General features: G+C 34.9%; 2 long non-coding RNA genes across 3 annotated transcripts; both read left to right on the plus strand.

Moving 5' to 3' along the window:
* The first annotated feature begins 28,040 nt into the window (after window positions 1–28,040).
* On the plus strand, window positions 28,041–91,703 carry LOC140637535 (uncharacterized). 2 transcript variants are annotated; one of them, XR_012034629.1, is made up of 7 exons: window positions 28,041–28,214; window positions 38,077–38,188; window positions 43,194–43,424; window positions 63,546–63,711; window positions 67,365–67,465; window positions 87,558–87,616; window positions 91,249–91,703. It is a non-coding gene; the product is annotated as an uncharacterized lncRNA (long non-coding RNA). The 2 variants fall into 2 exon arrangements; XR_012034630.1 differs by lacking the exon at window positions 38,077–38,188.
* Window positions 91,704–134,552: 42,849 nt separating this feature from the next.
* Window positions 134,553–137,786, plus strand: LOC140637536 (uncharacterized). Its single transcript, XR_012034631.1, has 3 exons — window positions 134,553–134,724; window positions 137,145–137,221; window positions 137,678–137,786. It is a non-coding gene; the product is annotated as an uncharacterized lncRNA (long non-coding RNA).
* Window positions 137,787–144,179: the final 6,393 nt, after the last annotated feature.

The following is a 144,179-nucleotide window of genomic DNA, read 5'->3' on the forward strand; positions in this document are numbered from 1 at the left end:
TGATTTTTTTTAATTTTTTTAATTTATTTATGATAGTCACACAGAGTGAGAGAAAGAGAGAGAGAGAGGCAGAGAAACAGGCAGAGGGAGAAGCAGGCTCCATGCACCGGGAGCCCGACGTGGGATTCGATCCGGGGTCTCCAGGATTGCGCCCTGGGCCAAAGGCAGGCGCTAAACCACTGGCCACCCAGGGATCCCCTGTCTGTTGATTTTAATTGAATTTTAGAAATATATATATATATTGCTATTAGAAACATAGAGGCTAAAATAAAATACTGAATGGGAAGTTAAGACAAGGTAGTTGTGAAAGATTCATGCCTAGATAAGCCTAAATTAAGTGATGCCCAAATATCTTTTCAAAATAAGGAAGAAAACAGAAAATTAAAACATAACATGCAAGTATTTTAGACTCATAATTTAGCCATAGGACAAGATTCTGAGGCAGAGAACACAAGGTTAAATGCCTTTAAGGAACACACAAGTAACAGATATGTGGGAAGCAGGTTGATTTATGATGGATAACCTGCTAAAAGAGGGAAGCCATTATTCCTGCCCAACAGGTTTTGCCATGAGCTAACATGAGCCTAATAATACCTAACTTTAGATATTTTAAGAGAAGACAAAGTCCAGATTTTTATGTGAAAATTCATTTTCTTTTAAAATAGCAAATAATTCCAAAAAATATTTAAGGTAGAAAAAAAAAAAAAAAGAAAAAATCCCAGTGTTAACTGGTAGTCTCTGATCTCTGTTTAAAGCTTTTATAAAAGATTATTGAAATGTGGGGGGGGGGTAAAATTAAGGGCCGCAGTTGGAGATATGTTAAAAAGTCCAATTTACCTGTTCTGAAGTAGAGGCTTGAAGATCGTGAGTGGTTTATGGAAATTTAAGGAAGGAATAATGGCAGATATAGTTGAAGTAATGACTAAAAAGAACAATTTTGACACCAAAGGTTGATTTTTGGACTATAAGGTTTAATCCAATTATATTAACTAGTCTTTGCTAGCGCTTTGTTTATGTGCCTGGCATTGTAAACATAACACAATATTTTTTCAATCTTCCACATGGGCCTATATTGTGTTACTATTTCACATAAGGAAACTGAGGCACAGGAATTAAAGAACTTTCCCCAAAGTCCTCATCTAACAAGGCGTCAAATCTAGTTCTGGACTACAAAGCCTGCCTCCAATTATTTGGATCTAAAATTAGGTATGTGTATGTTTAGCCGACTAACATGAGCAATTCATGGGGCTCATTGTCTCTAGGAGCTTACAATTAATTTCTTTCTGGGCCTGGGAAACTAGTGACTACTCTTTAGACACTGATGTCTCAACTGAGGTGGCTCAAGGAACTCTATCAGTAACTAGCTGGTACACTAGTTGACACATCTACAATATCTCTAAGACAGCTGCCAGGTAAGACTGGAGGATTGATGACTGAGCTTTCTGTACAGTTGAGAGGGGAAAAATGCTGCCCAAAGCCCAGCTTGAAGCAGTCTACCTAAGGATAAATAAAGAAGGAAAAACCTTAAAAGATGTATGTAGAATAAATAAGTAGTACTGATTTGGCAATCAGTCCAATGTGTGCAGTAAAAGGAAATAAGAGTCAGTGATTAACATGACGTGTCTCTTCTAGGATTCTACTGAGTAGGATGGAAAGGATGGTTATAAGGTAGTGTGATAAAAGGGAGTATTTTGTGTCAATAGAAGTAGATTAAATAATATACAATACACAGTTTGATTATGTACCATACCGATTCTAGCTATATTGATGTTAGTTGAATAAAAATCATTGTTATCAATTTCTAGTATAATTGAGCTTTCCAAGCAGCTTATTATTCACCTATCACATTTTATTTTTAATCATTAAATCGAGGTTTCTTATTTGAATTGTAAAGTTTGACTTTTATTCTCTTGACAAAACATTGACAAGTTGAGAAAAACATTCACTGAGTGCATTTGATGGGCGAATATGCTTCATGCTGCGTTGGATGAGTAACCTATGAGTGGATTTTGGCCATTCTGTTTTGAGCTGTCAGATAAATTTCTCTTGGGCATCTTTCCTATTGCTGTGCATCTGAGCAAAATAATATTTTATTGTTGGTCATAATTAATAATTCATTGAAATATACCAAATGAATGCACTCAAAATATGGATGTAAATCTTATTAGGTCTCTGAATATAGCAGTCCCAGTCACAGTGTGATTTTTGCAATATGAATTGCAGTTATATGTTAGATCATTCACTATCAGAACAAGTTACGAATTATAATATAAAAAATTGACAGATTCTTTCTGCCTACAAATGAGAAAACAGATTTGTAAAATGTGAAATGAGCCATTCTGGCAAAGTAGAATTTGAGCTTCAAGTGTAAACACTTGAGTTAAGGGCTGGGGTTTCTCAATCTCAGAAGCTCTGGTGCATGGGGAGGGTGAAGCAGAGGTTATGGGAGCTCTTCAGCGTTTTACTTAGAACATCCTTATAGGACTTAATTAGGCAGATTACCTGTTATGCATGGTGTACTGTGCTGAACACTTTTAAACTGGTATGTCCTCAAGGCAAATGGAAGGCAAAGTCACAAGGAATTACACTCTACACAAATAACTCTGAGCATTTTATTAGTGGGCCTCATAGAAATGAAATCGTCCTTGCCAATGCACCATTTAATGTTTAACTCAATTGAGTACCAAAGAGTTTGTTAAATGTTGAATGGCCATCTGGATTTATGGATCCAACCTGACTACCCTTTCCGTGGCTTTTTTTTTTTCCCCTAGTTACAGCACTGGAGCTTTGAAATAAAACAAAAAAACCTTCCGTTTTTAACACTATGGATTTTGTTCTAAATTACCAGATAATACTTCCAGCATAACTATTTACATAAAAGACAAATTTGCTTCTTGAAAAACAATATTTTATAATTAGAACTTCAAAAAAGTAAAATTGTTTAAGATATGCTCATGAGCAGCAACTGTTTACTAATCATTTCAGGATGCAAATGTTAACTTGATATATATATATATATATATATATATATATATATATACATATATTGAATTCCTGATTCTATTTAATCACTTTATTCACCTAACCACCTACAGGGAAGGGTCACTATGTCAAGCAATCCTGAATGGTATTTTGTGTGAATTGGGAACAAAGCTTTTAAAGGCCAGAGGTTTAGGAACATAAACCAGATGTGCTCATTTTTAAAAAGTCTACTTAGTTTGGGGGGGAGAAAGGTCAGCCTCTTAGATCTTTTAAAAATCTTACTGTCAAACACATTCCATGGAAACTAAGCATTTTACTATTCTCAGAGTGCTGCTTTTTTTTCCCCTTTTGGATAAAGTATTTGCACTGATCTGTATTGTACATGAATCTTTTCTACATTTAGAGCACAGTAAGATACTTGAAGATTTTCTTAACTTAAAAACTCTTAAAATATATCAGAATATTTAAACTTTCATTTCATATCAATGTTGAATTATTCTTAAAAATTATAATTCTCAACACAAATGTCTGATTTAAATGTCCATAATCAATTATTTATGGGGCATAATTTAGGTCATAAAATGACTCGTAAAAAGAAGACTTTTATGAAGATATATTTATATAAAGTTGAATAACTACATCTTTAGGGTGACAATACTTGTGTGCTATGCTCATTTTCCATAATAAATTAGATTTAAAAGGAATTTATCGACATTCATACTTCAATATTTTTATAGGATCTAAATTACATTCAGAATTTTTATTTAGATAATTTTTAATACTGTGTATGCAACTCTCATGAATAAATGGGTATTTCTTTATGGTAGCTCCCTTGATCTACATTTTCTTAAATCTTAAAACAAATTATGCTAGTGTCTAAGCTGTTAACCTGGTTCTCATCTAATTTTACTTCCAAAGACAGCATTGTGTGTTTTTAGCAGTATGTGCCTTGATGTCTTATGGCCTTGGGCTGAATCCTGCTTATTAGCTCTATGATCTTGGGTAAATTGTTTAAACTCTTTAAGCCTCAATTTTATCAACTACAAAATGGAGATGACATATGTATTTTGTGTGGTCAATAAGAGGATTAAATGGGAAACTGTCCAATATGCTAACCTAGTGCCTGGTACATTGTAAATACTGTAAATATATTTTAGCTACTCCATCCAACCACATAATAAGTTAAACAGTATCTCTCCTTAAGAAATAGTGGTAGAATTTGAAAAGCACTGAGCTTGTCTTCTAGTTTCAACCCTCTGATTATTGGAAAAATCTTTAAAATCCCTTAGCTTTTTAAATGTCCATATTCAATGACTATATTAAAACAAATATTTAGATGCCTGTGTTAAAACTAGCCTTATGACTACTTGGGAAATCCAGTGAGATAGTGTGTGAAATTGCCTAACACCGTTGCTCCATAAAGTTATATAAGCATTTAATTTATAATGCTTTATAAATTTCACTTATATCTATTGTTAAAATAATTTGAATTTAAGCTGAGACTAGATTTACATCTGCATCGCTGGATAAGTATCATGGCAGAGACTACAAGTTGCATCCTGACATCTTCCTCAGTAATAAAATTCTTAGTTTCTAGCTGGCCACATAAATACCTGGAATATATGTTGTATTTTCTAGCCTCAGTTCTCAGTTTATTGGCAGAGAAAAAAGGAGTGCTGAACCTCTAATATGGCACCATAACTGGGGACAACCACCCACTACCTGGTAGTGTTGTTTATCTTGCTCTCCTTTGATAATAGAATAAGTAGCGATTTGCCAGCATTGGAATACATATTTATCCTGCATACAAATTTGTCTTCCCTGACCACAATGTTTCTGCAAACAATATCCATAAACTTGCTGAATGCCTTCATCACTCTAAGAAGACCATATTTCTGACCAAGAATATCACTTTATAGCAAACAAAGTAGAGCAAGGGCATAGTTATGCCACAATTCAATAGTCCTCCCACGTGCTCCATCATCCAGAGACACTGAGCCTTACAAAAGAACGGAAGACCATATTTACTACTCTGTAATGGTGTCAACTTAAAAATAACCTTATAAGAATTGGTGACGTATGATAATTTTCTTAACCAACAACTGGTGTAATGGTGCTGTTTTTGCCACAGCTCGAACACATGGATCTGGGAAGCAACTCTGAGAAGAGGAGTTGCATCCCTCCCTATTCCACTTTATGACCCATTTACAAAATGTTGCTTCCAATCCCTGTGATCTTGGCCTCTCTGAGTTTAAGGATTTTAGTCCCCGAGGAAGAAATTCTTCCACAAGGGAACATAATGATACCTCTACTAGACTCGGAATTAAGCCTGCCACCCAGGCATTCTATAGTCTCATGACATTTAATTAACATACACGAAAGAAGGTTACTGTGTGGGCTATGGTGATCAATCCTCATTAATCATGGGAAAGAGGGTGGCTGTTGCACATAGAAAATATTTGGAACCCAGTGAATCATCTGGTGTTTCTGACAGAACTGTCATATCTTCTGCTAAAAAGTTAATGGAAAAACTATAGCACCTCACCATAGAGAGGCCTTCTGAGAGCTCACACCCTCCAGGTATGAATGCCTGAGTCATCCATCCAAGTCAAGAATCATGTGAGGCTCTGGATGAGAAGCAAAGGAAACATGGACTTGAAAGAGGGGGAGTAAGATTATAAATAACCATGGCATCACTATCAGCTGGATGAATGAGGTCTTCAGTAGATAACCACATTTTCTTCCTTGTTCTGTGGGGTATATTTTTTATATTAGCTGCACTTTCCTCCATAGCTTCCTTTGTCCCATAATTTTATATTCAGTGTGGGTAGTGGTTAACTTTATACTTGTATCCTTGGTTTACAAGATATTAAGATATTAAGATTTCTCTAAAAAAGAACTGATCACATAGAGATGGGAACAGAGCTTGATAGGAGTAATTTTCATTTATAAAGGGAAAGTTGCATCATGTTAGCCAGGATCACATTGTAGCTCCAGTTGTTCTTCTTTTGAAACTTAGATTTAGGATGAACAGTAAATAGGATGCAAGTACTTCTAGGAGACGACTTTTAGGTACCATGCATTGGCATGCAACCTTAGCTTCAGATACTCTTTACTGTGCTATCTTGTACTACAGAGGTTGGAAAAATGAAAAATTCTATTTCCCAGTCCCCTCATATCTAGAGTTCTGTTGTAATTTAGTTTCTGCCAAATGCATTTTGTGTCTTAGATTTGGAACTGAGTTATGTGGCAAGAGACGCTGAATATGATGCATCCATTTTGGTGATAAGGTTTATAGCAGAAGCATCAAGGATCCCAATTAGATGACTCCCTGCAATGGTATGGGCAGCATTCCCCATTGGATCAAAGACAGTGATGTTCTATAGCCTGCAGCTTCCAGATTTGGTGGTTTCTTAAAATGGCAGTGGCATCTTTGCTGCTGATAACAGAGGTACTGTGATTTGGGGAACTGGGGAATTTATTTCTTCCATTCTGAGCTTGACCAAATCACTCAGTCCTTGTAATAATTCTGTTTTCTTAAATTACAATATATTTCAGGGTAACAACTATTTATTCTGCATGTATCCCATGCAAAAATGTTAGTACAAAGATGAAGGTGCTGTGAGTCCTTTGTCCGGGGAACTCACAACCTTATAGGAGAGATGGTTACTATGATATATCAGATTCTAACATAATGAAACTAAAGATTAGATGCTAAAGCAACTTTAAAGCAATTAAATATATTTGATATTGGTATTGGGTAATATTCCATAAATATTGAGCCTTGAAAAGGAAAAAAAAAAAAAAACCTGAGCTAAATTTGAGCAAAGAATTTAAGGTGGCAAGGAAGAGTTTTTAGCATTTCAGGCTGAGATATGAGAATTTTGTGTTCGGGCAAAGGGATTGTCAGACAAATATGATGAATGGTGAATTTGTCCATAACTAGAAAGCCTAGGTTGTGAGAGGGATATCTCAGGAAATAAGTATAAAAAAAGTACTATGAAGATCCAATTGTATTGAGAATTGAGTACAAAGGGTGTTTAAAGGGTTTCTAGTTGTGAGTTGTTTTGTTTTTTTTTAGGCAACAAAGTAACATATTTCAATTATATAAAGAAAATTGTGGAGTTAGTATATTGATTAAAATCAATGTAAGAAAGAGAAGAGTATGAAGACAGCTAATGAGATTAGCATCATAGGAAAGAATATTCCCAAGAGTAGCAGAGAGATTCCATAGAAACCATAGAGAAAAATTCTACAGAGCTTAGTTTCCTGTTGAACATAAAAGTTGATGAAAAAGTTGGACTTGAAAATGGCTTCATATTTTCTAAATTAAATTACTGGAGGCATAATGATGCCAGTAGCTACAATGGGAAGTAGAGAGGCCAAGCAGATCAGATGGGAAATTTATTGAGTTTCAATTTGCTTCACTGGAAGAACATATGTAAGATCTAGCCAAAGATGCCCCATAGATTTTTTAAAATCTTGAGCTCAAAATTGAATTTAATAGCCAGATATTTAAAAATTGGAGATGGTGCCTCTCTGGCATTTTAACCAATGCCAAACTCCTCATTGCCATTTGTCACAGTAGACTTCACAGAGCACCAACAATTTTTTCAACAGTTAGGAACAACATCCAAGAAGCTTCTAAAAGATTAAAAAGTAAGGGAGAAAACAGAAGTTAATAAGGATGATAAAAGTGCTTTATGTCATTGAGATGCTCTTGATGACTTTTACACAATACTAGGTGAGATTTTAAAGAAAGAACCATTTGAATTACTTTTGTTAATATAGACTTCTTTTTACCCACTAGCTGATAATGTTTGGAAAACCCAAGGCATATTTTTAAGAATACTTAATTTATATGTGCAAATTTCCCTTTTGAACATGTTTCTCATTCTTAATTGATCAACATGTTTTAACAAATTTCCAAAATTCATAGCATTTTCAATGGGTAACAGACACTCATGAATATATAAGTTAAACTTTCTTCTTCTAATTTTGGTTGGGTTAGATAATGATGTGTTATAACTCAGCCTTCTTAGGGATATCCACTCTTATTTCTCTTACTTTCTTTGATGAAATAGAGATTCCATTTCTCATTTGTTCCTTTTTAGTATTCCAAGGAAAATATAGTCCAAAAAGAACCAAAATGTTGATGACTAAATTATGTCTGATGGTATATTCACATATAAATTAACACTAGATGCTGAAATCCTTTCTCTCTAAAAGAAATTTGACCTACATAACTTACTGTGAAAGAAAATCATAGTTCCAAACTGCTGACTTTTCCATTATTGAAGATTTTGATAGATTTTTGTGTGTATAGCAGTTCAGAAGATAAAAAAAGAACGAAAAAAAATCTGCTGCCTGTGATTTAATTTCAATCAAAGAAATTGCAAAGAAAGGAAAATAATTGAAAACAAGCATATCTAGAAATAAGATATGATAATACAAATCAGCTTCGTGCGTGTGATTTTAATTACTAGTAAATGCCAATATCCACAGAATGCTAGCTAGCAAGGTACTTTGTGCTGATGAAACAGAGCCAAAGAAATCTACTATTTAGTGCCATGGAAACAAAAAATTTTTAGTTTGGAACTTTAGTCGGATACTACCTAGCTCAATACCCTCATCTTATCCATAAGGAAATTTAAGGCCACAGAGGCAATGACTACCCACGGTTTTAAGGCTATTAATGTCAGATAGGAGTTTAATAACACATGTAGGTCAATATTATTACTTCTTCTCTCTTAATCGGAGAAGAGAGTCAGAAATTTATGCTAGAGTCAAATTTTTAGTGACAAATCTGTATGACTCTCTTTTTCCTCAGCTACAATTGGAAGTACCTAAATAAAAATGTCAATTCCAGAAAATTCTCTTCCAGAATGAGAGAGGGCAACTCAAACATGAATAATAGGCTTTGAAGACCAACCCATAAAGTAGTCTCATGGATTCTATACTTCACTAAGGTGCCCTGAGCATCATAAGAAACTCACAGAACCACTATGAAATATTTAAGAATTCCGAAGTATTCCTCTACTCAATATGTGCTGAATACCATGCAAACTGCTAGCCTGAGATAGTTCACAGTTCCAACATTAGATTTTTACTTTCCTTTTGATGATGTTGTATTTTTGCAAAGCTGAGATTTTGGCAGTTCCTGTGACAAAAACCAAGCCCCAAGCAAAATGTGTGATTTAACGGGAAATTAAGATGGTGGTATCAGTTCGGCTTATACGGGTCAAGTGTACAGGACTCAGGTACAGACATTTATTTATGTTGTATGCGAAAATAAGAATTTCCTTTAGTTCTTATTCATTGGGGGCACCAGGGTGGCTCAGTGGTTGAGCATCTGCCTTTGGCTCAGGACGTGATCCCGGGGTCCTGGGATGGAGTCCTGCATCAAGCTCCCCGCAGGCAGTCTGCTTCTCCCTCTGCCTCTCTCTCTCTCTCTCTCTCTCTATGTCTCTCATGAATAAATAGATAAAATCTTAAAAAAAAAATTCTATGCATTATTTTTTTTTTTCAGATGCTCATTAAATGCCTTGGACCTAACTACTTAATAAATGAAACTGTCAGGTATTTATTTTGGCCTCAGAGCCATGAAATAATTATTGGAACCAAAAGCATCCTCAACCTAGAAAGTTTGAGAACATGCTGCCATTCCTCTCTAAATATGGGCCCATCAAGTGTCTACCAACAAGTGAAGTTGGAGACCTGAGAGCAAGCCTTCTATGAAGACATACAGAGCTGAAGAAAGTCAGATAACTCAACACTAAGAAAATCGGAAGCTATAAGTGAAGCTTCATGATAGTAGTTGCTGAAAATGGAGCCAGGGCAGGGGAACAAAACATAGTAGGACCTAGTTGGAGGAAAGATAGAGTTGGTTGTTTCTATCTTGTGCTTATCTATATCAGAGAATATTACATTTATTAGTCTGGTACCCTTAATACCAAGAACAGTACTAAGGTTTTTTTATTTTTAAGGAAATGTGAATTAAATCAAACAAAGCAAATTTAACTGAATAAAAGAATTTTGGTAATTGCTTGTACTATATTGTTCATAATGCATATCACTATTTTAGTTAGGAAACATATTGCTGTGAATAATTATGATGGTAGTTACTATTACTTAGTGGTTTTTAGGTTTCAAATACAATAATAAACACTGTATCTAGATTTTTAAAAATTGTCCCTCAACAATGCCATGAGTTCCTTTGTTAAGGATGCAGATGAAAAAACTGAGGTTAACTTTCAAGTGGTGGAGCAGCAAGGTCAGAAATATGCAGTAGAAGCTAAGGCAAAATGAGCTGTGACAGTACATGGTTAGCTTCCCCTTACAGCCCCTCTCTCCAAACATGTTGTTAACTTTCTCTATAAAGTTACGTTATGCAGGACATGCTATTTAGTGATCTCAGATAATCCAAAATATCAAATTAATTTATTTTAAAGAATGAATTCTACTTGAGACTTTTATAATCTTCTATGAAAAAAAGAAACTACTGGGTGACAGGCACTGACGAGGGCACTTGATGGGATAAGCACTAGGTGTTATACTATATGTTGCCAAATTGAATTTAAATAAAAAATGTAAAAATAAAAAAGAAACTTGATGAACTTTGAGAATTTCTAAAGCTGAATGCATTTGGTTTATGACTATAAGACTCCTCTAAAACATGAGTTTTCTACGTGAGGTTTTATTGAAAGCAGCAAAAAATTTGGGAGGAATATGAAACTTCATTAGCAGCACTTATTTCTAGAAGGACATATTGTAAGATAAAACTACAGAAATTAGCCCCAGGTTAATTTTTAGAACTCTTAAATCCATCCTTTTTTCTGCACTTCTTGCATGTTTTTTTTTTTTTCTTTAAAGACTTTATTTAGGAGAGAAAAAGCCAGTGAGAATGAGAGAGAGAGAGAAGGAGCAGGTGGAGAGGCAGTGGGAGAGGGAGAAGCAGGCTCCCCCTTGAGCAGGGAGCCTAATGCAGGACTCGGTCCCAGGACCCTGGGATCATGACCTGAGTCAAAGGCAGATGCTTAACCTACTGAACCACCCACGTCCCCCTCTTGCATGGTTTTTGTTTGTTTGTTTGTTTTAATGATCAAAGAGATGACCATCTCTAAAATCCTGGAGGTGGAAATCGGAAGAATAAATTCAGAAAAAGAATACTTTAGCCATTTTTAACCTGGAGGTCAAAGCATACTTTGCAGGTCTTAATCTTTCTTTAGTTTCGAATGCATGCCAATTCTTCTGATAATCCTCGAAACAATCAATTTACCCATTAGCACGTTTCAGTTCATATTGAGTTCGTATTGAGAATTTAAAAGTTTTTACATTACTCCATGCTCACTTGTAAACAATGTGTAATTTTTTCCTTAATATGCATATATAAATATGTTTTAAATGTAATAATTTCTGTGTGTATATATACATAATATATATATATATATATATATATATATATATATATATATATAGTTTTGGTTTTTTGTTTTTTTTTAATGTAAAACAAAGGTGATCCTGTATCTGCTTTTGAGGAGTTCACTTTCTGGTGGAGAGGCTAGGGATTAGACCATAAGGGCTGACCAACCAGAAAACAGGTTCACACACGCACATAGTGAAATCAAAGTATCCTGGGCAAAGTATTTAGTAAGGTTTACTGATGATGTACAGGAAGATGAAGTTTGCCAAGTAAGAAGAACCATTAGCCATTACATCTATAATTGTCAAATAGGTATTTGGGCAAAAATATTAGCCAGCATACCTGAGAGTAACTCTGATGCAAAAATATGCTTTCTTTATTTATGTAAATAAACACCTATAGACCGAGAAAAATGTCAAAATCCTTCTTCTATTCTGGAAAACAATTCCGGTTTACAGAGAAGTTTCAGGTGCAATCCCAGTACATGGTACACTGTACATGATACACTAACACGTAGACATTTCCAGAACTGAAAACTTCTCTAAATCCGAGAAGATAAATTTATGTCAATAAAAGAGACTAAAAGGAGCATCACTTCAAAGGGACTGCATGTGACATGGATGTAGTGAGTGTGGCTCCTTCATAGAGGATTTGAGAATGATGTGGTGACATTTAATGGAAATTAATTTACCAATATGTACCAGGAGCATTTAAATAGCAACTCCTGTTGATCCAGTCATTCTCTATCTATGAATCTCTTCTCAAGAAAGCAAGGAGAAATTTGGGGGAAAGGAGAAAAATACCTTTTAAAGATGTATTTATAATAACAGAATTTATTTATAATAGCAAAAACTAAATCTAGCCTGTCAAATAGTATGAAAAGCATTAATAAAATATACTACAATTTATAATGGAATACTAAATAGTCTAAAATATTTATAAAGAATAGTTTACCCTTATTCAGCGCGAATCATACAACAGGCATTAAATACTTCACATACAGTCGATAAGTGGCAAAGACAGGAGAAAGCCTAGGAAGATGGACTCCAGAGTCTGTGTTCTAATTACTATATAAGGTCATTAGAAAGTGCTCATGATATGAAAGTACCTGAGAAAAATTTCTAAAGGCAAGAGATGAACTTGTATGTCCAGGATCACCTTGTGATACAAAAAAAAAAAAAAATACATAAAGGAACAACTGAAAATAATTGTGCAAATGGGTGCTACTTTACTAGAAAGGATCACTTTTTTGCTTCTTTATATTTTTTCTATTTTCCCCAGTTTTTTAAATAACTCGTGAATATTTTGAATATTCTTGAAGGCGATTTATGCCTTAAAATGACAGCAAAATATGAACCTGATTTAACAAACTGTCTTGACTGAACACCTACTATTGCTCTGTGCTATAGATTGGACATACCTCAAGGTCAGTGGGTTCTCAAGTTTTAGATTGTTCGAATCCTGTATTATCTGTAGATGCTATGTACTAATCAAGTCTCTTAGAGCAGAATTAACATAAGCTTTGTGAAACAAATGGAATGAAAATGTCAGAAACCTTAGAGGCAGTATTAAACTACTAAGCATTGCAACAGAGCTTGTGATAGAGAATATGGCAAGTTTCATGCTTGTTACGAAATTTGACAGAGTTGAAGGGGCAGAAACAGGCAGCATGGCTTCCTTCTCAAGAGTAACTGATTCGCTGAATGGCTTAATGTGTACAACTTTGGAAATTTGGGGGCAGAAAGAAGAGAGAGAAAAAAGCAAGAGGAAAAGAAGAATCCCCTGGATTTGCCTAAAAATTAAAACTGAGAGAGAATGAGAGTGGAAGAAGAAAAGCTGGGGAGGAAGTCAATGGGACACAGTAGGAAAGAGCATGCACTTTGGAGCTACCTACATTGAAATCCGATATAACGAATAAACTTCGGGGTAGCCTTCTCTAGTGGTTGTCTCCGTGAAAGAGGTCAAAGCAGGCAGAAATCAAAGCCCATTTTTACGACCACAGTAAATTTACTCTCCTAAAGTCTATAGGGTCCCAGGCACATTCATTACAACGATCACCTGTCAGCACCAAATCTTTAAACATATATGATAATATAAGACCTTCCCATGTTAGGTAGTAATTAACGTAACAAGATAGATTCTTTCACCGCCGTGCCCTTTTCTGCATGACTTCAATTGACAGTACCCAATCATTTCCAGATAAACATTTATGAAAGAGCAGAAACATCAGTTTAACCTGCCATTTTGCAAAACTGACAGTAACTTGGGAAAAGAAAACTAGATTTGTGTGTGTGTGAAACCTAAATGCTTACTCTAAGCAGTATGGTATGTTGAGCTGATTCAGCAATACCTTTACCATCTCTTTGTCAATTGAGTCCCAGAATACATCTTTTCTGAGACATTTTAGTTGGATGTTGCAAAAAGGTTACTGTAACAGTATTCATTTATAAATAATTAATGGCATAATAAAGAGGCCTGGGTATGACTATATAGCCATTGAATAAATAAGAACAAAGAAAATTAGCAGGAAGACAATTTGATTTTCATAACATAATGAGAGCTAGTTTTTTAGTTGGATGGCTTTATGAAAATGCTTGTGTGTGTGTTATCTAATTTAATTGTTATGCTGAAGTAGCTAAAAGGTAAAAACCTCATAGAACATCTTTGTGAATTAATACAAATTTAATTTAAAGTAGGATTATATAAACTATGAATTAGTTGGTTCAGATAAGCTCACAGGTTAATTATTAAAAATTCTTATTTAGCACTGATTTATCTTCATGAAGTTGACTTATAAATTAGGTTTGTAACTGAGCAGCACTTAACAGTCAACGTTCTGAGAATAGAAGAGTAAAATGTGCAAAGAGAACCCTGAAATCCTCTGAGATAAGCACAGCATAGGAAGCAAAGTCTTAGTTCTTGGCCTTCTTTTTTTTTTTTTTTTTTTTTTAACTAGACTGGCAGTTACAAGTATGATGAGAACTGAGCATCCTGAAAATTTAAAAACAGATTCATTTCTATAATCCCATGACTTACCTTTCTAACTGCATCACATCTAGTTTCTTTTCCTTCCTAAGAAATGAAGTATGGATATTTGCAAGGCAACATTTTAGGGTTTGTATATTCTGCGCTATAAATGCCTAATGTCACTCACTATGATTTTTGTGTAATTTCTGGATGTATCCCCTAGCTTTCTCTATACTGATTTTGTCTTTAAAGAAACACTGTGTGAGGTTATAAGAAATCCCCCAGCTCTTGCCAATGGTGTTAGTTGTCCTATCATTGTATGTCAGTGGTTGAGACAAATAAACACATCAAAGCAATACTAAAAAATAAACAAACAACCAGACAAAATCCTGCTGAATATGTGTTCCAGCAACAAGAAAATGGTGTAACAAATTAAATGCATAAGTTCATGCAAAATGCATGGTTCAACAAGAAGGGATTTGATTTCTCTCTAAAATCTGTGAAATTGGAAATCAAGCTGCCAATCATTTCTCAGAAATGATTTAAAGTAATGTGGTAGAAAGAACAAAAGAACTGAGTACATACAATTTTATTTTGGATTGGGTATATTTTCAGAATCTATATATTGCAAAATATTTCATATTCAGGAGTTAGGGCACCGCTACAATGCAAGCATCCAAGGCAATCACTCCAAATACTTCAGGTGCACTGTTGAATATGGACTTATCTTTACGATGATTTACAATTATCCAAAACTCCTCTTGAAAATTGGACTTTTTTTTTAGTGATTTGGATTGATGTTGTTTTATCCCAAGCAAGGGAATATATTATAGTCCTGCACATAGATACAAAGAATTTACCAACAAGGTTTTTTTTTTTTTTTTTTTTTTTTTAATTCCCCTTCAAGTATGAAAGCAGCTTAGGCATATCTCTTTTTATCTATCTAAATTGTGAATTGTTTGTTTGCTGTAAAAAATCAGTGTCCTGAAGATATGTAGGATTTGTAAGATGATAATACAGCCTTTGGCATCTATTTCTAAGTTCGCATTAATTTTACAGCTATGTCTTAAAGAGATACTCTACTACCCATGCAGAATTGGCTCTGACTATCCCCTCCCTGGGGTCTTGAAGAGCTGGCTGTTAATGAACTAGACTGTTTCCATCCACCATTACTTTGTTGCTGCAAAGCTTTTCCTACTGTCACACTGAAATCCACAAACTAGCTCTATTTGCAAACACAGAGCTTTCAGATTCCACAGGTATAAGCTTGCTATTTTTAAAACTTGATTCTAAAATTTATCTGTAATTTTATTGGGCCATAACGTTCAAGACAGCATTCATAGGATTTGAACATTATATGTGCATTTTAGTGGACATGGTTTAGAGAGGCATTCCATTCTGTTTACACAATATTTTCCTTTTCTTTCCATGCCTAAAATCCAGATATTTTATTATTAACCAATTACAAAGAGAGAGAGAGAGAGAGAGAGATTGAAAGTGACATTGGAGACTGAAACATAGATGAGAAGTGTTTTATTACATGGTGACAAATATAGCTTGTAAGTCTCTAGGGAACTGACTGCACTTCTTCTTTTTCTTTTTTTTATAATATTTGTAGACATGTGAGCAGATTCTATACAACCTTCCTGGAAAACTCACCTATAAAATAAAAATGGCTAAATTTCTCCTAATTAGTTATAATTATAAGTTAATCCATTTTCTGTCATCTGAATAAAAAAATACTTAGGTGGTAAAATTTAGATTTCAAACCGACAAAATAATTTAAATGTACCTTTGTGAGGAACAATTATAGTCATGAATTCCTACTAGTGTGCCAAATGTTCCCAATTCTTCTGTCTTCTCATGTTTATCCTCTATTCATTCCTGACTCTAGACTATTAGCAGAGATAAAAAAATATTGTGTGAATTTTAATTTATTATTTTAACTTGGTCAAATATTGTAAGGCTACTTGGAGGAAAAATAAGATGGAAGCTTCTTTTTATTTCCCCAAAAATATCAGAACTAGAAAAGTAGGAAAATTATTTCTCACTTTGATCATGTAATTCGAAGGTTCCATCACTTCTAATCAACTAAGTCATAAAAAAGACACTAACTTGATAAATCCACACAATGCAACTCTTTGGGGAGTTACAAAGGCAGAGCTAATGAAAGCACTACTAAATTCTTGATAAGAATAATAAATACATTTTGAATTAATAATGACCTGAAAAGTGTTCTTCGTCCTCTAGAAATACACCATAAACCAGAAAATAAAAACTGGCTAGGAATTGGATTTCCAAATATCATTTAGTAGTAAATATCAAGTGGAGTTTGAGGTTAACTTAGAATTACTGAACAGGGTCAGAATGGCCACCCAAATGGATCAAGGTGTAGTGAGATCTTATTATTGGTTTTATGGTATGAATAAGACTACCCATACTTTGAAATGTCTGCTCATAAGAAATAAGTTCTAGTATATCTCCAAATTCCTTGAAAATTATATTCATTTAAATCAGCTAGTATCTTTGGCGGTTGCTGCTTCCTGATTTTAGTGCATGTAAATTGACAGCTAACTCATAGATTTAGAATTTTCTACTTCGATGCTAAGCCAGATATGAATTTATGTATTTTCCCCACATTCTTCCCCTTGTACAGAATTGTTATCCAATTTCATCCACTAGCCTTCTGATTAATACAATGCAGTTGACTTACCAAAGCATAGCCAAGGGAGAGATGGATTAATATGTCAACTAAAATTGACAATTGGATGTCTAGTACCAGTTTGATATAATTCCGTGGGGTTTTGAGACTTCTGGGTGGATATTTTTAGTCAGGGAAAAAATGTTTAGTAAAGGTACATAATTGCCTTGTATTTTGAAGATTTCTGCATACTGATAAAATGCTTATGTGAAAGGCTAAAACCATTTGGCATTACCCCCGTGTGTTGTTTAGATATTTTTAAAGTTGCTCCTATGTAGTGAATATATTATAGCCCTATATTTGCTCATTTTCCAGTATGGAAGGAGACAGTGGAAGCCAAACACTTTATAAATACACAAATCAATATAAAATGCCTGACACATAGGATTATGGACTTCAGCGGGTTACATGTCTTTAAGCAGGCCTGGAGGATTCCGTCTGTACTGACAATTAGCATAGTGAGGAAAAAATTCAAAACACAAAATACAAAGCATTGGTAGTCCTCTGGACAAACAAATAATAAATACAACTTCACATGTAATATTTTCAAATGATTTGGAGGCTGATGTTTCTATTTCTACAGTTCACTTGCCTGAAGAATAGGATTGAGAGAGCATACAGGAGATGATTGTTGAGAGAAAATTAATCAGTTATTACACAAAACCAGACTGGGCACATACACACTCAATAGAAATTGTTGGAATATACAAAATGATCAGAGAGTATGGCTGCAAAGGTCAGTAGGTATGTAAAGAATTATTTTACAGTAAAAGCTACTACCAGTAGCCAGGCAGTATATTCTAGAAAGCAAAACGTGGATCCCATGTTACACAGGAGACTAAATTCAGGGAAACTGCATTCCCTAGTTCCTACTCTCATTCAAGAGGCGCGTAATATACTCAGGCTCTGAGGTTAAAGCACTGCATATATGGTTTTAGAAAACATTTCTAGCTAGATTTTTCAAAGAGCACATTTAAAGAACTCTGCTAGGAGCAATGACAGTCAAAATTGTTCCTACAAAGGAATATAATTATTTGCAGAAGTATGGTAGAGGCAACTAGCATAAATGAAAATGAAGGGTTTAAACAGCGCTGGTAGTTTGCTGCCTCTATTATATGTTCATTCTATCATCAGATGGTCAACATATTCACAGAGAACATGAATGGACAGAGTTGGTTGTGACAAAATTGTAGAGTGCCCTTTCTAGCTGCCTTCTAATTTGTCTTCTAAGAGAAAGATGAAGAAAATAACTGTAAAGAATAAGCTCTAATTATGATGAGGGAAAATTATTCCTCAAGTTGAAGCATAAGCAGTCTCCTTTTTTTCAAATAAGCATTATTTTCACTAAATATTAGTTGCCCTGTAACTTTCCTTTCAGCCACATTTTCCCCCTAGGGGAAAAAAAAATCCTTTGCAAGAGTTTAAAAATGGATTCCAATGCTTCCTAGCAAAAAGGTTTTCCAGAACTTTCTTCTCATCCTTATTTTTAAGAAGGTCATATCCCAAAGAAGAGGTTGTTCAAGCCCTCATAAAAATTTTTTAGACTTTACTTGGAAATAAAAATTCTGAGCTATGGCTACCTTTCTCTTTTCAACGACACATACAATTTCAATGGAATCAATCTGGTCAATATCGTTAAATAACTTAAAAAATGCACTGTCTTTATAATTCCATCTTTAATAAAAGGCTATTTATACATACAGTAATTCTTTCATCAAAAATTGATTGAGCAATTAATTTGAGTCATGTACTCTGAGAACAAGGGAAGAAGATGAATATGCCCTTTCTACAAGTAGTTCATGTTTCTGCTGGAAAGACATGTATACAAATAGACATAATAACATGTGAATGCAGATGTCATTACCGCCCACAACATGGTGGTGGGAAATGGTTAAATGGCAAAAGTAGAGGCTGCTTGGCCAGAGAGGTACAGATTAGTACTTCTCCACAAGAACCTGCCTAATAGGCCATCCTGACTTTGGGAGTTCTTGTTTCTGAAAAGGAGAGCTATTTTCTTTGCCTGAAGGTTGGCAAATGGCAGCTTGTGAAGAAATTAAAAGTAGCTGCTCACTGAAAGATACAATTGGTCAGAGACATAAATATAGCTAAAATAATATAGATAGATGATAGATGGTTGATAGATGATAGATAGATGATAGATGATAGATAGATAGATAGATAGATAGATAGATAGATAGAGATTCCTCAGAGCCTCACAAGTGGTAATAACCTTAACAATCTGATGAAAAAAAGAAATAGACATTTCACAACATATTAAATGAAAGTAATTCCTGTTATATACAGAGATTGGAAACTTTGCATTTAACCCCTGAGCAATAGTGATTGGAACTCAGTGACTGGAAGCAATCTTTAATTAGTATTAAGAACCCAAATACAAGAAAAACCAGACTAGTTTAGTTGAGTGTGAACAAAGTACTTCATGGAATTAAAGAAAAGAAAAGAAGGAAGAACACTGTTAAGCAAAATATCAGATCAGGTCAGAGGCCATTTCTTTAGCCACACACCAAGGGCTTCCAAGATTAAATGAAGGTGGGGAGATTATAAAATAATATGAGTATCTGCTACTTAATATTTATGGTTTGCTACATATAATCATGCTTGAATAAGTTAGCCACATATGCAATTCATGTTTTATAGTATGTATTTAATCAATTCTACAATTCCCTTTTTTACCTTTTTTTCTTCTGGATTAATGAATCTTTTGTCATTCTTATGGATAGAAAACTGAGCAAGATGGACCCCAGTTTTTGGTGTCCCAAATGGGAAAAGACATATTTTAGGAAATACACCACAGCATTGTTGACTCATACTAAACAACTGGAAATAGACCATACCAATAAAAACAATGCGTCAATAATTTACGGCCACCTATGCAGACACTAAAGGTTTAAGGTATAGGGTATAAAATAAAATATAAAGGTATAAGGTAGACCTGACTATTTAGATGTACAAAGAGTACAACTGAATAAAATCAACCTGTATATTAAAAAAGATGCAATTTTTCTTAAAAAAAAATCTATTTGGCTTTCTAGATATGAGAAAGTATGCAAAAAAAGAACCACACCAAAAAAAACAAAAACAAAAACAAATCGAATAATTTTCTTTTTCTGCATATTTTCCCCACATTTTAGTTGTGTACAATGTTACTGCTTATGTTCTTCCCACAAAAACATGTTATTTCTGACATTTAAAATCTATTTAAAAAATAAAATTAATGGAGTATCCAAAATGAGCAGAATCTATCTGAAGAAGCTCCTAAAGGATGTTGTGCACCCGTGATCATGTGATTATCCCCATCGCCTGTGCTATGTCCCACACTCTGTAAAGATAAGCCAAGGGGAGCGTGAGATGCAAGTAAGAGAGTAGCCAGCTTGGAGGCGTTAGGCTGATAGATGAAGTTGGACAAGGCAGAGAAGGGTCAGGAAAGTGGGGAAGAGCTCTGAGAGGACACAACTTTTTAAACAGGGGATTAGTCGGACTAGAGCTCACCAAGCAGAGAAGGTTGGCAAACACATTCCAGCCTGATTAAATAGTACTAAAAAGAGCATGGAGGTGTGAAACTTCATCATGTGTTCAGAGAACAGTGAACAATATCACTGTATAATAGGGTGGGTGGGGAAACAGGGTGAAAAACAAGACAGGAAAAGCAGAGTAGATGAGGATCAGACTGTAAATGTGTGAAAGGGTCCCAGGTGCCATGTTACAGACTGGGAAAGTTTTAAAGCAAGACAGGCACTAGCAGACTTATATTTTTGAAGGTTATGCTATTGGCAAGCAGGAAAAAGAATGAGACCAGGGGACTGTTCCTAGATTTTAAAACGTTTTTATTTCAAGATGAGAAGGCCTTTTTGGAGGAGATGTTCAGTAAAAGATGGAGGCAATATGTCCCAGGCTTGGATGGAAATGTTTTTAAACATATGTTTTATCATTAATATCATGGAGCATATGCTCGAATCCTATATACAGCATATTCTTGGCTTATCACCAAAAATTATTTATTAAGCACCCACCTGCATATCAAATTATAGCAGAGTCTAAATCCCCTGCAAATGTCAAATATACGTTTTAATTTGTGTGCTGCATAATACGCGTAAAGCAGTATAACTCTTTTCTGACCCTCTCCAACATTTTCTTTTTAAGAGTTTTTTTATACAATTCATTTCAATAAAAATTCATATTGTGGAGGCAGGGGGGCAGGAAAGATGTATAGAAAATAAAGAATACATTTACCAGCTTGAGGAAAGTTACAGTGAGGAAGGGGAAAAAAAACCAAAACCTTACATAAGTGAAATCGTTGGTTCCCGAGGCAACATTTAGGCCTGAGTGTGACGGTGAAGTGATGAAGTGCACGCTGTGAAAGCCCTAAAGGGATTCATGCTTAGGAAAGGATCACCATGAGGTAGTTAGTTAGGGAAGGAGGTGAGGTTTGTGTGTGTGTGTGTGTGTGTGTGTGTGTGTGTGTGTGTGTTTAATACTTTCACTGATAAAATACATCTAAAAGTGCTAACAATTTTAAAAAGCAGACAATACAGAAGAGCCTTTCAATTACCATCCAGATTTGCAGTTCAAAGTGACCTCGATTTGTTAAACTTTAGCATTGAATACTTGGTGTTAATTCAGAAATAGAAAAAATGTTTTTGAACCCTATGTGGCATTTAAAAATGTAATTACTCTCTTATATTTAAAACACAGCAGAATTTCAATTAGGTTGCTTTCAGTTCAGTTATATTTTTCATTTATCAACATGCCTTAAGATGATTTTTCAAATGATCTTTTCTTACAATCATGGTGGAATGAGAGCCAGAATGGTGGCAGAGATGAAGCACACAACATGGTAGACAAATGCCTTCTCTGTAATCATACGATTTTGCTTTTTGACACATCTACTCTTTCACCTACTTTATGGAGTATCTCTCACTCTGTTGACCTAGTATTTATGATTAATGTATGATATTATACGTATGTTTAAGAAGTACACCGGTACGGTCCTAAAATACACCTGTGCCTACAAGGTTCCTGCAGGTTAATGTCTTCTGCTAGGCAAAATGCCCTCATTTGCATTGACTTTCAATGAGCTCCTGCAGGCAAACACCTGAAGCCAGTCATCTGCGGATACCTGCCCACAGGCATAGGTGTGCTATCAGAGAGCCTCTACACTCTTAGGTCAATAGTGTTTACCTTCACAGGCTGTATGTAACTCAAAGTCTGGCCCATTGAGCCAACAGACAGTGACTGCACATCCTTGTGGAAACTGATGTGCCTTTGGAATGGGTGGTGAGGGCATGGCCAGTGATAGAAATCAACTGCATGATAGAAAAGGTGCTTGGTCTCTAAAGAAAAGTAGTAATTAACAGAGTAAGAAGGAGTTATAAATATGGAAGAAATGAGATAAAGGTGAAATGAAAGCTGTTGTTGTGTCAATGATACAGGGAATTGAGAGGAGATCAGTAACTCGTTTGTTTTACGGAGACATACTTTATCGTTGTCTTTCAGTAATAGATTGAAGGGCTATTTTGCATCATTTTTCTCCATAAACATATTATGAAAATTATATTGGACAAGTCACAAAAATTATTTAGACATACTTTTATTCTGCAAGCACTTTTGGAATATTTACTATGTGGTGAGCTCAGGAAAATAAGCTACAAATAAGACGCAAAAATAAACCTATTAGAAAGACATGAAGAGCAAAATAAGTTAACCACAGTATAATGTGACTGGCCTCTATAAGACCTATATATATTCAATATTTTATATATTATATAGAGTGTTATATATAAAATATTGTATATAGAATATATACATAGGCTATATATATAGTAGAATTATTGGGTTTTCTGGTAGTTCATTGGGGGAAGCGATTAGTTGTCAGCTCCTTTTCCTGCCAGTTTATATATGATATAGGGTCCATAAATTTAGTCTTTGAACCTCCCTAGGTAATCTCTATCAATCTTTTGGCTTTTAAGGGTAATCGATACACTGATGAATCCCGACCTCCAAATACATGTATCCAACTATCTACGTGACATTTCCACATTTAGGCCTAGTACGCACCTCAAGGCTATCATGGCTAAAGTGTAACTCTCTCTATAGGACATCTCTACACACAACCTGCTCCTACTCTAGTTGAACACATTCACCCAATCATTCAGGACAGAAATGTCTCTTTGGCTCCTATCTTCTCCTTACATGCCATACCCAATATATCAGCAAGTACTGTAACCTCTAACTTTTAAATTTATCCTGAATTTGATTAGTTTCCATAACTAAGCCTCTATCATCTTTCATACTTCAATAATCTCCCAGCTGGTCTCCTGGCTTCCATTTCTGACCCTTTAATCTATTCCCAACTTGGCAGCCAACTGACCTTTCTAAATCTTAAAACAGATCGTATCATTTCCTGTCTCAACATTTCCAATGGCTTCCAGGCACATAAAGTATAAACTCAATGCCATGATCTCACAATGTACTATTTCATCTGGCTTCTGCCTCACTCTACGAGCTCCTCTCTCACTCCTGTCCTCCTCACCACTTCTGCTTTTAGTACTTTTGTCTTTTTTGTGCTAACTTAGCAGCTTTACTTTTGCTGTGACTCAGTCTATCATTCCACTTGGAAGTTTTCTGAACCAGTCTTTCCTGACACTTACCTAGGGTAACTCACTCATACTCTCTACCCTGTAGTACCTTTCTTCATGGAACACAATCTTGCCTTTAAAATTATATATTTATTTGTATCGTCTCTTCCAAAGACAATAAGCTTCATGTAGGTAAAAACTTGTTTCTTATTTTCATTGCTGTTTCCCTAAGTTGAGAAATGTGCTGGAACATAGTGACTACCCAACAGAAGTTTCTGGAGTGCATGAATGAAAGAAATTGAGTTTGAACATACAAGATGAATAAAAATACTGCCCAGGTAAAGGACATTCTAGAAATATATGCTGAGTAAAAGCCTGGAGGTATAAACACCATGGGATATTCACAAATGGCTAACAGTTCTCTGTGGGTAAAGCATTTCTTAAATCATAATAAAGATTGAGATGATTGCGTAAATGCCATTCGCACACAGACTTTGAACCAAATAAAAAGAAGCAAATGAAAAGAATTAACTGTAACCCTTCATAATGCTCTTCATTATTCCTGCAATCTGTAAAATAAATAATAAAGGACAAGGAAACTGATTCCCTCAAACCATTAATGAAGTATACTCTTTTTTTTTTGAGTGTTCATAATTTGTCTCTAAATGTCATTGACAGATTCACGATGCATATGTAAAGGTGGAACTAAAATCCCTGGGTGTGACAGGTAATCCTGGTGCCAACAAATACCAGCTTGGCCAGGGACACTCATATTTAAGACTCGTCACATTCTGTGGCTTAGTCTCTTCATCTCTCTGGCTGCATGGAGCCTTACTTCAAACAGAGCCGCCTGATGCTGTCCTGTTATGTGCCAGGTGAATCTGTCTGCTGCTGGCAAATTCCAGACTGTGGAGAGCTGTACTGCTGCGTGCTTGCATTTCACTGTCCACCCAGGTGGGGTTTGCTTCAGAGCAACTCCTCTGGCTTCGGTATCCAATACTAATAATACTTTATTAGTGGCATAATAAACAAGATACAGAGTGCAGAGTGCCCAGTTGGTCACAACTTGTGAATAATTTCATTCTCTTCCTTGGTTTCATATATGGCATCTGAATGCATTTGAGACAGCAGTTTGGAAATGGAAGACAATGTTTATCACAAGACTTGTTGCTTGATAATTACCTGGCCACGATTTTTTGGTTACGTTTAGAGCAACCCTTCCAAAGGGCTAATGTGATTATGTGGAGTCCTATGTACCAAGTTCACAGTTTAATGAGGTTAGAATTAATGTGCCAGCCTCACTCCGAAGGAAGACATGCCTCTTAGAAGAGTCTGATATTTAGAAAATTCTTAATTTTGAGAACTGTAAACACTGCCGGAGCAGACAACTTACTTTTCTCAGGTTCACTCTATTTCTAGAATCTAGCCTTGTCTTGACGTTTTTAATGAACGTTTCAGTCAACTAGTTCATCTCAGTTTTTCCCATTAAACAGTCTGCTCATTGAGGGTAGGGCCTCTGCCTAAAACTAAACTTAGACAATCACTACACTATTCAATGTATCTCTCCAACGATGAGGAAAATGTTCTATGAATCCTGTGCGGTCCCACACGGTAGCCACAAGATTGTTTGGCTCGTGAGGACATGAAATGCAGTGAAGAACTACATTTTTAATTTCTGAGAATGTTATTTTATAAATAAATATCCCAAAATGACTAGTGGTTAATGTATTAGACAGCACAGATCTACAGTTTTCAGAATAACGGGACCTTTTTTATCTTGTAGTATGCGATATACGCATTTTAAGTGGTCAGTAAACCCTTTTATTATTTGAAACACAACACACATAAAACAGGATTGAGACCTTTTAGAATTGGTTGTGCCTATTTATGGGCAAGACACCTGGAAAAGATTTTTTTAATTTTCCCAAAGGTTTTGCTCGAATTTCCTGTTAACAAAAATACTCCTCGGTATCCACAAGAACCTACTGAAATGGAAATCATACATTTTTTTAGTACCAAATACAGTCATTAATAAAATCATTAAACTGTCCAAACTCCTAAGTTATAAAGCATTTGAGCCAAACAACATATGCCTAATACCTTTTTCCCTTCATTGCCTGTATGAAGAGGATGACAAGGACTGTCTATAATTTTTCCTTCTTGACAAAAAGAGAAAATTCTCACGTGAATGGTGATATGTCCTTCCTTTCTTCTACTAACCTGTTCATCGTAAGATGAAGAGAATGGGGGAAGGGATGTTTTCTAACCCTACTCCAATTTCAAATTGTGAATGAAGACAGTGTGTTTATGAAGTCGTCGGACACGTTCTCACAGTCTCTACTGCAGCTGTACAAACTGCCCCCCTCACCCATTGACAAGTTCATTTTAAACAAAAGTTATGACCTGTTCTCCCTGAGTCCTTTGCTGTAAAATCCCAGCCTGCCTTCTACTTTCACCCTGGGTCATGTAGAATTTTTATTGGAAAAGCTAAGTAAAACCTAAAGTCTCCATGAACTGCTGTGAATGTCTGCCACTTTGTGTAAAGAACTAACCAAGGTTTCCTGGGACTACTCTGGAACACTTAGTTGTTTCACGTCTGTCACTAGGGCTCCTTCGGGGAATTTCACCTTTATGGAGTAAAGATAAGGAATGTATAAAGTAAGTGTAGAAAAGAGGTAACAGAATATTTTCTGGATTTATGCTTCACCAGATATTAAGTAGTTGCACAGCATACCTGGAGCATGTGACAGTCATCACCACCCTTTATAAACAAGTGTTAATCAGGATTCAATTTTTATTTCATTTCACGAGGCATGAAATGTCTGCGTTGACTTCCAAATACAGTTGATTTTAATTTTTTTCTTAAAAATATTTTGCTAAATGTTTCATTTATACCCCATACAGTTTTATGCAACAATTACTGTGAAACAGTAATATTTGGAATAATTTGGGACAATTAAACAAAGCGTTCTCCATATATCATCCTGGTTCTTTGCCAAACATATGATTTCCACTAACACCTCAATGTGTGTGAGTCCCCAAACTCTAGCCCTGACTTTTCCACTAAGTTCTAGTCCAACATTTCATTGGACTGTGAATCCCTTGAAGATAGAACCATCTCCATTCACCGTTCATTTTTAAGGCCCCAGTAGAACGCTCAGGGTCAGGGATCAGTGTGCACAATATCATGACTGAATTTTTAACTGCCTTCTGGAAAGTGATAACTAAAACCATCACCTTCCTACACCAAATTGCTTCCCTTCCATTTTAATTTCTGTTAGTGTACCACTTTCTTCCAGTCACCTGTGTGAGCAATCTTGAAGTCATCTTCAATTTGATGATTATCTTCCTTCCCTTTGCCAGACACATGTCAAATAGTGACACTCTAACAAAACTGACTCATTGCTCTCATTTATCTTATCTCATTCCCACTGCCACTCTATTTTAAGGCTTCATTAATGCTGTGGACTGAATTGCGTCCCCCGCCACCCCACCCCACCCAGACCCAAATGTGTATGTTGAAGCCCTAATCCAAATGGGATGGTATTTGGAGATAGGGCTTGTAAGGAGATTAAATGGGGTCATAAGTATGGGCCCTGATCAAAGAAGGGACACCAGAACTGCTGCCCCTTCCTGTCTCCCAGCCTCCCTCCCTCCCTCCCTCCCTCTCCAATCATCTCTCAGAGTAAAAAGAAGAGGTTATGTGAGCATGCAGCAAGAGGACAGTCACCTGCAAACCAGGAAGAGGGTTCTGACCAGAAAGTTACCATATTAGCACTCAAATCTCAGACTTCCAGCCTCCAGAATTGTGGGAAGACAAATGTCTATTCTTTAAGCCATTCTTCTCTGGTATTTTGATATGGCAGCCAGGGCTAGGACAATCGCTTTCTGCCTGGAATATTATATCAACATTTCTACTGGGATTATAACTAAGCTTCTTAATATCAATCTATTTAGGATTCTGCGATCAGAACTTACAAGAAACAGCACCAACTCTGTCATTTTCTGCTCAAATGTATCTAGTATCTTCTCACGTTTATACAATATAGTAATAATAGCAAATAAATCATTGGTTATTACCCACCAGGCACCAAGTGTTCTACCTCCATTTTTGCATTTGATATTTATCGTTATATTAAGTGTGTGATATCTTTAATCCTCAAGTTGCAGAGACACTAAGTAATTTGCACGATATCACAAAAAGAACTAATAACAAAAATGGTATAATATCAGGCTTTCCCTAACCCAAAGGCTGCAATTTAAAACTATATTATATAGCTTTCCTTGACTTGGCATGCAAGGGAAGTGAAAATTCAATAGAAGGCTATTGTGACGTTCCAGATGAGATGGGTGTCATGGATAGTTGGCAAGACAGTAAACATTTATGAACAGAATCCAAAGACATATCACAGGCAAAAATCAACTAGATCTGAGGATACATTCCAAGTCATGGAGTAAAATAGGGTCTACAACAATCTTGATGAAAACCTCAGCATCATGAGAAGCTACAAATTGATGTTTCACTGATTCCTACCACATGCATTGGGTAATATATTACCTTTTAAAATTATGAAACATCACATTTCATAATTGAAGTCCTCTTTTAAGATTCACCTTGATTGTGACATTGTTTTCCTAATGATTTGCTTTCACTTTACCCTTTACTTGGTATAACTAAGCACTGATCACCTTTGGTTTCATTTAGTTAGTACTGTGATATTTAGAAGATTTCTTTACCTATTTATACATTCAGAATCTTGTTCCTGTACTTTCTATTGATTCTTACTCAATCTCTGCTTTATGACTAGTGCTCAATGACTATTAGGAATCAAAGGATATGGTAAAAATCTTTGGTTTTATCCTTAGTAAAAATGTACGACTTGAGAAATAATAGATTTGCTAGTAAGTTATTGAAAGAAATACTTTAATATTTTTCAATCAAAATTATTAACTCATTCTTATATAAATGAATGCTATTAGGACTTGTATTTTTTATTTTTTGTATAATCCTACAAGTATCCTACTGCTAACATGTTTAATGATATCCTCCCCAATTTTTCAAAGAAAATTTATTATCTAACTGCAACTAAAATTATCACAAATGGTGAAATATCATTGGTGTTATTGGTGAAATATCATTGAAATTAAGAGACCATAAACACACCTTAAGGGTATTATCACTCACGATTGGTATGTCTGTCAGGAATTATAAACAGTCACATAGAAGAGAATCCAGGCCAGAGGCCATTTTTTATTACTTTGTCCAGAAATTATTTATTTTAAACATTTTTATGTAACTAAGACTTCAAGTATTATAGTATCGTGCAGCACAAATATTGCCAAAGGAATATGGAAAATTACTTTGATCAAAAAGTCAAAATAAAAAAGCAATTTCTTCCAGGAACACTTAGGAACAATTCTTAGTTCAGAGTATCTGCTTGCCTTGCAAGAAAAATACTTTTCTCCAATGAATTCTTTTATTGATAAAACTCAAAACTGATAAATTTTCAACTGGACAGGAGAAAAATAGCCACTTTTCTTTTCAATTGCTATTACTTCTAGCCACTGAAACTCATACCAGATATGAGTGCCTCATATAACCACCAAAGGATATCTGTCTAAAGTTGTGTTCTAGAAAATATCAATACTGACTGTAAAACTCATTACTTATATTCAGAACATTAAGGTGTTATACATGGATATGATTACTGAGAATACTTTTCTAAAGCCAGAAAAAATAGTCCCTACCTCTCATTGATGCTAATATTGCTATAGCTACTTAGAAGAAATGTAAGCCTCATTAAACATTCTAATACTGTTAAAAGCTTAAAACAAATCTAAAAGCTGAAAACAAAGAGTAAGCCTAACATAGAATTTCAAAACAAGAAGAAAATAAACTTAAAGAGCTGGAAGAAAAAAAAAAAAAAGAACACAATACTAGAGACCACGGATCCATTTCTACTCATCAGAGCAGAAATAATATGTATGTTCCCATTAAGGCTGGAGTTATAACTGTCTTGCATGCTACTCTGTCTCCAGCTCTGGCACAGAGCCTAAAACATCATGGATTTAAATATAAATATAAATGTTTGCTAATTGAATGAATAAAACAAACGAGATGTTTTTAGACTTTTTTTTTTTCTACAACATTGTTAGGCTCACAGTAAAATTGGGAGAATGGTACAAAGATATCACATATACTTTTGCCCTCACACACACATAGACTTTCCCATTATCAACATCCCCCACCAAAGTGATACATCTGTTACAATTCACAAACTTGACACTGTTTATTACTCAAACTCCATAGTTTATATTAGAGTTCATCCTTGGTGTTGTACATTCTATGATTTTGGATAAATTTATAATGGAATGCATCTACCATTATAGTATCATAGAGAATATTTTCAATATCCTATAAATCCCACGTTCTGTTTATTCATCCTTTTCTCCCCACTAATTCCGGACAACTAGTGATCTTTTTACCATCTCTATAGTTAACCTTTTATAGACTGTCATATAAAAGAATCATACAGTATTTATATTTTCAGATTTGTTTCTGTCACTTAGTAATATGCATTTAATTTCACTACATGTCTTTTATGACTTGATAGCTCATTTATTTTTGGCATGGAAAGAGGTCCAATGTATGAATGTAACACCATTTACCCATTCACCTTCTGAAGGACAGCTTGATTGCTTTCAAGTTTTAGCAATCGTGAGTAAAGGTGCTATAAACATCCATGTGCAGGTTTTTGTAGGGAAGTTTTTATGTTTTCAACTCATTTGGATAAATACCAAGGAGTCTGATTGCTGGATTGCTGGATCATACGATAAATGCACATTTACTTTTGTAAGAAAACACCACACTGTCTTCTATGGTGACTGTCCTATTTCCCATCCCTACCAGAAATGAATGAGTTTCTGTTAAACATTTTCACCAGCATTTGGGTGTTGTCAGTGTTCTGGATCTGACCATTCTCATCGGTGTATAATGGTAGCTAACTGTTTTAATTTGCATTTGTCTGCTGATATATGATATAGAGCATCTTTCATATGATTATTTGCCATCTGTATTTCTTGTTTGGTGATATGTCAGTTCAGGTATTCGGACCATTTTTTTTTTTAATTGGCGTGTTTGTTTTCTTGATGGGCTTTAAGAGTTCTTTGTATACTTTGAATAACAGTCCTTTATCAGATGTGTCTTTTGCAAATATTTTCTCCCTGTATGTGATTTGTCTTTCCATTCTCTTGACAGTGTCTTTCCCAGAGAAGAAATTTTTAATTTCAATGAAGCTTATCAATTTTTTTCTTTCGTGGATAGTATCCTTAGTATTGTATCTAAAAAGTCATTTAGATATTCTATGTTATCTTCAGCAATTTTTATAGTTTTGTGCTTTGCATTTAGGACTGATTCCCTTTGAGTTGCTTTCTATAATACAAGTAAGTTGCCTGCCTAGATTTCTTTTTTACATGTAGATGTCCAGTTTTTCCAGTATTCGTTGAAAAGATTATCTTTCCTCCATTGTAAATGCCTTTTTGCTCCTTTGTTAAGGATGAGTTAATACATGTACACGTGGGTCTATTTCTGGGCTGTCTATCCTCTTTCACTGATCCTGTTTGTCTATTCTTTTGCCAGTACCACGCTGTCTTCATTACTGCTGATTTACACTACATCTTGATGTCAGTGGTATGTCTTTCAACTTTGTTTCTCGCCAATATTTTTTTAAAATATTTTATTTATTTATTCATGACAGACACACAGAGAGAGGCAGAGACATAGGCACAGGGAGAAGCAGGCTCCATGCAGGGAGCCTGATGTGGGACTTGATCCCGGGTCTCCAGGATCACACCCTGGGCTGAAGGCAGGCACTAAGCCACTAGTCACCCAGGGATCCCTCTCAATATTTTGTTGCTATTCTGAGTCTTTTCCCCCCTCAGACAGATTTTAGAATCAGTCTGTCAATATCTTCAAAGTCATTTGAGGGGGATTACATTGGACCTATAGAACAAATTGGGAAGAACCAACATTTTGACAACCTTGAGTATGCCTGTCTATGAATATGAAATTTCTCTCCATTTATTTAGTTCTTCATTTCAGCTGTAGGCTTATGCTTTTCTCATATAGATCGTGTACATACCTTGTTGGATTTATACTTAAATATTTTACTTTTGGAGATTACTAATATAAATACTGTGATTTTAATGTCAAATTTCACTTGTTTATTGCTCGTATATAGGAAAGAGATTGATTTTAATGTATTAACCTTGTATCCTGCAACCTTTCTATAATTGCTTTAGTCCCAGGAGGGTTGTTTATATGTGTGTATATTTATTAATTCTTTGGAGTGTCTATGTAAACAATTATGTCACATGTGAACAAATTCAGTTCTATTTCCTCCTTCCTAATTAGTATATTTTTAAATTTCCTTCTTTCTTATTGCTTTCAGGTAGGACTTCAAATACAAAGTTGAAAAGCAGTGGTAAGAGGGGACATCTTTCTTTGTTATTGATCTTTGGGGGAAAACTAGTAGTTTCTCATTAAGTATGGTGTTAAATGTAGATTTTTTTAATGAAGATATTTTTTATCAAGTGGAGGAATTTCCCTTTTATTACTAATTTTTTGAGAATATTTTTTATCATGAATGTGTGTTGAATTTTTTCAAATGCTTTTTCTGCATCTATTTTTATGATTATGTGATTTTTCTTATTTAGCTTATTGATTGGGGGATTACATTGATTGACTTTCAAATGTCAAACTAACCTTGCCCATGTGGATTACATCTTATTTGACTATGGTGTATAATTCCTTTATATATTGTTGGATTCAATTTACTTATTTTTTGTTAGGGATATCTCATGTATATTCATGAGAGATATTGGGCTGTAGTTTTTCTTGTAACATCTTTGTCTGGTTTTGGTAATAAGGTGATAGTGGACTTAGAAAATGAGAGGGGATCTCCGGGTGGCTCAGCAGTTTGGCACATGCCTTTGGCCCAAGGCATGATCCTGGAGTCCCAGGATCGAGTTCCACATCTGGTTCCCTGCATGGAGCCTGCTTCTCCCTCTGCCTGTGTTTCTGCCTCTCTCTCTCTCTCTCTGTGTGTGTGTCTCATGAGTAAATAAATAAAAATATTTTAAAAAATGAATTAGAAAACACTCCTTCAGCATGTATGTTCTGAAAGAGATTTTAGATAATTGGTATAAAATCTTCCTTTAATATTTGATAGGATTTTTCAGTGTTCCCATCTGGGTCTTGTGCTTTCTATTTTGGAAGGTGGTTAATTATTGACTCAACTTATTTAATAGATATAAGTCTATTCAGCTTGTCTTTTTCTCCTTGTGCTTCAGCAGATTGTCTTTCAAGTAAATGGTCCATTTCAGATAGGTTATCAAATCTGTGGGTATAGAATTGTTCATATTATTCCTTTAGGGATCTGTAGTGATGTCTTTTTCATTTCTAATATTAATAATTTGTGTCCTTTCTCCACCTCTCCTTTTTTTAAGTTAGGCTAAACACATCAATTTTATTGATCTTTTAAAAGAACCAGCTTTTAATTTCATTTATTTTTTTTCTATTGATTTCCTGTTTTCAATTTCATTGATTTATGTTCAGATCTTTATTTCTTTTCTTTTGCTTACTTGGATTTAAATTGAATTTAATGCTTCAGATTTTGATTTTTGTTCTTTTTCTAGTTTGCTAAGGTTGAAGATTAGAGTTTAATGGATCTAGTTTTTTTTTTTCTTTTTTAAAAAAATAAATACATTTAATGCTATAAATTTCCCCTTAAGCGCTGCTTTTGCTGCATCTCACAAATTTTGGTAAGTTGTGTTTTCACTTTCATTGTGTTGAACTTTTCTCAAAATCTCTTCTTCAGTCATGTGTCATTTAGGAGTATATTGTTTAAACACCATGTATTTAGGGATTTTCCAGGTGTCTTTCTGTTGTTGATTCCTATTTTAAATCCATTGTGATATTAGAGCAGTCTCTGCACAACTTCTGTTTTATTAAATTTGTTTAAATCTGCTTTACAGCCTACAATGTGGTTGGTCTATTTTGGTGAATGCTTCCCATGAGCTTCATAAGAAAGTGTACTGTCTTATTGTTGGATGAAGTATTCCATATATATCCATCACATTTTGTTGATTGATGATGTGGTTGAGTTAAACTATGTCCTCCCTGATTCTCTGCTGTGTGGATCTATCAATTTCTGAGAGGAGTGTTGAAGGCTCCAAATGAAAATAGATCCATCTAGCTCTCCTTTCAGTTCTATCAGGTTTTGCCTCATGTATTTGATGTTCTCTTATTAGGCACATACACGTTAAGGATCAGCATGTCTTTTGGGGGGAACTGACCCCTTTATCATTGTGTAGTACCCCTCTTTATCCGAGATAACTTTCCTTGGTTCGGAGTCTGCTCTGTCTGAAATTAATATAGGTATTCCTGCTTTCTTTTGATTAGTATATCATCGTCTATCTTTCTCATCTACTTAGTTTTAATCTTTATCTATCTGTGTACTTTGAAAAGGGATTCCTGTAGACAATGGACACTTGGACCTGTTTTTGAGTCACTCTATCAGTCTGTCTTTTAATCAGTGCACTTAAAAACTGATATTCAAAATGAGTACTGATATAGTTGGATCAATACATATTATACTTGTTACTATTCTATTTATTACTCTTTTTCTTTGTACCTCTTTTTGTCTTACACTCTTTTTCTTCTATGGTTGTAATTGAGAATTTATATGATTCTATTTTTTGGATGTCTTACCATATCAGTTATACTTTCTTTTTCATCGTTTTTAGTGATTGCCCTACAGTTTGTAAAATACATTTACACTCATCCAAGTCTACTGTCTTTTTTTTTTTAATTTATTCATGAGAGATACACAGAGAGAGACAAAGACATAGCCAGAGGGAGAAGCAAGCAGGCTCCCTGTGCAGAGCCTATTGTAGAACTAGATCCCAGGAACCTAGGATCATGACTTGAGCCTAATGCAAACACTCAACCACTATGTCACCCAGGCTTCCCCCAAGTCCACTTTCAAGTAACACTACCATTTCACAAGTAGTGCACTTTAAACAACAAAATAATCCTACCTGCTCTTTCTAGTCCCTTGTCTACTTGGTTTAATTTCATTTATATGTAAGCATACATAATCTATTTCTGTTACCATTATTTTTAATATACTGTTATCTGTTAGATTAAAATATGAAAGAAAGTTTTTATTTTAACTACTTGTTTTTTTTTTTCAGTGTTCTTCCTTTGTTTATGTAGATCTGAATTTCTAATGTAACTTATTTTTCTTCTTTCTAAAGAACTTCTTTTAACTTTTTTTTTTTTTTTTTTTTTTTTGCAAGGCAAGTCTATCAGTAACAAATTCTATCCATTTCTGTTTGTCTGAGAAGGTTTTTCTTTTTCACTTTTCAGGGAGAATTTCACAGGGTAAGAATTCTAGGTTGGTGTTTACCTATTTTTTCCCCTCAACACTTTAAATCTTCCTGCTATTTGCTTGCATGTTTTCTGAGAAGTCAGATATAATTCTTATACTTCCTCTTTCATAAGTGAGGTGTTTTTGTCCTCTGGCTTATTTCATATTTTTTTAATCTTTCATTTTCTGTAATTTGAAAACAATACACCTAGGTGTAGTTTTTGTCTGTTTGCTTGTTTTGGCATTTATCCTGCTTGTTGTTCTCTTAGCTTCCTGGATCTGTGGTTTGGAGTCTGACATGAATCTGGAAAAATTCTTGGTTGTTATTATTTCAAATATTTCTCTTGTCTCTCTCTTTTTTTTCTTCTAGTTCCCAATTGCATATATGTTAAATCTTTTGTAGTTATGCCAGTTTCTATGGATATTTTTTCAGTCTTTGTTCTCTTTGCTTTGCAGTTTTGGAGGTTTCTATTAAAATATCCTCTAGCTCAGAGATTCTTTCCTCGGCTGAGCCCAGTCTACTAATAAGCCCATCAAAGGCATTTTTCAATTTTACTGCAGTATTCTTGATCTCTAGCATTTCTTTTGTGTTCTTTCATAAGATTCTCACCTCTGTACTTAAATTGCCCACTTGATCTTGCATGCTGTCCACTTATCCATCAGCATCCTTAACATATTACTCCTAGTATTTTTAAATTTCTGGCCTGATAATTGCAACATTTATGTCATATCCATGACTGATGCTTGCTCTGTCTCTTCAAATTGTGAGGTTTTTTATTTTTGCATTTTTTATTTTGCATTTTGGTGTGCCTTGTAATTTTGTTCTGAGAGTCAGACATGATATGCTGAGCAGAAGAAACTGCTCTAAGTAGGGCTTTAGTAATGTGGTGGTGAAGTGTGGGGAATGGAGAAGCGGTCTAAAGTCTTATGAGTAATGAACCTTTGTCTCTGGACTTTGAACTCTACAAATATTTCTCAGAACCTGCCCACCCCGCCAGGAGGGATAGGATGACCAGAGTGGCCTATAGTTAGGTATGTATCTTCCCTCACGTGGAAAGTTAGAGTGGGCAAGAGTTGAGTATTCCCTTTCCCTAAGGCCAGTTATGCTCTAATAAAACCCAATATGTTAAGTTCAGGTTAACTACTGTCTCTCAAAGACAGTCTTTGCTAAGAAAAACTGAGTGCTCCTGCACATTCAAAATGTTTCCTTTTTCCTACCTTTGCTAGATGTGTAAGGGAATTTCTCTGACATTTACTGTGAGAACCTAGTCAAGCTCCCGTAAGTAAAACTCACAAAAGTGTCCCAGTCCACCCTAATGAGTGGGTCCCGTTGGAGTTTTCAACTCAGACTAATCCACATCTAGCTTTCAGCAATTCATCGATTTGAGTTCAGGTTTTCCTCCCTTAGCACTGACTATCATGGAGGTTTCTGTTCCTGTATGTTGTGAATCTCTCTATCTATCTGCCTCTCTACCAAATTTTGGAGCAGTGATTTGGCCTGTGACTTCATTTCTCTAATGAATCTAAAAAGTAGATTTTTCAATTTGTTCAGCTTTTTACTTATTTTTAGGATGTGGTGATGACTTCCATACTTATTTCATGCAGAAGCAGAAACCAGAAGAGATGTTTTTTAAAGGAGAGGGATGGGGCAACTGAGTGGCTCAGTCAGTTGAACGCTCAACTCTTGGTTTTGGCTCGGGTTGTGATTTCTGGACTTTGGCATCAAGCCCCGAGTTGGGCTCTGTGCTCTGTGTGGAGTCTGCTTCAGATTCTCTCACCTTCCTGCTCTCTTTCTCAATCTCAAATAAATAAATAAAAATCTTAAAAATAAAAAAAAAAAGGAGAGAGAGAGAGAGAGAGCATGCTATAATCGAATAAGTTTCACAAACTGCCTCCACTTCCAGTTGGAGATTAACAATGCTGATCAGCATGCTGCAATCAATCTCTGAGAAGTCTACAAGTCTACGCTAAATAATAGCAACAATGATAAAGAAGACATTTGTTCAATGTAGCCATCTTCTTTGCCCATATTGCTTTCAGGCCTTGATTCATCTGGTTCCCCACACATTCTCCCCCAAGTGATTTTCTTTGTCCTTCCCTCTTATATGCCATGTCCAGGTCTTGGCTCTTAAATTAAATCTTCACTTTCTACACCATCATAACTGTTAATTATTCTAAGATTAGGGAAATAACATTCTTTGGGGATGAATCTATCACATGAATTTGTGCTAAAACATGAATAATTATGCATTATCACTTAGTATTCATAAGAATTATATGGTTTAGATCTATCATTCTCTCAAAGATAGGAGCCTGAGATTCCCAGTCTACGGTTCACTCAGAATAACACATCTAACAAGAAAATAAAGTCAATATATATTGAGTGCTTATACCTTGACATTTTTTAATAATGCTTTAGATAAGACCACATTTAATCCACATATCAATCCTGTGATATAGTACATTAATTTCCTCTTGCTACATAACAAATTACCACAAATTTTAGTGGCTTAAAACAATATTCATTTATTATCTCACCGTCCTGAAGATCAGAAGTGCTGGATGGTTCAACTAGATCTCTGCTCACTGTTTCACAGGGCCAGAATCAAGGGTTGGCTCTTCTCTACAGGCTCTGGGGGAAGAATTCACTTCCAAGCTCATTTGGGTTTGACAAATTTTGTTCTCGTGCCTGTACAACTGAGGTTCCCCTTTTCCACTGGGTATCAGCTGTGACCAGTCTCAGCTCCTAAAGGTCGATATTCCCTGGCATATGGCTTTCTCCAACTTTAAAATGAGCAATGGTACATCAAATCCCCTTCATGTATAGACTCTCTGATTTCCTCTTCTGCCACCAGCTGAAGAGCACTCTCTGCTTTTATAAGGTCTCATGTGATTAAATTAGGCCTACCAAAATAGTCTCCCTTTTGCCATATAATTTAGCACAATGACAAGAATAATATCTCATTGTATTTATAGGTTCCGCCCACACTTCAAGGAGAGGAGATTTCATAAGGATGTGAGTTTTCAGGGATCACTTTTAGAATTCTGCTCAGCACAGATAAGTTCTGCTATTGTGGCCACTCTTCAGGTGAGGAAACTAAGGCACAGGGGAAAGTCAGAACTTGCTTCTTTATTTAATCATGATTTGATTTCTGTATTTAAGTCCTACTTCTAAAAATATTGATTTATATTCCCTTCTACATACAAGCTTCTGTAGGTCATTTTCAGAATTTCTGGAGCACATGTCAGAGTGAACAGATTATTACACAGCTAAATGTGTTGTTTTCCACCTTAACACCTCTCTGTTTGCAACACCAAGAGATAGTATCAACTCTCAGCCATCTTGTTTGTCCAATTGGACTATAAACATTCATGACCTCCTTTCTTCTTTGCTTCCAGAGTCTCTGAACTACTTTTAAAAGAGACGTGTCTTATTACTATGTCTGTCTCTGCTGTATCTATTTTATGCAGGGATAATTCTGTGAAGAATGAATAATTCCTTTTTCAATACACCTGGTTTTTGTTTGTTTGATTGTTTGTTTGAAACATCTTTTATGTTCTGAATATTTAAACAAGGTTTGGTATAAAAAGGTAATAAGAAAAACTGAACTATATCCTGCAAGCTAGATTATAGAGATCACTGTGTATATCTCAGATTAGCACAATCTTGATCTCCTAGAATTTACTTTTGCCAATAACGCTTCCAATTTCTTTTTAAAAGTATCAATAACTTAAAAAGTCAATAAAATATATATTGTAGTTTACCAGATAAATACCACCCAGGCTTAATGTAGAATGCAGTTAAAACAACAAGCATAGCACAATCTTAATTGAAAGAAATTAATGCTGATTAATGTGATACATGAACATATATCATGTGTCAGTTCTGTGTTTATTCTTTACATATATTCAAACTTTGAACCTGGTCTAACTGACTTTGGGATACTGAATAAAGCATTTAACCTCTTGACACCTTGGTTTTCTCGCCTACAAAAAAAAAAAAAAAAAAAAAAAAAAAAAAGAATAGAAAGGATTGTCACAACTCTCCAATTTTTGGTGATAAATATTACAATAAATTCCAGGCAGAGAATAGAGAAAAAAGAGGGCCAAGAATATTGTGTCAAAATAATAGCACATATTCCAATTAAAATATTAGAAAATAAGTCTATTGGAAAATATATCATTTCTTCAAGTGTATGATAAATAAGGGATAGTTATTCATGTTTTCCTCTGCTTTTGAATCCAGGATCAGGATAAATGGTTGCTATAGAAACAAGGGGTTAAAATTTGGTGACCATTCCCCTCCCTCTACTCAATTTCTGAATTGATTCTGTTTGAGTACCCAGAGTTTTTATTTGTCTGCTTGAATATCAAACTGAATTTTCTTTAGGTAAGTAAAACATGTTGTTTGATATTCTATACTCCAACATGCTTACTTAGCCTGCTCTGCTCATTTAAATCACCTATATGATCATGCCATTGTTGAGTATGGGATAGGTGATAAAACTAATGAAATGCTGCCCATTTGGATATTAGCAATGTTTTCATTTTCTTGATAGTATAAGCACCAAAAGAACTTACTAGAAAGTAACTGATACCATTGTTTTTTCTAGAGTATTTCAAATAAGGATAGATTCTAAACTGAAAAGTTGTTTCCAGAGGAAGAAAATATTAAATTAATGCTTTAAAGCTTTTGGCTTAAGATATCTGTAATAAACAATATGATTCATTTTTAAATAAACTATTAAAACCTGCTTCATGGGTAATTAAAAAACTTCTACTGTACTTGAGTGACAACCCAACAAGTGATTATGATGGAGACTAATACATTATTGTAATATTCACTATAAATTAGAGAAGACATGTTTAAACCAAAAATGTTCAGTCCACTGCAATTGTAATGTTGAGAACAAACATGATCTTTGATGTAATAAAATATGAATTTTTACTCCATTTATTCACTTTCATGAACTACTCTTGAAAGTATTTTCCATTATACTATTTCTTTACTTTGAAGTGGTTTGTGACCTACATGAAATAATTATTACCATGGCAAGTATCCAGATTGCTAGATATGGAATCTGAAACCTCATATATGAGAGCAGTCCCTGAACACCTTTATTATTCACATTGGAATCAATGACATATTATTTACCTACTGTAGTTTGTAAAACCATCAGGTTTGTTCTGTTTGGAACAAAGGAACTCATTTTTGTCTTCCTAGTTTCTCCTTTGCAACAACAGAGTTTTTGTTAGGATCATGTCAACATATAATTTACAAATTCGTTATAAAAATGGACAGAGTCCACCAGCTGAAGATTCAGAAGGGGAGGGGGCACCAAATGGAGTGGGATTTACAGGTAGTTTGGAGAAGAGAAAGCCAGAATACTGAAGTGTCAGCAAAGATCACTGATGATTCCTTTAGCTGTGAGAGAATAGGACTCAATGGGGTCTTTGCCCAAACCCTGTGAGTGATATTTACAATGTTCAAGTTGTATTTGAAACTCAAAAAATGAATTACATAGGAAAGCAGCATGAAATGTTTTTGGTTTATGTTATTTCTTTAGATTTATTATAACTCTGAGTTTGAAGCTTATATATAATAAGAAAATTTTCTGTGAGCAATATGATGTTAACACAATTCAAAACACAGTGTGGGAAAAGTAAGCATATGAGTCAGTATGACATGTCCTTGACCAATATATCATGCTTTAAAAAATAATTATTTTCACTTTAACAAAGATAATAGTAAAGAAAGCATTGGCAACTCAGTTACATAATATCTAACTGTATGGATATAATTACAAGTTATCTGTTATATTGAAATGTACTAAGCTATCTATCTTCTGTTATGCTTGGGAAAAACTATTCAAACTAATGAATAGATAATCACATTAAAAATTATCCTAAAAACTATCCTTTGATAATTTTAATGTTAAAAATATAGAAAAATATATTGTAGAAAAATATATTTATATATTTAGAAAAATATATTGGATAAACTACCTTCGACAATTTCACTAAAACAATAACAACAACAACAAAACAAACCAAAAAATTTATCTCATCCCTACAAAATACCTAGCTCTAAAAACATATATTTTTATAATAAGCTTTGGTTTGTTCTTCAGACTTTTAACACATATGTCTTAGGGCATTATTTCCTTTTATTTTTATCTTAGTTAACTATACTTCCCTTGGAGCCTTAATTTTAAATCATTTATAAGCTTATTTTAGCTTACTCAGATTACATTTTTAAAATACTGCATATATGATTTTTTTTTTAATTTCCTAAAAAGTACTAGACTTGGAAGGTAGAATATGTTTCCTTATGGAATACTTGTTATAAATGTATACATATGAATTTTAATCAGTATTTAAAATATCAATACCTGTAAGGCCTAAATGAAATATTAATTTTATTTTTTGTCCCAAAATAGCACTGCTAAAAATAGATACGTGCTTCATTCATTTATTGCACATATTCTTCACTCAACATACATGATTTGAATGAATTTTGAATTTTACCATGTTATAAATATTAGGGGACGATATTGTGAAAGCAATATTTGGATTTTTTAAACTCTATAGATTTAAAAAGTTAAGTCAAAAGCAATTTAAGAGATTATTAAAGCATACATTTTATGATCTCAATTTTTCATGCAAAATCATGACAAAGAGTGTTGTGGGTCATAGAAAAGAGGAAGAGCTGTCATTTAGTCCAGTGGTGTGAGTCCATAGCAGCAGCCTATAGGATCATTAGCAATGGCCTGCCTTCCCTCAGACATTGAGCACAAATGCTATTTATTATTAATGCTCCATACCACATCACATGGCAGACTAATTCTTAAGCACCAAATGGGATTGCTTCAGTCATATTGAGGAATTAATTACAAAACTAGAGGCACAACATAATTACATTGAAGAAAAACATGTGCTGAGATCTTACTATTAACAAATTAAGAGAATGTCGCATTGTTGATAACATGTAGACAGCTCCTCTTAGGTGGGAAATGGAGCTTTACATAAAGCTCCTCCCTTTCCATGATTTTTAACATAATTATTCAGCCATATTCACAAACTGTTCTAGAGTTACTTGCAATAATCTACTGTCTTGTCTTACTTTGTTAGAGAGTCTTGTCCTAATACCTCCGAACTCTCAAGGCTACATTTCCTAAAGGTAGACCACACTAGATAAACTCCACAGGCTGCTTCATTTCCAGGATCTGTCTTGGGCCTTTGCCCTTGAGAATAATAATAAGGATCTCCAATCCAAGATAATAAAATCCCAGTTCATAATGAGAGTCAACTCAGTAGGGTGGCTTTAAGAAGAACAGATGGGCTAATCATTTTTGTCAAAAATTCATCCCTGACTACCTATTAAGACTTATTATCTCAATTTTATATTTAAGCATCTTGTCTCTCAATATTCTCCTTGCTCCTGTCAAACTCTCTACAATTCCTAGAATAGACATTTTTCTTCTCCAAACTTCTGTCACATTATTTTCTCCATCTAACATTTTCTCCTACTTCTATGCCTTCCAAAGTCTAGAAAGCCACATTCATGAAGGATGAATTAATTTCTATCTTCTTTGCCAAACCTTTCTTATCTTTAAATGGGTCTTTGGCTCTAAGCAACACTGGGCTTGTTATTAGCCCTACTTTTGACTCTAAAATGCAGATCTCATTGTATCATTCCTTTGACATATTTTTGAATTAACTTGCTTTTGTCTATTTTTTGCAGTCTTAGTCTGTGCTATAACTCTAATTTGTGACAATGAGATGAGTGCCAGGAATAATTTTTTTAAAAATCGAGGATATCAGATAGAAAGTATGATGGGGAGAATTAGCATAAATAATACAAGAAATGACTGAGTGGTTATTTTACCTAGGGTTGTCATGCTTACCCCTGCAGTGATAGCCATTCAAGTGTCCTCCAATGACCACCACCTCCTGGTGTTCATACTCTTCTTATATTAATATCCTTGCTGAAATGTGGACTAGATTTATTGACTCGCTTCCAGTAAAGAATACAGCAAAAATGATGCGATATCATTCTGAGATTAGGTTACAAAGATGATGGTTCTGTCTAGGACTCACTCTCTGGAGAGCACATATAGCAAGGAAGTAATATCTCTGGCCAACAATCCATGAGAACCTAACACCTGACAAGAGCCACATGAGTGAGCTTGTGAGAGTATCCTGCTCCAGTTAAACACTGAGATGACTGAAGTCCTGGCTGACAGTGGGATTGGAGCCATGAGAGACACCAAGACATTCACCCCGTTAGCTGTATCTGGATTCCTGACCTATGGAAACTAGAGGTAATTACTATTTCTTATATTCTAAGATGCTAAGTAACATGTTTGTTATTGTTTATAGTAAAGTGGAAGATAAGAGGGATAAATAGAAGGAAGGACTGGTAAACAAAAAATGTCAGGACTTGATGGTTTGAGAATTCTTAGCCTTTCCACACAGTAAGTAATAATAAAAATCAATAAATGCCTTTGAAAAGAACAAATACAAGTTCTGCCTGAAAAACATTATGTAGAGAAGAAGCTGACGGTGTGACTGTGAAACTTGTTGTTGTCAAGAATGGTGAAAAATCAAAGGTTTTGCCACAGCATACTAGTCAGTTACAAAAAAATTAAAGATGTGCCTCACAGATTCAGTTAATCAATAGGTCCTTTAAGAAACCAAAGAATGTTGTCTAGCAGCCATCTCTTGGAGGACCCCAAGGTAGGGAACAAGTGTCAGAAGAGTTTTACAGATGTGGCTTCAGAGTAAACTCCACTGAGATTTATAGGGCCCCACAGGTTTTGAAAGAATTAAATTGGCAGACAAAGTGCCGAAAGAAAAACAAAAAAACTTATAACCAAGAATATCCTACCCAGCAAGGCTATTATTCAGAATAGAAGACAAGATAAAGAGTTTCCAAGACAAACAAAAGTTAAAGGAGTTCATCATCACTAAACCAGCTCTACAAGAAATGGTAAAGGGGACTCTTTGAGTGGAAAGAAAAGATCATAAGCAGAAATAATAAAAGAAGCATAAAGGAAGTATATCTATAAAAATCAGTCATGAGATTCACAAAATACAAGGGTGTATAGCATGACACCATATACTTAAAACATGGTAGGGAGATAAGTGAAAAGTTAGTGCTTTTAGAATGGTTTCAAACTTAAGTGAACATCAACTTAATATAGACTGGTATATGCAGAAGATGTTATTTATAAGCCTAATGGTAACCACAAATCAAAAGCTGGTTATAGACATGCAAAAATAAAGAGAAATGAATCCAAGTATATCACTAGAGAAAGCCAGGAAAAAAAATTAAAAAAAAAAAAAAAGAAAGCCAGGAAACTGTGAAAAAAAAAGAGATCAAGAGAAGAAACAGAGAAGAACTACAAAACAACCATAAAACAATAACAAAATGGCAATAAGTACATACCTGTCAATAATTATTAAGAATTTAAATGAACTAAACACTCCAATCAAAAGACAGAGGGTTGCAGAATGGATGAAAAAGCAAGACCCATCTACATGCTGCCTATAAGAGACTCATTCATTTCAGACCTAAAGACATATACAGATGAAAAGTAAAAGGTGTAAAAGCACATACTATGTAAGTGGAAGTGAAAAGAAAGCTGAAGTAGCAATACTTAATTAGAGAAAACAGCCTAAAACAAAGACTATAGCAAGAACAAAGAATGACACTACATAATCATAAAGGGAAGAATTTACAATTGTAAATATTTATCCATCCAACATGGGAAGCACCCAAATACGTAAAGCAACTAATAACAAACATAAGCAAAATAATCAATAGTACTATGATAATAGTAAAGGACTTTAACACTACACTTACATCAATGGATAAATAATCCAAATCAAGATTCACCAACAGAACAGTGGCTTTGAATGACACATTGAATTAGTTAGATCTAAAAGATATATTTAGAACATTCCATCCTAAAACAGCAAAATACACATTCCTTTCAAGTATACATTGAACATTCTCCAGAAAAGATCATGTTAGTCCAGAAAACAAGTCTCTACAAACTCGAGTAGATTAAAGTCCTAGCATACATTTTTTTTTCCCCAAACATGACACTATGAAACTAGAAATCCACCACAAGAGAAAAACTGGAAAGAACACAATACATAGAAGTTAAATAACATGTCAGTAAACAATGAATAGGTCAACCAAGAAATCAAAGAAGAAGAAAAAAAAAATACATGGAGACAGAAGAAAATGAAAATGCAACAGTTCAAACCTTTTGGGTTACAGCAAAAGCCATACTAATCAGGAATTTTATAGCAATACATACCTACCTTAAGAAGCAAGAAGTATCTCAAACAAACAACCTAAACTTATACCTAAAGGAACTAGAAAAAGAACAAACAAAACCCAAAAACCAGCATACAGAAGGAAACAATAAAGATCAGAGCAGAAACAATCAAATCGAAACTAAAAAAATAATAGAACAAATCGATGAAACCAGGAGATGGTTCTTTGAAAAGATCAACAAAATTGATACATCTTTATCCAAAAAAATAAGAAAGGGAGAGGACTCAAATAAACAAACTCAGAAATGAAAGAGGAAAAATAATGACTGACACCACAGAAATACAAGGGATTAAGACAATATTATGAAAAGTTATATGCCAAAAAATAGAAAACCTAGAAGGAATGGATAAATTTCAGAAATATAATGCCCAAAACTGAATCAGGAAGAAATAGAAAATTTGAACAGACTGATTACCAGCAATGAAACTGAATCAGTAATCAAAAGATTCTTAACAAACAAAAGTCCAGGACCAGACAGCTTCACAGCTGAATTCTATCAAACAGTTAAGAGTAATACTTATACTTTTCAAACTATTGCAAAAATAGAAGGAAAATGAAAGCTTCCAAATTTATTATATGAGGTCAGCATTACCCTGATACCAAAACCAGGTAACAACACTACAAAATAAGAAAACTACAAGCCAATATCTCTGATAACCATAGACACAAAAATCCTCAATAAAATATTAACACTGAATCCAATAATACATTTAAAATCATTCACTATAATACATTTAAAAATAATTCACAATCACATTTAAAAAATACAATATTCACAAATCAATCAGTATGATACACCACATCAACAAGAGAAAGGATAAAAACCATATGATCCTTTCAACAGATGCAGAAAAAGCATTTGACAAAAGTACAACATCCATTTATGATAAAATCCCTCAACAAATTAGGTTTAGAGGTAACAGACCTCTACCTAATAAAGGCCATGTATGAAAGATTTACAGCTAACAGCATACTCAATGGTAAAACTGACAGCTTTTTCCTATGATCAGGAATAAGACAAGAATGCCCACTCTTACCACTTGTATTCATCATAGTACTAGAAGTTCCAGCCACAACAATCAGATAAGAAATGAAAGGCATCCAAATTAGTAAGGAAGAAGTAAAACTTTCACTATTTGCAGATGATATTATATATAATATTTCTATATTATATATAGAAATATTATATCTAGAAACCCCTAGAGACCACCAAAAAACTACTAGAACTGATAAATGAATTCAGTAAGGTGACAGAACACAGAATCAGTATACAGAAATACATTCCATTCCTATACATTAATAATGATGTGGGAGACAGAGAAATTAAGAAAACTGTCTCATTTACAATTGCACCCAAAATAATAAAATACCTAGGAATAAACTTAACCAAGGAGCTGAAAGACATGTACTCTGAAAAGTATAAAACATTAATGAAAGAAACTCAAGTTGACCCAGATGAAAAGATATTCCGTGCTCATGGACTAGAAGAATAGATATTGTTAAAATGTTCACAGTATGCAAAGCAGCAATCTACAGATTTAATGCAATCCCTATGAAAACACCAACGTTTATACAGTACTCAAACAAATAACCCTAACATCTGTATGGAACCACAAAAGACCCTAAATATCCGAAGCAATACTGGAAAAGAAAAAAAGAAAAAAAAAAACAAAACTGGAGGTATCACAATTCCAGATTTCAAGATATACTACAAAGCTGTAGTAAACAAAACAGTTTAGTAGTGGTACAAAAATAGACACATACATCAATAGAACAGAATGGAAAGCCCAGAAATAAACTCACAGTTATATGGTCAATTAATCTTAGGCAAAAAAAAAAGGGGGGGGGGTCAAGGATATGCAATGAGAAAAAAGTCTCTTCAACAAATGGTACTGGGAAAATTATAGCTACATTCTAAAGAATAAAAGTGAACCATTTTCTTATACCCTACACAAAAATGAACTCAAAATGAATTGAAGAACTAAATACGAGACCTGAAATCACAAAAATCCTGGAAGATAACAGAGATAGTAATTTCTCTAATATCAATGGTGGCAACATTTTTCTAGATATGTCTCCTGAGGCAATGGAAACAAAAGCAAATATTAACTATTGGGACTACATCAAAATAAAATCTTCTGCACAGACAAGGAAATCAACAAAACCAAAAGGCAACCTAATGAAGGAGAGAAGATATTTGCATACGACATATCTGACAAAGGGTTAGTGTTGAAAATATATAAAGAACTTATGCAACTCAACACAACAGAACCCAAATAATCCAATTAAAAATGGGCAGAATACATGGACATGTCTCCAAAGAAGACATACAGACGGCCAACAGACACATGAAAAGGTGCTCAACATCACTCATCATCAGGGAAATGCACATCAAAACCACAATGAGATATCACCTTACACTTGTCGGAAGAGCTGAAATATGGGCAGCCCAGGTGGCTCAGTGGTTTAGCGCCGCCTTCAGCCCAGGGCCTGATCCTGGAGACCAGGGATCAAGTCCCACCTCAGGTTCCCTGCATGGGGCCTGCTTCTCCCTCTGCCTGTGTCTCTGCCTCTCTCTGTGTCTCTCATGAATAAATAAATAAAAATCTTAAAAAAAAAAGAAGAGCTAAAATAAAAAATACAAGAAAGAAGTGTTGGCAAGGATGTGGAGAAAATAGAACATTCGTGCACTATTGGCAGGAATGCAAACTAGTGCAGTCACTGTGAAAAACAGTATGGAGGTTTTCAAAAATTAACAATAGAATTACCATATGATCCAATAATTGTGCTACTATGTTTTTACTCAAAGAATATGAAAACACTAATTTAAAAAAAAACATAAAAAAAACATACGCACCTATAGGTTTATGGCATCATTATTTACAATAGTCAAGTTATGATGCCGACCAAGTGTCCATCAATAGATGATGGTTAAAAAAGATATGGTATGTATATACCTGAGGTATTAGCCATAAAAAAGAATGAACTCTTGCCATTTGCAATAACATGGATGGATCTACAGGGTATTATGCTAAGTGAAATAAGTCAGTCAGAGAAAGATGGATACAGTATGATTTCACTTATATGTAGAATTTAAGAAACACATGAAGAAAGAAAAAAAAAAAAGAGACGAACCACAAAACAGACTCAGCTATAGAGAACAAAGTGATGGTTACCAAAGGGGAGATGGGTGGAGACGATGGGTAAAATAGGTGAAGGGGATTAAAAGTACACATCTTAGAATGAGTACTGAGCAATGCGTAGAATTATTGAATCACATTATTGTAAACTTGAAACTATAAAAGATTGTATGTTAATTATACTGGAATTGTTTTTTTTTAAAAAATGAACCCCTCACTCCCCTCAAAAAAGAATTAAGTCAGCAGAAATACTCCTAGTGTGGAGTGAAGGAGACCAAGATAAGATAAAATGTAAAGAGGATCCCCTCAATTCTACTGGCAGGAGATCGGCTAAGAAAGCTATTACACTGCAAAGATGAATATCTTTAAAGATGTCATCTTGAGCTGGAAGACAGGGCTCTCCCTCTCTTGATGGCTCATTCTGAGGGAAATCAGCTTCCATGTTTTAAGGAGCCCTGTGAACGAGCCCATGTAATGAAAAACTAATGTCTCTTGCCACTATTTAGTGAGTAGTACCCAAGTTCTGACAACAGCCACTCGTGAGCTTGGAAGTGAATCCTCCCCTAGTCGAGCTTTGAATTGAACTGGAGCCTTGGCTGATCCTTTCTGAGAGAGAGACCCCGAGCCAGAGGCACTTAAGTCACTCTAAGCCATTTCTGACCCACAGAAAATGTGATGTAATGCACATTTGTTGTTTTATGTGACTAAACTATTGTATGATTTGTGACACAGAAACATTTAAACAATACGGTTTACCTAAGGAGAAAATGTTTAAGGAGAGCTATACATTATGTGAAGGAGACGTAGAAGCACACAAAAGAGCATTCTAGATAAAGCATACAACTAATATAAAGACCCTAGAAGAATTACAAATACATTGGAATCAGAGCCAGAAAGCAGGTTGATATGGTTCATACACTGAGAGAAAATAAAAGTGGTATGAAGTGAGCTTGAATAGATAGGAAGAAGTCAACTTACTTAAAGCTATAAAGATCATGGCTATGAGTTTGGATTTATTCCAAATTTGGTGGAAAGCCGGTTGATGGATATTTTAGCAGAGAAAGAATTTAGCTTGAAAAATTTACTCATGCTGTTTTCAGAGGCTGTATTAGATGAAGGAGGGGAGCAAGGAAGAGGGGAACAGTGGACGCAGATATCTTTTAGAAAGCTTTGGCATTATTCCTGGAGGGAATGATGGAAACTTAGAGCGGAGTGTTTGCAAAGATATGAAAAGATATGAAGTCGATTTTAGAGGTCACACAAGAGGACTTCCTGATAAAATGAATGAAAGGAGTAAGTATACAAGATAATTCACTAGAGCTGGTAGATGGAAGACTCGTTTTACCTTATATACTGAACTAAATTGCAAGCACTTTACTTCTACCGTCCTCATATGACATGTCTTTCAGAGCCACACAATTCCTAATACAGAGGGTTTTGCTGAATATACCACACTTACACGCGGATTAAATAAATCCCATTAATTCTGATGGGCATGCATTCTTGCCAGTACCTTTCATGAGCACCTAGAAGTTGGTATTTCTGCCAAAAATGAAGAGTACTAGTTAAAAACAGAACAATTATTGAACACGGTCTGTAACAAAAGGAACTTAAAAATGTATAGGGCTATATAACAACAGTGAAGGCAGCTAAAGGAAAAACGGATTATACGTACCTCGGTTGGCTCCTTTAGTGAGAGTTTGGTTATGACCATACCTGTTAACATTCCTTTCCTTGGTCTCCCCAGTAGGATGTATTACCTGTGTATTCTGATTGGTTCTATATCGTTAGGACTGCAGTTTCACAAAAGTGCCAGGTGTTATACATGAACCTGGATAAAATTAAATTAATAAGGTCCCCCAAAGAGCTATTGATTTTGTCTTAACAATCTCCCTACAGGGTGATTTCTTCCCTTGTGCTTCTTTTCACTATTTTCCATCAAACGCGGGATCTGTATTTTCTATCCTTTAGAAATCTCCACTTAAATCCACATGTGACATTTGCCCCTAACACTAATTAACATGAGGATTTCAACATGGACTAAAGGAGAGGAAAACATTTGCTACTGTGCTGTTAGAGCACTTAATCATAAGCTTTCAAAGACTCCAGGAGAATTTACATACGCCACCATTTGGTGGTGTGAGTTTGAGTACTTTCAGATGTCTCCATTTCATTTGGTGTCATTTCTTCACAGTAATCATCACTCAGCTGCTTCCCATCAAACGTAGATTGCAGGTTAGACAAATGATTCAGCCTAATTCCTCTCCTTGCATTTTGTAATTTTGAAAAAATTCAGGGGTAAACTTCTGGTTTTCTTTCTTTTATTTAAAATAGTTTTCCATGATTCTAATGTTTGTTCCTTAAACACTGTTATTGAGACATATATATCTTTGTCAACACAACACCACATTATGATATTAAGCCACCTTAGAAAAGTAATCAATTTATTAACCAGAGAAGACTTTGTCTTCCTATTGCAACTTAATTATAAACTTTACATATCTCAATTAGGCCTTTAAACGTACAATATGTGTCCACAGAGGAATTCCTTTGATTTTTTTTCTCCAAACTGGCATTTAGTGTAGTTTTCAGCATTTTATTAACTAACTGCATGAGCTCTTGCTAAAAATCTGGAACTGAATTTTTTGTTAATTTTTTCTATAAGCACAATAGTTTTAAACTTTCAAGTACTGAAAAATTAGTGCTGTTATCAATGGCAATAAAATTATTGAGAGCATTAAATGTAAAGTTCAAATTAGCATTATGATTATATATCTCAGTAGGGTTTGCCAGAAGGTAAAGTTGGGATATTTATAATAATTTTTAAACACTGCAACCTCGTATCAATGTAGCATTCACTTAAGAATTTAGAATTAGGTAAGCTTTTGGATCCATTCAAAGGGAATCTAATTATTGCAGCCATTCTTTTCTAATTCATTAATGTATTCATTCAATAGACATTTTGGAACATCCATGATATTTAAATCATTTTTGCAATAAAATGAGAGATATAAATATGCATGAGCTTTTAAAAAGCTTATAATTTATGAATAAAGGTAATACATAAAAATATAAGAAGACAGGTAAAATATAAGAAGACAGGTAAAAAAATTTCAAAGGAAATGTGAAATTGTGATGAACTATAAAAGATAGGGAGAAGTTGTTCTGGTGTAGTATTTAGGGACTGAATTATAAGTCCAAAGAGCTGGATTCAGATCTGACATTTCTCTTGTATTGTATATCTTGCTTTTTCTGAGTCTCCATTAGTTCTCTCCAAAATTAATTTTAAAACACATATTATCAATAAATAGTGCTATTAGTAGCTAGATACTTTACCTACAATACATTTAATTCATCTAATAACCCTCTGAAAAATACATTACTACCCACATTTTATACATGAAGAAGCAGTAGCTCATAAATATGATATATCATAAATATGCTAAATTTATATATTAAATATGCTTTAAAACTACTATGAATAGGTGAATGTGGTCAACTAATGTTTGATAAAGCAGGAAAGAATATCCAAAGGGGACAAAAAAAGACAATCTCTTCAACAAATAGTGTTGAGAAAGTGGACAGCAACATGCAAAAGAACTAAACTGGAACACTTTCCTACACAAACACAAAAATAAATTCAAAATGGATCAAAGACCCAAATACAAGACAGGAAGTTTTCATAATCTTGGAGGGAAACACAGGCAACAACCTCTTTGACAATGGTGTAGCAACTTCTAACTAGATACATCTCCTGAGGCAAGGAAAACAAAAGCAAAAATGAACTTGATGGGAGTACATTAAGATAAAGTTTCTGCACAGCAAAGGAAACAATCAACAAAACTAAAAGGCAACCTTTGGAATGGGAGAAGATGCTTGCAAATGACATGTCTGATAAAGGGTTAGTATCCAAAATCTATAAAGAACTCTTCAAACTCAACATCAAAAGACCCCAAATAATTAAATTAAGAAATGGGCAGAAGACATGAGTAGATATTTTTCCAAAGAAGACAAATAGAGGTCTACCAGGAAAAAAATTATCAACGTCACTCATCATCAGAGAAATACAAATCAAAACTGCAATGAGATATTACCTCACACCTGTAAGAATGGCTAAAATTAACAATACAGGGAGCAACCAGTGTTGGCAGGGATGCATAGAAAGCGGAACCATCTTACACAGTTGGTGGGAATGCAAACTGGTGCAGCCACTCTGGAACATAGTATGGAGGTTCCTCAAAATGTTAAAAAATAGGGGTGCCTGGGTGGCTCAGTGGCTGAGCATCTGCCTTTGATTCAGGACATGATCTTGGGGTCTGGGATGGAGTCCCATATCAGGCTCCTGCATGAAGCCTACTCCTCCCTCTGCCTATGTCTCTGCCTCTGTGTGTGTGTGTGTGTGTGTGTGTATCTCATGAACTAATAAATATTTTTTAAAAATGTTAAAAATAGAACTACTCTTTGATTCAACAACTGGGCTACTAGATATTTATCAAAAGGATACAAAAACACTGATTTGAAGCGACTCATGTACCCCAATGTTTTTAGCAGCATTATCAATAATAGCCAAATGATGGAAAGTGTCCAAATCCCCATGGACTGATGAATGGATAAAGAAGATGTCCTGGAATGGAATATTACTCAGCCATCAAAAAAGTGAAATCTTGTCATTTCTAATGACATGGATGGAGCTAGAATGTATTATGCCAAATGAAACAAGTCAGTCAGAGAAAGACAAATACCATATTATTTCACTGATATGTGGAATTTAAGAAATGAAAAAGAAAAATATGAGCATGGGGGGGATAAAAGAGGCAAACCATAAAACAGACTATTAACTATAGAGAACAAACTGAGAGTTGCTGGAGGGTGGGGTGGGGAGGTGAGAGGTTTAACAGGTGATGGATATTAAGGAGGGCACTTGCTGTGATGAGCTATGGTCGTTATATGTAAGTGATGAATCACTAAATTCTATACTGGAAACTAACATTATGCCATATGTTAACTGATATTAGAATACAAACTTAAAAAAAAGAAAATGACTACGAATAAGTGAATAAAGTGGGGTTAGAAATCAAATCTGTATAATGTTAAACCCATACACGTTCATTTCCCTGTACTACATAACACACATTAAAGTTGTTCACTGCTACTCTTGTGACTCTTTGTCATAATTCCTCCCCTACTCTGCTTCACTGAATTTTCCACTGTTAAATTGATCATTTAAAATTTGAGTTGGTTGAGTTGTTAATTAGATTATTGAACATCCTCACTGTTCAGACTCATACAAATTTTTAAAGTAGCACCTCACATAGATTTTGGTTTTCTTCTGAATGCATTATTTATGTATATATAATATCTACTAGGTATATATGTGTGCTTATATATATATATATACATATCTTCAAATAAAATAGTATAGAACATTGTAAAAAATAAATTACCATCTATATCCTAAGTTTTACATTAAAAAACAGTTCAAGATTTTCTTTTCTATCTAAAAACCCAAAAATGTTCCCAAACTATATTGTTCTTTTTCTTCTAAAGTTGATGATGGGCATATTAATATTTCCTTTCATATAATGTAATGATTATACATTAAATCATCCTGAAGATAGTCATGTCTACCCTCATTTACGGTTCCCAAAGTTAGTTAACTGACATACACTTTTGTTGTTAGATCATATTTTTATTTTTAATTTTTTAAACTGAATTCTTCACTACCAATCTATGTCTTTTTAAACTCTGAAACATGTCATTAAAGCCAGACTCTTAATTCTAATATTTCTAGTTGAAAATATATAAGGATTATACTTCATCTTACATTTTATAAACCCCAGCTTATATTGACATATATTGAGTTTTAAGTCACAAAGACCTCTTTCATTTCATTTCATTTCATTTCATTTCATTTCATTTCATTTATTTTATTTTTATTTTTCATTTTTGTGCAGAATGATATAGCCATTAAATTCCTCATTGTTCATTTTAAGAAGTCTTTTTTATAAGTGAGAAAGAAACAGTGAATTTTGAATGTGCTATAATGTATCATTATGTATCTCAATGTATCATTTTCATTTCTTTATTCTGCATCTCATCCACAATTCAGGGTTTTTTCCAAGTTAAAATATAATTTAAATATATCAACCTCATTTAATAATTTTAACAATAAAATATGACTCATATTTTGCAAATCATTAAATATATTAGATAATATGAAATATTTGGCAGCAATTTTATGGTCTTTCCATGAAAACCTACAATCTAATAAAATGATTCACAAGCTTTTATAGATCCTTTTTGATCTAATAATGTAATCTAATAATTAAGAAATAATGAAATGTATTTTCTTCTGGTTTGTATCTTCATTAATATTGTTTCATTGATTAAGCACTTTCTGTAATTGAACTATGATTCACTCATAAAAATTCGCAAAAATATTACTATTTGGTATGCCAGTAGGTCCTCACTTGTTTTTTGGGAGATGGTACTCAATGGACCTAAAAAAATATACTCCACAGCTAAATGTGCTTGGCAAATACTACATTATTGTATAGCAACTTCTTGATTTATAATATATATATTTGTCTAGCCAGGGCTTTAAGAAATACTGGAGTAGGGACGACTGGGTGGCTCAGTGGTTGAGCATCTGCCTTCGGCTCAGGGCGAGATCCCAGGGTCCTGGGGTCCTGGGATCGAGTCCCACATTGGGCTCCCTGCAGGGAGCCTGCTTCTCTTTCTGCCTATATCTCTGCCTCTCTTTTTGTGTCTCTCGTGAATAAATAAATAAAATCTTAAAAAAGAAAAGAGATACTGGAGTAAAGAAACTTGTTTTGCTTTAAGAACTCCCTATCAAAGTAATATGAAAATGGATCAGTGTTTTAATACTATAGCAGGCCACTATGACGGCAAATGCTGAACTAACTGGCCATCAGACAAAAACCACTGAGAACCTAGATACCCCATTTCCTGCATACAGGTCATATGAACCAGAGAGAACTTATTTTTAGAAAAATTATTTCGAACACCATTATGTTTTTGCAGAAAATGTGTAGTTTTAAGTATTTTTGTAATGTCATGGTATAAAGAAAGGTCTGTGGTAGAGTAAATGGAGTTAAATAATAAAATCTCTATAAAGTGTTTAGAGAAATAATTCCAGAGATTTAAGATTTGGCTAGTAACCCTTTCAAGCTTGCAAATCATCTGTCAAATGTCTCTAAGCTTGACATGTGAACTATATCACAAATCTTTCCACTTAACTGCTAGAAGAATGATGTTTTTCTAGTGGCCATGTGGCTTGGTCTAGTTCTGAAAAGAGCCTTCCCCAGAAAAGATGAAATCGAAAGCTTCACAAAGTAGAGGACCGCAGACTAGGTAAAGAAACTGTGTGAAGTGAACTGACAAAAATCTCATTTGGGAAGAGTTGGTAATGACAGTAACTGCTACCATTTGTTCAGGGTTAACCAAGTGCCAGACAGTGTTTGAACCAGGTACTGATCAAGATCAAGGGAAAAGGGAGAAACTTCTGTTTGGGCTGATATTGATAAAGTGCCACACTGTGTTTGCCTCATGCCATCTAAAACATGGCTCTTGTAATTAGTGTTTCAGAATGATAATCTGACCTCAGATGAAATTACAACTACTATGTAACTCAGCACCTGTCACTGTTTGAAGATATAATAGGGGAAGGGACAATGTAGTGATAAGAATTTTTATTTTAATTTGTTCTGCGTTAGACAATTTTTCCATCTACTTCCAATCATGCACCGTGTAGCTTTGGCATGTTGCATTTTGTTGTAATGCAGAAATGGTATCCAGTGTCACAACAGCATCATGGGAATTAAAAGAGTATTTATCTCTTTTACTCCCTGCCAGGAACTCAGTTGGAAGCCTATGTTCTTGAACTAATAAGTAAAAGAAGCTTCTTCTAGGGTATCTCATTACTCCTTCCATCTTCTCCCATTTGTATCACTGACCTTGAACTATACATGTCCAATGTTAATGGGATTTCCTTCAGGAAATTTTTCTGAAATAGAATTGTTCCAAAAATGCTATGACTTTTATTATTATCCTGGTTATATGAAAGCATTTTCAAACTTTATCAGATAGGGGTTTACATCTTTAGTCATAAGGGGTTAATGGTTTTTTTGTTGTTTTTTTGTTTTTTTTTTGTTTTTTGTTTTTTTAAGAAGCAAACCTCTAAGTGAGACCAGTTTTCATGTCTGAGAAAAGAATTCTGACTTTCTGATTCTAAAATAACAGATGAAATATTATCAAATTTAATTTAGGTGATGTTTTTAGTAGGAGTTGGAGAGAGACAAACCTGGATTTGTAACTGTATGAAATATCAATTGGCCACATTAACCAGAATGCTAATTAAATGCTAATTAAATTAGCTAATTAATTAGCTAATTAATGCTAATCAAAATGTCCGTGATACAGTGCTAAAACTAGAGCGAGATCTGAGCATAATCTGAGTTATAACCTGACCTTGCCACTTTTTAATGGGTGTGGCCACGAAAAGGTCATTTATTCTCTGCAGTTTGGGTTTTGTCATTTGTAAAATGGCTTGCCGTGTATGTCGAAGAGTTTAAGTGAAGGTATTATTTATTTGATGGGGTTTTGTGAACTCTCAGTACTTTGTAAACTCAAAAGAAGTATACAAGCAAAGGCACTGGTTAGTACTAGCAGTGATTATTTCTTCAAGTAATTAATCACTTTGGTCAGAACACTTTATTTTGATCAGAACATTTAAAAGGGACTGTTCACACCTTTCCTAATTTATAAAAGTCTTTACAAGTGCCCCTTTTCTATTAAAAAATGGAACATTTTATATAAAACTAGTGAATATATTGTTTCCCTCATCCCTTCTATTTTTTCTGCATTCCTTTTGCTCCCTCATATACAGTAAATATAACAAGGCAATTTGTAAACACTTTTTGAAACTGAAATTTCAAAAAGCGTATCAAACCACTACTTTGAAATTTTTGCTGTCTCTGTGGGAATGAAGAAGACTATAAAGAAGAAAAGGTTAATGAGCCAAATGGACACATTGAAAGTTCCACTTCACTTTTCATCTTATTTATCCCATCTCACCATCAGACCTGCTGTGGCCTGATAATTTTAAAATTCCAGTTTTGATGGAGACAAGGTCAGAAAGAAGAAACAACTACCTTCTTTACATGGAAATATAGTTTCACTTGGCATCGTGAGTTTCAAAAATTCAGTGAAAATGTGAATAAAATGCACATATGGGTCATTTCATCAATTGTCAATTCCATATTTTAAACTGCTTTGGCTGGGGTACCTGGGTGGCTCAGTGGTTGAGTGTCTGCCTTTGGCTCAGGTCGTGATCCCCAGGTCCCAGGATCGAGTCCCACATCAAGCTCCTTGCAGGGAGCCTGCTTCTTCCTCTGCCTCTCTCGCTGTGTCTCTCATGAATAAAAATAAAAATTTTAAAAATATAAAAAGAAAATAAACTAATTTGCCTAACATAAAAATCAAAGTGTTTATGTCTTTGTTATCTTTCAAAAAATATCTGCTACTCTAGTTCTTAATGTTGCAATGTACAGTAGCAACACAGAATTTCAGGATGAAAAAGAAAAGAAAAACCCATATCATTAAATAACAACCAACATCTGAACCAAAAAGGAAGTGGATAAACTGGTATTTCAATCATTTGTATATTTCATATATGTAAATTGCATGTTTATATACTGCACTTATAATTTTTTTTTCTTAATTCTAAATCACCAGTAGCTGTTAAGGCCGGAGTATGCTCACATGTGGTGTTGCCAGTAGCTCTTTTTTTTTTTCAGTGTAAGATTCCGGTTGATTTGTTGGAAGTGTTGTGTTTGTTGTTGTGTTTGTTCATAAAAAAAAAAATGTTATATGGGCATGCTCAAGTGTCTTCAGGTACAATTTTGCTTACCCAGTCATAGATGGTTGCCAAAATTAAAGACGATGAATGACTCGTTATCCTTTGGAATAAGATAAGTGGATGATGTTTTCTTGAGAAACATTTCTCACCATATTTCTCACAACAGTATGTTTACTTTGAAGCAGAACAGGAATAATTCTCAACAAGACACCGATCCAAGGACAAAGCCAATTCAGCACACTAGCTGTAAAAGCTGCCAGGCCTGTATACAGACCCAGAAAGGATGTATCTAAAAACACTCAAGGTGACCACCTGGATGGCTCAGTCTGTTAAGCAATTGACTCTTTATTTCAGCTCAAGTTATGATCTCAGGGTCATGAGATCAAGCCCCTTATCAGGCTCCATTGCTCATCAGGGAATCTACTTGAGATTCCCCTTTCCCTCTATGTCTGCCCACCCCGCCACTGCCCCATACTCTCTCTCTAAAATAAATAAATCTTTTAAATACACACATACATACATACACACATACACACACTTGAGGTATAAACAAATGACTTATTCACACCTGATTGTAGGCAGTGACTCGTACCACACATTTTGCTGTGGCACATTGGTGTCACCATGCAGTGCTATTGACTCCCGAAGAAAGTAGGGGAAGAAAAAAGTCTCTGATTTCTGTTAGTAATGATAGATCCATTAATTTTCATTTTCACTGAATGTGGCCCAAGATTTATACACTTGACAAATATTTATGAAATGTCTCCTCTATGCTAGGTTTTCAAATACACATTTGTTTTAGAATGCGTATATTCTATTCCAGATTTTTTCCTCTAAATTCTACTATTTTATGAGTTTTTATTAAATTGGATTATCGTATTAAACTGATTTGAGGGGAAGGAAGCTGCACTACAAATGTCTCTCTCTCAACGTTTCAGAGACAAATTCACATAACAAAATTTAAATGTTTACATAATGACAAATCGAGATAATCAACTGTGTCTGCTTCCCCAAAACTATGTGATGGACTACTAGGGTTATATTCATCACTACCCATAGGAACAGACCAGATAAGGAATTTAATAGAAACAGGGACACTTAAGCCAGTGTCTTTAAAGTGTTCATGAGGATTTCTCTTGAGTTCTTAATTGCTCAATTTTAAACTGCCTTCAGCATTTAGCTGGGGCACTGAACACTGGGAGTAGATCTTAAAAAACAGTTTTGTCCTAGGCTTAGAAATACCTAGGAACAGGCACAGCTGGGAAAGATGAATCTATATTGGCATTTCTAAGATGTTTCTTAAACATAGTCTCATTCTCTCCCTTCTACTAATCTTCTACTGAAGGTTAATATACTGAATCCTCCATTGCATCAAAGCTTTACAACTTACAGACAGAAAAGAACTGGTGAGGTTTGCTTTCACCATCTTTTGTTGCCTAGCTGTCCTTGCTCCTACAGCATCATCCAAATAGCCTGAGATCCCCTGAACCAGGAATTTCAGTTGTTCCTGCCTTCCAAAGCCATATTTCCAAATGCCATATATCAACCTTTTTCCTTCTGCTTATTTCCACTTTGATTTCACACATATTGTTAAAACCCACCAACTGGCAGGTATTATTTTTTATATCTTATAATATAAACATGAATAAAATATGGTCAGCAGTCTCAGGGAAGAGAAAGCTTTTAAGACTGGTGGTTATGATATAATATATTTAGGATAGTTATCGTGATACACACAAAAATAAAACAAGAATACAAGGAAGAGGAACAAGAGTCACCTGAAGAATCAGGGAAGGTTATATAGAAAAGGCTAAACCTGAATCTATTCTGAAGAATACTTTTTGCAAAGGTCGGGTGGAGGAAGGGAATTTCAGAGGACATTACGCGAAGAGGCATAGAGATTATATGGCATGGCGTGAAAGGGTGCTAGGCACTTACAAAAGTGGAAATAGGAGGTGATAGAGCTCAAAACATGAAGTTTCTGACATCAATTTTCTCCCTCCTTCTGATATTTTTCTGAGGCTAGTTGGCCAATTCCAATCAGTAGGCAAAGCTCATAGAAGACCAGTCCATAGAGGTGAGCCTTCCAGGTTGAGCAGTAAGGGAGGAGGAGGTGCAAAATGGATATGGAGGTTAAAACTGAAGATAAATGAAGGAGTCTACTTTTTGCTCCTCAGTCTCTACCACGCTCTCTCTTCCTCATGTCTTGCAAATAAGGAATGCACAAAATCCTCTCAGCTGTCTTATCAGGCTGGCATGCCACGCTATCAATTTAGTTGGGCTAATACCTGAAACCTAAAACATTAACAAATATATTATTTAATTTTTTATTAAAGATTTTATTTTATTATTCATGAGAGACACAGAGAGAGAGAGAGAGAGGCAGAGACAGAGACAGAGGGAGAAGCAGGCTCCATGCAAGGAGCCCGATGCAGGACTTGGATCCTGGTACTCCAGGATCACGCCCTAGGTGGAAGGCAGGCACTAAACTGCTGAGCCACCCAGGGATCCCCAACAAATATTTTTATTCTTTCTTTTTTAAGATCCAAGCAGAAAGATGAAAAGAAATCATAACAATTTAATCATTCCAGTCCCTGTCTCAGTAGCTGGCCATTAAGCAAGCCTAAGTAGGTATCACTCCTGCTTTTGTCCCCCTCAAATTCCATACTCCTTCCCATTTGCTCTTTGCCAACACCTCAATTTCAAGAGCTCTTTGCCTGATGAGATGACTCAACTCTTGATTCATGAAGAATACAAGGATTTTTGTCATCCTGACTTGTTTTTGCTTCTTTTTCTCATTGATCTGATTATTTTTAAAAAATGTACTAAGAAGCACCCCAGTGAATTCTTTGGGTTCTGTGCTCTCTTGGCTTATGGTGTCTAGAAGCAACCCCATTTTCAACTACCCTAAGAGTAGAATGAACTTTTTCTCTGCCTGTTGTTCAGTAGACCACAGCATTCAAAATGGTAAGGGGGAAGTTTCAGCTTCCACTTTAATTAAACAAAACTTCAAAGCACTAAAACTTCGAAGTGAACATAGCATAAGATTATGGGATAGAAGCAAAGAAACCTTGCCTTAATTTACGTGTGATACTGTAACAAAATACCATAAATTGAGTATCTTAACAGAAATTGATTTTCTCAGTTATGAAGGCTGGAAATCTGAGATCAGGGTGCCAGCACATTCAGGTTCCAGTGAGAGCTCTTTTCCTCCTTTGTAGATGGCTACCTTCTAGCTGAAGGCACACGTGACCCTGACAGAAACACGTATCATGGGGGTCTGAGCCAGGTGGTTACGCACTTACACTTTCAGACATGCTTGAAACAGCATGGGATGCTGTGGTACACATCCACTTTATGGATTAAGTAGCATCTGTTTAATAATGGGAAATTCAAGTCACATAGTTGCATGGTATCCCATGGTCAAGTTTTTAGAGACTAACAGGGCCAAGTAGAAATCTAAAATCTACTTTTCTAATGGAGAATGGTTGCTTCCATAACAGAATCTTCCACTGAAGTTTGCCAGAAGCTCTGCCCAATATTTCTATCTGGCATAGACATTTTTTATAATGTGGGATTTGCTGGGTGGGAGGTCTAAGTGCAGGGCTACTTATACTATAGCCTTGAGGCGGTACAGAACCTTTATTTTATCCCAATTTAAAATACTTTCTGAATTAAGTAGCAGAAGAGTTGGAGCTGAACATCTAGAGGTGATGTGCATTATCCCCAACATCCAGAGTTTCATCAAGCACCAGGTTCTTTATGAACTCTAAATGGCCCAGAAATTTCTCTCTCTCTTTGCAGAAGCTTTTTTTTTTTTTTTTGAGAGTGTCAATTGGTGCCTTGTTTTTCATTTTTAACGTTTTCCCCAGTTTTATTGAGATATAATTGAAACCTAATTTGGCAGAGGGTTTTGGAGTTCAAGTTCCATCCTCTTGCAATAAAGTTCTTACTTCCTGACTGGTATATTCAGTTAGAAAAATATCATGAATATAATGTGATGGGATGTACGACAGCCAGAAAATCAAGGTACCTCTGGTTTATGATGACAGAGAGCAAATGATCAGACATAATCTTCAGATAAGACAATGAAAGTGTATTGCTCTTCTTTTCAAGTAAAGGTGAATGACTCATGATTAAATTTACTGGTAGAAATTAGAAAAAAATCTATATCTAAGTTGCATGGTAGGGCCAGTGACTGCACACAGCATTGGAGCTGCAGCTCTTTTGGGCAAGACTCCTCCTTAAATTTGCAAAATCCAGTCATGCTTTAAGACTCATCTGTCTGGCTTTTGCACTGGCCAAATAGGAGAGGTAAGTGGGGATATGACAGGAACTGTTACTCTTGCTTTTTTCTACTTTTAAAAATAGTGGTGCTAATCTCTGAAAAATTCCTAGGCATGCATTATTGTTTTTAGTCTATCATGGGGAGGTTCCAGTGGCTTCTGCTAGGCAATTTCTACCAATACAGTACATAGTTCAGCAGTCAAGGAGCTAATGTGTTTTATTTTGTTATGTATTAAATATAGCATTTTTCACTATTTATTCTGGGACTAGGAAAACAATAAGCATGAGTTTGACTTACACTAAAAGTCTGTCTTATAATCTCTCTAGGTTCTAAATCTGTCTAGTGTGTTAAGTCACCATGGGTTAGCATGGATCTAGAGCCAGTGTCCACAAAACTCAAGGGTTGAGTTCTATTCTTTCCTTATACACATGTTTAAAAATTGCTGTAAGTCTCTCTAGGAGAAACTGTGGAGAAAATTTACTTGTGGTTGCATTGAAGAATATTTTCTCCAAGAGACTTGGCTTTCTCCATAAACACACATCTTGAATTCTGTGAAATGGCTTAGATCTAGACTCTGTGAGACCATAAGTCTCCTACAGCAATTTGAAACTGATTTCTGTTTACTTTATCTAGAATTTTCCCACTTACAAAAGTACCTTAAGAGCCTCCCCACCTATTTTATCTCTAGAGATCCTATGATCAATTAGCTATAGACTTTGGCTTGGACAGTACTCTGTCCCTATCTTTTTTTTTTTTTTTAAGATTTTATTTGTTTATTCATGATAGACACAGAGAGAGAAGCAGAGACACAGGCAGAGGGAGGAGCAGCCTCCATGCAGAGAGCCCCACATGGGAATCGATCCCTGACCTCCAGGATCATGCCCTGGTCTGAAGGTGGCACTAAAACCGCTGAGTCACCGGGGCTGCCCTGTCCCTATCTTCCTACTATTAGGTAAGTCTGTGTTACTGCAGAATATCAGAACTCCACTACTCTTCTGGACCCTGGAGATCGCGATTCCATAACATGACCTCCCACCACCAACTGCGGTCACTACAGAGTGCCTAAGCTGTGGAGAAAAGCATGTCCCTGCTTTTCAACTCTAGGCTCCCCTAGAGTTGAAGCTAGCAATGGGTTAAGCAGACTCCACATGCATTCTTTGAGCCTTTGTGCCCAAAGGCTCAAAGAATTTGTTCAGTGTGCCCTGCAAATTCCAACATCTCAAGCTCATTGATTATAGTCCCACCTTCAATTCAGCATCCTAGCATAATACTATTAATGTTTACCCCTAGTGTTTAAACCAAACACAAATCATGAATGCTAAGTACAGTCTTTTCAATAAATTCAACCAACCCATACTCATCTTATATTTCATGCTATTTGGCCTAACAACCTTATCACATATCCCACTCATGCTCTTCAGACTCCTCAGGGTACAAATTGGCAAGATCCTACAACTCTTTCAGTGAATAAACTACTTCTTTTCATATTAGTACTTGTACTTCTCCATTTAAACAATGCTGTCACCTGATTCTTCCTATACCTGCAGGCCATTAAGAGGACTGAGAGTTAAAAAAAAAAAAAAAAAAAAAAAAGAAAGAAAAAAAGAAAAGAAAAGAAAAGAAAAAAAGAAAACAAAAGAGGACTGGGAGTTAAACCTGAGATAACTGGTATTCCATTGTGAGGCAACTGCTCCAGCTTATGGAGACAGGAGCTGCCTCCATTAACAAGACAGTTTTAGCTAGGTTTGGGAATTTCCCAGCTTTTCAGAAATTTCCATCTGAACGCTATGTTTAGCATCCAAGACCCTCAGCTTTTCATTTTCTCTTTGTTGGCTCTCTAGGACCTTCAGAGGAGCTTTTCCCACATTATGATCTTTGTAACACCTATTGTCACCATTGCCACTAAGTGACACAGACACTTGATCACCACACATCACCCTCCACTGGTACTTCCTCAATGCTTTTTTGCTCATGATCCATTTTTGGAATTGAGATGCAAGCACTTGCCCATTATCCTCCCCACCCTGTAAGAAGGATATCCACCTGCTTCTATAATATGTAAACAATCAAATCTCAGAATCTTAATTTTAAGGCTCCCTTCCTGGAGCTACTCCTGGGGCCAATTACATTTTTTAGTCAGAAAACAGATGACACACCCTACTGGAGTAGTAAGAAAAACTTAATGGAGGAAACAATTTTTTTTTTCTTTAAGTAAACCAAGAGGGGATTATGAAACACTCCAGGAGTAGCAGGCAGTGGCAAATTACCACCAACTTTAGGCTGGAAGTGGTAAGATAAAGGAGTAATTACTGAATTCCAGACAGACCTGTAGCTATCGGAAAGGCTTCCCAATGGGAACATGATCCCTGCCAAACTTCAGTCAGGCAGCAGGAAGCTGGTGCAGGGTGGGGGGCGGGGGGACTGGAATTTCTGACTCCTCTATCCTTCCGTTGATCTATTTACTGGTGACTCTCATTGGCTGAGACCAAGCATAAGAACAAAGTCCATACCTTTTCTCACTATTCTTGATGATTATTTTTATAACCTTGTCTCCTTGTCCTCCACACACTTCTTTCCCTTTTCCTCTTCCAGCTGATGACCTATGATTTTACAGAGAAAACTGAAGCAATCAGAAGAGGATGTTCACAGATTGCCAACACCCTAAGAACACCCTTTACAGCATTTGTACCTACACCACATGCCTCCATTTCTGTTACCTGTGGATCAATTTCCGTGTTTCCACCTAAGCCAGTCTTTCTATAACTCCTACACTACATGCCATTCACTTACCCCCTCATCTGTCTCCAGCCATATTCTCCTCCATTTCTTCCACATCATCAATGTTTCCTTTTTTATTATAATGTGCTTTCAACATATTAACATACTATTATTTTCCTGTCATAAAATATACTTTATTGCTCTCCCTTCTCCTTCTAGTTACTACTGCAGTTATTATTTTCTTGTTATATGAAAACACCATATGATTCTAGTACTGTTTCTAGAAACTCTCCTACTGTTATCCGTAAAACCGACTGAAGTCTGGCTTTCCCCCTGAAGCTGCTCTTCTTAAGGCAATAATGACCCAAATTGCTATCCAATGGTTATGTTTCAGTCATTTTAATTGTCCCATTGGCAATAGTTGACATAGTTGGTTATTCACTTTCTCTTAAATAATTTACTTTAACTTTGATAGCGGGATACTGCACACTGTTGGTTTTCTAGCTTCCTCCACGGTCACTTCTCAATATCCTTTACTGCTTTCTCATTTTCTCCCCACACTCTCAATACTGATTGCCACAAGTTAAGACTTTTGTCCTCTTCTATCTATACTCGCTCCTTTAGTGACTGTATTTAGTGTAATGGCTTTAAATAATATTTATGTGAATGACTTCCAAAATAATATCACCAGTTCAGAACTTTCTTCTAAATCCCAAACTTATGTATCTAACTGCCTTCATACCTCTACTGGGATGTTTCATGTCCTGATAATCTTTTCTCAAAATCTGTTCCGCTAATAACAGCCTTCCTCATTTGAGATAAGGGCCACTTTCCAGTTGTTCAGGGAAAAACGACATGACAGTTTGACATCTCTTTGTGTCACATCTGATACACAAATATTTTCAGCTCTCCTTTCCAAATATATCCAGATTCTATTTCTTCACCAAGTATTATAACATTTGGTCTGGACTACCATCTATTACTATCATCTCTTACTTTGGTTACTGTAATGTTTTCCCTATCTTTATCCTTACATTTCTGAAGTCTTATCAATAGTACAGCCAGAATGTTATATTAAAACAAAAACAAAGAAAAATCAAACCAACAGCAACAAAAAACTTCCCTTCATTGGATCCTCCTTTTACTGACAGTAAAGTCAAAATTCATTACAACAGCTTACATGGCCCTAGAAGATGCCAAGTATGCTTCCACCTTAGGATACTTGTCTTAGTTGCTCCCCCTTCCTGGTATAGTATTTCTCCAGACAATGTTTTTGCTCATTCCCTACCTCACTCAAGTCCCGGATGAGATCTCATATTTTCAAAAAGTTTATCCCAAGTACTTTATTTCATACTCTATACCCCTCCTTCCTAACACTTCAATTCACCTTACTCTGTTCTTTTTCTTTTTATTCTACAACAATTACCATCTTCCAACATAATATAAAGTGTTTTTTATTTCTCATTCTTTGATATATTTGTATTTACTAGGAGGCTTGTTTATTATACATCTCCCTCTCTTAATATTTGAACTCAGTTAGGACTAACATGTTTGTCTGATTTATTCACTGACATATCCTAAGCATCTGGCACACAGTAGGAACTCAATAAATAAATATTGAATGAATGACTACTTTATAAGATTTAGAGTTCGAGAGTTCAAACAATACCAGTGTGGATAACAGTAGATATCAGCTCTGGACACAGATTCTTTTCTCCCACCTCACACTAGCATATGTATCATCCATCTGGCAGATTGCATCTACTTAAAGGAAGCACCTAATGGGGCCAAAGAAGTTCTCTAAATCCAAAATCCTCTGACACCTGTCATTTTAACTCTTAAAACTTCTATGATTAAATCTGCAGCCTTAATTCTTGTTTTACTTAGCCATCAGCTCTTGGAGAGAGGGGAAAAACCAACAAAAGGGACAAAATCAAGAGTGGTAGATGGCCTTACGAACTGGCCTTGAAGACATAATCACACTTCAGGTAAATAGATCATTTTTGTTATCTGTTTTTTTTTTTTTTTTTTTTTTTTTTTTTTTTTTTTTTTTTTACCACAAATAGTAGTGTAAACCATTTCTAAACGGGAAAGTAAGGTACACTGATTCTCTTTAAGGTCAATCTATAAAATCTGCATTAAATAGCAAATTCCAGTGGAGCAGATTCAACTGCTGACTAATATAAAAAACTATTTTCCTAACGTTATCAGTAGATTGTATTGGGAACCCAGAACATAGTTTAATATTTTTCCTTTTTGTTTCCACTGCCAAATCCTTAAAAAACTACTCATAGCTCTTAGGGTAAAGTTCAAGTTTATTGCCATGTATTACAAAAAAAATAAAACAAAACAAAAACCGCTTGTCCACCTTTCCAGCCTCATTTCTAGCTTCTTTCTCCCTTGCTTCTTTTGCTACTACCATAATGACCTTCTGAAATAACATCATGTTCCTTTTTGCCTTCATGGCCTTTAAGTGCTGTTATCTATGCTGGGGATGTTCCCTTCCCCATTCTTTATTCAGTTAATTCTTATACATCCTTCTGATATCAGCTCAAAAGACCTTTCATAAAAAGTCTTTTCTGACCCACAGAATAGGTAAGGTCCCGTGTTATATCCAACTAAAACACCCTTCACATTGTTTAATAATGTTTTATACATTTTGAATGTATATATTTATTTGGGTATTTTTTTGGGGGGGGCATCATTTTTCCATCCCTTAAAAGACTGGACTCTAGATTTTATGACCAGAAGAACAATACTCTTTTTTCTAATCACTGTTTTCATTTTGCTGAGAGTATATTAGTCCCACAGTGTAGATTAGAAAAAAAAAAAAAAAGAATAAAATGTATTAACTAGATAACTGATTCCATACCCCACCTCTTGACTATGTTAGGTTCCCCTGTTATGATCTCCCTTATTACTCTATTTTTCTATTAATTGGCAGTATGTTCTATGGCAATTACATAACTAAGAGCAACATGAAAAGAAACATATCTGATTTCCTATATTACTGGTAAAGCCTGTCATATTGTTCTGTACATACTACATCCAGAGCAGGCAATTACTAAATGGAAGTTTTTGTTCGTTTGTTTCAACACTTCTTTCTTAGGCTAGCAAATATTTCTTACTATGAACCTGTTTTAGGAAAATCTTTGGCCAGGTTATATTTTAAAGTTGTTATAGGTCAGAAGCCTAAAATTAGTATCTTAATTCTGCCCAGAGGAGTTGTATTAATCAATAAAATTCAACATAATGGAAAAAAAAACAACTCTAGTCTAAAACTTTATATCCCAAATATCTTCAATACCAACTAACCCATGAAAAAATATCCAGTTCGGGTAAGGGTATGTTAACTACTTATAATTGAATGTGACTTTTTCTTTAAAGACCTGCCATCCCACTTTCTACTAGGGCACATGACATTTCTAAAATAAAAATTATAATATGATCCAGGGACAAAATCCTGGGACTATGCTTAGGCCTTACCCTGAGTTAGTGCTTTTTCTTCCCTTGTAGCTTTTTGTTATTTTTTAAATCAAGTGATGTAATGAAGCCAATTTATATGACTCAAAAGAACCAATTTCTAAATTTTCAGGAATTTTGTGAGCAATTTGTTAAACCAATGGCATCTTTTAGTTTACATTATGGTAATTGGTGGGTGCTAAAAATTTGAGATTTTGTCCCCAGAAAACCACTTGTTAAAATAAATTTTAGCAAAACATTTCTTGAATCCTTTGTGACAATGCCTTGATAATCTAATAAAATCACCTTATGATGTCTATACCACAAAATAAGCTCCAGATAGTCACCTGATGTGCTTTATCTTTGCATTTGTATGCCATTGCAGTTTTTCAGACCTAATATATTCCAATAAATATTTTATATTAAAGAATAAATATGCATCTTTGGGTGGGACCATAATATAGTCCATGGATCATACCATAATAACCAAAGAATTTTGTACCTTTCTAAGGAATATATGGCATTCAAAGTTTGGTTTAATTAAGCCTTGAGAAGATAAACAAAACTCCAGATATTAAAACATGCCTTAAAGTTTCAATGGTGATATATATCAAAATAATATTGTAAATAAATTATGGGATCTAAGGGGGCCTGGGTGGCTTAGTTGGTTGATCAATAGACTCTTGATTTTGGCTCAGATCATGATCTCAGGATCATAGGATCAATCCCTGCATTAGACTCTTCATTCAGTGGGGAGTCTGCTTGAGATTCTTTCCCTCTCTTTCTGCTTCTCTCCCTCTCTCTCTCAAATAAATAAATAAATAAAAATCATTAAAATCTTATGGGATCTAGAGAATGATCTCACATCATAACAGACACAGATATTTAAAGTATGGCATCTCTTTACAGTATATTAAATTTCTTGAGTATAATTTTTTAACAAATATAGATGGTATTTTAAAAATGAAGTGTTTTAGATATAGGGAAGTCACAGAATCAACTCTTCTGTGCTATCTCTTTTTATACTCAATACTGCAGCTATGAAAGAATGTCAATGATTATTCAGAATTCTTCTCTTTGAATCCTTTCTCTGCCTTCCTGTTTTCTTTAAACATTCCTATTCTCCACACAGGATAAGAACTAATGAAATAATCCATTATATCCCTTTGTCCATTTTTTCCTGACCTACTAGAAGAGGAAAGAAATTTCCTCTTTTTACCTTTGAACTAATGGATCCATTGAACATTTAAATGTAACCTGATTGAAGAAAAATATTGAGCAAAAGAAAGGGAAGTTACAGAAAATATAAATGCAATCATTATACTCAATTACTGTAAACTCTATCTCTAGAATTGGGAATGAGACAGAAATGCAACTATCTCACTTTTATTCAACATTTTATTCACTCTGTAACCAGCCAATACAATAAAGCAAGGGAAAAAATGAACAAAGAAATAACAGTAATTTTTACATAAAAGAAATGGAACTGGCATCTTATGAAGACAAGATAATTGTTTATATTGAAAATTCAGAAGACTACAGATTTTTAGAATTAATAAATAACTTTAGCAAGGAGGCTGCATATAGAGACAACACACAAATAAATGGTATTTCTGTATATTAGCAACACAGGTAAAGTTGAAATTTAAAGATATTAATAGCCTTAGCAACAAACTGTATCAAATGTTTAAATAAATCTAACAAAAGATGTGAACAAAATTGCTCTAGACTAAAAACTCCAAACAGCATAAAAGAAATTAAAGATGATATGTTTGTTCCAGCTCTGCCAAAAAATGCTGGTGTTATTTTGATAGGGATTGCATTGAATGTGTAGCTTGCTTTGGGTAATAATAGCCATTTTAACAATATTTGTTCTTCCAACCCATCAGCATGGAATGTTTTTCCATTTCTTTGTGTCTGCCTCAGGTTCTTTCAAAAGTGTCTTACAGTTTTCAAAGCACAGATCTTTTACCTCTTTGGTTAGGTTTATTCCTAGGTATCTAAAGGCTTTTGCTGCAATTGTAAATGGGATCAATTCCATGATTTCTTTTCTGCCACTTCATTATTGGTATATAGAAATGGAACAGACTTCTGTGCATTGATTTTATATCCTGTGATTTTGCTGAATTACTCTATCGGTTCTAGTAATTTGTTTTTTTTTTTTTTTTGGTGAAAACATGAACAGACATTTCTCCAAATAAGACATACAAATGGTTAACAGATCCATGAAAAATTCCAACATCACTCATCATCAGAGAAATACAAATCAAAACCAAAAATGAGATACCACTGCACACCTGTCAGAATGGCTAAAATTAACAACTCAGGGAACAACAGTTGTTGGTAAGGATGTGGAGAAAGAGGAAGCCTCTTACTCTGTTGGTGGGAATGCAAACTGGTGCAGCTACTCTGGAAAGCAGTATGGAGGTTCCTCAAAAAGTTAAAAACAGAGCTACCATATGGCCCAGCAATTGCACAAACACATAATGTTGAGCAAAAGTCAGAAGGAGTATTCCACTCCACACCAAGATTCCATTCATACAACACTAATTTATGCTGTTAGACTCAGGGTAGCAGTTACTCTCACAGAGGTAGAGGCTGGAAGGAAGAAGAAGCTGCTGTAGTGTTGGTAATGATCTAGGGTATATGTTTGTTCATTTTTGGATTTTACCTCGAAGTTGATTAGACTAGGCTATTTAGCCATGAAAATTCATAAAGCTGTACACTTATGATATGTGATCCTTTCTGGTTGTTGATTATACTTCAATAAAAAGTTTTTAAAAGAGTAGAGAGAAAGAGGTTTTATTTTTTTCATCAGTGTTCATATTTTCATTGTATAACATAGCACTTTTTTCCTATTGTATATATTTTATCTTTAAATAATGAAGTTGTGTTTTTATTAATAGACAAAATTCCAATCCAAGCTGTGCCCCATTATATACATCTTGTATTTTATAACAGAGGGAGGGAGTACAAGCTATTTAATTCCGATATTTCCATTTCTGGAATAAAAACCAGAAGGTTCAGATTTAAATATTTTTTATTAGAACCACCCATGTCAGGAAAACAGGTCCAACACGTGTGCCCCAAATCATTTCTGTCATCAGTCTTTTCAGCATAATCAGAACATATAATCTTTCATTATTATGATGGAAGTGCATTAATTTTTCCAGTTTTGCAATCTTTAAAAATATTGTTATATATTTAAAACAAAGTCCCATCTTGGAAAATGCTATGTATATTCTCTACTGGAAATTTAATATTGAATTTCTCAGAACAAACCAGTAGACCTCCTCTTGAAAAAAGTGGGGGGGGGGCACAATAATCAGAACACAGAAGCCGTTTAAACATATCAATAAATGGTGCATTATGAATAATGAGATTAGGATTTTCATCATGATTTTCATTTAAAATTCTCAGAAACTCATGTTCCCATTGACTACAAATGTTCACTGTTTCACATACTGAAACCTCCTGTTTTTGTATTTTAAGGAAGTTATTGTCCTGGTGTGTAAACTGGAACTTTGCCATGTCAGGTGAAAGATAATCATTGGGTTACCTCTCTTTTATAATAAAAGGATATCATTATTTTCTGACTTCATAAGTCAAAATGTTTTCTACATTTTACACATATATATTCATGTACTTATTCATATGTACACTCAGAAACAGATGTACACACACAAAATAATCCAAAATAAAATAACTAAATAAAATGACACAATTCTGATTATCTTAACATATTTGTTACTTCATATTTCTGACTTAGATTTTACTCATAATTACAGTCAATTGTCACTACTGGCTTTGGCTGGGTTGTGGAAAGCTGTAAAAAGTATCATTTCTACCATAATACTAACCCCAAAAAGCTAGTTAATTTCAAAGTTTATGTCTTTTAAAGAATCTACCAGACACTTGAGGCCACATGACAATCAAATAACTCAATTTGAAAGATAAGAATCTCTAAGGAGAAAATGGATAGGAGCACTTGCTCACCTGTAGCAGATGCCAAATGCCAGACACACCAGTAATAATAATTCAGTTGAGATTTTAAATAAATGGCTAAAGTCTGAGTATGATAGTTCACAAGAAAGTATAGAAACCCAGGATGCAACAGACACAAGAGGAATTCACACCCCTTGAAGGTTCTTTCCCAGACTTTTCTATATGCTCACAAAAAAAGACAGGTTAGAAGACAAGAGAATAGAGAAAACTTTGTTTACAATGCAAGCCTGGGAGAGAAGAAAACTAGCTGCTGTGGGAAAGGTAGAAATTCCTACTGGGATCCTTTTCTCTTATCTCTAACATCTCCCACAGAACAAAAGCCTAAAGTTTCTAAGGGAACCATAATGAACACCATCACTCTCAGCATATATACAAACTCCCACTACAGCTAAGGGAAGAGGAATAAAAAATAAAATTTAATGTAATTTATATCATAAAGACAAAAAACAAATCCCTTACTCCTGAAGTATGGGCAGAAATACATCATGAGCCCAGATCATGATACCCCTACTGCTGGAAGAAGGGTAATATCACTGAGAAGTCTTCATTCCTGAAAACCTGAGGCATTGCACTTCCCTGAGATTGAAGTTGGACCAGAGCAGCAGAGATTCTCTCCAGTACACATGTCCAACAGCTTAGCAAGTGTTATGTAAAGAGTAATGACAGTCTAATCCTGGTTTAAAAAAAAATCAAAAGAGAGTTACCTTCTCTGAAAATTAGTGCAATGTGAAGACCTAAGCTAAGTGTGGGAAACAATAAGAAAACTCTCTGGGAGACCAGTTCCTAACATAAACACAAAGATAACTAAGGGGCATTTGTAGCCTGTGGTGCACTCAGGGAAGCAATAGCAACAACAGATCAAACCTAACTCAAATCCTGACTAGACTGATTCAACCTCTGACACCAAAAAAAAAAAAAAAATAGAAAAAAAGGATGTGTACATTTCCAAGCATAATTATTATTTACCTATTTTTAAAATATTTTATTTATTTATTTATTTATTTATTTATTTATTTATTTGAGAGAGACAGACAGACCATGAGAGGAGAGAGAGGCAGAGGGAGAGGGAGAAGCAGACTACTGCTGAGCAGGGAGTCTGACACAGGGCTCAATCCCAGGACTGTGGGATCATGATCTGAGCCAGAGGCAGATGTTTAACCAACTGAGCCATCCAGGTGCCCCTAGTTACCTATTTTTTTTACAATTCTACATAAGATACTGGATTTCATCCCCAAGTTATAAGATATAAAATAAAGCAGGATGAATAAGACATGCCCAAGAGACAAAGCCATCAATAAAACCAAATTCAGACATGACAATGATGTTGGAACTATCAGACCTGGAATTTTAAATATAGTTAATAAGTTGAAGAGCGAAGTGAAAATAGTAAACAACAAGCAAGATTATATGGTAGACTATTAAAAAAAAATAGAAATGCCAGAGATGAAATACACAGTAACAGAGGCAAGGAATGTTTCACAGTGGTCTCATCATAGATGATACAGATTAGGAAATAATCCATAAACTGAAGATAGATACATCAATAGAAATTACCTAACTAATTACCTAAAGTATTATGCCAAATAATAGGAAGAAGATGAAGATGAAGAAGGAGGAGGAGGAGGAGGAGGAGGAGAAAAGAAGAAGAAAGAAGAAAAAGAAGAAGAAAGCACACATTAGCTAAGGACTATGGGAAAATATAAATCTAACATACATGTACAAAGAGGAGAGTGAAAAGATGGGACAGAAGAAATATTCAAAGATGATAATGTTATAAGAAGTTTAAAAGAAGAACACAGTTTCAAGAAGCTCAGAGAACAATAAGCAGGATGACTTTAAAACAAACCACATACGTTATTGGAACAGCTAAAAATCTAAGACAAGAGAAAATCTTGAAGGCAATCAGAAAACATAACAAATTATACATAGAGGAAACAAAGGCAAAATTTCCATCAGAATTCTTGCCAGTAAAAATAAAATAAAGTCGCATCTTGATATGCTTTTTTAAAAAAAAGTCAACCCAGAATTCTATACTCATGAAGACACTTTCAAAAATTAAGGAGAAATATTTTTTTTTCCCAGAAACAGTTTTTAAAGACCTAGACACAATACATCTTAAAGAAAGTTTTTCAGCCACAAAAAATACCAGGCCGAAACTTGTACCTCTACAAAGAAATTAAGAATATTGAAAATAGAATAGATATGTAATTTTTCATGTAATTGTTCTAACAGATAACTGACTGCTTAAAACAAAAATAGTACCAATGTACCACGTGTTAATAGCAAACATAAAAGTAAAACATATGAGGCGCTTGGATGGCTCAGTCAGTTAAGAGTCTACATTCCACTTAGGTCATGATCTCAGTGTCCTGGGATTGACCCCTTTGTTGGGCACCCTGCTCAGCAGAGAGTCTGCTTCTCTGTCTTCCCGCTGCCCCTTCCCTGCTCCTGTGCACTCTCTTTCTCTCTCAAATAAATAAAATCTTTATTAAAAAACGTAAAATGTATGATAAAATCGCACAATGGATGGTGGGGAGAAACTGCTGTATGATATGCTTCCTACACATGAAGTATCTATTATCTGAAGGTAAATTGTGATTAAAGAGGCACATGGTGGAGTGCCTGGCTAGCTCCATGAGAAGAACATGCTACTCTTGATCTCAGAGTTATGAGTTCAAGCCCAACAGTGGGTATAGAGATTCCTAAACAAACAAAAACAATAAAAAAAAATAGAAGTCTAAGACAAACCCCAAATTTTTTAACAATAGGTACACGTAATGAGTCAGGAGTGGAAATAAAATGGATTTGTAAAAGATACTCCATCCAAAAATACTCAGTGAATGGCAAGACTAAAAATGCAGCAAAAAATATATGGAGAAATTAGAAATATACAAGATACAGACTTTTTTTTAAGATATACACTTCAATCCAATCATATCAGCATCAGTAAATGTAAATGGCCTAAACACACATTTATTTTAAAAGATAGATTGCCCAGCTGAATAACAAAGCAAGGCCTACCTACAAACTCTAAAAAAACAAAACAGCACAAAATGTGTAAAATAGAAAGACATTGATAGGTTAACGAAAAGGAGAGGGGAAGTATATTCTTTCCCAAATTAAACTGGAGTGGCTATATTGATATCAGAAAACATGGACTTTAAAACAAGAACTATTGCAAATGATACACAGGGAAACTGGATAATGACAAAGGAGTCAGTTCATAGGACTTGATAACAATCCTAAACAGCTATGTACCTAACAAATGAACCTCAAATCAGATGAAGGAAAATTGATAGAGCTAAAAGGAGAGACAGGCAAATCCACAATTATAGTTGAAGAATTTATCATACCTATTTCAGCGAATGACAAAACTGTGGGTGAAAATCGCTATGGATTAAATGGACCTGAAAGCAATATAAATAATTTGACCTAATTGTGATTTATGAAACATTCCACCAAACTGCAAAACATACACTTTCTTCCAATCATGCGTGTAACTTTTAAAGAGATAGTGTCATATTCGGAACCATACAACAAACTTTAACAAATATAAAAGAATTATACCATATATGTTCTTAGCCCATAACAAAATAAACTAGGTATCCATATGAAAAAGATATCTGCAAAGTCTCCATATTCTTGGAAATTAAATAATACATTTCTAAATAACCCACAGTTGGAGAGAAAAATAAAAATGAAATCAGAGAATATGTTTATTTGAATAACTAAACATATATGAAAAATTGAGGGCTGCTGCTCAAGCAGTATTAAGAAGGAAATTTATGGTATTATCTGCTTATATTCAAAAAGAAGGTAGATTGCAAGAGAATTATCTAAGCTTATAGAATTAGAAAAAGGAGAGCAAGTTAAACCCAAAGCAAGCAGAAAGAAAAAGCAACCAAAAATTAGTAAAATGAAGAGCAGGAAAATAATCAATAAAATTAACAAAATGAAAAGTTGATTTTTGGTGGAGATAATAAAATTGATAAGCTTCTAGCCATACTGACCCAAAATATACAGAGTATATGTGTGTGTATTGGTGTGTGTGCGTGAGAGGGAGGAAGCGAGGGAGGGAGGGAGAGAGAGAGAGAGAGAGAAAGAGATGAAATAGAGAAAGGAAAGGGACACAAAACCAACTTTAGAAAGGAAAGAGAGAATGTCACTTCAGTACAGACAACAAACATGAAAAAATATAATGAAATTCCGCAGTAATTATATACTCATAAAATTTATATTTTAGATGAAATAGGCTAATTCCTTGAAAGGCAAAATTTGGTAAAGCTCACTTTAGAAGATACAGATAACCTGAATATTTCTATATGTTTTAAAGAAATTGTGTTTATTATTAAGAACACTACAAAAAAGAAAACCCCAGGTGCAGATAGCTTTGCAGGTGAATTCTACCAAATATTTCAGGATGAAATGATTCCAGTTTCACACCAATTCTTCTAGAATATTAAAGAAAATTTAATTTAATACTTTTTAAGTCACTAAACAGGCCAGCATTACCCTGATACAAAAACTAAAGCTATTAAAGACAAAGATATTAAAAGCAAATGAACAAACAAAAAAAAGAAACTAAAGGCCTACATCTCAGAAATTTAGGAAGAGAAATTCTCAACAAAATACTAGAAAATTGAATTAAACAATACAGAAAAAGAATACTACATCATGACTAAATTTAGTTTACTCCAGGAATGCAAGATTCATTTAATGTAGTAAAGTAATCCATATAATTTACCATATTGACAGACAAAAGAAGTAAATTACATAATCATTTCAATATTTGTAGAAAAAAAAGCATTTGACAAATTTCAGCATCCATTCATGATAAAAAGTCTTAGTTAGCCAGAAAGAAAGGAAATATCTCCAAGTTAATGAAGGTGATTTATAAAATACCTACAGCTGACATCATACTTATTGCTGAATGACATAAGATCAGAAATAAATCAAGAAGTTTCAGTGTACAATTCTTATTCAACATTATATCAGAGGATACATTAAGTTCAAGAAAGCAGCAACAAGAAATAAGATGTATATAAATGGGAAAACAGGATAGTCTAAGTAGAAAACCCTAAGGAATCTATAATAACAAAAATGTAGTAAAATAGTAAGTTTAGCAAGGTTACAGCATACAAGGTCAATATATAAAAATAAATATTTCAATATAAAAGAAACAATAAGGAATTAAAAATTCTAAAGTATCATTTATAGTAGAAGCAAAATATAAGAAATACTTGTACATATATCTAATAAAATATATGTAAGATCTTTCTGCTGGAAACTACAAAATACTAAAGTAAAAGAAAAGATCTAAAATAATGCAAAGTTTTACTATGCTTATGGATTGGAAGACTCGGTATTATTGTCAATTCTTTGTAAACTGTTCTAAAGACTCAACAAAATTGCAATCCAAATTCAAAGTTTTTTTTGTGTGTAGAAATCGATAAGGTGATTCTAAAATGTATATGAAAATGTAAAGGATCTAGAGTAACGAAAAAGAAGATCACAGTTTAAGAACTCATGCTGCATGAATTTAGGCCTTCCTATAAAGCTGTAGAAATAAAAGTAGTATGTTATTGGAGAAATGATGGACATATAGGTCATGGAACAGAGCTGAGGATCCATAATAAACCCACGCATATATGGGCAACTGATTTTTTACAAAGGTACAATGGCAATTCAACAGAGAAGGTACAATCTTCTCAATAAATGATGATGTGACAAGTGTGTGTCCATAGGTAAGAGAGTGAATTGTTACTCTTATCTCATACCACACAAAAAATTCATTCAGAATCAATCACAGACCTAAATGCAATTCCTAAAACTATAAAACATCTAGAAGAAAACATAAGAGAAAATCATTATGAGCCTGGCTTAGGTGAAATTCATTGGATACAAAACTAAAGGGATGACTCATAAAAGAAAAAGAAAGTAATAAATTGGACTTCATCAAAATTAAGGACATTTGCTTTTTGAGAGACACTGTTGAGAAGAGAGGAGAGGGATCCCTGGGTGGCGCAGCGGTTTAGCGCCTGCCTTTGGCCTAGGGCGTGATCCTGGAGACCCGGGATCGAATCCCACGTAGGGCTCCCGGTGCATGGAGCCTGCTTCTCCCTCTGCCTGTGTCTCTGCCTCTCTCTCTCTCTCTGTGTGACTATCATAAATAAATAAAATAAAAAAAAAATTTGGTTCCTTTAAAAAAAAAAAAAAGAGAGGAGAGTGATGGATCAAGAGAAATATCTTCAAAATACAAAATATATAGCGTATATGTCTAGAGTATATATATATATATATATATATATATATATATGCTCATATATACATAAACATGCATTTTATATATGTGTGTATATATACAAAATATAGATATAATTGTGTATATAAAGAGTCAAAAAGAGTCTAAAAGGGATCCCTGGGTGATGCAGCGGTTTGGCGCCTGCCTTTGGCCCGGGGCGTGATCCTGGAGACCCGGGATTGAATCCAGCGTCGGGCTCCAGGTGATGGAGCCTGCTTCTCCCTCTGCCTATGTCTCTGCCTCTCTCTCTCTCTCTGTGACTATCATAAATAAATAAAAATTAAAAGAGTCTAAAATTCAGTAAGAAAACTAACAACTAAAACAGAACAAAGATGAAAAAGAAAGATTTAACCACACTCTACAAAAGAATGACAATCAGCACATGAAAAGATGTCCAACATCATTAGCCATTAGAGAAAGGTAAATTGAAACTACTACTAGATACCACAGCTGACCCCCCTGACCATACCAAGAAATGGCGAGGAGTCAGAGCACCTGGAACTCTTGCATATTGCTTGTATGAAATGACAGATTGGGCAGCCACTTTGGAAACAACTTGGCAGTCTCATAAAATTAAACATATATTTACCATCTGACCCAACAATCTTTCTTCTAGGGTAGAGGCCCTAGGAAAATGAACATCTATGCTCCCATAAAAACTTCTATTTGAATATTTAGACCAGCTTGATTCATACCTGCCCCTGCCTGGAAACAACCTAAGCGTCCCTGCACTGAGGAATGGTTGAACAAGCACCCGTAACATGGAATGCTACTCAGTAATAAAGAAGAATGAACTACTGGTACCCACAACAGAGACGGTTCTAAAGAACTAGAGGACATTATGGTAAGTGAGACGAGTCAATCAGAGAAAGATAATTATCACATCAGCTCATTCATTTGTGGAATTTAATAAAATAAAACAGAGGATCATAGGGGAAGGGAGGGAAAAATAAAACAAGACAAAATCAGAGAGGGAGACAAACCATAAGAGATTCTTAATCCTAGAAAACAAATTGAGGGTCGTGGGGGGATGGGGTAACCGGATGATGGACATTAAGGAGGGCATGTGATGTGATGAGCACTGGGTGTTATACAAGACTGATGAATCACTGACCTCCACCTCTGAAACCAATAATATATTGTATGTTAATTCCTTGAATTTAATAAATTAAAAAAAAAAATAAAATACACTATGCGTTGCTAAAGAAGTCAGACTCCAGACACTATATACTGAATAATTCCATTGATAATGCCAGCTGGAAAAAGCTAAACTGACAGATCACAGATCCGTGCTGCTAGGGACTGAGGGTAAGACTAGGGGTTAACTACAAAGAGACTTGAAGAAAATTTGTGCTGTAATAAAAGTGTTCTCTTTTATCTTATTTAGTGATGTCACACAAGCATATGCATTTGCCAAACTTGCATAACTCTACACTAAAAAGATTACTCTCGCTGTTCCAAAATTGTACTTTCACATCTAAAATTTTTTAAAAATTAATTTTTAAAAATGGGGAAAAATCCTATATTCAGTAAGGCAGTCCCTTACAGACTGCCATTTAAATTGGTCCCCTCTAAGTCACAGCCCAATTAAATTAAAAATTCAATGACTTGGGGGCACCTAGGTGGCTCAGTCAGTTAAACGTGTCTTTGGCTCAGGTCATGATCCCAGGGTTCTGGGATTGAGCCCCTGCTCCCTCTGCTTCTGTCTGCTGCTTCAACTGCTTGTGCACGCTCTCTCTCACTCTCTCTCTCTCAAATAAATAAATAAAATATTTTTTTGAAAAGTTCAATAACTTGGCTATATTGACAAATCTAAATCATTCTTCACTTACCTCTATGATATGCAAGGCAATTAATCTCTAAGTAAAAAGTTCATGTTTTTTTGCCCCAATAGACTGTGTTAAATGCAGTCCATATGGATAAAAATAATGGAATGTTTATTAAAAAGTGAAAATAAAGACTATATTATGGCATTGGAGTATCATATATGCCCAAATATGCTTCCTCACCACATATTTCTTAATTTATGTAACTGTCTTCATGAGTGATAGCAAAGCCATTATTTGTAACTTGCAAATTCTGGCTTTGTTTTCAGCAATGCTCTGACAATTAAAAGTACATTAACATCGCATGACTATACCCTTTTGAAAAATTGCATGCTGCAAATCTGCATGGCTGTGTGCATTTATCTGACCATAATTGGGATCAGATGTTATCATTACAGATAATATAGAAACACGAGGGGGAAACACCTCATTTATTTTCTCTAAGAACAGTTTTTATAAATGAAATTTGTTATGTTTCAATTACACAACAAATTGTAGATTATAGCCATGGCGATTGAAAGATGAGAAAAGAGAGATAAAAGTATTTAAGAGTAAGATACAATGGAGAACTTTTAAGCCATGAATATTTCCAAACCCTTCAAAGAGGTCTAGAAAAGATAGAAGCCTTTAAATATAAGGTTTCATTATTTAGAACCACTGGGAGCCGTTGGAAGAAGACACACATCTTACTTAATAGCCCTTTGGGAACTAACATATTTATATTAAGATTACATACATCTCTCTTTTTTTTTCTGGTTCTTCTACCTGACTCATCAGTACACCGCCTGCTGTACTGTAGCTATCTTTTTCATCAGCTATTCAAAACACTCTGGTTGTCACAGATTCGCCAGATAATTGGTCTTTCTGCCTTTAATTGATTTGAAATACATGTCATTTCAAAATTAAAGGACAATGGACTCAATTTTCTAATGACAGCAAAGTACGGTTTTCAAAGGTTGAGTTGATGGGGTTTTGACTAGACAAATGAGCTATTAAGGTCCTTTAAACAATCCATTAGTTGCTAACGGTTTTAGGGACATCTGTTGATGACACCGAAGGTGATCAATTTTAGGTGCAACTTTACTGTTGGGAAATTCAACCATCAAATCACTCAGAAATTTAAACGAGGTTAATGCTTGCATGTCTACCTTTAGAGAGCACAGCTCCTGATTTTTCCTTGTCAGTCCCATTCCAGACAAACAAAATGCTAAGACAAGGAGAAGAACATTTTTAATCTCTTAAATTACAGCTTTGAATTTGCAAACTGAAACACAAATGGCAAATCAATTTTGCAATACTGCTGCAAGTTTAGACTATCTAAAAATTAACTTTTATGATTTAAAGCTGTAATAAAGGGGAAAATATAAAACTTCATCCTTCCAGTTGTAACCATATATGTAAAAATAACACATGCCTTTATTTTCCCTAAGTGTCAATTTTTACTCTGAATTCACATCCCTTAGTGCTGGAGAAATTCAGCCCTGGCTATTTTTAATGTGACTATCGTCCAGTGAAGGCAGGCACTTGGACACATCCAATGTCAACATATCAAGGAAGCCCCTCTTTCTCATCGGTTACCAGTTCTGATGAACACATTGTCCATATTCCATGAATATTTTTATTCCATTTGATGTGTTCTCTTCAGGTCTGATTCTATGCATTTACCATAACACACTACTGGGTCTCGTCCCTCTGAAGCCTTGCTGTCTGTCTCCCTGAGAAGTTGCCAGGCTGTAAATTTCTAGAGTTAGCCAGACCTGGCTTTGACCCTTGACCCTGCTGCTTATTAGCTGTGCCATCTTGGGCAAGTAGCTTAATTGTTCTGAGCCTCGATTTCTTCAGCTCTCATACGTGTAATAAAAAACTGCCGGAGTGACCGTACTGTCACTCTGTTGCGATACTGAATAAGATAATCAAGCACATTGTAAAGAAGTTTAGCTCTTTGGCAACTACATATATATTTATCTGTATTAGTTCATAGAAGATGCTGATATAGATTATTATAAAAGAAATTTTAAAAAGAACACAAAACTCAAAGACAACCTACAGAATGGGAGAAGATATTTGCAAATGACCTATCAGATAAAGGGCTAGTTTCCAAGATCTATAAAGAACTTCTTAAACTCAACACCAAAGAAACAAACAATCCAATCATGAAATGGGCAAAAGACATGAACAGAAATCTCACAGAGGAAGACATAGACATGGCCAACATGCAAATGAGAAAATGCTCTGCATCACTTGCCATCAGGGAAATACAAATCAAAACCACAATGAGATACCACCTCACACCAGTGAGAATGGGGAAAATTAACAAGGCAGGAAACAACAAATGTTGGAGAGGATGTGGAGAAAAGGGAACCCTCTTACACTGTTGGTGGGAGTGTGAACTGGTGCAGCCACTCTGGAAAACTGTGTGGAGGTTCCTCAAACAGTTAAAAATAGACCTGCCCTACGACCCAGCAATTGCACTGTTGGGGATTTACCCCAAAGATACAAATGCAATGAAACGCCGGGACACCTGCACCCCGATGTTTATAGCAGCAATGGCCACGATAGCCAAACTGTGGAAGGAGCCTCGGTGTCCAACGAAAGATGAATGGATAAAGAAGATGTGGTTTATGTATACAATGGAATATTACTCAGCTATTAGAAATGACAAATACCCACCATTTGCTTCAACGTGGATGGAACTGGAGGGTATTATGCTGAGTGAAGTAAGTCAGTCGGAGAAGGACAAACATTATATGTTCTCATTCATTTGGGGAATATAAATAATAGTGAAAGGGAATATAAGGGAAGGGGGAAGAAATGTGTGGGAAATATCAGAAAGGGAGACAGAACGTAAAGACTGCTAACTCTGGGAAACGAACTAGGGGTGGTGGAAGGGGAGGAGGGCGGGGGGTGGGAGTGAATGGGTGACGGGCACTGGGTGTTATTCTGTATGTTAGTAAATTGAACACCAATAAAAAATAAATTAAAAAATAAATAAATAAATAAATAAATAAATAAATAAATAAAAAGAACACAAAGCACACCACAGGAGTTTATTTCATACTGAGCGACTTTGCTCATCATGAGTCTAGATTTCTTTTTTTTTTTTAAAGATTTTATTTATTTATTCATGAGAGAGGCAAAGATATAGGCCAAAGGAGAAGCAGACTCCTCATAGGGAGCCTGATGCAGCACTTGATCCAGGGACAGGGATCATACCCTGAATCAAAGGCAGATGCTCAACAGCTGAGTCACCCGGGCATCCCTAAAGATTTGTTTACTTATTTTAGAGGGAGAGAAAAAGAGAGAGTGTGTGTATGCATGTGAGGTGGGAAGAGGCAAAGGGAGAGGGGGAGAGATGGAATCCCCAAGCAGACTCCCTGCTTAGCATGGAGCCCAACAAGGGGCTCAATCCCATGGCCCTGAGATCATGACCTGAGATGAAATAAGAGTCGGCCGCCTAGCCAACTAAGCCACCCAGGTGCCCCTATACTGTATCTTTAAAACATCTATAATGTTAAAATATGAGGAACTGTAATGATATAAATGAAGAGACATTGTCCCTTCTCTCAAGGATCTTATGATGCCAAAGCGATAAGCATGCAAACATACCTGAAAGAAAAAATGGCTGTGTATGTGCATGCTTAATGTTGCGTGTGAAGTGATAATGGGGTGTTCTTGCAAGAATTCCCAGCATAAAGTTCAAAATAATGTTAGGATGTCAGACTGGAGCTCAGGCATAAAAGAGGTATTTGAAGTATGTAGAGGAAGAACAGTTTTCCCCGTTTCTGTTGTTTTTGAGGCTGTGAGGTTGGTGAACTTCCATAAAACAAAATTGAGGATGACTAAAAGGAATTAGTAAAGTAGGTAATGAGTGCTCACAAATCTAGAAAACCAGGAAATAAAAGAGTTAAGAAAGATTTCATCAAGTGTCAACTGCATCCTAGGTATCACGTATGATAAGTATACAAAAATAAAAAAAAACACACATCTCTGGGTTTTGGTTGAATTGTTTAGAGAGCAGAGGATCCTTTTCCTCAGTGCTGTCAGATCCAGACCGACAAACAGGTTTAATGTTATCAGAAACATTGATTGAGCACCTAGTTATTTATATCAGGCTAATAATAATATAGTAATAATAATGAGATGATGGTAATAGCTTAATTGCTCCTCCGGGCCCTCAAAAATAATATTTTTCAACATAAGAGGGATGGGAGTAGAAGTTCAAGGGCTCATCCTCTTTCAGAAATTCAAATCTCTTAACCTAGATTTAATGAGCATGCTTCTAAGAAGCTATCTGAAGCTATCTGTAGAAAGAACAGTGGTACTATCACCACAGAAAGAAGTAGTTTGTATTTGGCAGAACTTTCCACGTCCTAACACCTACGTACCAGGAGGAAGCATCCCTGGCATGCTGCTTCTCTTGTAGCTACCCCAGGACACCTGCTCATTTCCTGAAAGGAGCCCTCACTGCAGAAAGCGAGACAATGCTTTCAAGTTTTTTCTAAACTTGGTAGATTAAACGACCACTCAGCAAACTCCTTGGAGAAGGTATTATGGAAATTAAAATGCCCTTTTAAAAATCGGATAAGTCCCTACTAGAGCTGTATTCCATCCTCTATGCCATCTTGCTTCTCTATGAAAAAAAAAATTGCTTATGGATAATGTTCGTTGCACTGGGAATATCCAAAGCAATGAATGGCTTTTAGAGTTGATTAAATGCTAAAGTGAAGCTTTTTGATAACCATGAGGGCTGACTATTGTAAGTGTACTCCAGTGTCATGAATATTACTGCTAATACATGATAAGATTTTCAAAAGGACATAATAAAGTGTAATAAAGAATAGATCACTTCCTTCCCTTTTGAGGCTTGGAAAGAGCTATCTTCTTTTCCTTTGGTCTTTACAATGATGGCAAAAGGGAAGTCCTTTTAAAGTGAGTGGCTTGGCCAGGGAGGTTATATAATGAGATTAATAGCTTAAAGGAATGGACTGTGCAATAGACCATGATGAGATTAAAGATATTTTAATATCAAAAAGGGCTTTGTGGCTTGCTGGGGAGAATACAATTTAACATTTGAGGGCTGAGATTGACAGAAACTTTTGTTGATTAATAATGGTGGGTGCATCTTTCTGAACATTGATTAGCTTTGGAGATTGTGAGAACAGTATTTTATAATCCTGACAGTGTATTATAGGAGAAGGAGTTACTATAGTGAAATGAACTACTGCACTAGGAGCCATATTTTGAATTGTATTTCAGATGTTTGGTTCCTTAAAAAAATAACGTATTTATTAAAAAATGAATTGTACACATTTGAACAAATGTATACTGGGAGGATAATAGATTCATAATGGTCATGAGATTTTTTTTTGTTGTTAATGTTGGAGCTAAACTATTATATGATCTAACAGAAATTTTATATATTTCATTTTCCTTAAGTGGAAGAGATAAATAGCTTGTGTTCATATTTATATTAATGATAACACTGATAATCAATATCTGTTTATTGAGCATTTCCCAAACACTGTATTAGTATTTTACTGGTGCAATTTCATTAAAATCTTGCAATAGCACAATAATGTTTATTAGTAGTAAGTATAAGACCTGAGACTCAAACCCCTGTCTTTCAAACTTCAAAGTCTAGGATTTAAATATAAGATATGTAAATGTAATGTATATACTATATATAAAACATATATATATATAAATATATACTCATATATATGACAGTAAATATGTATACATTTAAATATATATGCAAATTTCCAAAAGACTATTCACTTATTAGGGGAGAAGGCATTTATCTCTAAAGAGTTGCAATAGTACTTACATTTTGGGTATCTAGTATCTGTCCCTCTTCGATAACACTCTTTCTTAGTAACAATGACTTTACTAGCCCTTTGCCTAAACTGTTGAAAGTGACCAAAGGAGTCAGATCTCTCTGTCTGATCTTCAAAGGAACTCAGCCAAGATGTACTCTCTTCCAGAATTTTGGAAGCTGATATAGATGAAATAGGACAAGCAAATACCCTTGAAATATTTATTATGGCATAACAGCAGTAGTCTTTGGAGAGGCCTGATTTGCTTCAGGATAGTTGCTGAGCTTCCTACTTTATTACATCTTCTTCCCTAAGACCTGTTGCTGCTAATTCTTTTAAGAATTCTAAATATTTTTTCATTAAATTCTCTTTTGCTGAGGTGAGCTAACCAAAGTAATCTTGTGTCAAGGTAAATAAAATATATGATTACTTCCTTCTAAGTGAAGCTCTTAATAACATTGTTTATGTTATAATTGCCCTATTTGGAAAAAAAATGGACAGTGAAATCTGTTTTGACAGCAACAATATTGAATATAATTATCTGCATATATTGAAGGATCATTTAAATATCTAAATCTCGTAAGAATCCTAAGAGACCAATAATAACAAAATAATAAGTTTTAGATTGGAGAAAGAGTGATAGAAATTTACTGTTGGGTTTAGATTTCAGAAAGGGGACCCATCACCAAGGCCAGAAGCTTTCAAGGAACCCAGACAAGGGACACACAGGTAATGGGAGTAAAGAGGCAAGACAGAGAATACTCATTAAATAATAAAAGAACTAATCTTCCTGAGTCACAAGTCATAGGTAACAGTTGGATGGGTACTTGATGGTCAGAGGGATGAGCAAATTTAATGATAACTAGGGAAGTTAGGTCATTATAGGGTAGGCATATAGTTCTGGCCTCTTGGTAAAGATGACTGCAAAGAAATGAACAGCTTTTAAAGACCCAGCAAACCAGGAGTCCCAAATCTTGAAATCAAGATGTAATTTCTCCATTCCCAGAACCTTCAATTACTACCTGGGTATACCTGTATCAATATAATAGACATAATTTAAAAGACAGGTTTCCTTTATAGTCCACCATGCTCTCTCCATGAGTTCTCTCTTCTCCGGTCCTCCCTAACCAAGAACAGCAATCCTCCATCTGGGGGCCTCAAATCATACTTTAACTTCCTCTTTTTCTACATCAGCAAACTCTACGGACTTTGCCACCTGAACCATATGCAGATCCTTCTGCTTCTCCCTGTCCCTCATCGATTTCCACCCCACATGATCTCTTTGGCTGAACTTCAGTCTGAACTGTTGCTGTTCTTCCCTTATCCGACCCATTACACACAACAGCATGAGAAACCTTTTAAAAATATAAATCAGGTCGTGTCAATCCCCTGTTTAAAATGTTCCTATGACTTCCTCTTGTGCCTAGAATAAAACACAACCTTCTCACCACATTCAAGAATCTATTTCAGATCTGGCCTCCTCTCTACACTTTGCCAATTTCATCACATGCTACTCTCTCCTTTTCCACTCTGCTCCTGATACATTGGCTACCCTCTGGTTTCCAGAACATGCTAAACTCACAACATACCCTTTCTTTAGGACTTTTCTAGGACTTTTCCTGCAATGCTTTTATTCTTTTTAAAAGATTATTATCTATTAATGGATAGGATACTTTTGAGATTCATAGCTTAGCTTCGAAATCATATCTTCAGAGAAGTCTACCCTAAAACTTCCAGTATAGTAGCTACCCACTAGCATTTTAACACAATAAAATCTCCCCATAACACATATCTTCGTGTGATATTTTGACTATTTTTTTATTCTTCTCTGAATCAACTGTCAAGGTATAAGCTTCGTCAAAACAATCAGGTTCATCTTATTTACCACTGATCCCAGCACCTAGTGTATCTCCTGACATATTGCTGGTGCTCTGTATTTGTCAAGTCAATCAATAAATGAAGGGAAGCAAAGGAGAAATGAAACCTCTAATATTTTCTAGCAGTAATGCCTAAATAGCTAAATAACTCTGGGTGACAAAGGTGCAAGGCAATCTCTATCCTCATATTCTTGCCAGATTTGATATACACATGGGCTTTTAATAAATATGGCACTTTCAATTAATATTTAGGAATTTTGCCCAAAGCATTAGTAGGACTATTTCCTGATAATTGAAAAGGTACTTCTTTTTCCAGATGAAAATGAATCCTATGTATCAGTAAGTAGAGTAGAAGTTGTCGATTTAGCTGAGGAAAGTACTATTCTCCCATTTTTCTCAACAAAAGTAGGGTTGGGAGGAGTCTGCACACAAATCAAAACTGATTTTGTCCAGTAAGCACGCTGCTTGCTGGGCAAGGGCATGTGCGGCACTGTCTGAGGGAGTTGAAAACCGTGGCCCCAAAATGTTTAGTTTTGTCCTCCTCACGCAGAAAATTTAGTCGACTAGTTGTCAGCAGTGTGAGAGAAAAGACAAAAAGCCAAGAATTGTGCTAGCTGACCTCCTGAACCTGATGACATGTTTCTACAGACTGCACACACGATCTCAAAAACTGAGTTTCAGATGGTACGCAAAGCCCTGTTGCTGCTTCTAGAAAGGTTAGGTCTTGTACCACGTGTCAGTACCTCCATTAGCTTTGACATTTTCAGCAGTTAGCATTTTTCTCTTTTGCATTTAATTTTTTAAAACATTCCCCTTTATTATTGTAGTTCCTTTTACTGTTATGTCTTTATAATCTCTTAGTAGTTCTATTTTGGGGTTGTTGTGGGGTTTTTTTTTCATGTTTTTTGCTTTTTTTTTTTTTTTTTTTTTACTTCTTTGATTGTTTTACCTGTTTCACTGTATCTAAAAATTCTTTGTTCAGTTTGTCTTTTCTTGGTAATATAGTTCTCTTGTCTTTCTTCTTAGATTCACACATAACTTTTATCTAATTATCTTCCTAAAATTTTACCAATTTAAGGCTTATGATGTTTAGTGTTGGTTTTAGTTGCTTTACCATCTCTCATTCTTATTTTATCTTTTATTAAAATTTGTATTACTTGCTTTCACTTTTTTTTTTAAAGATTTTATTTATTTGAGAGAGAGACAGAGACAGCTGAGTAAGAGAGACAGCATGAGCTAGGGGGAGTGGCAGAGAGAAAGGGAGAAACAGGCCCCTCACTGAGCACAGAGCCCAACATGGGGCTTGATCCCAGCACCCTGGGATCACCACCTGACCCAAAGGCAGATGTTTAACAGACTGACCCACCCACGAACCCACCTTTACTTTTTTTTTTTTTTTACATTTTACGTTTTAAATATATTGTCAAATTCCTTACCTTGTGCTTATGTATTTTCATTAGGTTTCTTTTAATCACTTTCAAATATATTTGAATTGCAGAAGTCACACATGTGTTGTTCAGTAAAGGAGAAAACTTGCTTTGGGAAAACTCAGTCATTTTTTTTTTCTTTCATTTAACCTTTAATGGGCACTCCTGGCCCCATGAAACTAAATCTCCATTAACAAAACTGAGTGTCTGATTCTAAGCATTAAGTTGGATAATCATAAGCCAGAATTTTGCAAAGTCCATTGCCAGTGTTAACATTGATGATTTGGAATGAAGTAATGTATTCACATTCTAAACAAGTTCTTTTTACCTCAGAATTACCTGGGGATTGACTACAGTAAGGCTGAATGTTAATAATACTATCTCCTGGGCCTCATCCCATAATATGTGGAATGTGAACTATTTGGCACATAAGCCTGGAGTTTTCCTTTAATAAGTTACCTGGGTGATTTCTAAGCACACTCAACTGTGGCAACCACCGTCCTAAATTATTCAACCCTTTTATGTAAAAATGTCAAGGTGAAATCTATCACCTCTGTCCTAAATAACTATTTAAACAAATAATCATTAAACAAGAACAGTAAAAACATACTTGGAAAGTGACTCTCCAGATTGAACTGGATTATTAAATAATTAAAAAATTCTTTTAAGTTTCCAACCCCATACCCCAAAAGCAGGCAGGAAAGAAGCAGGGTCGTTAGATATTGTCTAGGAGCCTGCCTCATGCCAACTTCTACCCAAAGTCACTCGTACCTAGCCACTTTGGTTCCAGAAAGCATCAGGTTCTCCTGTTAGCCATTCGGAGATCTGCACTCAGGCATGACATTCTCAGTAGCACCATAGTTAAGGTAAACTTGTATCACAGTGTTGTGTTTGTTCACATGTTGTCTCCTGATGGAGACTGTGGGCTGCTCCATGAAAAGGTTGACTTTTTTGCTCTTACAGCTTGTACTTGTCACGGGGCCTAGCATAAAGTAGATGTTTAAAGAAAAAATCGTGAATGAATAAATATTTGTTAACTAGAAATTTATTTCCGCAGATCTTAATTTGAACCTCCAATATGACGAACATAGCATGCTTAATTTCACATAATGTTCTCTCCTATTCCAAAAACTTTACAAATTAAAGATGTGGCCGGTGGATACCCTTCTTACCTTGATGTGAGCACGAGGTAGGTAGGATGATTCTAAAGAACAGCAGAATCAGAAATGGCATTATGGAAACTCCATTTAAAGACAACTTGGGCAGAAAGAATTTCTTTGTGGATGATTTCTGTGACAGCTTAAATTACTGTTGAAAACTACATCTACACTCCTTGGAAGGTAGAAGATATTTCCTCACCCTAGTGATACTGGATTCGACTATAATAACTGGCTTTTGCCAGGGCAATTTTAGTGGATATAATGCATATAAAAGCTTTAAACGTGCATGTGTGTTTTGTTCATGCTTGTATTATAATATTTAACTTTGCCTGAGGCAGCTGCTGCATCATTACTTGGGTTCCAGAACAATCAAAAATGGAAAAAAAAAAAAAAAAAACCCTGAACCCTGAACTTGCCTAGATGCAAGTACAGCCAATACACAGCCTGAAGCAGAGCTACCCTGCGAAGCCTCTTCTAGATCAGCTGAACCACTGTCAACCTACAGACTTGTGCCAACTGAGAATATGTTCTTTTTCCAAGAACTGAGTTGTGGGGTAATTTGTTAGTGGCATATTGTGGTGATAGATTTTTCATACAATCCCTCTAGGGTAAATTAAATAAATTTATCAACATGTTTCTTTTTGTTTGTACTCAGAGTTATCATGATATAATGTTGAAAGACATCAGTATTTTATCTGATTAAAGTCCAAGGCATTTTCAACCGTGGATAATAACCCAGACTTCTCCAATAACGTGCACCCTTTTCTTTAATCTGTTCATTACCGGTTTGTTTACTAGAAGAATTATTAGGGGTAGTGGGGGTAAAAATGAGATTGAAAGTCACCCACAAATGCTATTTAGATTTTAGCTTTTCTTCTCATATTAATTCAGATTCCTACGCTCAGCAAAATTTATTTCTTCTGCATGAAGCCTCGCCACAAAGAACCCTCCTTCATTAAAATTACAATAGCACATTTAGAAAGTCCTTTATGTTTACTGGTTCCTCTACATTGTCAACTTTTGAGGTCATCTTCTCATTCCATTATTTCCTTCCATAGTACCTAATACAATCTGAAGCACAAAGTAGGCATTTCATAACAGAGTAACTGTATGCCACAATTTTCCTGGCACATTCCCATTTATGTTTTTGTTGTTTGTTTGCTCCAGAATACTATTAATTGCCTATTCATTCTTTTTTTTTTAAGATTTATTTATTTATTCATGAGAGACACACAGAGAGAGAGGCAGAGACACAGGCAGAGGGAGAAGCAGGCTCCATGCAGGGAGCCTGACGTGGGACTTGATCCCAGGTCTCTAGAATCAGGCCCTGGGCTGAAGGCAGTGCTAAACCACTGAGCCACGAGGGCTGCCCCTGCCCTATTCATTTTTAAAGGATCTCAGCTCAAACAATGAGTTTTCTGGCCAATCTATTAATATATAACTGCTGAATGACAAAACGACCCCTTAAAGTTATGTGTGTACTATCTGCTATCAAAATAAAATTAAATTTGTAGGCATAAATCAACAAGTGTTAATGAAAATGTACCATCTTATCATGACTTCTTATTTTTGGCCTAATAACTAAAGAAAAGTGATGGCTTAAACATCAATTTGCCCCCTGTCTTTTAAAGGACAGTGTCTGATCTGATATTTGTGTCTGGTTTTTTTCCTTATAACATGATATGCTGGTGTTCTAAATCTTTGTTCGTATACTAGGAAGTCATGACATATTTTGATTCTATTTATACTTTAGTTATATTTCAAAGGCATCAGTCCAAAGTGGAGTCAGTTTGGCAAAGTATACAAAATGAAATGCTTGTGGTTAAGCACTCATCAATGCCCTTGGAGTCAAACAAGTCAATGAAAAGTACTGTAAACAATGATGTAGTAAAATCTAAAGAAGCCATATAATAAAACCAAAATTTCTGATTTTCTTCCCCTAGAATTTATTTTACTTATGCATTTCATTGACTTAAGATAATGGTTTCCATGCACTCCCGTATGGAGCTAGCACAGAGTTTGGGAGTCATGGAAGACTTGAGATACAAGGCCACTATTGGTATTTACTAACCAGGTGACCTTGAAAATCCCTGGCAATGTCATTTTTTAATTCATAAAGTGGAGAAGGTCATATCCTTTTTATTAGGCTACTGTGAGTAGTTAATAAAAAATGCATAATATTAAACACAGTGCTTGACAGAAATGATTGTTCGAAAATGTATTATTGATATGAATCAACATTTTTTCAATGACTAAATCTCATCTCCCATTTCTAAGAATTATTGAAAGGTTGCAGAGCTATTTTAAGAGTTTTTCTGGTGGTGCTTTCACTCCAGAGATCCCCTCTCCAATATGCTGCTCTACTGATCATGTAACTTTTATTCATTTTTCATTAAAAAAAAAAAAACAGCAACAACATTGCATTTATTTCAATTTTCATTAGGAAGAAAAAACTCCCTTGGTCTAAGCTGTTTCATGGTCTTAGAAGTCTGTATGGATAAATGGGAAATGCAGCAAGGGAGGGGGCGAAGGTCCTCTGTTATGGCTAGCTCTTGACCAGAATGCACATCATATCTTGCTTTTATGTGCTGCTCTTGCTATACTGTTGCTAGAGGGGAAGGATGTAACTGTAGATCAGGATAGTCTATGACAGACTGTCTGAGGGGAATTGAGCGCTGAGCTCATAGTTATGTAACCTAATGCATTTAGTGAAAGCAAAAAAAAAAAAAAAAAATCACAGAAAAAAGGCTGCTGCATACATGGCAAGCAGAAATAGACATGCCACATTGTCCTAGACCAGGAGGACGGCCACTTCAGGGTGTTTTGACATATCAATTTGAGGCCACTTATACATTTGCTCCCACAATTCAAAGTAAAAGCAAAGGAGCAAGATCTTTACAAATTTGAAAGAAGATGGGCATGCCTTTGTTTCTTCTTCCTTACTTTAGCAGGAAATGTGACATAGAAGCAACCATGCTGTCATAATGGTTAAGCAGCAGTTTGTTCTTTCTGGGAGCTTTGCTAAGTCTTTATTTAAAAGAACTGGAGGAGTATTCCTATATATAAAATGAAAAAGATAGTAAGAAATCTATGAACTGAACCAGCCCACAGATAAATTTTTATTTTTGTCAAAATGATTTTGATGTGAAGTCATTCTAGTCTAAGTACATCTACCTAGAGTTTACAAAAACCCAGCTTAATTCAATATGTAACTTAATCTCTCTCTAGCTTTGGGTGGTTCGTTCTAGAGTTGTAGCAAAGGTGAGCCTGAAGGACATCCAAAATTAATTTGGGCGTGCTGAAAATGTGAGACTTAAAAAAAAATATGAAAAATTCCAGCAATTGGTTAGAACTGAAAAATAGTTATGAAGTCTTATGGAAAAAAATAAATTTGATGTAGAGGACATCTTTCATCACAAAATAGCTAATGGAAAAGGAAATAATTCTCAAACTAAGTCAAATGTTCTTGCAGGTCAAATGAAATATATGTTAGATCCTTTTTTTTTCTTATACAAGGCAGAGGCTTATGATCAGATCTGAAATATACTTAAGAAACACAGCGTACTCTTATGCAGTTATTAAATACTTAAATTTCTCCATAAATCTTAAGGACATCAGTTGTCAGGATGTCTGTGCTCTATGGGTTTTCAGTTTTTGTTCCCTTTAATAGCTTAGAAAAGAAGATATGAACTATGAGAATTGTTAAAGCAACAAAAAAGTCTCTCTGTGTTTTCTTTTGAGGGGAAAGGTAATTTGTTAAGAAACCTCCTTGACAGGATGATGGAACATACTTCTTTTGTTTTTTTCCCACCGCGTAGAGCCATGAGAATCAAAGGAAGCTAGGCTTACTGTAACACATTGACTGACAATTAGATTTTAAAACCCCAGGAAATAGGATCTCATAATGGTACCTAATGGGATTCTGAAATAAAGTCTACTGCTCTCAGGTATCATCAGGTAGTGAAATTAAAAGAAAAGCACAGAAACTCAATTATTGCTAGAATCGGCTCGTTAAGTCAGTTGCTGTTGCAACTGGAAGATTCTTTAACTCCATGACAATATTGCATATTTTTGGTGTCCTGTACCATTACAGATTATTATGCCTCATAAAATTAGTAAATGTGAATCAAATTTTGGCATCCTTTATGCATGAAAATCTTGAGGTTTATTTTCTACATATCTTTCTCACAAAGCAGAGTAATCCTACTAAGATATCTAGCCAATGGAATTTGATACAGGAGTAAATATCTTGAGTGAGGACTTAATAATTGTACTGGTATCAATTAGAACTTCATATTTTTAAAGTATTCATATAATTACCTATTGTTTACATATCATACCAAGTAGCATTGAGTGAGACAATGCTCAGATATTGATGAAACAGTATGGAAAGCAGTGATTGTAGATAAAACGTAGGCAGTCAAGAATAACAAGAATCTAAATGCAAATAATAAAAACCATGGCTCATTTCATCATTAAATTTAATGCTATGACAGCAATAGATATTATTGTTTGACTTCTGTTGTTTGATTAAAAATTTACCCTTGGCATTTCATTCCTGAATTTCCCCATAGTCTATTAATAATAATGATACAAAAAATAATTAGAAGAATAAAAAAGGTATTATTTGGAATATGAATCAATCACTAGAGATACAAAATTTTAGTAAGGAGCTTATTATTTGAAAAAAATTCAAATGCATTTTGAAGTAAAAGTAACTCCATTAATCATTATGTTCTAATAACTTAGATGCATTGTTTTGCTTTTGGAGCTGGCAAAACTTAATGCCAAGAGAAAAGATGATTCTTATTAAAACACACACACACACACACACACACATACACACACGCACACAAATCACCAAATACAGGAAGACTATTGACAAACATAAAAGGATGTGTTCCTTGAGATCCCCAAAGTAGAATTTCAGCTCTACTATCTTTTAAGGCTTGGTTTGTTCCTCAGAAATTAAATTCTCCTTAACTGTAGAAGGAGCTACTTTGGGCAAACTCTCTCAAAAGATGTCCTTATTCTCTTTCATAGAAACAAGTGGATGAAAAAAAGAGAAGATAAAGAAAAACTCAGTGGATTTAGGGGAACCAAGTTGCACCCATGACACATGCCCTAACTTTAAAATATAGATCATTTGAGCCTATTTAATTTCCATGTTATTATTAAGTTCTTATTCAAGAGACCAAAAAATTAATGAGCTTTTGCTGAATTCTGGGAAGCAGAGAATTCAAAAAGATATGTTGCTCTAGACCTGAGAATAGAAAATCAAAAGAATTAATTGAGTCAACTTGGTTTGATTATAGAAAGTCAGGGATGCTTTCAACAGAAAAAGATCAGCAATATACACTACACAATTAAGAATATTCAATTATATACATGGGAGAATTTTGTTATTTTCTAAATACTAGGTGGTTAAAACAAATCAAATGAAAGTATGAAAAATTGTAATCCTGTTAAATTTCAGAAACAGCCAAGTTTTTCTTTCTAGCAGAATAAAGGCATAAGAAAGCAAATAGCACAATAGAAAGGGATTAACACTGGTGTTTAGTTTTTAACATCATTACATTGATAACAAGAAAAAAAAACTACTCCATGAGTATAAATCAACAGAAGGAAGGACGAGATGAAGAGAAAGGAGAAGGGTAATAAAAGTCATGAAAAAGCTGCAACCTGAACACCACCTTTTCCTTTCTTCCTGGACAATGACAATAATGAAGGCGAAAGTGTTATGGGGAAGTGTGTCATTTTGGTCTTGAACCGGAGTCTGAGTCCTGCCTTTGCTACTTACACTCTGTATGGTCATTCTAAAACTCATTTTCTTCATTTGCAAAATGAAGTTTAAAATATTTATTTCATACAGTAGTTCTGAGGATAAGATTAGATGGTTCATTTAAAGTAGTTAACACAGTACCTGGTCCATAGCATATATTTAAAAGAAACTATTCTTATAAGTCGCATACACACATAAAATTCAAGACTACAAGGCTGCTGCTAGAGATTGTGGGGTTTGTGTGATCTTCCCTAAATTATTCTGGGGGGGGAGAAGGGAGAAAGGATTGCCAAAGTTCTGAAATCACCAAGTTCTACTCACAAAGCTACCAAATCTATATTCCTGCCCAGAGGCATCCTCAGCTCTCTAAACTAGTGGACGGCATACACATAGATGGGTAGCATTTTTTTAAATTCGTGTAGAATCTCCATATCGCTTCAGTTCTGACCACATTATCCCTCCCACCCATGGAAGTGCAGTAATGCTTCTTAGCCTTACATACACCTCTGTACCTTAGGTCATAGGAGTCACCGCATTTCTGATTTATGAATTACCATCAGTGTCTCTGTACTGCTTTTATTTCCTAGAATAACAGAACTGAGACTTTAATTTCCCCTTAAATCATTTATTTTTGTGGTTATCAATCCAGCATTTACCCCATCACCTTGCTCCGCAATTAGTTTTTAATGTCTCTTCTTTTCTTCACTCTTCACGGCTAAGATAAAAAATCTGGGTATTCATGGAACAGGGACAAAGTGATCAAGATGTATTCATCAGACCTTAGGAAGTTTGGAATTTTGATCCAACAAACTAACTGCAAAGCCAGTGATGGTTTATCATGAGTGAGAAGGAAGTTAAAAGGTCTGATATTTTACCCTACTGTCACATTAAAAAATTAATGTGCCCTAGTTTCATAGATGCTGGTGAAAGACACAAGATTCCTATGTCAGAGACAAAAATTCTTTCATTATTCACAACAATAGCAGTAATAAGATTGACAGCATTTTGGGGTTGGTTATCTGAGCTCCAGTTCTCACAGGGAGATACAAGGAGAGATAGATGGTACCTCCACCTACAGTGGATTTAATTACAGGAGAAGAACATTAAGTGTAGAGAACTCAATGATGTATACTGGACAGAAATGCCTTCCCTTCATTTGCTCCAGAGTAAGGTACTATGTCTATCACCTAAGAGGGCAATTAGTTCCCTTCCTTGCAAAGTGTGAAGGAATAAGAGATACTTCTGGAGAATTACTTTCCAATGATATGGAAGACTTCTCCAAGGGAAATACCACTTTTATCCATTAGATATAGAGATGATTTTTATTAATTTGAGGAAAGTGTGATTTTATTAATTTTCTAAAAGATTTTATTTATTTATTCATGAGAGACACACAGAGGCAGAGACACAGGCAGAGATGCAGGCTCCCTAAGCAGAGCCTGATGCAGGACTCTATCCCAGGACCTCGAGATCATGGCCTGAGCCAAAGGCAGATGCTCAACCACTGAGCCACCCAGGTGCCCCTAAAATGTGATTTTAATAAGCCATTGGCAATCTTCTGAAGTGTCATGTATTCTTGTAAGGAATGGTACTCAAGGCATTTGTTCCTATGACAAGAAGCGAAGAGCCTAAATTTTTAAGCAAACTCCACTCTTCCTTCATCTTCTGTTCCCTTTATAAAGACAATAAAAAACACTTCACATGTACATTGTGGCACAGATGTCATGGACTGATTACTCTTGGCTATTCTTTAAAAGAATCACCTTTAAAAGATGCCAGTTTTAATATAGCTAGAGGGACTTCCTTTAAGAACTAATAGTAAAAAAAAATAAAAAAATAAAAAAAAGAACTAATAGTAAGAAGATTATGTTTTGAAATGAACAGAAAAAAGTAATTTTTCAGTTAATCTCTGAGAAAAGATGACAAGCAAAAATAAATAAATGAGATAATTATAGCTAAAGAAGTTAATTAAAATTAAATGGTTTTTACAAATATATAAAGTGAAAGACAATTAGGAAAGGGAAAATAGATTCTCTAATAATAAATAGAGGAATAAAATTCATGATGTTGTAGCACAATTGAGTTATTGAATTTCTTCCTTTTATCAGACTTCAACAGAAAAAAATAAATGAAGAAAAGAAATGTAAACAGCTAAGAGATAATGAAGAATGTAAAAAATGCGATCGCTCTTTTCCTTACCAAGCAGTAGGGGAAAATTTGAAAATCATTTATAATAAGCAGATTTGCAATACTTGAATCCATGAGCACCAAGCAGTGATAAGCATGCTTAATGAACCACTGTCTTTTAAATAATCATGAAGAAATTAATAGGCATCAGATGATCAGGAAAGGTAAGTTTATACAGTAGAAAACATTCAAAAGGGAGGTGAACAATTAAAAGGACAAGTGGAACATTCCTTTAATGTACAACTGATCAAAAAGCAAGAAATGTTTGATGACAGAGAAGTAACCTCACTCAGAGGGGAGTCTGACATAGCCCTAAATATAAATTAGTATTTTTTAGTGAAAATAATATCAACATTGGAATAGGCCACATATATATTAAATTTTGATAGAGTTTAAATTATAAAATGCTTAAGGATAATCTCACAACCAATGACTTAAAAGGAGGAAAGAAGGTTATTAAAATTGTATTTCAATAGTTCATCCCTAAATAAGCCTATGGAAAAATAGAATTAGTCTCTTCAGATAACTCAAGTCATATGGATGAAGAAAAAAATATCTGTCCAAGAGATTGAAAGAAAGGGCATATAATCAAAGACAAATTTTAAAAATAGCATAAAGTAGTAATGATAACGTGAAGAAAGCTAACCCCACCAGGAACGAAGCTTTTAACATTAGAAAGAAGGTAACTGAAACCTAACTCTTTTAGCTCAACAAACTTGATGGAGAATCTGTCAGTGAAGAGTTGGAACTGGTTTGGGCTGCCAGGGGAGGGCCAACTGTTAAATATCAGATCATCTGAAAGATGGACACAAAAATGTTGGTAGTTTGAGGTCAGTCATGGTGGGAGCATTGATAACATGGAAATCAGCAAGTGATACAAATCGGGTGGATTTTTCCCCAGCGATTTTTCTCTTCCTCACTAACCACCAGTGTAACTCCTACAGAGAAGCCTTATTATACCGTGGGCAGATTCTGCAATATTGACAAATAACAAACGCAGGGCTAAACTTATCAAACCCTTCTGTTTGAGTACATTCTTTACTCAAAAATAAGATTTTAAATTGGAAAGGATAAACTTATTTTATTAAAAAGAGTCACAGTCTAAAATAATAAAGCTTGATCTATCTGGGTTTTTAAAATATGTTTTCCTTGATTTTTATAAACCATAAATTATCATTGTTATGAAACATTTTTAAAAAACTGAAAAATTTAAGAACAGCACTATTCCTATAGCCATGGAATAAACATCACTATTTTAATGTATTATATTCCAGTCTTAAAAAATCGATGCATGGTTATATATATTCTGTTTGGCAATTTGCTTTTTGTACACATGACATTTTAGCTGCATGGTATTCTCTTGTGACCATTCCTTTATTGTAAGCGTAGTAACCATACCTCGATTGCTGGTCCTTTAAACTATTTCTTATATTTAGCTGTAATTATATATTTAGTTGTGACTTCAAATAAAACTCCATTGAATCTCTCTGAACAGATCATTGCATTCCTATTGCCATAGGATAGATTGTCAGAAGAGGAATTCTTGACACTAAGAGAACGAACATTGTTCTTAAGGCCCATACATTGTCACAATTCTTCCTAGAAAGGTGGTTTGAATCTTGACTTGCTTCATCAGTGTGCATGAATGCTCATCTCCCTACACCCGCCCGGCTTGGGTTCTTATCATTTGTAGGAAATGGGGTCAAAGAGTCAGCATCTGAAAGGTTTCTTCAGTCTGAGACCGGGGATTCTCTGTCAACTGAAGTTGTCTGTCCCCAAAAGTAACACATCATGTTCCCAGGTACCAAATTGTCCATCTGAAGTCCATTAGAAGATAAGCTTGAAATTTCCCCCAGATGCTTCTAATGATCCAGAATTTATTTCTCTTCAATAGCACGGTACTGTCAGGCCAGATGATCTCTAGATGAGGCAAGCTCTCCAGCCTTGGTACCATGGTTCCTCTCAAGCTTAGCATGTAAGGAACAAGTCCTGGGGAGCAATTTAAAATGGAAGAAGCAAAGAGAGCCAGGATTGGTGTGACCCTTTCCTAAGTAACTGAAGGGGTCATGTTTACCGGTCAGCACAGACATTTCCCAAGTCCTCCCTTTACACTCATTCAAAGGTTGGGATTTGACCAGGACCCGGTACTTGGCTGAACTCACACAGCTGACAAAACTGGCGGTACCTTGTTTTACTTTGCACATCCTACTATTAAATGTAAAGTTAAGTATATTAAATAAATTTAATTAATAGCCATTTGTATTTCCTCCTCCGGGAGTTGCCCATTGACATCTTTTCCTGTTTTTCTTCCCTGGAGGAAGGAACAATTAAGTAAAATTCTCACCTGAAATCTAGTTAGTCCCCAAGTCCTGTGGATTTTGACGTTTTCTTATTCTCTGATCTGGCTCCTCATGCCAGTCCCCAGTGTTACTTCCTCTACATCTCTCTCAGACTGAAGGAGGGTCTCGCTGCTCGAGAGTCTGCTGCCTACTGCTGCCAGAGTAATTGTTCTGGGATAATTTAAAACTGTTCATGTTTTTCTTTTATTTTAAACACATTGTTGGCTCCCTCTGACTTTTCTACTCTGCTCTAGCTTCTAGTCTCTGGCTTCATTTCCCCCTCAGAGCCACCCATGCATTTTATGCTAAAAACTCTCAAACCCTACTCAGTTCTGTGAGAGTTCAGTTTTTCTTTCCCCTCTATGGCTCTTTCTTTCTTTCTTTTTTTTTTTTTATTTTTTTATTTTTTTTTATTTTTTTTTCTTTCTTTCTTTTTAAAGGACACAGAACCATGGGGGCACCTGGATGGCTCAGTAAGTTAAGGGGCCTACTCTTGATTTCAGCTCAGGTCATGACCTCAGGGTCCTGGAATGGAGCACTCAGCAGGGAGTCTGCTTCAGGATTCTTTCTCTTTCAGCCTCTCCCCCTGCTTGCTTGTTCTCCTTCTTTCTCTCTCTCTCAAATAAATAAATCTTAAAATAATAATAATAAATTAATTAAAAAATAAAGTACACAAAACCAAATATAATACTACAGTGAAAATAATCTGAAGAAACCTAACTTCCGTTTCATTATTGATTCCTTTTAACTCACAATGGCTTACACTGACCTCATTATAAGCTAATCCTTCACATATTTTTACTGAAGCTCCTATGATAGAGCTTTCATCCTGTATTTGTAAAATTGGTTTTGTTTTAGGATCCCTTTGCAGAATATGTGATTCACTCTTGGTAAATTTCACCTTATAAAATGCAGGCTAAAAAAATAATAATTATAAAAAAGGACTCAGTACTACACACAACAATCAAAATCTAACAACTAATAGTCTACTAAGACCTACAGGGTGCTATATTACTTATGGAAAGTAAAGATAGGGACGCCTGGGTGACTCAGTGGTTGAGCGTCTGCCTTTGGCTCAGGGCATGATCCCAGAGTCCCAGGATCAAGTCCCACATTGGACTCCCTGCATGGAGCCTGCTTCGCCTTCTGCCTAGGTCTCTGTCTCTCTCTCTCTCTATCTCTCATGAATAAGTTAAGAAAATCTTTTTTAAAAAGTAGAGATAGCAACATAATTCCCTAAAACAATGTTGGTCCATGGACCATGTATGACTTGACCACAACAAGATGAATAGAGAAATAGAGAGCAAATGCTTAGTTTAAAAATTTAGCGTGTTTATTATGTCTAATCCAATATGTAATTTGTGAGTTGAACGTAATAACAAAAAGTTGGGGCTTGTAAAAAAAAATAACGAGACTGCTATGATTTGTTTTTAGATCCTAGTATAACCTCTGTTTGATATCTGTATCAATTACAGACTTGGTGAGAATGCCCTCTGAATATTCATCAACTACGTTAATGAAAAATAGTGACCCAGATGAGTCAAATAATACCCATGGTAAATCACCAGAAATTTTCTACACTGATTTTAATTCATTATTAGTATCTTATAGATACTTTGTTTAGCTAGTTCCTAGATCTGATTACACCCCTCTCTCCCCAAGTTTTTCAATAGTATATTATGAAAAACAGTTAAATACTAGGCTGAAATTACATTTCCCTAGATCTTCAAGATATCCTGTTATTGTCATTCAGCTACCTCTTGCATAGTATAGTGATACTGAGTTTGATAGGAGATCTTTGAAATTATTTTTCTGGGTATTCAGATGCTATTTTTTGTATAATTTATTCCTCATTGTTTGCAAAGTTTGGTCTCTTCAAATTCTTGTCGTGTTTATGATAGGTCCACTTAATCTAAGATGCACTGTAAATATGTTTTAACTATGTGTGTGTGTGCATATTTCCTGCTCATCCATCTTATAACCTCCACAGGAATAGGAATTATGCTTTTGTAGACTCTTAACTAAAGATTTGTAGACAAAACTAAAAAATTGTAGACTCAGAATAGATAGTAAATACAGATTTCCTGTTTGGATGTGTTTATCATAAGAAAATATTTACCTTTCCTACTGTACTGCAGGAGGATGGAATTATCTATCGCCTCATGCTACATTTCGACACACCATTAGCCACAATCTCACTAAGGAACCTGTACCACGAGCAATCTTGGTAAATGCCCTCGTGGCTACTTATATCCACTTTCTCAGGAAGTGAGGAAACACTTACTTTTAGTAGTTGTGAGAAAGAAAAGGGGGAAGAAAAGGCAAACCAATGAATCATTTCAATATAAATGAAGAGGATGATGTGATATCAAAGAATACTGAAAACTATAGTTTTCAAATAAAATACATGCCCAGTACTGGTTGAAAGAGGGAGAAAAGCAGACTGTGATTTTCCTCAATTTTTATAGGTTAACCCATCACACTGGCTTCATGACAACAAACTGCTTCTTGAATATTGTAGTAGTACATTTTGAGCAAGTTAGTAAAGTTTATTCTGGAATTTTGAAAGCATTAACATCTTTAGAATCAAATGTGGAAACAATCTTGCACCTGATAGACAAATTCAACATTTAGACATCAGGTTTGTGTTGCATCAAATGCCTACAGTTGACATTTTTAATAAATCAGGCAGCATCTGAACCACAATAGCAGTTCCTGGAATATAATGGATATTGCAGGATTATAGTGTAACATATTAATTAGGGGAGCTTATATTTGCTGAAGGAAATGAAATGTTTATAGTTCTTTATTACCTTAAAATATTATGTTTATCAAAATTTGATCCTAGGTAGTCTGTTAAACTAGGGAACTGACTGGCCCTGGGCTTGTTATGGTATTAATAATACCTAGAATTATTACTCCAATGCAGAAGAAGAATTGGTTTAATTTCTAAAGAGAAATTAAGTATTATTGTGCTCTGAATACACTCCAAGCTGGCATTAATGAAGCATAACATGATTCAAGAATGTTTTATATAGATGGTTGCTTCAAATTTTTTAAACGGTTTAATAAAGGACAGGACTTAAAAAATAAATCTATCTGAAAATATTTACAGGCAGACTCATAAATATTGAAAACGGGTGATTGACACTCTTTGCTTATATGTTTTATATGTCTGCCTTCTGATACTTTTTACATTACAATATTTGAAACTATTTTTAGTTGTTTTTCCAAAATAATCCTTCCAGTTATCTTCATTTCAGTTTTCTCCCATCATTGACTCCTTGTCCCTGATTGCTTCACTAATAGCAGAGGAACCTGTCTGAATTAAAAATTTGATCATGGGAATGCCTGGGTGGCTCAGCAGTGGTTGAGAGTCTGCCTTTGGCTCAGGATGTGATCCTGGGATCAAGTCCCCAGTCGGCCTCCCTGCAAGGAGCCTGCTTCTCCTTCTGTCTATGTCTCTCCCTCTCTCTCTGCATCTCTCATGAATAAAGTCTTTAAGAAAAAAGGAAAATTTGATAATGTAACTCTTTTCCTTGAAAGCTTTCCACAACAACTCATGAACTACATGATCAAATCCAATTCCTTTGCATTTACAGCTTTCCTAGGTGACCCTACCATTTTTCTGTCCCGAGCTAGGACTACTCCCTGATGCCATCTACTCAACAGAAACACAATGCATTACCTAACACTCTTTAGTGTGCTTGGAACTTGTGTATCTACATGCATCTGTACACATTGTTATCTCTGCCCTGAATACTATTTCTCATCCCCACCTTGTAGCAAAATCCAATTCTTTCTTCAAGTTACAAGTGTCAACCTCAAACGTGAAGCCTCCCTTGACTTCTCCCACTTAAAAGTGGAATTACTAACTTATTTCTCATTACTCTGACCTACCACAAAACTCACATGCACACCCTCTCTCTTCTCTCTCTGGTTGTATATGCAATTATTTAATAAACAGCAATATAGAAATGATAAGTCTTATAGGGTCTTCAATTATTCATTTAAAAGCAATTAATTTCCTTCCCTCTACATTTATTGTGTATGGATTTTCCTAGCTGACCACTGACAGGAAATTATTTTCCTAAATTTAGATTTAGGTGGAAGAGGAGCCTGCCTGTCCTCATTGATGTACCATCTAAGATTTTTCATGGGCTAGAAAATCATTGTGGGTAAAGTTTACATCCTCTTCCCCTTGAATACCCCGTCAGACCTAACATAAAGCAGGTACTCCGTATCTACTCATTCTGCTTCTTAGCCTCCTAGGGTTCCTTAATGGCCTTATTAACTTTTTAGAGTTAGAGATCTTATTAGTCTTCCAGAGTCCATTTAGATCTCAAATGTGGACCTTTACCTCCTATAATTTTTCTGAATCCCTTGTATCCTTTCAACCTATTTATTTATTGTTCAGGTTGGCCAGAGTCTATTTTTACTGTCAACTACCCAGACTTCAAATTATTATGCAAGCATAAGAAAAACAGTGAGGCTTATGTTAGAATCCACACTCATTTGCTCCAGAAATTGTTAAAATCTGAGACTGTTGACCAATCTCTTTACCATAAATATAGTAATACCAGAGGGAGTTTAGCCAAGGTGTACAGGTAGAGCTCCACCCCCCCAACACAGCTTAAATTCTCAAAGGAGAAAACAACTATATTTATACTTATTTTCCAAATACTTGAAAATAATGTCTTCACTTTGGCATTATTTTCAATCTTTTGAATATATTTGAAATGAAGTGGAAGAGCTAGGTTCTTGTCTCATGGAGTAAAGAATGAATCTCATGGACAAAGGCGAGTGAGTAAAGTGATAGAAGTTTATTAATCATGGATTCAGAAAAAACTCTCAGGAGTAAGAGGAGTCGTAATGGGTTTGCCATGTGATGTAGGAAAGACATTAGAGTTCAAAGTCAACAGCCATGAAAAAAATCTTAAGACATCTTTGGTGCAAAAAGGCGATTTTATTAAAGCATGGGGACAGTACCCGTGGGCCGAAAGAGCTGCACTGGGGTCATGAGGAGTGGCCCATTACATACCTTCAAGTTGGGAAGGGTTAGGGGTATCATAAGTCTCTAAGGAATTTTGGAAGCAAGGTTTCCAGGACCTATTGTTGGGAAAAGGTCATTTATTGCCGTCTAATAAAACCTTAGTTATGAGACCCTTCAGGTGTATATCGGTGGGCCATATGCTTCGGAGATGATTCCTAACACGTATCTGTCATAACCTGTTTCTCTCTTTCTCTCTTCTTCAAACTCTCTAAGTCAAGATGATATTTTTGTACTGGCTAAACATTGCTAGATTATATGCATTGCTTAGTTTCTCATGCAAACTCTGATCCCTATTAGCAGAATTTATTTCTCTGAGTAGTCATGGCACTTTTCAAAGGGGACAGTAGGGAACAATATAACTAGAAGACAGCACTTTCTGGAAGAAATTTAGAATATGAATCCAGGGGCATCTGGGTGGCTCAAATGGCTGAGTGTCTGCCTTCAGCTCAGAGCATGATCTTGAAGTCCCAGGATCCAGTCCCACATCGGGCTCCATGCATGAAGCCTGCTTCTCCCCCTACCTATGTCTCTGCCTCTCTCTGTGTCTCTCATGAATAAATAAAAAAAAAAATCTTAAAAAAGAAAAGAATATGAATCCAAATATCAGACAACATGCAGTGAGTGACTTCTGTATATCAGCTCTTCCTAGGCAGTAAGGATTGAAAATGTAATGAGATAGATACAGACCTATCCAAATGGAAATCTCTTATGTGGGAATAAACCCACATGAACCAAAAATTATTGTTCACTCAACAAAGACTGTGATAAAATTATATACAATGCGCTACCAGAGCTGATACTGGGTCAATTAATTAATGAGTTAGGGAAAAAATTTGAGAAAGTAACACTTGAGCTGAGTTTGAAGTTGTTCAGCCAGGAAGGTGAAGAATGGCTTTAGAGAGAACAGAAGAGACACGAGAGCTTGTGCTCTCATAGCTGCAGCCCAGAAGACACACATGTATGCAGCTAGTACTGGCAGGAAGGATGACATATATTGCAGTGATAAAACCACACTGGAGTCTGATCATGAAGACACTCTAGGTAGGGAGAAGGAATTTACTTTAAATTTTGGGAGGATCATTGACAATTTAAATTAAGTATTATTTTAATTCAGGTAACAGGAAAAGTAGGTTTGGGCTGAAAAATGAGTTTAATTTTAAGTCTGGTGGTTTGGAAGTGCTAGTGACATTTTCTGTGGGAGATTATAAACAAGCAGCTTGGATATATGATTCTGGAGCTCAGGAGTAGGATTGGATCTCCAAGTATTGGTTGGGAAATTATTTACCTGTAAGTAGTTTTTGAAGGCATTGGTTTAGATGAAGTCAGCAAAGGAGATTGTTTATAACAAGCAATACAAAGGGAAATAAAGATATCAATCTTTAAAGGAATTTTTTCCAAGATTTACACCCTATAACTGAGAAAATCTATATCTGGAAATTTATTTAAAGAAAATAATCCTAAATCCTGAAAAAGTTCGATGCCCAAAAATGTTCATCACACTCTCAGAGACAGTTATTGGGATATCTGCACAGCCCTTTTCTGTGAACCATTTGTCCAGGTTAGAAAGGGGGAGGGGGTCTCTTACTAGTTGCCGTGTTTGCATATTGCTGATTAGAGTTAGCAGACAACTGACACAAATCAAGTGGATCAGATTTTTTTTTTTTTTTCCACTGCAATTTGAACTGAAGAACACAGAGGTTGAGAGCTGGGAGATTTTCTGTCAATACCTGAGTGAAGGAGAGAACATAAAAACCTTTTCCTATGAAGAAAGGTTCCTGTCCCAGTCTCAAACCTAACTGAAAACATCTCATCTTTTGCTTCAATAGTAAGAGGCACCTACCTATTTTTTTTCTCTTTTTAAATTTTGTGTAAGCAAAGTCAATTTGGTTTTTGTTACATGTAACCAAAGTACTTTCATTAAAAATAAATTGTTACAGAGAAAAAGGAGAAAAAGGAGAAAAACACTAATGAATTTACAATAGTATATATATATATGTATATATATATATATATATATACATATATATATATAATAGCATATTTGCTAATCAAAATATATTTTAAAGTTATTAAACATCATGTCTCTGAAGAACATATAACCTGCAGAAAAACTTATAATAGGCATATGAAAACTAGAAGAGTAAAACTTACTTCTATGATATAATGATAATTATTTTACAGTCTACATTGAGGAAGGAAAATCAAGTGTTGATAGGAATTATCTGGGAGAAGCTTTTTAAAAAAGCTAAGATTAAAAAAAACAACCCTAATTTGTAATAAGACTTTAAAAACTTCCATTTATAGTTAAATATCTACTATATTCTATGATTTCATAATACAAAAGTAATACAAGTTTTTTGTAATAATAAAATAGGAATATGCAAATAAAAAGTGAAAGCTTCATACTCATTCAACCAAGAGTAAATTTACTGCAAATAAATATCATACTTAAGACCCTTGATTCTTGGGGAGCCCAAGTGGCTCAGTCTGCCCAGGTCAAGATCTCTGGGTCTTGCGGTAGACCGGAGGTTGGGCTCAGCAGGGAGTCTGCTTCTCCCTAGTCCTCTCCCTCTGCCTCTGCTCCTCCCACTTGCGCCTGCACAGGTGCACATGTGCTCTCTCTCTCTGTCTCAAATAAATACATAAAATCTTAAAAAAAAAAAAAAAAAAAGCCTAAAAGGACCCTTGATTCCTTTCACAAAAAGAGAGCTTATGGTAAAAAGCAGCCATTAAAAAGTACTCTTTCTATAGCAAAATATTCTGTAGTAAAACATGATAGGGTTGTTGTTTTGTTTTGTTTTCCAGTGAAATCCATCCTCAAGTTTTCTCCTCAGCCCTGAAAACAGGAAATGGAGGCATGGAGTCCCTCTCCATTATTCTCCACATTCTTTCACTTTCTTTTCTCAGTTTTGCTGAAAGCCTTCCTGAGCAGGGTCCACTTTCACAGTGTGGCTTCATGGTAAAGTTTTGTTTCTATTTATGAGGGCAAACGACTAATAATTATGGGATTGGGTAAAAATTATTTCAGCATGTATTTAAAAATAACACAACGCAAATATATATTGTTCATGGATGAATATTTGTCCTATCTCTAGGCATAGCCATGTAACTTAAATATTAGGTGCGGATCTCCCCGCTCTTAATAACAAAAAGGTGCAGTCGACTGTACAAGGCTATGTTCCAGAACTCTGTGAATTCCCTTGGTTATTGCTAAAGATTTCTTTCTGATTCTACTCAGTTTTGTTCCCTCAAATATGCCTCCTTCTATTAGTTCTTTATTTCTCCTAAACAGAGCGGGATCCCTCTCCATGGGGTCACATTTCTGCAGTAGAGCACTATTGTGTGATCCTCCATGTGAGGCTTAGAGTGAGGGATGGGTGGCAGGTTCTTGGTGAGCTTGGTCCCATCACAGTCATAGGTAGGTTCTGGGAACCTGGAGTTCAAGTGTGGGACTATCTCAGGACTCTGTTTCTCTTTCAAACTTAGCAGCCAAACTTTGCCTTGGATCTGTGGATGGTCTTGGGTGGTAGAGAATTTCTTGCCCGTCCCTTAGTAGCAGCAGACATCTGCTTTATATCAGCTTAAGATCCTGAACCCAAGTGGGTGTCCTGCCCCTTCCTTAGGAACTGATGGCTTTGCTTCCACTCATCCTGGCAGAGCAGTATCCCTTTTACCTAGGGCCAGCAGCAAAAAGGTTTCCTGCTCTTTCACAGTAGACTATTGCCTTTGTTACTTGGTGTTATGGGCTGAATGTTTGTGCTCTCCCTGCCCCCAGTCCATAGGTTGAAGCCCAGCCCCCACTGTGATGGTATTAGGAAGAAGAACCTTTGGAAGGTAACTGTATTTAGATGAGGTCATATGAGTGGAACCCCTATGATGGTATTAGTGTCCTTATGAGGAAGAGGAAGAGATATCCAATATTCTTCTCTGCACCACATGAGGAAAGAGAAAAGAAAACAGTCACTGGAAAGTCAGGACAGGCCTTCACCAGAACTCTGACCTTGCAGGCACTATGATCTCAGATCTCCCAACCTATACAATTGCCAGAAATAAATGTCTGGTGTCCAGCCACTTAGTCAATGGTGTTTTGTTACCGCAGCTTGAGCTAAGATACTTGACAGAATGGTTGTGGTGAGGACAGGAGAGTACCCTTCCCCTCCCTCTGGGAGGCAAACAGCTTTGTCTCATCGAAGGAATGTTCTGGAAAGTGAGAAGGGATTTGCGCCTGTCTGCCACCAGGGGGCACTTCCTCAACTCCCCCTGGTTTCTCCAGTCTTTATCATAATACTGGATGGAGGCCCATGAAAAAGAGCTTTGAGTGAAAACAGACCTTTCTTGTGTCTGAAGCTCTCGGAGATTCCAAGTTTTTACACTAACCTTCACTTGGCCTTTAAAGATATATGTTAACATTATAATATTTTCTTCCTGCCCAGTTTTACTGTGGTTGCCTCTTCCTCTCAATGTTCTGCCAAAGTAAGAGTCCATGTATTCAGTTTCCTTGGAATTCAGTTTGCCTGACTGCCCTGTGAACTCAGCATTATGAGTAAGATAAATAAAAGTTACGATTTTATAGATTATCTAGTTTTTTGTGTCATTAGGGTGAGAACAATCTACTCCTGAGGCTTTCTATATCCTAAATGGAAGCCAAAGTCCATAACCTGCACAGAATATTGCCACTTATTATTTTTTGACTCTCAAACATATAATGAAAAGCTTTATAGGTAGTATAACTAGATTTACTGCATTCTTCTTAATGACTGCATAGTAGTTCATAAATCACACAAGTAGGCCAAGATTTATACACGAGCATATTTACCTCATTAAAAAAAATGAATTAGAGAAGTTGTATTTAGAAACTTTTAAAGATGTGACATTAAAGTTAACTTCAAACCATTAGAAAAGGTGAAAAGTAAGGTTGGCTTCTTTTAGAAGTTCAGTTACTGAAAGAAAAAAAAATTGGAATTAAAATTGCAGAATCAAAAGTATCTCAAGGTAAAGGATCTTTATGATGGCTAAGTTGGATAGGAGCAACAAACAGGTCATGGGAAATACATTTCTGTCACTTGTGACAGTAGGATAAACACAGGATACTGTAAATAAAACATATTTGGAGACAATATCAAATTCAACGATCACACTTACTACGTTATCCCTTTGCTAAGATGGGGCCATAACTACTTTTCAGTTGTTATTTCTGTACCTAGCGCTTATGCAGAATCATGTCCATACACATCGAGGAATGGATTGAACAAGGCTTTATTGAGGCACAGTATTTGAGTTTGGTTGTAAAGAAGGCATTTGTCCTGTAGAGATGGAGAAATTACAGGCTGAAGAACAGTCTGTTAAATAGCATGTAAGTGTGAAACAATTTTCTGAATTGAAGAAAGCACCTTCCAGCAGTAACATGCACCTATTTGTCATATTTCTCCATGTGTTTTTGCCATTAATATAAAATCTGGAAACTCACCACTCCCAACATAATAGTTGAATTACCAGGCTAAAAATCTCCAAATCATAACTTTTTTTTTTAAGAGCGTTAAGCAGACCTATATAAAATAACCAGGGCACATAAAAGCAGCGATAGCTTACATGCTCCTATTCTGCACTGCTCACATATCTGTGACTTTTATCTTCAAGAAAACTAGCAAGTGACTTGTAGTACAGTAAGGTAGCTGATAATGGCTAAGCTATGCTCAAGTAGCAAATAACCTGAAAATGTCAATGATCATAAAAATGTTGATGAGGAGGACTTGGCCCACTTTTTTTTTTTTTTTTTTTTTTAGCTCTTATCCAAGTGGTGACTAAGGAATCTAGGCTGCATTGCTATATTGGAATTTTTCACTTCAGGTCTAGAAGATGAAAGAGCATGCACTTAAAAAAGGCACACCCACATTTGACAGCCTTAGACTAGAAGTGATACATCACTTCTGTCTACCTGCCATTGGTGAGAACCAAAAACATAGCCCCCACTTGATGCATCGGGGAAATGTAGTTTCGTTCTGAGCCCAGGAAGATAAAATAGTTTGGCTAAATTTTCTCCTCCATCAACCCATTCTAGAGGTGCCTTAGTAGTTTTGTAAATGAAACATACAGAAGAGTAAAAATAAGTATATAGCTTAGGATCATCTCTAATCTCACCTTGAGAAAAATCATTAACACCATTTCAATGCTTTCTTTCCATATTTTTTCTACATAGACATTTTTCTAATAAAGATCATATTGTAGGGACGCCTGGGTGGCTTAGCGGTTGAGCATCTGCCTTCGGCTCAGGTCATGGTCTCGGCATCCTGGGATCGAGTCCTGCATCGGACGCCCTTTGGGGAGCCTGCTTCTCCCTCTGCCTATATCTCTCTTTCTTCATGTATAAATAAATAAAATCTTTAAATATATATCACATTGTATTAAAAGTGTTGGGCAGCTTTTTATTACTTAGCATTATAATGTGCATCTCTCATTATATAATATATAACTGAATGCTAAGTATATCATTCAATGGCTTCACATCATCTCAGCATATGTATATGCCATAATTTAGCTAGCTGTTCTTATCATTGAGTATTTATCTCAAATGTTTAGTTATAACACAGTGAGTCTCTCTATAAAAACCTTTATATGAATTTCAGATTATGTCCTTGGGATAAATTCAGAAAGGTGAAATTACTCTGTCCAAGTATATGGCTATTTTTAAAGGAGCATAAAACTATTTAAATATCATCTTCCAAAAGTTTTCAATTTATAAATCTCATTCACAGCATCAGAAAGAGTGCATCTTCTAAACCTATGGCTGCTTCTGATTGAGCAACTTGATACTGAAAAGCTGAAAGCATCTCAGCCTATACCACAGAATAGATAAAAAGCCGAGGCAAGAGGAAAACAAAAATATGAGTCACTTTGTGTAATAACATGAATTTGATTTTCCTAATATATAAGTTCTCTTAGCATCTGATTGCTCTTCAGCAGCCCACCTGAATGATTAGGTTTGTGAACCATCACTTTCTATAATGCAATCCAATCCAAGTATTACCAAAAAATAAAAAAAATAAAAAAATCTAAGCCTTACAATTAAAACTAAATTTATTGTCACTATTATATTCTTTCTGTTTCTCTGTCTCTCTCTCTCTCACACATACACACACACACACACACACACACACACACAAATTGGTTCCAATTTTAGTATATGTGCATCTGAAAGCGAGCACAACACACATTGGGGGGGGGCGCACAGGTAGAGAGGAAGAGTAAGAATCCTGACTTCTCTCTCTCAAGTATCCAGCTTCACAAACTCTTCTGGTTTGTACCAGTTGGTTATGGTAAACATATTGCTTTGCAAAGCTTCTTCTATAAATATTGCCAGATATGTCAGTAGCTACTATTTCACTCAATATAGACAGCTTAAAGATCTGCCTATGTTTTCAAGTAATCATAATGTTTGTGTGCTTTCCTGATGGGGGTAGTTTTTCTGCCCTTGATGATGATTGCAAGTTAGTCAACAATTAATAATGTATGTGCATCTGTTTTAGTGAGCACACAGAGCAAGAGTGGGTTTAGGCACATACTAAATGAATTCAGCTGTGGTACAGACTCCTAGCCTGAGTTTCAAGGAAAACATCCAGAAAGATGGCATTTATCAGACAACTGTTAACTATTCTGAAGATACAAGTTTTGTTCAGAGAAACATACACTCGTGCAAATTATTTCACTTCGATTTTTTTTTTCTTTTGAAGAACCCAAATTCCATCCCCTGAAGTTACATTACTTGGCTTTCTCAATGCCACTGACAATTAGCATTTGAACCCCACTTTGGCTCCAGAACCTGCAGGGAAAAATCTATCCCCTTTCTCCACTTTTCTGGGAAGTCCAGGCACTGATAGGTAGCTGCTTGGGTAAGTGGTTTTACAGCCCAAGGTCTGTAGTGTGTATTTGGTTCCCCTGTCAAGCACGTGCTTCCAAGCTGGCAGTTACGTTGCTCTGTGTTTAGAGGGCAAAGTGGAGGAAAATCCCAGTGTGACGCTGCTGGGGCATGCTCACAAATGGCTCAAGTCGGCCAAAAGGAAAGGTTGTAAATCATGATCCGAAGGAGATTGATGATGTTTGTGGAATATTCTCTCAGGGTGCCAAAGAGCTGTTTGTTCCTGAGGCTTAAGAATTATTTTTGTGGAAGGCTTTTATCATTAAGGTTGATGATGTGCCTGCAACCAGAGAGAGAAAGAGAGAGACAGAAAGAGAGAGGAAGAGAAAGAGAGGGGAAGAGAGGGAAAGAAATGCTTGCAACAGCACAATGATTTGTATTCTTTTGCATGACACAAACCTTGATCATCTATCTTCACTGACAGTTATGATTTGTTCAAGTTTTCTTCAGGGTGTTTGTTACAAACCTGGAATTTATTCTTTTGTGATTTGCATCTTTATTTCCAAGGTATGTGGAATCTGCAGTATTTAGGTACTCTACAAGCGTTAGACCTACCTTGCATACAGTAGGAGAACTTTTTAAAGCACAGATCCTTGGTGTACAATAAATTAGTTCTTTTGGAAGAGGCTGGCTTTTCTTTTTATGAGGCGTTAAGTAAGGATGGCCTCACCAATGCAAAACATTGACTAAATTGGCATACAGCAAACACAGTCCTATAATTGAGTGTTTCATTTAGCAAAGTGTATCACACATGCACATGGACTAGTTTGTGGGATTTTAAAAAAGGGATTTGGGGAGAACACGTGAGATCACTAACTAAATTTATGAGTCTAAAAGCTCTTGTAAAAAAATTGTTAAAAGGAAAAGAGATGGCAAAACTTAAAATTATGGTGAAATCCATCAGAATTTTGTTATGTTTGCTTTCTGATTTGTTAGAAGAATTCTTGTTAAGAAGTAATTTATAGCATAAAATACAACTTTAAAGATAATGTTTTCTACTCTAATTTCTACTCTCACTTTTAATTATTCCCCCAAATTCCACCTTATAAAATAATGAAACATGCTGTGGAATTGTATTTCAGAGCATAAAATTTCCTTAATTGTTAAGCATACACATGCTTTTCCAAGAGTAAGCAATACACTGAAACGTACTCATTTAGAGTGTTTTAACTTAAAATAACCAAGATTTTCGATAAAAAAATGGGCGAGGCTCTAAAATTCTTCATTTATGTGTCAATTTGAGTTAAGAAATAATAATTTACCAAAAAACCATAGACTGTTTGGGACTTGTCAAAAGAAGAGTTGATCATTTTTTAAACTCTTGCTCCATATCATGCAATAGAAAGTCATCTCTGTCTGCCTTTATTCGAGCATTTTGTGACCAAGGGAGGCTTTTTTTTTTTTTTTTTCAGACTAACAAAATGTGTTGAAATAAAAGGAGCCTGACAATTGTATTCACTGTTCTTCCTGGGTGCCTCAAATAATAAATGTTGACTTTATGTGAATTGCCATATAAGAAAGATAAATCCACAGGAGATTTTCGACTTAACCCAAAGAGATAAAGACAAGTGTCAGAGTGGAAAAGGCTTGACTCTGAAGTCAAGAAATTCCTATTCTTTATTGCTGCTCTGCATATCTTAGTATGGAATTTAACATCTGTCCACAGGTCTCATTTTCCTTACACAAAAAAGGATTTGACTAGATGATCATTCAAAGCTAAAAGTCTGTAAGTCTATAAAGTTACCTATAATCTTTTCATCTATTTATCTATGTGTGTGTGTATATATATATATAATGTAAGAGCCACTTATGCTGATAATGACCTAATCCAACAGGATTTAAGAACAGAAAGAGTAATAGCTACTATCTTAGGCATCAACAGGTGACTAACATTTAAATGAAGTGGCATAAGTTTTTTTTTAATAAATGGGATATTCATAAATAATAAATTAACTTTTAAATGCAAATCTCCTATCACAGAACCAAAAAACAAAAACAAACAAACAAAAAAAACTAAGTGGTGTGAATTTATGCAAGCTACAATAATATTTAAAGGGTACTTGAGGAAATTGGATGTTTCCTTGTGATTAAATTACAAGAATGTTTTTATATTGCAATTTTTATTTCTGTTTACTTTTATTACAAATGCAATTTTTAATTTAATAAAAGTATCTTTGTGATAATGTATTCTTAGGAAATGATGCATATATTACAAATATGTCTGGCAAAACTCACTTGTTCCAAAATATTACTTAGTTAAGCTATATTTGGATATTTATAACTATTTAACCTAAGAAAGGCTGAGTATTAATTTCTACTAAAGCTATTACAAAATCATTTAGGATTAATTTGGATATAAAATTATACTGACAATTTTTCCCAAGAATTATTTCTTAAGAATGTGTCACCTAAATTTTGGTGGCTTAGCACTTAGAAAAGAAAGAAAGCAAGAAAGCAAGAAAGCAAGAAAGAAAGAAAGAAAGAAAAACAAGAAAGAGAAAAAGAAAAAGAAAAAGAAAAAAAATGGAATTGAAATAATCAAAAGTAAGTTCCAATATGCATGCATATGTGTACAAAGCCTGAGAAAGAGACAAGTAGCCCATTTGGGAGCTAAACATTGAGGTTGCTAGATACTAACCTCAGTACTCAGTGGGAGGTCATAGTATTCTCCTGTCCATCATAAATAATCTCACATGTCACCAACACCAGACAAGGTCACTATGTGATCATGATGAAGCAAGACAAAGACAAGGCCACTTAGGAGTCATGGCTGAGCACAAACAACAAAAAGGTTGCTTGTGCAAACCATACACACAACAGTGACCAAACATGAACCACCCTTGACTAACATGATTGCTGCTATTTTTCCAATTATAATTTAAGTTCCACTTCTTTCCTCCCATTCTCTAAAGGAAAACTAAGATGCTCAGTCAAAGAATTGACTCTGCTTCCAAAAGACACCCAACCCTGAGTACTACTTTCTTAAACTCTTATAATCACCTGATGATTATAATCACCTGATTTCTTATAAGAAATCACCTGATTTCTTATAATCACCTGATGCAAGCCCACAACCTGTGAGCTCCTTCTAATACCCTCTTCCTGAGATATGCCACAGTTCCCATGGAGCATGGTCTCTATGTCCTTCAGAGCAATGTACAAATAATCCAACTCCAACCACAGGAGTGCTCCTGATGTTCTACAGGCATGAGACCCTGGCAAGACAGTTATGATACTCGAAGTTATATATTGTATGAGTGAAAAATAGAACCATCTAAGTATGTATGAACAAGGAGTTTAGGAACAAATACATAATTGGGTAAGATTCTGTGCTCTACAAAATTTCCCATAAAAAATAATCCATATAATTTCTTTTCCTAAATACAAAATCAGGCCCCAAAAAATGATGCCTTGATTTGCATACCATTATCTCTTCATTCAGATGCAAATTCTATTAACATTAATTCATCACCTTTTATCTGCCAAGCAGTGTGCTAGGTACTTTCATGTAAATATTCTATTTAGCCCTGATAGCAGCCTGTAAGGTAGATATTTTTATCTTGTTTAATCCCCATACCAGCCTAGTGAAGTCAGAGTTTTTAGCTCCATTTTAGATAAGCCAATATCAAGTGATTTCCTTCCAGTAAATGTCTGAGGCAACAACCAGAACGTGAATTCCCAACCATGATAATAATAACTGCAATTTTTAAATTCACTTAAAAGTATTTGTTGTTCCTATTTTGCATCAGGTCACTAAACAATGGAGGTGAAAATCTCTTGTCGTTGTGGATCTTATATTCTAGTGAGGCACAACAAACAGCAAACAATACAAAAAACTAAAGTACACAGATGACAATTAGTCCTGTAGGAAAAAGAAGAAGAAGAAGAAGAAGAAGAAGAAGAAGAAGAAGAAGAAGAAGAAGAAGAAGAAGAAGAAGAAGAAGAAGAAGAAGAAAGAAGAAATAATTAGGGAAGGATGATAGGGATGTGTCTAGGGAAGGTCTTACTGTGAAATAAGTCATTTAGGGAAGATTTCCTGAAGAAGGATCCCGAGGAAGTGAGGGAACACACCATGAAGTGATAGATGGGAGAGCAGATAGTCCCACAGATTAAGCAGCATATAGAAAGTACTAGAGACAGGAGCTAATAGCAAAGAGACCAAGATGTGTGGAGGAGAAATAGGAGGCAAGGGGAAAAGCTGTGATGAGAGGGGTAAGAAAGAGATGGGAAGAGAATGCCAATGGGTCCTAAAGCCATGGAGAGTCTGAATTAGAAGAGCATCCTGCTCTGACATCTAACACATTCTCGCTGACCTTCATTTTCAGAACTGTCAGAAAAAAAACAAGATTCAAACCAGGGAAACTAATTAGGTGGTTATTTGAATAATTTCTGTGAGCACAATGACATCATGGGCCAGGACTGTAGAGGAGGTGGCAATGAGAAGTGGTTGGATCCTGATGGTGGAGGCGGTGAGGTAGTGAAAGGGTTAAGCCATTCACAAGGATTAAATGGTCCAGGATTTGAACCCAGATATTCTGACTCGAAAGCTCAGCCCGCCTCAGAAATAGATTCTTATAAGCCACAAATTACCATTACAAATTATTCAGTAACAACTTGCTTATCTTCAGTTTCCTTCCTCTAAAACGTGGCCATTTTATAAAGTTCTCATGATTATCCATAGGATTACTCATGAGCTAAAAAAGAAAGATTGAAATAATAATCTCATTTGTTAGCAGCATTTGTTACCTCTTGTTAATCTCATTTGTTACCTCTAAGAAAAATAAGCCACTATCAATAATGAGCTCTTTCTTCAATTAATTTCCGATTTAATTATAATAGAATATTTTCCAATTTGGACACTGTGTGCATAGAGTAATTTTTGGTAGATCTTTCTCTCGGTTTCAAATTTTGCATAAGTTAAGGGCTTTTTTGAATAGGATAGGTTCTCAAATATATATATATATATATATACATATATATATATATGTATATATATATATAAAAGTCAGTGGGTAATTCTTACTTTTTCTCTTCTTCAAAGATAATTATTATTACCAATCAGTTTCCTAGGAAGAAACATTCTCTCTGTCAATTCGTCTTCTCCATCTGCTTTCACATACTGCAAAATTATAATCATCCATAATTTGTGATAGATTCTTGCCAAACGTTGCTAAAACAATTTGGAAAGTGCCAGACAAGGATACTTGCCAATTTATACACAGTGCAGATGCTTTTGTTCTTTATACTTTCCTCCAGAAAAGTTGAATGTGAAAGTTATTTTTGATGGACTTTTAATTCCAAAGTAACTATGACAGTAAATTCATTTTTATCTATCTGGAACAAATGACATATTTTTTTCCCCAAAAGGTAGCAACACAACTGATATGACACTAAACTTCACAACCACCCCCCCAAAAAATAAGGCAAACTTGGAATTTAATGAGGAGTAACTAGGCTACCAGCTTGTTAATGACGGAGGCTGTCTCTTTTTTACTTTAGAATCTCCAAAACATAGTGTAGTTATTGTTATATAGTATGAACTCTGTGCTTGACTACAAGTCCTAAGGAAAAAAAAAAGGCAGCTATTCGAATTCCTCTGGCAGAAAAAAAAGGATTTACTCATCTGGGAAGGCCACCATCCTTCACCAAGCTTGTAGTTTCAAGGATTCTAGAAAAGAATAGTGCATGCAGAAAATGGTATTTACCTATTCATCTAGATTACCTGAACTGATCCTGAAGATAAATATTCTGACAGCTGCTGCAGCCAAAGGACTTTCATGTTTTACTTTTTGAATGAGATGAATGATGTCTCCTTGTTTCTCTTCTCTCTTTCAGACCCAAACTTCTCAGATCTGCCTGTTTCCATATCCTAACCTTCAATACCTCCTTAACCATTTCTAGTAAGATTTTTCCTCCCCAAAGTTCTAATTGGGGCCAGCAAAGACTGTGTCATCCCAGACCCAGTCTCAGTCAACCTCTTATACCACTTGTCAAGATTTACCACCCATTAGTGTTTCTAGATTTGTCTAATCACTCAACCTCCTGGCTTCTAAGTAGTGTTTCTAGATTTGTCCCAAAGTAGTGTTTCTAGATTTGTCTAATCACTCAACCTCCTGGCTTACCTCTTATTTCCTCTAGCCTCTTCTTCAGGGTACTTTTCACTGGTTTCTCTTCCAGTCTACCAAATTGGGGATGCCTCAGGTCTTATTTTTAGCTTTCTTCTCTGTCTAGCTGTACTTTCTCCCTAGGTTTTCTCATATACTCCTCTCATGACTATTTTTCTTTTTGATGTGTTAAGAACTCATAAATTCATCTCTCCAGTTTTGCCGTTTTCCTTTACCTCCTAATGCATGTATTTAATTTCCTTTTTGGTATCTTTACTGTGGTATCTATGGGCATCTTACCCCGAACAGAACAATGCATTACATCCTGCCTAGATATTTACATTTTCTACTTCCCCATATTCACAAATGGCAGCAACATAAGCTCAGTTTCTCCAGGGAAAACCAACAAACCGATTAGTCATACTTGAGTCATCCCCTTTACTCTCTCCTATCTCATCCATTGGGAAGGTCCGTCAATACATATTCTCAATCCAACCACCTCTTAGTAACTGCAACCTTAGCCTAGTTCATTATCATCTCTACTCAATTTACATCAGCTGCCAAATAACATGCCATCCCCTTGCTTCCCATTCTTGCTCTCCTATCACCCATCTAGCAACCCAAATAGTATTTCTAGTCTTTTTTAAATGCAATCGAATTACTACCAGTAGGTTCCTACTGCAAGAAAATAAAATCTGGCTCTTTGCCAAGGCACTCAAGACCCTACATGATCTGGTCTTTACCCAATGTCATTTCCCCCTACTCTTCTTCCTTCCTAGCCCAGGCACATTGCCCTTTTCGTATCTGGAATACACCCTGTGGCATTCCAGTCCCAGAGCATTTGTGCCTGTGCTTTTTTAGAATACTCCTCATGGAGATGTTCAAAAAGCTCCGAGGCAATGGGGCCCCCTTGACTACCTAATATAAAGAATTCTTCTGCAGACACACAGTCCCTCTGAAGTGCATAAAACTATTTCACCTTATTCATATTGTTTATTGTACCTGAATCATTTATTTGATTCTGCTGTCTGTATATATGGACTTATTGTCAACCTGTCCCACTCCTAGTAAATTGAGAAAAAGCAACTTGAGAATAGAGATTATATCTTCAATAATCCCAATACCTAGAGCAGTGACAGAAATATATTTGATATTCTGAAAATACCTGTTGGTCATCTTAAAAGCGATGTTAGAACACACAAGATCTGAATTAAGTGTTTTACACAGAGTAGCTGATGAATAAATATTTTTTAAAGATTTTTTTTTTATTGGGTAGAGAAAGGCAGAGGCAGAGGGAGAGAGAAACTCAAGCAGACTCTGCACTGAGTGCAGAGCCTGACATGGGGCTGAATCTCAGGACTCTGAGATCATGACCTGACCTGAAAACAAGAGCCAGATGCTCAACTGACTGAACCACCCAGATGGCCCAATTTATTTTTATATTTTACATATATAATATTTTATTTTAAGAACTATGTGTATTTCTATATACCCTTAAGAGAAATGAGGTGAATTTTCTTTACTCCTATATTTCCTGTTATTAATCACAAAAAGTCTACTAAAATGTTATGACACATATTGTGTGTATAACATAGTTAAAACTATGCCATACTCACACTGTAGAAAATCATTTTTAATTTAAGAAAATCCTAATATATCCTTTTTTGTTATTTACATAAATATTGACTTGCGAGTACACTAAAGCAATTTTTTTAACTCAGAGGCATTAATGCCTCTGAGTTAAAACAAAACAGTCTTTTATTTGAGAAGTAGAAACAGAAACACTCCTCTAATTGCAAAATTTCTAATATCTCTTTGGACATTAATTACTGTTGAACTTAGGCCATAGCTTTAAAACAAGCTAGAATTAATCTCTATGGCAGCAAAGAAAAATTAGAAATGACATGAGAAAGAATCTGGTTTGCATGCCCACAGTAATTGCTACTTAGGGTTCACATTCATTAAAGTAGTCAGCATAAGCGCTCGAAAGCATTTAGGGCACACTGATTTCATAATCTTGGGTTGTTTATTTTTTCATTTCTGACAAACACACTCATCAAATTTTTGCCCTAATTTTATAACCTATCTTCATACATTTATAATTTATATCATAAATGCTTGCTATATACAAATTTAAAAAGAATTCTAATTCATGCACTTCTTGTACTCAGACGCATTAGTTATCTTTTAAAGTATAACTCTATTTTTAGATACATCCATAATAAGAGATCACACATTTATTTACAAAAATAAAAGATACAGATGTAAGATCTTACTGGCAGATTATCCATCAGAAAGATTACTAAGATTATTTATATCAAGTATATATATATAGCTGTGTCATTGATACACCTTGGTAGTCAATGAGGTTATAATCCAGTGGGGAAATAGAATAACAACAAACTCCTTTATTAATGAAAAATATAAGTATATATAATTCAAAACATAATGATAAAATAATTCTATCTCAGTGTTTCCTCCATAGTGACACTGTTCTAAGTGCTTTATATATATTAAATGACTGAATTCCCATCACTCCATAAAATAGATGTTACTTCAGTGGAAAGATCCACTGAAGAATTAGGAAGGCAGAACAAACAAGCAACTAAAATTTAGGTTCCCAGAAGTGAATAAAAACAGACACACATTTACTGCTATTTTGTACAGACTTTGTAACGGGCATAATTTTAAATATTTGCACACATCAACCTACTGAATCATTGCAAAACTCTTGTCAGTTAGTTATTATTATTTTGAATATACAGATCAATACACTGAAACACAGTGTACAGAGAAATTGCACAGAGAAATTTTGCAAATGTAGACTTTACAATCAGAAATGGACCATTAGTTCTTCCAGTTCTCAGCCTTCAAACTGGGACAGAAAGTATACTATCAGGTCCTGCATCTCCAGCAGCAGATCTTGGGACTTGTCAACCTCCATAATCCTATGAGCCTATCCCTTATAATAAATTTCCTCATATTTATGTCCATATGTTTGTAAGTATATAAATATTTCATACATATGTATATACACACATAGATTATTAGTTCAGTTTCTCTGGAGAACTCCAATATGACTAGGATCCAGAGCACAATTCTTCAAATTTGCCTAAGCTATGAGTTGGACTTTGAGTACTTGAGCTCACTTGACCATCATCAAAACTCACAGGGATGATGACTCCTCAAGTTGCTGTCACTGTGCATCATTTCCAAACTAGCAGAAAAGTGGCTCAAAGGCTATCTCCAAGACCAAGAGCATCAGAGCATGGACGTGGCCCTTGAGCTTCCCTTTGTCCTGTACTGAAGTGATGGTCGGAGCAGCTGGCCAGGCTTGAGGATTAGGGACAGTGTCAGCACTCAGGCATCCAGAAAGGGACATCTGAGGAAATTCTTGCTGTATGACAATACACAGTACATGTTCTATTTTTCCAGTGCTGCACTGAACCTACCCAAGGGTCCCAGAGCAATAAGGCAGACAATGGCTAACCGTAGAGTTATGTTTTTCTTTTTATATTTTTCTTTTCAATTTTTTTCTGAATTGTATTTTCAAATTTATCTACAGTGGATATTCCTTATTTGTTTGATTACAAAACAAATTAGCACTACGTTTTAAACATTGAAACTGAAACAACGATCTTCTACACAATTCCCCACCTATAGCCTTCAGAAAAAGACTAAACTCTTAATACGGAATGTCAAGGCTGCCAATAGGTAGGAATAAATATTTTTCTTTTTTTTTTTAATTTTTATTTATTCATGATAGGCACACAGTGAGAGAGAGAGGCAGAGACACAGGCAGAGGGAGAAGCAGGCTCCATGCACCGGGAGCCCGACGTGGGATTCGATCCCAGGTCTCCAGGATCGCGCCCTGGGCCAAAGGCAGGCGCCAAACCGCTGCGCCACCCAGGGATCCCAAATATTTTTCTTTTTAATTTGATTAGTTTGCTTACAAACAAATGATTCTCAAGATGTTGTTATTCTAAATCTTAGGTGGCAGTAAGCATTTACCTGTTGTTTGTTTATGGCTTGTTTGTCTAATTTCTTCAGTGGATGATACATCATCATAGTTGTTTTGTGAGCATGTTCTGTTTTTGTTTTTGTTTTAATCAGTGGAGAGAGGAAGAATGACCAAGGGCAGTTACCAATACTGTGATGAATAGGACTCTAGGGAGACAGCTGAATGAAAGAAGACATTTTCAGAAGTTTTTGGTATGTGCTGCAATTTAATTCAACCTTACAGGAGTCTGTGCATTTGTTTTTAATTCACATGAATGTTTCACGTGTCTAAATTCTGTGTCTTTTGTATTTCACTAAGCATTTTGTTTTTAAATCTCCATTGTTTTTGCTAGATTATATGAATTACTTACTATCAAGCATAGCAGATTATCTGCATGAAGATGTTCCATAGATAGGATGACAACTGGAACGGGAAAAATTGCACTGGAAACTTTATTTATATATGTTTATATTTTAAAGTGGAATATAGGTACTAGGGCTACATAGGAACAAACTGTTAGCAGCTGGGGGATGGAGTAGATAGCTTTAGAAATTATTTCACTTAATAGTGTTTGCCTAATTTAAAAAAAATATTCATTGACCTAAAAACTAATTTAGTAATATTATTCAATAGGTTCCATTAACTTTATAAAGATGAATCATCCTGAACCATTTCTATAAAATGCGTAAATATGCTGCCATGAATAGTTTTCCTCCATGCACTGTGAAATATTGCCAAAGTTTTAACCTCATACTAACCATAAATAATGCTTAAATGATGCTGTAATTTTTGCAATCTGGGGCTATTCACAGATGAATTATTTGGCTAAAAGTGATATCTCTACTAGAGTAGTCTTGCCTCATTATCTCATTCCAAGATGAATGAAGGGGAGGAGAAGTGTTAAGCTGATTCATATTGTTGCCATAGTTAAACTATTCTCTAATCAATCGTAATGTTGCTTGATAAACTAAGAGTGAGATATTCGTAACAATATTAAACTTGTTTTAAATGCAAGAATTTCTCATAGAAATAGCATTTTTCTTTGAAAGATAGTCTCTTCCTTTGTTAAATAATTTTCTAGAAGTGATATCGTGATCTTCCATAATTAAAAAATAATTGGAAGCATATTACATAGATATTTGCATGCTCCGAGGTGTAAAAACAAAAAAAAAAAAGATGTGTTTTTTTTTTTTTTCAGTTAAGCTACATAAGCGCATTCTAGGTGTAAAGTCAAAGCTTTATTCTCAACATTAGAAATACAAAATAAACACATTACTTCATTTAAAAAGCTTTGAAAAGATTCATCTTACTGAAAATGTTCACAGGTCATGGTGATGGGTTAATATCATCTTCCTTTTTAGGGCAAAGGATCATTAGCTGACTCCTTAGGAGTCAATTCATGAGATCTTTAGGCACTACCTGGACCATTATGAAAACCCCAGACAGGCAGGACTCTCTACCCACCCACAATCAATACATACTGAGTACACATTTGTATAATACAGAAGCTTCCTATTTAGATCTCTTCAGGAAACTGCATTTGCTATTAAACAGTGTATTTTACTTTGCTTCAGAAGCTAATACTGAAAACAGAAGAGATCAATGATGGCCCAGAGACCGTGTCACTGGGAATCTAATGCAAGCCACTGTCCTCTCTTCTGAACTGCTGATAGAGTCTCTTAACTGTCCTTCCACATCCATTCTTTAGTCATTTCTAATCCATTCTCAAAGAGCAACCAGAGCAATCTTTTTAAAAACTGGAATTTAATCATCTTGTTCTTCTGCTTACAACTTGTCACTTATTTCTATTCTTTGCAGAAAGACCTGTGTGCCAGTTTAGTAAGACATGCATAGTCTGGCTCCTTATTTCCCCTCCTTGGTCTCATCACCTCTTTATTTCCTCTAGCTTGATGACACCCTTGGGTTTTGGCCTTCCTTTAACTCCTACAAAACACAGGGCTCCTTTCAAGACCTTTAAACTCCTATTCATATCTCTCAGCCTAAATGTGGCATTCTGATATTTTTCCACACGAACTTGGATATCGTTGTTATATACCATCTCAATACTCTATACATGACATTCGTTTCCCTATTTACTGAAATTGAAGAGGAACTTTTATAACATCCATCTCCCCACCTCCTCCAAACCACATGCATCCTAAGGAGCAGGCCTCTTGTTGCATCTAGTGTCTTAGAATAGTGTCTGACACATTATAGTCACCTGAAATGTATTTCTGAATGAATACTTTTAAACAGATCTTAATTAGTAAGTTTTACTTGCATGTCTTTGCTGGTGTGCCTTATTTACACATTTATTTTTTAAACTGTATTATATAACCATAGGGTCTTTCTAGATGACATCACTTTATGATTTTATCCTTGACTCTTCATATGATGGACACTCGATTTCATGGCATGTGGATTTTCACCTTGAATCTTAGGTAAACTTTATGCTCCAGCTTTAGATTTTTGGAGAGCAGGAACTAGGTCCTATTTATCTTTATACTCCACCCCATCCCCTGTCAAAGCTCACATAAGGCAAACAAGAAACACTTAAAGATTTTATTTGAGAGAGAGAGAAAGAGAGAGAACACAAGCAGGGGAAAGGGCAGAGGCAAAGGGAGAAGCAGGCTCCCTCCTGAGCAGGGTGTCCAACACAGGACTCATCCCAAGGAACCTGGAATCATGACCTGGGGGCAGATGCTTAACCAAGCCATCCAGGTGCCCCAAGAAACATTTAAATCAGGAAATGGTGTAGAAGGAAAGTTTATCATAGTCTAATGGCCTCAAAAATATGTAGAATCCAGGTATTTCTGCCAAATTCCCTCTTCCTTGGAAATACATAAAAGCAATTTACTAAATGATTGAGCTGTTGACACAATTTGTTTAGAAGGAAGACTTTTCTCCTGTCAGGCCTATTTGAGAAATATGAATGTCCTGAAGAAGGTTTATCATTGGAGGAAAAATATTCCCAAAGAAATATACTTAGACTCACCTTAGGGAGGTGTGTGGTTTTTCAAAAGACTTTTAGAGCAGTTTTAGGTTTACAACAAAATTGAAAGGAGGGTAGAGATTTCACATATACTCCCTACCCCAATACATTCACAGCCTCAGATATTGTCAACTTCACTTACCAGAATGCTGTATTTGTTACCCAGAATGAGCTACATTGACATATCACATATCAAACCCAGAGTCCAGAATTTATATAAGGATTTGCTCTTGTACATGCTATTAGTTTGGACAAATGCATAATGACATATAGCCATCAGTAAAATACTGTGGAGTATTTTCACTACTCTGCAAATCCTCTGTACCCTTCCTATTCATCTTCCCCCACCCCACTGCTGGCAACTACTGATCGTTATATGCTCTCCATAGTTTGTCTTTTCCATAGCATCATATAGTTAGAATCCTATAGGATCTAGTCTTTGGAGATTGACTTCTTACCCTTAGTAATATGCATTTAAGTTCCTTGCATGTCTTTTTATAGCTTGGTAGATGATTTCTTCTTAATATTGAATAATATGCCATTTTCTGGATGTACCATAGTTTACCTATTCATTCGCCTACTGAAGGGCATCTGGATTGCTTCCCTTTGGGACTATTATGGATAATGTTATCATGCACGTGTGTGTAGGTTTCTATGTGGACATACGTTTTCAACTCCTATGGGTAAATACCATGGAGTCTGATTCCTGAATCATGGCTTCTGAGTTTTCAACATTTATACCAATAATGGTCTGTTCTGAACAGATGTTTAGCACAGCATGAGATATTACTCAGGCCTGATATTCAGATTACTCTCAGAAAATGCAGTCTTGTATTTTTTTTAATGTTTCTTAGCTTTAATAAAATATATTATACAAGATGGTCTGCTCATCTTGTAAGTAAAGATTAATATGGAACTAAACTATCTGAGTTAATAATATTCCAAGAAGCCATTTTGATATAAGACAACCAATGAAAAATGGTTTGTATTTATATATATTTATATATTATTTAAATATAATATAATATGTATTTATAAATAAATTATATATTTATATATTTATTTATATAAAATTTTATATAAATTATTTATATATAAATTCTAAAAAGAATATATGTATATATAAATTCTAAAAAGAGATCCATATATATTTATATGAAGTCCTTAACGACTATTTGCTCCTAAGAGAAGTGTTCATAGACAAATCCTTAGTTTTATTGTTTTTAAAAATTAATTTAATAAAATTCAAGTTAGTTAACATATATATATATTTATTTATCTACACTATACTGTAGTATCGGTTTCAGGAGTAGAATTTAGTGATTCCTCACTAAATATAAATATATTTATAATATAAATATAACACCCAGTGCTCATCCCACAAGTGCCCTCTTTAATACCCATCATACTTTTATTCTTAAGTAGAATAGTGGCAAAAAGAAATTAAAATTAAAAGACTTAAAAATCCTGTTTTGTAGCAAAGAAATTCATTATTACTTTTACATCTAAATTTAAGTTTTTAGATAAGCAAAAGAATTACCTCTCCTTTGTTCACTCACAGGCAAACTATTTTATGAACAAAGATCATAAACAAACAAATACATTGAGAAAGGGGATACAGACACAAAGATCTTGTTTTCTTCAAGTATATTGTATTTAAAAGTAACAGTCAAACTGCCTACAAATCTAGCATTTCAACCTCATCCTACCCTGGCAATTCTTTTTTATTATTCATTACTAAGCTGAGAAAATTAGAGCTGTGAGAAATGCATGCTTCTGGTTAGCCTTTAAAGACAAATATGTCTATCTAATAAATATGAGGTCCAGCTTTGGATCAATGAAGTCGGAGCCAGGATTCCTACAATTAATTCATGAATCTTTGACTGATTTTTTCCATAGATCTGGGAAGAGCCACTTAAGCTCTTTATATCTTCACTTTACAATGTGAGTAACAACACAGCATATGCATTACTGGATCCTGTGCAGTTTAATTCTTTGCAAAAGCACTTTAAAATACTTTGATGAGAAGTACTATATTAAAGCAAATTATTACTGTTATTCACTTAGCTGATTGTAAAACATTGTGAAAAAAGAAAAGTATGGGCTCATTATAAGCTAGAGAAGGGATATAGGAAATCACTAGTTAAATTTCTCAAGGTAAACAATTTCAGTTCTACAGGCATTTGTCACTGATAGAGACATGACAGTCCCTACTTGTGCCTGCACACCCGTATGTTGAATCTAACAGGCAATTTGGTTTCCTGAATGAAATAATACTTTTTGTCTTATAATCAATTGATATTCAAATCCTTCATGTTGTGACTTCTAAACTTGGGAGAGGCAACAGGTTTATAAGTCTCAATATTTAGCATAATTTCAACATCAATACTCCTATTGGTTCATTGAAGAAATAAACAGCTTCATGCATATTTTTAAAAATCCTTAGCCATTAATTGAAGTCAGCATTGATTTGGGAAGACAAAGTTCATTATTATGTCTTTTCTAATGAATTTTTTTCAAATATAACTTTTGAGCTTTACTTCCTCTCTACTGGCCATTAACTTAACTGAGGATATTTTTATACTCTACAAATGAAGTCCTTATGCAAAATCAAGCTTAACTTCCATGTGCCTTATTGAGAACATGTATTCCCACTTTCAAAGACTACAAGCTATCAATGATGTGTTGGCATTTTTTTCCTTTAAAAGAAACCAGAAACCTCTTGCCTTAGCCAAGCACAGTCATTGATCAGAGGGTTCTCTTAAATTGACTTGTCATCAGAGAAAACCTCATTTTCTTTCTTCCTTCCTCTCTCTCTCCTCAATGAAGAGGTCACTGATGGGAACAAGAATATATCACAAAAAGGAGTTTAGAATTTCTCTTTGGCCTTTTCAAAAGCTACATCCAAAGCAGGTTCACAAAACATCACATTTCACAAAAGACTCAATGCCTTAAAAAAAAAAATCTGCAGATGATGCTTATTATTCTTTTTCAAAAATCATTGTCTTAAAATGTGAGAAAATTATAAGGATTGTTGGTTTATGAATAATTGCAACTTTACTATTTAGTGGTTTTATTTTCCTCCCAGAATGGTCATTTGTTCTGATCTATAAGGTTCAGGTCATGTACTATGGATGTGAACTGAATATATTAGATAGTACAAGTAGACCAAAAATAGACCTGCAATTGCTTAGGAAATCCCTAAAAACAATAACAAACTTGACTTGTTGACGAAAGATAATAATAAATGATTTTAGAAAAATAGATTTAATAACTAAGGACACCTTTTATTAAGAAGCAAGAAATAATCCAACCACTGTGCTTTCATAGCAATACTACCCTTCCATGTGCCTCATATTTAATGCAGGTCTTCTTCCTTAAGGGCCAAGATTTTCATCTGTTTTGTTTACTGCTGTATCTCTAGCACCTAGAACAATGCTGGCACAGAGGAACACTCAAATATTGTCTAATGAATGAATAAGAGAGTTATTCTTGCTAACCTTCAATTTTTGAATGAGTAAAATGTCCCCTTACCAAGGTGATTGTTCCAATCCACTTAGTATAACTGAGTAACAGTAAGTGATATCCTTTAGGTCTTTGTTGGCTTTTGGTATAACTAGATCATTCCTATTAAGACTTGTCCATTGCATTACAAGTCATGGCTTTAAAGTCTACACCAAGGATTCCTCTACTATCAAAACTTTCCCCTCTTTATCTTTTATGCTTTTTTTCATCTACTCTTGCCTGGATGGATGGATGAATGGATGGATAGATAGATAGATAGATAGATAGATAGATAGATAGATATAGAGATATAGATACAGATTTTCTAATTTTCCTTGGATATTTGTATTTAAAATAGAATATCTTTGTTTTATATCTTTCATAATATCTTTATTTGATATCAGTAACTTCTGACATCCCCATTCTTACCTGAAGAGTGCCTGGAGTAATTTTAAAATAATTTTAACCCTATGTCTACTCTCTTCATCATACACATCTATAAACTGTATATAAATATATGCTCATCTTTTTGTTCTTTCCTGTTCAATTAGAGGCAGTAGCTGACATAAAATTAAAAGGCCTGAGTAAAGAAGGTTAGAGTCTTACTTTGAAACACGAAATTTTAATAGAAACTCTAACTTTCTTTCAATTGTCTTATGACAAATTTTAATTGATTTCTTGCTTTCAAAGACAGAGAAGGAAAGGAAAGATGACATTTTTCCCAATCAGAGGTGGGGCATTTATTAGGAAAAATATCAAGTAATAAATATTCAATGTTGCTATCATGAAAATAAAAAGAAGATTATTGTTGAAGCCCCAAATTACAGTATATGGGTGATGATAATTTCAGGGGGCTCAGTTCTCTCATTTACTTTAGGAATAATGATATTGTCAGTACTATCATAACACTTGAAGTCAGCATACAGGAGTCTGTGAACTCTATCCTGCCATTTACCATTTTAAAAATTCTATGAGATACCTACCAGAGGGTATACAATACTATTTTGTTGGCATTTACTTCTAAGTTCCTATTTGGCTTAACTGGAACACTGCTTTTACCACTTTAAATTCAATCCTAGGTTAGAAACTTTTATTTAAATTAGAGTTACCACAGAAGTCAAGAGCATAGCTTGGGAATGAAAACTAACAGGATTGAAATCCAGGGTCTGCCACTCTCTAGTTGATTAACCTTAGGCCTATTAAGATCGGAGCCTATTTCCTCTTCAGAAAAAGGAGGATACACTGGATTGTGGAAACAGAAAATACAGTAGCATGTAAGTATTTACCAAAGTAATGAAATATACTATGTGCAATTATGAAAGAAATAAAGCTCTTTTAATCAAGTAATCTCGTCTTTAGCCTTTTATCTCAACAACAGGGGAAAAAGTGGAATGGGGTGGTTCAATGAGAGCATTTCATGTGAAAGTGATTCACAGGTGAACAGAGGACTTAGCCAATCCAGTTTTAGGTGTATATCTTTGCTCCTCACCCTATAACACCTCTACCTAACTAAAGATTGGCTCGGTTGTGGATATCATTGAAGACTTTTCATCTTTGATTTCATCGTGAAGATGGAGTGGGATGAATAGGCATGTATTCCTAAGGTCTACTAGAAAAGCTGCATCTTTGACTTCTTCTGCTCTGAGAACCGTTTTGTTTTTATCGGTGCTATGTACCATGAATGTAAATAATTTGTGGATTTATTATGTGTTTTTTTCTCATTCTTTCTACTTTTCCTAATGCATTCCAAAGACATAAACAAGCCTAATATAAAGACATGGCCTCCCTCTAACTCAGGAAAATCTCTACGTATACAATTGGGCCCATCTAACCATCTAACTGTCAAATGACAGTTAAACCACCCCCCACTTCCCGACAAGTTAATCAGTTAACATATAGGAGTGAGTTTTTTTGTGAAGAAATCCATGATGTGTTTGGCTACTGTCAAAGTAATAACTTCTAGGACGATCTTTGTAGCTGTGGTAAGTACTACGAAAAGCCATGAAAATTTCCACGTAGGCTATAAGGAGGAGAGCATTTGATGTGGAGCCTCACAGACCTGGGTGTGAAATTCTAGTCTGTCTCCTATTTGCTCTGTAAGTAATCTTAAGTTATTCAAACTGTCAGAGACTTAATTTCCCTTTTTGTGAAATGGTAGTGATATCTTCACTGGATGGTTCCTATGATTTAATAAGATAACAAAAGCATAGGGCTTGGCACATGGCTTGTACTTAATCATTTTTCTTATTTTTCACCTTCATCTTAAGCTATGATAATTACTACTTACGGAACTCTTTCTTTTATGCGAATGCCTTCAAAGACAAGGTACTAACTTGACAATTTAATGACCTTAGGAAAAAAATTCTAGCAACTTTGAAGTAGCCAAAATGACATACATTATTTAGAATCAAACTCACTTTTGTGAATTCAGAGCAGGAATCTGAATTTTCCAAGCTGTATTGCTCAAATATACTCAAATAATTTTGAGCAATGTGAATAGGAGAAACAAAGAATACAATACAATTTATATTTTATTTATAGTCTTGCTCTAGCCTATATTATCTTTTATTTATAGTCTTGCTCTAGCTCTTGTAATGTAGGTAAGAAAAAATGATTTCCACTTAAAAGGCATAATTGTCTGGTAACATAAATTGAGTCTCTACATAGGTTCATTAATGATGGATTCTGTCGAGATTTTTGTAATCACTATATTTTCATACATGTCCTCAGTCTTCTGCGGCCTATTAAATGCTATGTTTGAGGTTCCAAGGCTAGACAACAACTCCATTGATATTTGAGCCAACCTGTAATTTATTTCAGCATTCCTACTCCAAAAACTTACTCAATAAATACTTGTTGTGTGTCTAAGAGGTATAATAAAGTCTACCATTAACTGTAATCAAATATCAGTTGGATGGATACAACATAAGACTTATCTTTGCAATCAATATTTAATAAAATGAAGCAATAATTTTTTATTTGAAATAAATATCCCTTTAACATTATGAGTTTCTCTTGAGAATTTGTCAGATTATTAGAAATATGAGTTCTTTTGAATACTCATAATGAAATATTTATTTGTAGTATCAAGGACTGGCAAACTTGTCTACATACTAGGTTTATGAAATCTATCAAACCATGTTTAAGATGTTTCCATTTCATAAAACCTAAAATAGGCTTGGCCAAGTCCCCCATCGCTTAATTTCACGCTTGTATTTATGTAAGTTTAACGCTTGTGTGTTTGATTCATTTACAATTAAATTATTCAAATGTTGCTTTTAAAATTATTTATTTTGTTCTTAGGTAATGTCTTTCTTTTTAGGAGCTCAAAGCACTCTATAAATGTTAATGGACATTTTCACAATACCCCTATGAAGGAGAAGGCAGTGAGTTCTGTGAATTTCACTGATGTCATTTTTCAAGGGACCAAGAAAATGTTAACACATCAAACCTCAGGGTCTTAGCAGTGCTTGGCCCTAAAAGGAATGTCACATAATTAAGTAAGCAGATTTCACTCTGATTTCTTCTTTGTTTAAAATCAGAATAATTCTAAAAATGGTACAAAATTGATTAGAGAAGTTACCATATGTTTAGTGGTGGGTAAGTAAGATAATCCATTTCCTATTTTCTTCTCCCTTTGTTCACTATTGATAGTCATGACCGCTAATCTTTCTCTTCCCCCAACTTTCCAGATTAAGAAGTAGTTCATAATCCTCCTTTATAAATATTTCCCAGGAGTATATGCTTCTTTAAAAAGTTTGGGGGAAAAATAAATAAATAGTTTGGGGAAAAAATTAAACTGAATAGATATCTAGTGACCAAGTTACTGAATATAACTGAAATCAGTGTTAGTGAAAATGACAAAAACAGCAAGACCTTTCATACTTTCTGTTACTAACACAATACCTACCATGTGCTGGGAATTTTTTTTAAGTATTTATGAATTGCACTAAATTTATTACACTACACAACATTCCAGACATCCAACATGCCTTTGATAAATAAGGTAAATTGATAATTAATGTTACATATACTTGCAGAATTCAAATGGTTACTTCATACGGAGTATTGCGAATAATATTTCTGAAGTTAGCAGAATCTACAATTTCACTTTAAAAAAATGTTTAAGATTGGTTCCTGAATGATACATAGATCTTGTAGAACAATAGAACTTATATGATTTTCTATACTTAAATTTGACTTAAGAAAAATACACTCTTGAGTGCAAAAGAAATCTGAATCATACGAGTTACGGTTGTGATTATCAAACAAAGAAAGGGGCAGGCAATCACTGAATTAGTGTCCAGGGAATATTTCACAGTTTATAGGAAAGAAAAAATGACCCAAACAGTCATTCATAAAATCCAAAGCCATTGCTAATATTATAATAAAATAACCTTCAAAAATAAAAACGATGTTTTAGAATAGTAATATTTAAAGAAAACTAAATTTCCTGGGCCTCAAAAATTAAATTATCTAAATTTGGCTAAGGAATGTTGGAGGACATCCAATGATCATCTCCATCCTCTGCGGTGATTTTTGACTCAGTCTCAAATTATCTCTTTTCTTGTTAGAAAAAAATTGTTGAAATGTATCCTATGAAGATGATCTATTTTTTGTATTCCTGTTCTGTAGTCCATGATTCTTAATTGCCACAAAAATATCTTTTGACTAGATTTCTCCTGTGATTTCCTTTATCTATAATCTTTATTTTATATGCATGTATGGACTCTATAATGCATATATTTTTATATAAAACTAATATATATGAACATAAGGGGGGAAAAGTAATTGAACACTTAGGCCATCTATTTCTCATTAAATTTCCTATCAGCACTATCTTTGTTACAATATTCTTGCTTTGAAATTAGGTGAATAATTTCAAAGGTGAGGCTTAGAGTGTAAAGCAACTTGATCATGGCCACGCATCTTAAAAGTGCTAAAATCTGGATTTAGATCCAAAACTGTCTAACATTAGAATATATAACAGTAAATGTATATCACAGAAACCCAGCTTCTTGTTGATGAATGTGCAAGAGAGAAAAATTAGCTTTTTTTATGAGTTAATATCAGGAAATAATTAACTGATTAAGTTAAATATATTATCTCAGGAAAAAAAAGACAATGAATTATAACAATAAAGATTAGAATTTTTTTCAGTAGAAATCTTACTTAAAAAAAATATTCTTGTAAACATAATTGGGCACACATCAAAATATCATCAAGGTTATTAGAAACCATTGTTATCATGAAATAAGATAAAAACTAATTTTGCTAAATGGAATCAACAAGGTCTTTAAACACAATTATATTTAAGCCATAATAGGAGCACCGAGCTGTTTTATGAGGCAATAATCTGGTTCCCGCGTGGATACACTATAAGGCTGAAGGCTGGTTAGAGTGTTTTGCAATAAGAGAACTGGATTATTGCCTCGTAAAATCGTTCGGCACTTTTCTCATTGTGATTATTCTACAAGTCTTTGAGAATTCACTTTTAAATAAATGTCAGTATACAAGTAAGTACTTATATAGAAAGAAAACTATGACAAAGAAATAAAGTACTGGAAGTACATATTATCCTTTGTAAATAATAAATAATCTTTAGGCCTAAAGAAAGTAGTTTTTCATAAGGTGATAATGGTAACCATTCTCAATCTTCAAGAATTTTTAGATTCAAAAAAAATCTTTCTCCTAATTTGTTTACCAGCCTCCACAAGCAGGTAACAAAGTATTTATTTGGGATTTATTGTATTTATAATGGGTTCATTTTCTTCATATGAATCTAGTATTTATAAAATTCTATCACTTTAGTAATGTCTATCATTTAAAAATCATCTTTAGCTAATATTTCTGAAATACATTTATGTGTTCAAAAATAGGACTTGGGCTTAAGAAAAATCAAATGTACTTTATTTGATAGGTCAATGGCCTTTGCTGTCAAATGGAATGCTCCATGTCTATGGATAAAATTGCTACAAAATTGTGGATCTATGATCAGTAAGTCATTTCCCCATAATTATTCACTTATCTCTCAGTCACATAATATACCCCCTTGCCCTGGAACACTGCAAAAGTATCAAATTATGAAAACTGGCTCAAAATCCAAGGCCTTATATGATCCAAGTCAAGTCCAAAAGCAGCTCCTCTTGATCCATAGAAGTATGAACTAAAATAGTAAATAACCTGTCCTCTATATATTCAACATCCAGTGATGAGATGAGACCAGCTTAAAAAAACAAGAAATTGGGGCAGCCTAGGTAGCTAATCTTAAAATAAAACAACAAAAAATTTTAAAAGGAGGGGGAAATAGAAGGCTTAAAAAGCAACTAGTTCATAACAATTCAGTAATCTTACAAATACTACCAGATTCTCTTCCTCTGGGGTAAAGAATGATCCTTTACTAGGCCTACTTCTCTACCCTCGGTGTAGATCTCCACTCTGTTCTCTTTGCAGCATCCCTTATCATCAACCTTACTTGGCCACATCTGAAAAGGATAAGGGAGTCTCTGTCCTTCCAATAGAGGAGATTTCCTAGTCCGTTTTCTGCCTGGCAAAAGGTGGGTACATGATTTTTTCAATCTTCAAAAGTCACAGACTTTTAGTCCAGAATAGTAATAGAGCTCTGTTAAAAGTTTAGATTTTCAAAAATATATTATGTTTGTTTCCAATGAACTCCTAAGCCCCAATTTTTTTGAAACACTTTTTATTTTTTTAAATATTTTTTAAAGATTTTATTTATTTATTCATGAAAGACAGAGAGAGAGAGAGGCAGAAACATAGGCAAAGGGAGAAGCAGGCTCCATGCAGGGAGCCCGATGTAGGACTCGATCCCGGGACTCCAGGATCACGCCCTGGATGGAAGGCAGGCGCTAAACAGCTGAGTGACCCAGGGATTTGCTGAAATGCCTTTTAAAATGCATTTCATACCAACCAGCTTATGCTATCAACATTTTGCCATAAAACCTCTTTGTCCAACACTACAAAGTTATTAGGTTCATTTTTTGCCTTCCAGATCATTGTAGGTGATAAATTTACATAATTCACCACTGTGTAACAAAGTCCACAACTCCCCCATAATGGTTTCATCACTGTCTGTCACATTTACCCAAAGCTGATGCCAGGTATTTTCAATCTTCATTAGGTTAGCAACCCAATCCTATAACTAGTTGGGTTTAGTCACATTTCTGCTACAAAAATGCTGCATAACATAACCCCCCCAAATATCAGGGAATTTCAACAGCTATCTTTTATGTTTCTTAATCATGGGTCTGATAGTCATCTGGAGCAAGATGATCTCAGGTAGAACAGATGCACAGGATTCCAAGCCAAATCATACAAGTATTTTTACTTCTTCTTCTAATGCCCATCACCTTGAACAGTCCATTGTTTATGAGTAGGGGTGTCTCCTTCATCTACTTGATGAACCACAAGGCCACAATGTAAAGAGTCTAAATTTGTAAAACTAGTGCAAGAGGGTAGGTAGGAATTGCAATAAAAACATACATTTTAAAGGAACTGATGATAATCTGCAGTTATAGTGAAAGACTAGCAAACATCTGACCAGAATAAAATATTAGATTGAAAAATGTAAGAATGCAGAGGATTAAAAATATCTTAGTTTATGTCATTTAACTAAGAGAGCATACAGATTTTTTTCAACAAAAATTATAAACATAAACTTAGTCATGTTCAAGGAACAAAACCCTCAGTAAATTGTGAAACCTATAAATTGTAGAGGCCACATTCTTTAAACAATGTGAATGTAATGAGTGTTGACAAAAAAGGAAAGCATGTAAAACAACAACTGAGTACACTTGGAAACCAAGGAAGAAACCTACTTAAATAACTCTTAGATCAAAGATAAAATATAAATAGAAGTTATATCCTATTTAGAAATAACTGAAAATAAGAGGACTCATCAAAACCCATCAAGGCAACCAGAATGTTTACCAGAGGCAACTGTGTAATCATAAATGCTTTGTTTAGGAAGCATGAAAGACTGAAAAAAAATCAAAATAAGCTGTTAATTCAAGAAACTATGACAATAACCAAATTAACTCAAATAAGAAGACGGAAGAAATTAATGAAGATGTGAGATAGAACTTGAAACATGGGACAAAAGAGGACTTGATCACAAAATTAAAGCTATATTATATACTGCTTAATACACATAAATTTGAAAAATCCAAATTAAATGGAACTTTAATAGGAAAATGTAAATTCACTAAATGGATTTAAATATATTAAACAGTCAGTAAGACCATAGGAAAAAAAACAAAGATTTCCAATGCTTGATTTAAAGATAGCATAATATAAACCTCAAACTGGATTTTAAAGATTTTATTTTTATTAATTAATTAATTTATTTATTTATTTATTTATTTATTTATGGGAGAAAGAGAGAGAAAGCATGCAAGCAGAGGGAGGAGCAGAGGGAGAGGTACAAGCAGACTCCATGCTGAGCAGGGAGTCTAACGTGGGACTTGATCCCACAATCCCTGAGATCATGACCTGAGCTGAAATCCAGAGTCTGCCACTTAACCGACTGAGCCACTCAGGTGTCCCGTCAAACTGGATTTTAAAATTATTATACACAAGCACAAAATATAAATGAACCTCACATATAATCATATGTATAAAAATTTTAAATATTAGAAAATTAACTACAATAGTATACTAAAAGATTAACACATCGTGACCAAATATCATTTATCTCAGAACACAGAAGGAGGGCTCACGACATTGTTCAACATTAAGTTTTGATTCAGAGTTTAAATGTGTAACATGATATGACCATTTAGATGAAAGTTTTTAAAAATTGGTTAATCAAAACTCAATAAAGTTTTCTTTAAAAAATGTATCAATAAAATTAAAATGTCATTTTAAACTAAAAATGAACACATGCATTTTCCATATACACAGATGCAGATGTACGTATACACACACACACACACACCCCTAAAGAGACAGAAAAAGAAAACTTAATTTTAAAGGAAATTTGGTAGAACATGAAGTAAAATCAATTGCCAAAAATAAACTATTAAAAAGCATTTTTGTAAGCAAGACAGGTAAGCCATCAGCTATTGCTACTGACCCAAACAAACCACACAAAATTTAATTCAAAATCAAAACAAAAATACAAGAGATCTATAATTTAATAAAGTTGTATAAGACTAAATGAAGAAATCTATGAAACCTAGACAAAAAAGAGAAGCACAGTCTCGGAAGGAAAGACATAATTTTAGAGAGATAACAGATTCTCAAAATAACCTACTAATTCAGTGCAATCCCAAACAAAACTCTAAAAAAATACTTTCCAGTTTGACAAGCTGATGGTAAAACTGTCTGGAATATGAAATAATAAGAATTCCAAGAAAATTATTCAAAAAGAAGAATATGAGGAAGATCTCCTTATTATCTGTTACAAAACATGCCATAAAATCATCTTAGTACTGGTGAAATGGGACAAAGTGGAATAGACTAGAATAAAACTGAGGAAAACATCCCATTGAATCTAGAAACAATAAAGTTGCCATTTCAAAAACCATTTATTGGGGATCAAGCTCTTTTTTGACAGTGACTATCCACTTGTGAAATATACACAAAATACATAGAAATTTTCCTCAGAGGTATTTGAACTAAATGTACAAAATTAAGCTCCAAATATCTAATATAAAATTGAATATATTTATAATTTTTAGTACAAAAGATCTTAAAAGATACAAAAGGAATCAAATACAAATACATAAAAGAAAAATCCATAGATATGCCCACTGAATATTTTAATACTGCTGTGTGACCACAGACATAATATTAAAAAGTTTAAGAAAATGTTGGTAAATATTTTAAATATATTTTTCTACCTCTCTAATATTTAGGGAAAGCTATTTTAAAAAATACTTTTTCACCAGGTTTGCAAAATTTAAGAGATTTGAAAATACCTGGTGTTGGCAAATGTGTACGGAACTGAGCTCTGTCGTGTAGTTTTGGTTCAAATGGCTTTTCCATTGAGAGAAATTTGGCTGTAATTGCTGGATCCAGAAATCCCCCTTCTAGTTTCTATTATAGATAACCAATTACATGTTTCTGCAAAGACACAGATAGAAAATTGTTCATCGCAGTACTGATTGCCATGCCAAAGAATAAGAAACACGGCAAATGCCTATCATTTGGGGAATGTTGAAATAAATAAAGGTACATCAATAAATAAACAGTATGTAGTCATTAAAATTAATGAGATTGGTATATAAATACTAACCTTGAAACATGTCTTTGATATATTGCTAACTGTAAAAAGCAAGTTGCAGACAACTATGCAAAGCATGGCCCACTCCTTAATGATGAAATATGTAGATGCAGGTATGGAGTGTATGTGTATATAAGAGTGTGTATCCTTACTACAGTGACACTCAAGTAGTAGAAAACATTTCATATTCTTTGTTAAATTTTATTTCCAGTATTTCTTAATTGCAAAGATAAGGGATTATTTTAAAAGCCCAAATCTATGCTAAGCCTGGTTCTGTAATAACTGCTGAGATCATTTTTCGAATGAGCATTACATTTTCTGTGTGCAGTATAAATTCAACTATTACTAAACATATTTCTATCTAAAGATCTAAATTAGATATTAATTTTTAAATTGATACATTTTATTCTCCTCTCGTCACTTAAAACAAAGCCAATGCTTTCTCCTGTGGTAAAAGCAGAAGGTAGAAATTTCTTTCCTGTGTTCTTTAGAATACTTCAAATTCATTTTGATGAGAATATATAGTGGTTTCATTTGAAATCTGATGAACAGTATTAGCAACGCTAATGATAACCTATGAGACTGAGACACCAGTGAAATAAATATGCTTATTTAAACTCCTTCTAAGAAATGGTCATTTTGATATATTTGCCAGATCACTCAATTACTAGGGAAGTCTGTAAAATTATTCTAGGAAAGTTTGTCCTGCAATATGATTATGCCTGTCTCAAGTCAGGGCCTCAGAACTTGTCCATTAAGAGGTTGATCATTTTATACCATTATTTTTTGTTGAATTATAAAAGTCACTGCTCTTCATATGACTTTGTCTTTGGTCTCTTAAGACACCAATCCCTGTTGGTATGGATACTTGTTTCTACAAATGAAAAGTCCTTAGGATGTTTCTAGGTAACGTCAGTGTTGTCACATTAACAACCTAACTTAGAGCTAGAGAAGGAAAGGTCTATGCATAGTATTTAAAATTACTCACTTTTCAAAAACCAAGAGGAAAATTGACAGTAAGCTGAAAAGACAGAATGGACTTTGAATCAACAGTTTTACCAGTAATCTGCTATTATCGCTTGTAGAACTAATAGAATTTGGTAAGCTGAGTTTGAGGTTATCCTAGAACTGCTGTCCTTAACTTTCCCTACATATGAGACCTGTCAGTTTGTCTGACACGAGCCTAACCAAAACAAGTAAACTTGGAACCGTAGCTTCCTCCATCCCCACCCCCACCTCCCTCACTCTGGAACCCAGTTCTTGGGCTAACGGCAGATGTCCTAGGAAATCACACCTGTCCTTCCCAGCCCAAGTCCAAATCCAGGCCCTTTCTTAACAGAAGTTCAGGTAGTCACCAATAATTATTTGGAGTTTACAAAGAGATTGAAGTATTGGCCAATTCTGCTCTACGTAAACATTGAATTTTAACCATTTTTATTGCTCACTTTTTTCCCAAGACAATCATACATATTCCTGCTAATATACTTGTGCTCCCTTTTCCACCTTTAAAATGTCTTCTTTCTACATTTGTGTCCATTCAAATCATCACTATCTTTCAAGGTGCAGCACATGTCTCACCTCCTTCATGAAACTTCTCAACGGTCACAGTGACCTCCAACTCATCAGAAGACTTCCTTCAGCATTTCTCACACATAGTAGGGAGTTGACATTGTCAAAAACTTTGTTAATTATCTAACTTATGAATAGCACTATCATATAAAACATGCTCAATAAAACAGTAAAGACATCAACAATAATTAGTGATTTTAGGTTTTTAACGATTTTAAGTGTAGGTTAAAAGACATTACTGAAGCTGATTTTTTTTTTAGCAAAGAACAAATCACTTTTATTATTTTTTAAAAGAGCAATAAACTAGAAGAGGATTTCAAAAACTATTCATGATAATTATAAAAGTACAAATGACATTTCAGAACTTCATTTTAAAAAATATCACTTGTCACATAGCAAAATATATTCCAATTGGATTTAACATTCAAATCAAGTTAGAAATGTTACTTTATAAATTTTCTAACAAATTGCTTCAGCTGCTTGCCAGTGACCAACAACCTCTTAAATCTCCTGGTTTGGAGCATGAAGGCTACCTGTTTGCTTTACAAGTTTGGTAAAGATCTGTTTATTCTAAATTAATTCTCCCTGAAAAATACAGTATTGTGTACATTGTAAAGGCATCATACTGCCATTTTGTCCAATAGAGAGCAGAAATAAAGTGTATTTCAAGAAGACTTTCAAAATGGGGGGGTGAATAAATTCTTAAATATTAAGAATTTGCATAGTTTACATATTTGAAATACTAATTAATGGATTTAAAACTGTTTAATAAAATACTGGAATTTCACTATTTTAAAGATAAGCACTGAAGATGTAAAATTCAATGTATTAAACTTTATACTATATTTAACAGCAAGATAGAGAATCCGCAGCAGAGAGAGATGTTCATCTTGTTCCCCCACAAAGGATTTAAGTCCTTAAATCTTTAAAGTCCTTTGTGTCTATAGTCTTAGCCTAATTTTCAAAAACTTTAAAATGTGACTCTCGTAGGGAATGAATACATGCCAAAGACTTATGTAACTTATTAATGAGGAAACATCAAGATGGTAAGACCAATTCAAAGAGTATTTGAGAAACAGATGTATACAGCTAATGAGGAAAGTCATGCTGTAATAAGTTTGCTCAGTTGATGATAAAATT

The sequence above is a fragment of the Canis lupus genome, chromosome 8 (assembly GCF_048164855.1).
Source record: "Canis lupus baileyi chromosome 8, mCanLup2.hap1, whole genome shotgun sequence".
Taxonomy (NCBI): Eukaryota; Metazoa; Chordata; class Mammalia; order Carnivora; family Canidae; genus Canis; species Canis lupus.